This window comes from Panthera onca, chromosome B1 (assembly GCF_046562875.1).
Source record: "Panthera onca isolate mPanOnc1 chromosome B1, mPanOnc1 haplotype 2, whole genome shotgun sequence".
Classification (NCBI taxonomy): Eukaryota; Metazoa; Chordata; class Mammalia; order Carnivora; family Felidae; genus Panthera; species Panthera onca.
Window position 1 is genome coordinate 82537918 of NC_138342.1, and position 144179 is coordinate 82682096.

General features: G+C 38.6%; 3 protein-coding genes across 3 annotated transcripts in view; 1 reads left to right on the plus strand and 2 right to left on the minus strand.

The window, feature by feature from the left end:
* Positions 1-33653: 33653 nt before the first annotated feature.
* On the plus strand, positions 33654-90963 carry METAP1 (methionyl aminopeptidase 1). Its single transcript, XM_060654580.3, has 11 exons — positions 33654-33962; positions 62888-62939; positions 68893-69005; positions 69972-70032; positions 71192-71283; positions 72423-72506; positions 75206-75344; positions 76854-76985; positions 80097-80240; positions 84763-84828; positions 89136-90963. Exons 1-11 carry the CDS (start codon positions 33849-33851, stop codon positions 89297-89299), a joined length of 1161 nt encoding a protein of 386 aa, XP_060510563.1. The 5' UTR covers positions 33654-33848; the 3' UTR covers positions 89300-90963.
* Positions 90964-99465: 8502 nt separating this feature from the next.
* LOC132692286 (alcohol dehydrogenase class-3) lies at positions 99466-114922 on the minus strand. Its single transcript, XM_060654579.1, has 9 exons — positions 114804-114922; positions 110291-110392; positions 108552-108693; positions 107951-108038; positions 104038-104257; positions 103626-103886; positions 102827-102962; positions 100089-100227; positions 99466-99776 (listed from the first exon to the last, which is right to left on the minus strand). The coding sequence occupies exons 1-9, from the start codon at positions 114813-114815 to the stop codon at positions 99752-99754; spliced, it is 1125 nt and encodes a 374-aa protein (XP_060510562.1). The 5' UTR covers positions 114816-114922; the 3' UTR covers positions 99466-99751.
* A 21262-nt stretch (positions 114923-136184) lies between these two features.
* LOC132692284 (all-trans-retinol dehydrogenase [NAD(+)] ADH4) overlaps positions 136185-144179 on the minus strand; it is a 17329-nt gene continuing 9334 nt past the window's right edge. Inside the window, exons 6-9 of the mRNA XM_078445866.2 lie at positions 142797-143057; positions 138989-139124; positions 138373-138511; positions 136185-136320 (exon numbers count right to left, since the gene is read on the minus strand). Of these exons, the coding sequence (XP_078301992.1) occupies positions 136296-136320; positions 138373-138511; positions 138989-139124; positions 142797-143057 (561 nt within the window). The 3' untranslated portion in view covers positions 136185-136295. The remainder of the gene's footprint in view (positions 136321-138372; positions 138512-138988; positions 139125-142796; positions 143058-144179) is intronic.

Below are 144179 nucleotides of genomic sequence, written 5' to 3' on the forward strand. Positions count from 1 at the left end.
AAGGAGAAAGTACTGATAGTCTGATCCAGTCGATGCTTCATGAGTGTTACCTGAAGAAATAACATCCCATACTTACAACTTTTGAGGATCCCATTAGTGAAGATAAGGTTCAGAACACCCTGTGTAACCTTAATGACATACTTCAAAATGTTTTGTTTTGTTGAAACAATGTTTCAGAGATGGTAGGGATGAAATGGGAGTATCCTTAAACTAAAGAGAATCTGTTTTTTAGGGACCTAGCATAAGCAAAAAGAGGGAAATTACTTGAGAATCTCTTTTAGTTGGAAGAACTTAGAGAAGCCTAGAATGAAACTAAGTCTCAGGAACAGGGAATTTGAATGACTTCAAAACTTCCTCTGTGTCTGATTTGTGCTCTGCATGTCTGCCTTCTCTTCTCACTGCGAAGTGTCTCCAAATTGTAGGAAACATGGCTGCCGAAAACTCCACACCTCACTGTCATACTATAGGACTTGCCACCAGAATGGTACTGACTCCCATGGTCCTATGCTAAAGTAATCCCAGGGAAGGAAGAGTTAGTTCTAAGTCAGATACCTACATCTAGACCAATCAATGAAGTCCAGCAAGGGTGGGATGTTATATCTGGCCTGACTTAAGTTATATACTCCTTTTGGACGGTCAACTCTGCCTGGGGAAGGAATAGCATTTGTAACAACGTAGTAACTTCTGTGTGAGTCAGAGAGTTGGAGGAGAGGGAAGAGTAGGTTACAGAAAAGTGAAAGGAGTGATGTGCTGCTGAGAAAGGAGTATTTAGTATAATAGAAAAACCCAAACAAAAGCTTAATTAAGATCATACACAGATGCATAATTAACCAGCTTAATCAACCTAGATATTATAAGATGAATAAACTCTAACAACAGAATAAAAACTGAGCATATTTTGAAAGAACAATGATATGAAAATATACAGAGGGATGCATATCAATGTATTAACAATAGTTATTTCTGGGAAATGTGTGTCTGTGTGGGAGGGGTCATGCAGAGACTTCCATGTTTTACACATCTATAGTGTTTGAAATTTTTATGATTATGTGTATACTGTAGTATACCAAAGGTTGTGAAGAAATAGCAAAGACAGAAGACCCAAGATTCCTTAAAAGTCTTTTAAGCAACAAGAATAGAAAAATATTATATACTGGGAACTAACAGAGGTGTCATGTGTAATGAAAAACACACCAATACAACGTTAATAGTCATCAATTCTGTAGATTTGAAATAAAGAGAGAGACTAGCTCTTCTGCTCTCCAGGAGAAGACTATCTAAGAAGTAAGTGAGATGATTCATTTTCAGAAATACCAAATAAAAGCTGTACTGTCTAATTAACAATAGGTTTACAACATTTTGGAAATATGTATTAACCCCCCCCCCCCCCCCACACACACACACAGACACCAATGGAGTCCCAAACTCATAGACAGTTCACTTCCACTTCCTGGTTCTTCTTCCCCTCTCCCTATCAAGGGCTTATTTTCATCACGGGCTTATTTTCAGGGGCTTTGCAATGAGCATGTGCCAAAGAATAAAGGGAGGAACTACTGAAAGTCTCTGCGTCACTTCAGGGAACGTACACTTGTTTCAATCAGACTACTTTTTGCCTTACATGGGCATAGGTGACTTCTGGGTAAGGCTGTAACCTCTGTAGTACTCAGCCAATGAGGAATCAGAGAAGGGACTTGCATGCTAGGAGATAAATTGTCTGCTGTAACTGTCCAGAGTTTGCCTGTCCATCAGACACCCACTCCTGCAAGAACGTGGATTAAAGCTTCGCTTCCTTGTGCTCCGAGTCTCTGTGTCCCTCCTTTGTTTGGGTCAATGGGCTTATTTCTAACACATCTGCAAAATAAATAACATCCAAGCTGATGAAATTGGTATGATACTTACATGAGGTCACAAAGTGCGTCAAAGTCTAGATAGATAAGAAAGAAAAATAAGTGATTAGAGGATTCTGAGGCAAAAGAAAGTTAGGGGTGGTTTAAAGATTTCTAAGCCTAGGTTGTTGAGATAAACCTATAACCAATCCCCCCAAATGGGGTAGGGGGTAAATTTAGTTGGTCCAAGAAACTAAAAGCAAGGTATGATACAAAGTAATGAATACACTTCACCACTGAGAATGGAACAAAGAAGTGTGATATGTTGCCTGTTTAGGTAGAAATTGACATTTATTTTAACAAATTTAAAAATTGCCAGAGTCTACTCTAAGCAGAGACAAAATTTCACTTTAGAATAGATTTTTTTTTTGAGAAGAATCACCCCAGTGGCTGTTTTTAGTTATGTAAATGTAAGAACACAGGCACCCCTTATCCTTTATTTTGTGGCTTGACAAAAGCTGCCCTTCCCAATGCTTCTTCATATGCAAATTTTCCTAGAAAAATAGGAGCCTCCTGAGTGGAAAGGAACCAAGATCTTGACCTCATTTCTTCTAATATTCCAATTTATTACAATCTATTTAATGGATTGAGATGGTCCCAAATGATGGCATCTGGCAATAAAGAACACCAAAGTTACCAGGAATAAGCCATGAAGAAAGGGGGCATCTGGGGACAGAGACATATCCCTATGTAGCATAGCAGGTGGCTCACAAGGAGGATTTTCTCTTTTCTGTCTCTCATCTTACTTGTCTTGGAGAGTGTGTTCTTAAATATGTTACAATGCTATGGCTTTGGGGGCCCAAACCTAGAGTGACTCGTGCCCCATTTAGACCAGCAAGGTATTAATTACTGTATTAGTAGACAGAACCATAAACCCAAACTAGAGCTGTTAGTGAACTTGCATGTTTCTCCAATTCTTTCTTCTGTAGAATTGGAACAGGTCTCCTTGGACTGAGTAAGTTCCTAGGCTTTTTAATAATTCAGGGGGGTAAGGCCAAAACAGAGCATACTCCTCCAATAATGAGTAGAAAATAACAAAATTCAGTAAAGATGTCCTAGGTATAAATTTAGAGAAGCACATTTGGATTGTGTTTTATTCATTATTTTTAAGTTTATTTGTTTATTTTGAGAGACAGAGAATGCACACATGCGTGCATGAGCAAGGGAGGGGCAGAGAGAGAGAGGGAGAGAGAGAATCCCAAGCAGGTTCTGTACTGTCAGTGCAGAGTCCCATGTGGGCTTGATTCCACGACCATGAGATCGTGGCCTGAGCCAAAATCAAATTTGGACACTTAACTGACTGAGCTACCCTGGTGCACCGGATTGCGATATTCAGCCTATACCAGACTAACAAAGTTGGTGACACTTGTCATTATTAAGTAGGATATAAAACTTAGAGTTAGCCCTATAAAATTAATACTAAAAATTGCTTACAGATGAACGCTAATGAAAGTAAGTGGAATCCAAAACACTACCAATCTCTCTTCTACATAACCACACATTTCTTTTCCTGGATTCTTTTTGTCCTGGTTAATGATAAAAATCATCCTCCAGTCACTCTTTTTCTACAAATCTTGTCATCAGCCCTCCAAAGACTATCCTTCTCTCATCCTCCACATCTAGAAAATCATCAGGAATAAACAATTCTTTTAATATTTTCAAATATTCCCTCTTCTCTTCATTCTCACTACCTTAGTGTAGTGGGCATCTTTAGATCTATAAATCAGCTTTCTCCTTCCTCTGGTAACAATGATTTTTTTCTTTTGATGACCTACTCCCACTCTAATCACTCCCACTCCAATCATGTTGTCCTACTGGGGTCTGTCTCAGAGATCTTACTCCAGGCACAAATGGAGGCACAGGACCTAGGGTAGGAAGTTAAAAGGGGAGGCATAACTTGAAAGGACATGCTCAGAAACTTAACCTTCTGCAAGTCAAAGTTATTATAGTGGTCTTGGTAGATGACTCCCCAGCACTGGTTCCCTCCCCCACTGATGATTAGCCTAAATCAGTAAGTCCCCATACTACTGACATTTGGGATCAGATAATTCTTGTTTGTAGGGGGCTGTTCAGTGCCTTGTAGGATGTTTGGCAGTATCCCTGATTTCTACCCAGTAGATGTCAGTAGCACCCTCCCCCCCAAGTTGTGCCAAAAAAACTCAAGATATTGCAAATGCCAGCAGGAAGACAAAATCACTCTGGGATTGAGAACTACTGGTGTAAGCTATTTATGGTAATTTTACTACTTTTTTCTTAGAACTGGGTAGGTATCCCAAACCTGGCCAATGTGTTATTAAGGAATTTTCCACTAGAGGGCTTCTAGGAAGACTTCCTCACTCCTAGGAAAGTGAACCTGAAAAGAGACAATCTTTTTCTTGCTAAAAGTTGTATCTGCATGTAAGTACATAAACTGTTGTAGCCATCTCATAACCATAGAAGAACAAGCTCTAAGATGAAGCCAATATGGAGGGAGAAATGTAGAAATGTATAGAAATGCAAGGAATTTGCATCCTCAAGTATCAAGCTGATGATTTCCTTCAATGTTTCTACACACAATCTTATTTCTGGAATACCACTTATTCTTTACTATGTATACACTAATTTACTCATTTGGTGCATATGTATACATATATATGATAAATAGCAGTATATATTGTACTCCTATTTCGGTGTGTGTATATTTTTTAGTATATTCAAAATTTGTTCATACATATAATATTTTCACACAATATTTGTAAGTGATGCTTCCATATAAGTATATAAATACTTCCCTCTTTTCATTGACTGTAAATGATTCCATTTTTTAGATAAAGGGTAATGTATTTAACTAGTATTCTAGAAGCTTTTATGCATTTTTTAAAACATTTTTTTAATGCAAAGAATGGTTCAGTAAATTTCCATATATGTAAGTCATTTCACATGTGAGTAGTGTATGGAATAGAATTCAAAGAAGGGATTGTTAGGTAAAAATATATGTGTATATGTGATTCTGATAATATTATAAAATGTCCAGGAAAGATAACAAATTATTAATACTCATTAGCAACAGTGACAGTGCCTACTGACTCATACCCTCATGAATAACATTAAGTTATCAAAATTTTTGTGCTTTAGTAACTTCATAAAATATGGTATTATAATGTTGTTTTAGTTTGTATGCCTCTTCTAATGAGTGAAATTGAGTGTTTCTTCATATATTTAAGAATTATTTGTGTATTTCCTAGTTTTACAAAATGTCCCTTCATATCTTTGTCCATTTTTCTATTGGGTTGTTAGGTCATTTTATTACTGACTTTAAGGAATCCTTTATGTATTGAGGAAGTTTTCTCTTTGTGATATGAATTGCAAATATTTTTTTCCAGTTTATAGTTTGTCACTTTACTTAACTGTTGATGAGTTTTCCTATTCGAGAATTTTAAAAGATTTTTTATGTGATTCATTTTATCAGTCTTATGCTTTATGGCTTCTGGGTTTATCTCATATTTAGAATGCTCTGTCTTATTCTAAGAGTATGGTTTTGTTTGTATGTTGTTGTTTTTGTAAGTAGGCTCTGTACTCAACATGGGACTAGAACTCATGACCATAAGATCAAGAGTCACATGCCCCACTGACTGAGACAGCCAGGGGCCCCTCTAAGAGTATGTGTTTTAAAAATATCCCTCTTTTATGTAGTTATATATTTTTATATCTTAAGTTTAAGTCTTTGAATTATTTATTTTTTTTAGTGGAATGTATTATGTAAGAATCCAACTCTATTTTTCTGAATTATCATCCAGCTGTACCATATGTTCTTTTCTTTCTTTTAGTTTGTGCCATTATTTATTATTGTAGGTTTTTTTTCCCATAGTTACATCTGTATTTTATTCATTTAATTTTTTCATTTTTTTAAAAAATTTAAGTCCAAGTTACATTATTTAACATATAATGTAATAATGATTTCAGAAACAGAATTTAGTGATTCATCACTTACATATAATACCCAGTGCTCATCCCAGCAAGTGTCTTTCTTAATAACCATTGCCCATTTAGCCCGTCCCCCCGACTCAACACCCCCACCAGCAACCCTCAGTTCATTCTCTGTATCTAAGAGTCTCTTATGGTTTGTCTCCCTCTCTGTTTTTATTTTATTTTTGCTTCCCTTCCCCTACGTTCATCTGTTTGTTTCTTAAATTCCACGTATGAGTGAAATCATATATTTGTCTTTCTCTGATTGACTTATCTCACTTAGCACAATACCCTCTAGTTCTATCAATGTTGTTGCAAATGGAAGATTTCATTCTTTTTGATTACTGAGTAATATTCCATTGTATACATATGCCACTTCTTCTTTATCCGTTCATCAGTTAATGGACACTTGGGGTCTTTCCATACTTTGGTTATTGTTGATAGTGCGGCTATAATATGAGCAATTCTAGCCAAGTCTGTTTTTTTGTCCAAAAAATATTATTGATGAATTATCCTTGATTGCTCACTCTCCCTTGACCTGGGAACTGTTAAACTGTCCTATGATATTAAGGATGGATACATTCTCTTTGTTATAACAACCACTATCCCTTACTGTGGTATGTAATACACACAAACTGAGCTCCCAGCTTCTGGAGCCAGAATGTTGTATTCTTTGCTTACTAGCTGTGTGCCCCTGAGCTTCTTGCTATCTCTGTGGCTCAGTTACCTTACCTGTAAAATGAAACTATTATGAGGATTAGATGAGTTTATGATTGCAACACATTTAAAATGATACCTGCTGCATAGGCGAGGCTGTGTTAAGTGTTGGGTTATTACGAATATTACCCTCCTGTGGCTTGGGAGAGGGAAGAAGTGGGCTGAGGCCGTGGGTAGCTTCAAGACTTTGCAGATCTTGGGCTTCTGATTTAGAAATGAACTCAGTCAGTCTTGCTCAGAGATTTGCTCTTAATCTCTAATATTTATACCTCTCCTTTAATTTTTCTTCAGTTTAGTCCAAATGCTTCTGTATTTGGAAGATGTTTCTCAAAGTTTGGAAAAAACACATTAATTTTGGGGAGCACCTGGGTGGCTCAGTTGGTTAAATTTCCAACTCTTGGTTTCTGCTCAGGTCGTGGTCTCACGGTTTTGTGAGTTCGAGTCCTACATTGGGCTCTGCACTGACAGTGCGGAGCTTGCTTGGGACTCTCTGTCTCCTCTCTCCTCCTCCCCCATTCGTACTATCTTTGTCTCTTTCAAAATAAATAAACTTAAAAATTTTTTTAAATTTTTTTAAAAAGTGGAAGGAAAAGGGGGGTAGGAGCTGATTAAAATGGGTAAAGGGGGTAAAAAATACAAACTTTCAGTTATAAAATAAATAAGTCATGAGGATATAATGAACGGCATGGGGACTACAGTTAATATACTGTATTGCATATTTGGAAGTTGCTAAGAGAGTATATCTTAAAAGTTCTTATCACAAGAAAAAATGTGTAACTATGTATGGTAATGGATGTTAACTAGACTTATTGCAGTGATATTTTTTCAATATATACAATTATGGAATCATTATGTTGTATACTTGAAACTAATATGTCATATGTCAATTATACCTAAATAAAATTTAAAAAGTAAAAATAGTCCCAAGTCAAATATTAGACAAATACACCATTTGTGTTTTTTTTTTAAGTTTTTATTTATTTTTGAGACAGAGAGACAGAGCATGAGCAGGGGAGGGGCAGAGAGAGAGGGAGACACAGAATCTGAAGCAGGCTCTAGGCTCTGAGCTGTCAGCACAGAGCCTGACGCAGGGCTTGAACTCACAGACTGTGAGATCATGACCTGAGCTAAAGTCAGATGCTTAACCAACTGAGCCACCCAGGCGCCCCCACCATTTGTGTTTTAAAATGAATCATGGCAAGGGCACCAGGGTGGCTCAGTCAGTTAAATGTCTGACTCTTGGTTTTGGCTCAGGTCATGATCTCATGGTTCATGAGTTTGAGCCCAGTGTCAGGCTCCTTGCTGACAGTGAGGATCCTGCCTGGGATTCACTCTTTCTCCCTCTGTCTCTGCCCCTCTCTTGCTCTCTCCCTCTCTCTCTGCCCTTCTCTTGCTCTCTCTCTCAAAAATGAATAAACTTAAAAAAATGAATCATGGCAAAGTGATTTATTCCAGCAATGCAACCTAATGTATTTGTTAAAAGCCTATTGTATGCATGTATGTATTATATATAAAATTAGTGGCATTAAACAGTTAAAGGAAAAAGTTCACAAAGTCATCTACGTAAATACTAAAAATATGTTTAATAAGAATTACGTGCCCACTTCAGGTTCAAACTAGAAATTGTAATCTACTTCTTCATTATTGTAATAATTACTTACCTGAAGCAAACAGCCAGTGTCATTCTTCACAATGAAATCCTACAGGCACTCATCTGAAGCCACTCCGGGGCATTTTCAATCTTTTTGAAATCTTTACCAAGATTATAGTTGTTAAGGCTTTCTCTATGTTTTGACTTAAGCAAAGTTTCTGAATATAGCCCAGAAACTTAAATACCTACAAGACTGGGCAGATTGCATAAATGCATGACACAGCCGGGATAGAATAAAGTATTTTTTGCTGCAAAGCGTGCTATTTTCTTTTTTCAAGAAACAGATAACACATGGGTATAAGAAAGGTTTCCTGTCCTCTGAACTTTACTACAAGAAACCCAGCAATGCAAGTATGGTGATAAATGTAGACTGACAACAGCATTAATGCGGGGGAGCTCTACAGAGTGGTAATAGCTACTATGTGCGAGCACCTACATTTTCCGGCGGGACACTGAAGCGGAAGCAGAGAAACACACGCACACGGAGAGATTGAGGTGGGACTCTACTAGTCTGACTCTTAACTTACATGTAATTGTGAACCATATCTGTGGTACAAATCAGAGGTGGGCCTGAAGGATGTGACACGGGTGTTGTAAGTGTCTGTTTACACTGGCTGTTTATGAAATGAGAGAAATCCTTCCATAGGATAAAAATTCCCCAAGAGATTGTGTTGAAATCTTTTATTAAGACCAAGTTCATATGGTGTCTGGATCTCTGGTGTGTCTTTTGGTAATATTTGGCTTTGGTTTTCCTTCGTCCCTTGGTAATTTGGGATCTCTTACCACTGCTTTTTGCCTTGCCCACCGGTACTATCTCCTGCCTCCAGGATATCCTTCAAGCCTCAGAATTTTTCTTTCTTTCTTTCTTTCTTTCTTTCTTTCTTTCTTTCTTTCTTTCTTATGTTTATTTATTTTTGAGAGAGACATAGAGCACGCACTAGTGGGGAAGGGGCAGAGAGAGAGGGAGAGGAGGATCCAAAGCAGGCTCTGTGCTGACAGCAGTGAGCCTGATGTGGGGCCTGAACTCATGAGCCGTGAGATCATGACATGAGCCAAAGTCAGATGCTTAACCCACTGAGCCACCCAGGTGCCTTTAGCCTCAGAATTTTCTAATTCATCATCACATCTCCTGGATATTTTTTCTCTTCGGCACACATAACATTTTCTATCCTGAGAAAGTTTAGTCTTCAGCTTATGTGAAACAAATTAATGTGAGATAATTTTGAAAGTTCAAAAATTTTTTAACATTTTTTTTTTACTTAACATGAAGAGTATTCATACATAAGTTAAAGGAATAATAGTAGAAATTACTTATGCTTTACCATGTGTCAGGCAATGTTCTAAGGACTTAACATGTGAAATCTCATCTAATCCTTCCCACAACCCTATGAGATTGGTGCTATTATTATCCTCATTTTCAGATGAGGAAACTGAGGCATGGAATGTGAAGTGCAGTGTACAGGTTCGCACCACTAACAAGGGCAGCATCACAATGTCTGGCTCTAGTACTTGGCTCTCCCGCAGCCACTGCGCCATCCTGCTGCAAGACCACAGGCCAAAGTACCGAAGGGAAACACTCCTTCTTTCACACATGCCAACCATTCATTTCTTCCCTCATTTATCATACTATTTGGAATGCATACTATGAAAAAAAAATGCTCTTCCAGGAATGGTACAAACATTAAAACACAAAAACCACTTAGCTAGCAAGTGCTACAGAAACTGAAGAAATATGTAAACTCAGTAGGAAGTAAAACAGGTTAATCAATTACGTTAGTGATTTACTATAATCAGATTTGCAATGAACTTTAATCTAGTTCATGGCAAATTGCTCTTGAATCCCTAACAAATGCTTTTGACATTTCTTCAAAACTAACTCAAAACTTCATTTTATTTTGTCTATTTAATTCTGTTTAATTTGGATAAAAATTTTGCTTTAAGCAAACCTAATTTAGTCACTCTCTATGAGATATCATAATAGATTCAGTCTATTTGTTCTTCTGTTCTATGAATTACTGACAGCTTTCTAAATTATTCTAAGATTCTGGAGTGCAATGATTTATTACTTGTGCAATAATTTCTGCAAAGCTGCTGAAACCTGGCAAGTCTATAACTAATTACATATATTAGACTAAGCATTTGGCTCTGACATAAAGTGGGTTTTGTTTTCTCATCTCTACAGTATTTTCTGTCACTATGTTATCACTTCCCTATCTACAGGAATGCCTTGTTTCTGTTTTAGTGGTGCAGAGAGCATATGTATTTGTGCGCATTACTTGAAGATCTCCTTTTAATCTGAAAGATAAAACTGGGAAAGAACAATATACCAAATAGTATTGAAGTATAGCATGGAGTCTCAATTTGAAATTAGGATAAGCTGCAGGCATGAGCAGGGATGTCTGCCAAACTGGTAGGGTAGGGTCCCTAGGAACTGTTTGTATGAAGACAAAGTTGCCTCATGGGAGAAATCACCTTGAAGAAAGACCAAGTAAGAAACAATGAACATGAGTTTGTAACAGAGCCTTATTAGGAAGAGAATAGGGCTCTGTGGGCTGCCTGGTGGCTATTATTTAGCTCATTCTCATTTTCAAGCAAGATGTCTGGGACCTAGCAAGGGACAGGGCTCTATGTAAAAACTGAACGTGCCATAAAACACTGAAACTGATGGTTTGGATTCCCTTTATCAGAATTGATAGGGGAGAAGCATCTTCCTTTAGTGCCTTTGTGGCAGTGTTTGGTGAGAGACACTGGCAGGCAGAATCGTGGCTAAGACCAGTAAGAATTGCCATGCCTAGGTGGAGTAGAACACAAGCTGGGATGACTCATGGAACAGCAGCAGCGTCTGCAGGGAAGTTGGTGCCTGCAGTGCCCATCAAGTGATCCGGAAGACTCCCTGAACATCAGTGGAACCCAGCAGAAATGGCCATGCACAGAGCCTGGTAGGGAAACAGTGCTAGGGGAAGAGTTCCAGGTTCTTGTGAGCAAATGTGATACCTGGTGGGTGGTTGCTGAATCAGGGTGAGTTTGTGAGCATATGGGAGACACCCACTGAAGATGCCTAAAACACCTCAAGGAAGTGAGATTTCAAAAAAGGACTGAAGTCCTGCATTATGCAGGTGATGACATAAGCCGATGACTAGTGGGTCATTCCTCTTAAAATGACCTTATTTGCATCTACAAGCTGGTGGAAGCTGGACAAATGGATATATAAAATAATCTAGAGATCGGAAGTCATCATCAGGCTATTGAGGATATTTGAAGGGAACTATGTCATAATAATTTTGAGACAAATAGAATGTGTAATCTCATTTTATAGTCACAGGCTACCTTGTTATATAAGGTCTTATTTAAGACTAAATAACCCAAACTTTGGGAAAAGAACCAATTTGGACTCTGGTCATTGCCTCATAAAGGTCATAGAACTAAACCATGTTTAACATGGATCAGGCTGAGGTTTCATCCCCCAAGGGAAAGGATATGTTTATATTCTGAAAGCAATATTTCCTCTATTTACTCTACCTTTGACAGTAACACTGAACAAGCTAAGCCTCAGGATATGTCTGCCCCTTCTAAGAGGTTCTTGTCTATAATACTCTTCTAGAGTTTTACTTCTACATAGAATTCTCTTCTTGTATAAAATCACCCTGTCATCTTAGCTACAACTGATATGAACAAAGGCAGTTATCTGATCCAGGGAAAGCCAATAGCGCATTTAGTTAATAACATATGAGTTGATATTTCATAGAAACTCAATTGGGAATAATTGTAGTTAGGCTGATGAATATCACCTTTCCTTTAGAAAGTGGTAGCAAACACAAAAACTGAAAAACAAAGATTGAGAAAAGGTAATTAATAGAAGTCTATAAGCAGAAGCCACAAATAAAAAGCTGAAGTAAGCAGATGCCATTATGTTGAAAGGAGATGGTCAGTTTATTGGTGGCATGTGAAGCAGGACAAACAGACACAGAGTAACGGAGTCTCTGTTATGGTTGAGCATCGAATGAAGGTCATTGGAAGATTACTGAGCCACAGGAACTGCTGAACATCATGATGGACCTTGCAGTTCCCAAGCCATATTCTGTCTCCTTGACCTGGTAACTCAAGTATGTCTCTATTCCTGTAACCTAGCAGGCCCTAGCTACCTCCTACACTACTGCAATGAATTTTGTCAGTTAAAAAAAATCAACAGTGATTTGAATAAGTGGGGAAGTATACTTGCTTACATGATATACCTCATAAAGTTAGTAATAGAAGGACAATCTAAAAATCAGAACTTAAGCAAAATAAATTGGTAAATATTCTCACTCCAAGGATCTATAATTGCTATGTATATTCAGCATAAAATTTGAAGCCCAACCTTCCAGGTATCTAAGGCAAATGTGTATATATATATATATATATATATATATATATATATATATATAGAAAAAATTAAAATATTTTGAGACATTTAACTTTTATCTCTTTATTTTTCCCTTTCCCTTCCTCTAAGTAGGTGGGCAGGTTAGTGCTTTCTTCAGCAAGATGAAGTGTGTACTAGGGATGGATATTGAACTTGTCTGGAAAACTTTCTGGCTTTTATTTCAAAAGGCTAAGCCTCAGTAGAAGAGAGAAATTGCAGGTGGAGACAAAATTACCAGGAGAAAGCTGAAGTTAGAACTTGCCTCAGTTTAGAAAAAAAAAGATTCTACATGCCAATGGGGGCCAGAGGACTTGGATGAAGGAACCTAGATCATGCTCTTGGGTAGTATTGTTAGGGAGGCAGCAAGATGGACCTCAGAAAGTGATGGCTGCAGGGTACGTGAGAGCCCAAGCTTGGAATTCTTGGTAAAAATATCCATCCTGCAGACCTGGTGCAGAAGCAGCTGACAGCTGCTGGACTTGAAGGGATAATGCAGACAGAGCAAAGTCAGGGCTGTGAAGAGATGACCAACAACCACTGGGCCTTTCTTCCATCTGAGTGCTGTCTCGGCACTGCGTAAGATTCCAGAACCATGAACAACCCTGGGTAGGTTGGGGTCAGCTCCAAGAATGGGCAATGTTAAATTTCCACACACCTGATGGAAAGATGATGGTAGGACTCAGCATCAGGAAGTACCTTGATACAGAACATTTTTGTACATCTGTATCTGTGAACAGAGATTCACAAGGCGCTATACTCACGTTATCAGAAAAAATGTACCAAGATCACTTCTAAGTTTCAGATTAATCATAGTGGCTATGATGATGGCTCTTTAAATCACAAAATAAAATGACAAGCTAGGGAAGCTTAAGTGATAGGGCTTTAAAGTAAGGCAGACAAATAACTTCTGCAGTCAGACTCTCTTCCCCCACTGGAGTGAATCTGGAAGGTCATTCGGGATATTAGCAGTTTATGCCATTGTGTTCTCATGCCGCCATGGATCCCTGTTGCAGTCCTATACCATTCTGGTGACTCAGCTACTCTTTGTAGCTGCTATTCCTGCTATTCCATTCTGTCCATTGTCTTTCTTAGCTTTTGCCATTCATAGTTTCTGACGACTGTTGGGTTTTATTGTCTCACGGCTTCTGATGATTGCTTTTTCTCTGGGTGTTTGTTTGGTTTTGTTCTTTTCATTTTTTGAATTCTACCCCTATAATAAACTGCTGACTTACTCTCTGTATTATACCCTCAGCCTTTGCAAAAGAGTCCATTCATTCAGTTACAGCCACTTCTGTTGAATGGAGTGCTCACACCTGTATCCTCTCTGCTACAGCCAGCACCGTGAGTTCCTGAAACTTTCATAGCCCACTGTACAAGGACAGTTTTATGGACAGACTCTGTGAAAATAATAATAATATAATGATAATAATATCTAACACTTATGGAATGCTAACTGTGAACTAGACATTGTTCCAAGTACTTTATAGTTAGTCTATTCAAACCTCTGAATAAAATTCCCATTTTACAGATAAAAAAGCAAGCTAATGTGGTTAGAGGTGAGCAATGTTTCTGAGGCCACACAGCCAGTAAGCAGCAGAGCCAGGATTCTATCCAGGCAGTCTGGCTTTTACCCGCTACATTTCCAATTCGACTGAATTTTTTAAAGAAACCTACACTGGATCTGCCATGCGCAGCAGAGGGGCTAGCTGACTACTAACGATCCAAATTCTGTGTTCCTGGTGGAGAGTTGTAATGGGAAGTGGCTGCCCAGCCAAGGGCTATGTTTTTCTAGTCCCTTTGAATCTAAGTAAGGACATATGACTGGTTCTAGCCAACGTGAACACCAGTGATGTGCTTCACATTCAGCTCAAGGAAAGCAGTATCTGATGTGCCTTCCTCATGCTCTATTCCCCTTCCGTGGAAACCCTGGAATCCACCTATTTCGGATGGTAGTGCCATAAGATGGGAGGTGCCTGGTTCTCACTTGGAGAATTGCCTGGGAAAGCTGCCCAGTCAGGAACATCTACTTGACTTTGCATGTGGGAGAAATAAACTTCAGTGGGCTTAGATTTGGGGTTGTTATGGCAGTTAGCCTATTCTGACACATACACCACGTAAGCACCAGTTTCTTGAATAAAATTGGCAAATTTGTTGATAAATGTGTGGTTGAGATGTTGTAACCACATAAATGTTTCAGACACCGACACTGTTAAGTGACCTAACAGTTTTGACAAAGGCTCTGGGAAGAAAAGGAAAACTCTTTAGTGATCTTTACCAAAGATTAATACCTTCCAGCAGTAATGGACTCTTCTCGTCTGCATGTGTGGCTATATATGCAAATATTTATATGTGCTGAGACATCTTTCCCCAGACTTCCTAGAATTATTATGTGCATAATCAAGATGATCATTGGAAATAGTGTGAACTGCTTCCACATTTCCTGAATCTAGAGTCTGATAGATCTGACTGAGATCATATTTCTCAATATTATGGGCTGAGCTGCAGCCGCCTCCCCCCACCAAATTCATGTATTGAGGTCCTAATCCCCAATACCTCAGAATATGATTGTATGCGGAGATAGGGTCTTTAAAGAGGTAATTATGGTAAAATGAGATTATGTGGATGGGCCCTAATCCAACAAGACTGGTGTCCTTATAAGAGATTAGGACACAGACAGCACAGACCAAGGGATGACTATGTGAAGACACAACAAGAAGGTGGCCACCTGCAAGCCAAGGGGAGTGGCCTCAGAAGAAACCAAACCTGACAACAACTGAATCTTGGACTTCTAACTTCCAGAACTGTGAAAAAATAAACTCTTGTTGTTTAAGCCGCCTAGTCCATGTTATCTTGTTAGGGCAGCCCTAGCAAACTCATACACTCCAAAGGGCCCTTTGCCTTTTGGAATTAACATTCTGCTTCTTCGAACCTCCTAAATCATCACAGGTATAGTCTTGCACAGTGTGGGTAGGATTTTTATGTTTGAGTCAATCTCTAGGTATTGTGAACACAAACTTTTTTTTTTTTATTTTTACTAATTCCATGGCTAAGAGCTCTCTGCTAGCATCCTATGAAATCCCTGTTTATTAGAAGCTGTTCTTTTATTTCCCGAGCTGAGATAGATAATCCAGCTCCTCAGTTAAGTCAGGAATATCCCCGTTAAGCTGTTGATTGCAGTTCAATATTCGAATATCACAACAGAGAGATTCAATAGTCTCACAAATTCATCAAACGTTTGCTTTTTTTCCCTAAGTGGAAAAGAAGATAGAGTCTGATTATAGTAAATATTTTTCTTCCATATTCAAAACTGTGAGAAGCATGCCTGGTTCTGTTGGCGACCTCTATTTTTGTTTATTTTAAGGGAGCGTTAGAAGAGCAGTTTCACTAATATCAGACTTTTCAGTGAGCCCTCTAAAAGTGTTTTATGGTCATGTCCGATTCAGCTTTTATAAATTATAAAACTAAGTATTATAGATAATACTTTCAATATGATGAAATGACATACAGAATTGGAAGCCTATGCTGTTCATCTTTTTTTTCTCTCTCTTTTTTTTAATGTTTATTTATTTTTGAGAAAGAGAGAGACAGAGCACAAGTAGGGGAGGGGCAGGGAGAGAGGGAGACACAGAATGAGAAGTAGGCTCCAGAATCCAAGCTGTCAGCACAGAGCTCGGTGCAGGACTAGAATTCACAGACGGTGAGATCAGGACCTGAGCCGAAGTCAGATGCTTAACTGATTGAGCCACCCAGGCGCCCCTATGCTGTTCATCTATGTAAAAAATATCAGAATACATGGAGAAAACAGTAATAAATATGAAATTATTTAGGAATCCTTATATTCTCATTGTTAAGACTATTATTGGGGCGCCTGGGTGGCTTGGTCGGTTGGGCGTCCAACTTCGGCTCAGGTCATGATCTCACGGTCCGTGAGTTTGAGCCCCGCATCGGGCTCTGTGCTGACAGCTCAGAGCCTGGAGCCTGTTTCAGATTCTGTGTCTCCCTCTCTCTCTGCCCCTCCCCTGTTCATGCTCTGTCTCTCTCTGTCTCAAAAATAAATAAACATTAAAAAAAAAATTTAAATAATGCTAGAGGTTAACTCTCCAAGACAATCCTTAATGTGTATACACTTTACAGAACATCAAAACATGCAAGGCTAGAACTGCAAGGAGAAATAGATGAATCCAAAATTATAGTTGGAGATTAACTCCCCTAGAAAAAAAAAGACTATTATTATTTTTTTAAGTTTATTTTTTTAATAATCTCTACACCCAACGTGGGGCTTGAACTCATAACCCCAAGATCAAGAGTCGCATGCTCTTCCAACTGAGCCAGCCAAGTGTCCCCATAAAGACTGTTATTGAAAAAACTTGCCTAAATGCACCAAGTGTTTGAGAAGAAATATGGTTTAATCATAAGACAAGGAAAGAGAACCGAATTGCATTATTCAGTTACATTCTTCATTTTGATAGTTATGAGATTGGACTAAAGCAAAGTAGATAGCTTATGCAATCCCAGGTTGCACATTGACATTTTTTGAATTATCAAGACACTTGATTAAGTAGCATCACACTGTCGCACTGGCCATTCTCACACAGCAGCTGTACTCACAGCTGGATGAAGTGGCATTCTCACAAAGGCATTCTGACCTTGGTAGCATGTCTGACCTCTCCTTTGAGACTTCTCTGTGAGCTTCTGTAGATCTCACCTCTTGCACTGCTTTCATTCATGCCCAGAATGGGGCTGAAATGGAGTCCTGCCATAAATCAAGGTCCATGAATGGATACTATAAAATTCCTGATTTATATGCTACGTGCTGTGTGTTCCTTTGAGAGACATAAAGCTATGCAAATAGAGTAACTAGAAAGCACAATAGAGAAGGACCATTTGCTTCCTAAGAAAGGAAGCAATAGTAATCAGTAAGCTTGTTTCACGTTGAGTGAGTGTACCACCAAGCAGTGCCAAAGGGCAGCTGTAGAGGGCCTTGGAAGAAACTTGGCTAAGCTATCAGAAAAGAAGCTGACAAATTTATAAAACAAACAGATGCTGGTCCTTCATTTCCAAACTGGTTTGGTGAAATATAGTTAGTTGTCTTTCCTACCATTTACCTGGAAGGTGGGACAAACCATTCTGTGTAATTTGAGCCCAAATGAAAGATGTAAAAGAATTGTACTTCCCCTTGCTTCTTTCCTGGAGTCTCTCTTTGCTACAAGGATTGCCACAAACATAAGCAGAGTATAAAAGGCTATTGCCTTGTATATAAATGTTACATGGGTAATCGAATCTCCATCATTTGGATCCTGCTAGCCTGTAGATGACATGTTACTTCCACCCACAGTTCAAATGAGAAAGTTCAGAATCTGCAACATGGCTTTGGTGTTAATGTATATGTCACATTTTCCACAATTTAGGGATTTTTGTCTGTCGCTAATCACTCAAAGATTTCACTTCTTTTAAATTTATCACAGGCACTCAAGACAGAAAACCAGAATGGTGCTGATTGTACATATCTCCAAACCCACTTTAAAAAAAATCATTTAGTTCAACTTGTATGTGTAATCAATCTTAGAACAGTCTTGTAATACATTGAAGAATATGTCAGCAGAAATAAATTTAAGCAACTCTTCAGTATCTCTTGCTGCCTCAAAGGGTTAGCAGATGATGCCACTTGACATTTTAATTTGTTAAACAGTATTGAGGGAAACCAGACTGTAACGTGGAACACATATTTCAAATTAAACTTTGTGGTGCTTGGTTGATATTTATCTGAGGCATTGCATTGTAGAGTTATATTAGCACAGAATTTGAGTCAATTAATTCTGGCTGACTTATATATGTGAAACCTGTGTTTTCTATGAAACGTAGAGAAGATGATCCTAGGAGTTTGCTAGGCTTGTGAGTTCAGCATGTTTTCTCAGATATTATTTTTTAGAAATGCATGTTGAAAAATCCCCGCCTTTATAACTGAACTGAAATCTAGAACTTGCAATGAATTAAAAAGAAATAGGAAAGTTTGGACAAATGGTGTGTCTGTCATATTATTATAAGTAGCATATTATAAATAGCATATTATTATAAATAGCATGTTATAAATAGCATATTGTGTAAATTAAAGAAATGTTTCTTCTTTTTAAAATAGCTTTTCCCCTCCAAGGGAACAGATTCATTAAGGATACTGGAAAATACAGAAATGTATAGAGAAAAAAAAAAACCTATTTGCCATTGTTCAATGGTGTAAAGATAGGTATTTTCAATATTTCAGTATGTTTCCTCTACACTTTTTTCTGCTTCTGTTTTGAGTTTCTGTATGTATACAATTATTTTTTTTATCCTGCCCTTTTCTCTAATAGTACCATTTCTCTAATTTAATACATAAATTTACAAAAAAATTTAAAAAGCCATACAATTTTCTGTTAAATATAGGGTCTGTAAATTCTTTATCTAGTCCCAAATCATTAGATATTTAGGTTGATGTAAACTTTAACTTTCATAAAATATACTACTGTGAATATCTTTGTGCATAGAACATATTTTTACTTTTTAATTTTAGATTATTTATGTAGGCTTTCTTCTCAGAAGGGAAATCATATTTAAAGACCTTTAAAAAAAAAGGACACCACCATCATGTACCATCACAAAGTTCTGGGGAAGGTGCACCTTGATATCTCAGTTGGTTAACTGTCTCTCTCTCTTTTTTTTCTAATGTTTGTTTTTATTTTTGAGAGAGAGAGAAAGAAAGACAGAACATGAGCAGGGGAGGGGCAGAGAGAGAGGGAGACACACAATTCAAAGCCGGCTCCAGGCTCTGAGCTATCACCACAGAGCCCGACACGGGGCTGGAACCCATGAACGACGAGATCATGACCTAAGCCAAAGTTGGACGCTTAACCGACTGAGCCACCCAGGCTCCCCAGGTGTCTGACTCTTGGTTTCATCTCAGATCATGATCTCACGGTTTGTGGGTATGAGCCCCACGTCAGGCTCTGCACCGAGCATGGAGCCTGCTTGGGATTCTCTCTCTCTCTCTCTCTCTCTCTCTCTCTCTCTCTCTCTCTCTCTCTGTTTTTCTGCCCCCCCCCCCTTGTTCATATTCTCTCTCTCTCTCTCTCAAAATAAATAAACAAATAAACATTAAAAAAAAAAAAAAAAGAAAGTTCTGGGGATGCCTGGGTGGCTTAGTCAGTTAAGTGTCTGAGTTGGGCTCTGGTCCTGATCTCATGGTTCATGAGTTCAAGCCCCACATCGGACTCTGTGGCAGAACCCGCTTCAGATCCTCTGTCCCCCCTCTTTCTCTGCCCCTCTCCTGCTCTCATGCTTCCATTATTTCTCTCTCTGTCTCTTAAAAATAAATATTAAAAACAAAAGAAATTTCTGAGAATGCTGTTCAATGGCATACTGGCAGCAATGAAAAGCATTATATACATGACTTCCTGTTAAACATGGGACTATGACCAAATACATTTATTTTCTCTTCTACTCAAAGCTTCAACAAAGAAACAGTAAAAAATAAAATACATATTCTAACTCAGAATATTAAACAAAATGGGAATGAAAATATGAAATCTGGACCACAGGAAGTAGTGACTCCAGGAGCTGATGAGAATAAAGTGAAAGACTCTTTTCTGGGGATTGAGGCAGTCAAATATATACAACTTCTTGGCAGGAGATAAGAGAATTATTTTCTTGTGTAACTTAAGATCAGCAGAAAAGACCACCAAATAACATTTTGGTCTCCTAACACAAGGGTTGGCTTGTTGTCTAAAATATTCAGACAGAAACTTGGAGAAGAAAAAGGGCAGAAAATGTAAAAAAGAACCTAAGAGTCACACTAGACATGGAAGATAAATTGAATTTATGTGTAATTGAAGTTTACTTTTAACGTATGTGTAATGAGAGATACTAAGAATTTTCAAAATCTAACAAGAGATATCAAGCCACAGAACCAGTAAGCAATAGACTACAGGCAGGATAAATACAAAGAAAATCATGTCTAGGCACATCACAGCAAAGCTATTGAATATCAAAGGCAAAGAAGGAAATTTTAAAAGTATTCTGAGGGAGGGAAATTACTTTCAAAGGAACAAAAACAAGGCTATCCGCTGGTTTTTAAAAAGAAACCCTAAAAACCAAGAGCAATTAGAATGATAACTTTAAAGTCTTTTCAGAAGTACCTCCATGTATCAGTCTTTACATCTTTCTTCTCTTTTCCTTTTTTGTTTCAAATTAACTTAAAAAAACTGAGATATAATTCATATATCATAAAATTCATAATTTCAATTATACAGTTGAGTGGGTTTTGGTATATTTACGAGGTTGAACAGCCATCACTAGTATCCATTTATATTTATTTATTTTGAGAGAGAGAGGAGAGAGTCCCATGTGGAGCTCGATCCCATGAATCGTGAGATCACAACCCCAGGGGAAATCAAGAGTCAAGCGTTCAATTGACTGAACCACCTAGGTGCCCCTGCCATTCCTTTTTTATGACTGAGTAATATTCTGTCACATGGTTATAACACATTTTTAAAAAATTCATTCATCAGTTAATGGATATTTGTGTGGCTTCCATTTTTTGGGAAACAAATATATGGATTTATTTTGGACTCTCAATTCTATTCAATTAATTGATATGTCTGCCTATAAGCCAGTAACACACAGTTCTGTGTTTTCCATGAAAGCAGTTATGTGCCCCTGACATTTATTTATCTGATTCTTGTCAGAACCTTCAAGAATACAAAGTCTATGTTGTCTGTTGTATCCCGATAATGTAGAATAGTGCTTAGGGTATGGTAGGTCACAATATAACATGCTAATTCTATTGTATTTCTTGAGTAAAAATTATTATTGGAGATAGAATTTACCACATCCATTATCTAATGAACACATGGATAACGTAGATAAGCACAGGGATATGGCTTTTTTAATGCTTATTTATTTATTTATTTATTTATTTATTTAGAGAAAGAGAGTGTGCAGGGGAGGGGCAGAGAGAGGGAGAGAGAGAAATCCAAGCAGGCTCCGCACTGTCAGTGCAGAGACTGACATGGAGCTCGATCTCACAGACCGTGAGATCATGACCTGAGCTGAAACTAAGAGTCAGACACTTAACCAACTGAGCCACCCAGGCGCCACAAGCACAGAGATATGTTTTATCTGAAATGTGCATTTGTGTGATCCCATTGTGCTTGTTTTGGTTACTCTGTGCACATATACACATAAAAAACACACAAGTATGTACATTGCTAATATTAATAGTAAAAAACACTTTCTAGCAGAATTAAAATATGTACATGCAAAAATTAAAGCATTTGAATTAGGGCCAAACTATCACCTGAAAGTAAGTCAATTTTCACAATACTCACTTTGTTTTTAATTATAGGCAGAGTTTATTGTACTATGCATTAGAAAATTTAAGTAGCATACCTAAAATATTTTATAAGACTTTGCATGTGATGAGGCTGCCTTTCTTGAAACAATCCCAGAGAAAAGCCGTAATTATGATGCAGACGTTATTTTTCTTTAACCATTCCAGAGAAAATTGTCTACCTGATGTCCCATCACCTCGCAATACTTCAGAGTGCATTTCCTACAATGAGGACATTCTCCTACATAACCACACACTACCATAAAGATCAGAAAGTTACCATTGGTACATTACTACCATCCAATCAGCAAACCCATTCAAATTTCACCAGATGTGCAAATAATGTCCTTTAGAGCAAAAGGATCCATTTCAGAACCGTGAGCTGTTTTTAACTATCATGTATCTTTAGTCTCCTTTTGTTTAAAACAGTTCTTTAGTCTTTCCTTTATTTTTATAACTTTAAATTTTGATCATATCAAGGCAGTTGTCTATGTAATATTCCTCAGTTTTGGTTTGATGTTTCTTCATGATCAGATGCAGGTTACGCATCTTTAGAAGAGACATACATTCTCATTGCATCCTCTCAGATGGAACACTATTTTGATTTGTTCCTTTGCTGGTGATATTTGATATGATTACTTGATTAAGAAGGTACCTGCTGGGCTTGTCAACTCTGAAGTTACTTTTCCTCCTTTATTATTATTGAAATATTAATTTGGTGAAATATTTGAAACCATGTAAATATTCTATTAACAAACTCAATTTATTCATTTATCATTTTTTAGAAGTATGATTCATTATCTCTTACTTATTTAATGGGCTATAATCTTTAATTCTTATTATTTTGGTTCCTCTTTAGCAGGCTGATATTTAGAAGCCAGGATCTGGCACCAGTATGATCCTTGCTATTGGGATGATGCAGGTCTCAGCCTCACTCAGTGGATAGAGCTGGGGAATGTGTATATTTACATGCACAAATATACTTACATTTAAATGTATATTTATGTCTGTATCCATCAATATATATTGAAAACCATAGCTCACAACATTTCCTTCAATTTCATTCAACACCACGGCATTTCTTTTAGTTTTCCACCTTTCCATATTTGAAACTGCCTTCTATGACAGAGAGAAAACTGGCTTCAATTATCTTTAACATATTTATTTGTTGGATCCTGCGTACACAACCAATCTTCATTGTTTTATTATTATTATTATTATTATTATTATTATTATTATAAATGTTTTATTTATTTTTGACAGAGAGACAGAGAGACACAGAGAGAGACAGAACATGAGCAGGGGAGGGGCAGAGAGAGAGGGACACACAGAATCCAAAGCAGGCTACAGGCTCTGAGCTATCAGCACAGAGCCCCATGCAGGGCTCAAAACCACAAACTATGAGATCATGACCCGAGCTGAAGTCGGACGCTTAACCGACTGAGCAACCCAGGCGCCCTGACCAATCCCATTGTTGCTGCTGCCCTCCTGTGTACACATTTTCTTATCACACATGGGCTCCAACACCCCACATCAGTCTTCCCCTTCACTTGTATGACTTCCTCACCCAACTCAGGCTCAGACACCGCACACTTCCCCCCTTTCCCTATGGATCTCCTCCAGCATTCAGGCTCTGACTACCCATGTCGGGCTGCCTCTCTGGAGTGATGCCTACCTCATCTCCATTAGACTCTGACTTGTCATGCTAAGCTGCTGTCCTGTACAGGCAACTTCCTCAACATACTCTAGGGTTGACTCTCCTTGCCAGCCTGTCCCTCTGTGGGTATGTCCTTCTCGCCCAGCTCTGGTCATGACACCCCAGGTGGGACCATCACTGTGCAGAGATGTTGTTGTCATCTTGCTGGGGCTCTGACACCCCGTTCCTGGCCATCCCATTTAGGGGGAGACCCACTTTATATCTACTGTTAGAGCTTGAGTAGGATGAAAAGAGAATCCCAATTAAATGCAACCAATTTGAGTACATTGATTTTGTATCCTGCGGCTTTGATGAGTTAATTTATCAGTTCTAGCATTTTTTGGGGTGGAGACTTTTGAGTTTTCCATGTGGAGTATCATTTCGTCTGCAAAGAGGGAAAGTTTGATTTCTTCCTTGCTGATTTGGATGCCTTGTTTTCTTTTTGTTGACTGATTGCTGAGGCTAGGACTTCTAACACTATGTTGAGTAATAGTGGTGAGAGTGGACATCCCTGTTGTGTTTCTGACTTTGGGGGGAAAGCTCTCAGTTTTTCTTCATTGAAGATAATATTAGCTGTGGGTCTTTCATATACGGGCTTCGTGATCTTGAGGTATGTTCCTTTTATCCCTACTTTCTTGAGGGCTTTTATCAAGAAAGGAAAACGAGGGAATTCCTTTTTTATTTTCCCCTTTCTAGCCATGCCCCATTTCCCAGGACGAGGGGCTCTCTGCACAGAACCTGATCCCAATGTGTGATGGGGCACACCAAGACACTTGGCGCACAGGTGGGGGCTTGCCAGTGGGGAAGGCAGGGAACCAACTATCTGAGGCCAACAGAAGAGCTGTGGTGCTGCGATGGGTGGGATTCCGACTTAGAGGTTGAACAGTCCATAATCTCACAGATGGTAGCTTCGTCCGATTGGCTTCTGAGGCAAACACATACACCAAATGTCTGAACTTGCGGTTCCTCTCATACTGAGCAGGATTGCCATAAAACCAGGGAATTCTTAAGGCTACAATACAATCTTTATATTTTCCTTTTAGCAAAATCATTTTTTTCTTTTCATCCAAAATCTAACCCAGATTCAAGTTGTCATGTCTCTTTAGTCTCTTTTGATCTGGAAGAGTTCCTCAAATCTTTCTCTGTCTTTGGGATATTGACATTTTGCAGATTACAGGTCATATATATTGTAGATTGTTTTCCATTTGGGGTTGACTGTTTCTTCATGGTTAGAATCAATTATGCATTTCTGAACACCACAGAAGACAAATTGTGTTCTCAGTGTTTCATATCAGGAGGTGCACAAAGTCAATTTGTCTCATTACTGGTGATTTTAACTTAGAAAACACTGTTCTCACTGTGCAGTTATTATTTTGCTTTTTATATTTATTTAATTTTTAATTTTTTAACATATGTACTTATTTATTTTGAGAGAGAGGAAGACAAAGAATCCAAGTAGGCTCAATGCTCAGTGTGGAGCCTGACGAAGGGCTGAATCCCATGACCATGAGATCATGACCTGCACGGAAATCAAGAGTTGGACACTCAACTGACTGAGCCACCCAGACGCCCCTATTTTGCCTTTTTAAATGATAAATATTTTGTAGGGAGTTACACTGAGACTATGTAAATACCCTGTTACTTAAGAAACTTTCACCCAGTGAAAGCATACATTTTTTTAGCATTTTTTGATGACTATTACCTGAATAAATTATTGCTATAATGATTGCCAAATGGTGATTTTCTAACTCCATCATTCTTTCCAAATTAGTTTTTTCCTAGTTTTATTTTTTTAATTGAAGTATAGTTGACACACAATGTTACATTAGTTTCACATGTAAAACTTAGTGATTTGACAGCTCTATACATCCTGTTATGCTTATCACAAGTGTAGCTACCCATGTAGCTATCATTGAATACCAAATAGGTATAGTCAATACTTTTGACTATATTCCTTATGCTATACCTTTCATCCCCATGACTTATTCATTCTATAACTGGAAGCCTGTACTTCCCATTCCCCTTTACCTATTTTACCCATTCCCCTACCAATCTCCTGTCTGGCAACCATCGGTTTGTTCTCTGTATTCCTGCTGTTTGTTTGTTTATTCATTTATTTTGTTTTCTAGATTCCACATATAACTAACAGTATTTGTCTTTCTCTGGCTTATTTCACTTACCGTAATATCTTCTAGGTCCATCTATGTTATAAATGGCAAGATTTCATTCTTTAAAAAAAATTTTTTTTAACGTTTATTTTATTATTGAGAGACAGAGAGAGACAGAGCATGAGCATGGGTGGGCAGAGAGAGGAGGAGACACAGAATGCAAAGGCAGGCTCCAGGCTTTGAGCTGTCAGCACAGAACATGAACCAGGGCTCAAACTCACAAACCGTGAGATCAAGACCTGAGTCGAAGTCGGACGCCTGACTGACTGAGCCAGCCAGGTGCCCCAAGATTTCATTCTTTTTTTTTAAAAAAAATTTTTTTTTCAACGTTTTTTATTTATTTTTGGGACAGAGAGAGACAGAGCATGAACGGGGGAGGGACAGAGAGAGAGGGAGACACAGAATCGGAAACAGGTTCCAGGCTCTGAGCCATCAGCCCAGAGCCTGACGCGGGGCTCGAACTCACGGACCGCGAGATCGTGACCTGGCTGAAGTCGGACGCTTAACCGACTGCGCCACCCAGGCGCCCCAAGATTTCATTCTTTTTTATGGCTGAGCAATATTCCAGTGTATATACATACCATCTTCTTTATCCATTCATCTATTAATGGACACTTGGGTTGTTTCCATATTTTGGCTATTGTTAAGTAGTGCTGCAATAAACATAGGAGTGCATATATTTTTGAACTAGTGTTTTTGTTTTCTTTGGGTAAATACACAGTAGTGGAATTACTGGTGTGTGTAGTACTTCTCTTTTTAATTTTTTGAGGAACCGCCATACAGTTTTCTCCATACAGTGGCTGCACCAATTTGCATCCCCACCAATAGTGTATGAGGTTTTCTTTTTCTCCACATCCTTGCCAACACTTGTTATTTCTTGTCTTTTTCATTTTAGCCATTCTGACAGGTATGAGGTGATATCTCATTGTGGTTTTGATTTGCATTCCCTGATTAGTGATGTTGAGCATCTTTTATTGTGCCTGTTGGCCATCTGTACTTCTCTTTGCAAAAATGTCTATTCAGATTCTCTGCCCATTAAAATTATTTTAATGTTTATTTTTGAGAGAGAGAGAGAGAAGAAGAAGAAGAAGAAGAAGAAGAAGAAGAAGAAGAAGAAGAGAGAATGAGTGGGTGAAGGACGGAGACAGAGGGAGACAGTGAATCCAAAGCAGGCTCCAGGCTCTGAGCTGTTAGCACAGAGCCCAACATCAGGCTTGAACCCATGAACTGCGAGATCATGACCTGAGCTGAAGTCGGATGCTCAACTGACTGAGCCACCTGGATGCCCCTACCCATTTTTTAGTTAGGTTTGTGTGTGTGTGTGTGTGTGTGTGTGTGTGTGTGTGTGTGTGTGAATGTGTGTGTGTGTGTGTGTGTTGAATGTGTGTGTTGAGTTGTATACGTTCTTCATATATTTTGGGTATTAACCCCTTATCAGGTACATGCAAATATCTTCTTTCATTCAGTAAATTGTCTATTTTGTTGATAGTTTCTTTTGGTGTGCAAAAGCTTTTTATTTTGGTGTAGTCCCAATCTTTTATTTTTGCTTTTGTTTCCCTTGCGTGAAGAGATATATCCATAAATATGTTCATGAGGCTGATGTCCAAGAGATTACTATGTTTTCTTTTAGTTTTATAGTTTCAGGTCTCACATTTTGGTCTTTAATCCATATCGTGTTTTGTGTCTGGTGTAAGAAAGTGGTCCAGTTTCATTATTTTGCATATAGCTATACAGTTTTTCCAACACCATTTGTTGAAGAGACTGTCTTTGCCCCATTGTATATTCTTGCCTCCTTTGCTATAATTAACCATATAGGTGTAGGTTTATTTCTGGACTTTCTATCCTGTTCCATTGATCTGTGTGTCTATTTTTGTGCCAGTATCATACTGTTTTGATTACTATAGCTTTGTAGTGTATCTTGAAGTCTGGGATTGTGATACCATCAGTTTCTCAAGATTGCTTTGACAATTTGATGTCTTTTGTTGTTCTATGCAAATTTCGGGATTTGTTCTAGTTCTGTGAATAATACTACTGGTATTTTGATAGTGATTGCATTGAGTGTGTAGATTGCTTTAGGTAGAATGGGCATTTTAGTGATGTTAATTCTTCCAGTCCATGAGCATGGAATAGATTTCCATTTGTTTGTGTCATGTTCAATTTCTTTCACCAGTGTCTTAGAGTTTTCAGACTATAGGTCAGTCACCTCATTGGTTAATTTTATTCCTAGTTATTTTATTCTTTTTGGTACAACTGTAATGGGACTGTTTTCTTAATTTCTCTTTCTGCTACTTTGTTATTAGTGTATAGAAATGCAGCATACTTATGTATATTAATTTTGTATCCTGAAACTTTATTGAATTCATTTATCAATTCTAATAGTTTTTTGGTAGAGCCTTTAGGGTTTCCCATATACAATATCATGTTATCTGCAAATTGTAAAGTTTTACTTCTTCCTTACCAATTTAGGTGCCTTTTATTTCTTTTTCTAGTCTGATTGCTATAGCAAGGATTTCTAGTACTAAGCTGAATAAAAGTGGTGAGCATGGACATTCTTGTCTTGTTCTTGATCTTAGAATAAAAGCTCTCAGCTTTCTTGCGATTTCTTAGTTGATATTCTATTGTAAATAAGAGCTTACTTTTATCCCTCATTTGTTTGTTTATGTCTTTTTAGCAATATAGGCTCATGGAATATTATCTTTTTTCAGTGGGTTATAATCTGATACTATCACTATTTATTCTGGTTCACATTGTATTCAATTTGGTCAGTGGGAGCTGCTTCAACTTGGCTACCATGTCCTTTCTATAGTCACCATAATTTTTGTGTTCTACCTTATGTTCTGGTACAATTTGACTTTCCAGACTTGTACTTTCCCTGCTCTGGTTTTGGAATGAGCAAGCTCCCCAAGGACATCTGATCCCTTTTATTGGAGAAAAGTATTTAGAAACAAAGATCTGAAAATTAGGTGTGCTCATTGCCTATAGTTCCATTTAGTGGTCAGAACTATACACACACACACGCACACACACACATGTATATGCATGTCCATATTATCTATTATGCAAAACCTTGAGTTCACATTAATATATTTTTAAAAATGTTTAATTATTAAAATTTTTTTGATTTTTATTTATTTTTGAGAGAGAGACAGTGTGATCTTTATTTTTGAGACAGAGAGAGAGAGAGTGTGAGTGGGGGAGGAACAGAGATAGATGGAGACATAGAATTCAAAGCAGGCTCCAGGCTCTGAGCTGTCAGCACAGAACTCCATACAGGGCTGGAACTCATGAAGTGTGAGATCGTGACCTCACCTGAGCAGAAGTCAGACACTTAACTGACTGAACCACACAGATGCCCCTTAATGTTTATTTATTTTGAGAAAGAGAGAGACACAGAGAGAGGGCATGTATGTGAGAGAGGGGGAGGGGCAGAGAGGGAAAGAGAATTCCAAGCAGGCTCCATGCTGACCTCCCCCTGACCCCCACCCCAATGTGGGGCTTGATCTCACAACCAGAAGATCACAACCTGAGTGGATATCAAGAGACAGACGCTTAACTGACTGAGTCACCCAGGAGCCCATCACATCAATATTTCCAATTCCAATATAATACCTCATGATTCATCCTAGCCTTCATCCTTTTCATATTTGTAACTCCCTCAGACAGTGATAAACTTGTCTCTCATTATCCTTAATTTAGTTATGTATTTGCTCATTTCATTTTTATGTACCAAGCCCCTTATCTCCTTGGCTGTGTCCTTAGCTTTGACCTTGGTGGTCCACAGATCTCCTTAGTCCTGTTTCCTTACCACCAACTCTGCAGGGAGGGTCTGGCCACCTTTTGACCCTGGCTCCAGCTCTACAAGCCCCATATTAGCAAAGGATTTTAAACAGGGGAAAGGCATGATCAGATTTATCTCTGAGAACAATCAGCTTGATGGCAGGGTAGATTCAATGGATTAAAGGCAGTTAAGAAGCTACTGTAACAGTCTAAGCAAAGGCTTAAAATGGCCTAAACTAAAGCTGCAGCCATAAGAAGAGAGAACATATTAAAATAAAAAAATTATTTATTTATTTATAAATGTTTTTATTATTATTTTTTTGAGAGAGAGACAGAGCGTGACAGGGGAGGAACAGAGACAGAGGGGGAAACAGAATCTGAAGCAGGCTCCAGGTTCCAAGCTGTCAGCTCAGAGCCTGATGTGGGGCTCGAACTCACAAATCTCAAGCTCATGACCTGAGCTGAAGTTGGACGCTTAACTGACGGGGCCACCCAGACACCCCTAAAAAAATATTTAGAGGATAAAGTCTATGAAACTGAGTGATTCATTTGATGTGGGGGTTTGAGAGAGAAGGGGCCTAATTTTTAACTTGGGAGAAAAGAGTAGATAGAGGATGTCACAAAGGAAGACAGGGAATTCAGGAGAAAAAGAAGATTTGAAGGGCAAAAGTGGGTAAATAGAAGATAATTGTTTCTTTTTGGCTATGTTGATTTGAAATGTCCATGGACACTGGAAATATTGTAGCTAGTTGGGCAGATAGTTTGAACATATGCTTAAACATGATATCAAAAATGCTTCTCTCTATGCAGAAGTCCTGGGAAATAAGTGCTTTCCAAGGCCAAAGGACTCTTGTTTTTTGTTTTTTTTTTAAGTTTATTTATTGAGAGAGAGAGAGAGAGAGAGAGAGAGAGAGGCAGAGGGAGAAAGAGAGGAGAGAGAGAATCCCAAGCAGGCTTTGCCTGAGATCATGACCTGAGCTGAAATCAAGAATTGGGCACTTAGGGGCGCCTGGGTGGCGCAGTCGGTTAGGCGTCCGACTTCAGCCAGGTCACGATCTCGCGGTCCGTGAGTTCGAGCCCCGCGTCAGGCTCTGGGCTGATGGCTCGGAGCCTGGAGCCTGTTTCCGATTCTGTGTCTCCCTCTCTCTCTGCCCCTCCCCGTTCATGCTCTGTCTCTCTCTGTCCCAAAAATAAATAAAAAACGTTGAAAAAAAAAAAAATTTAAAAAAAAAAAGAATTGGGCACTTAACTGACTGAGCCACTCAGGTGCCCCCAAAGGACTCATGATAAATGCCAAATTCTCAGCTGCGATTCTGAAGCGCATTCTTCCTCCTGGATGTGGGTTGGCTGAACTTTGCACATAGGAATTAAAACAGAAATGGTTAAAATCTCAAAAGGAAGAGAAGAATAAAACATGGACTCTGACAGACATAATTTTGTAAAACCTCTCATATATTGTCACTTTTTTATGTTTAAATAAAAGGAATATGGATGATTATCTTGAGAATAAGATAAGGTGATCTTAGGAAGTTTCTCTCACTCAACAGCCTGTTTGAGGCTGGTGTGGTGGTGGTGTGAGAAGGACCAAGGAAGGAGGACTTGATGGCAAAGCTAACTAAGTATTGCTAATGGAGCTCCAAAGCACTTCACAAAATCTATTTAACTATCGTAAAACTCTATGGGTAGGTACTCTAGCTTGTATTTTTCAGTTATGGGAAATGAGGTTAAATAAGTTGCTCATGGGAACATGACTAAGGGAGGAGAGTTGGGAGGCAGAGGTTTCAACCCAGGTCTGCCTATCTTAATCAACATCTGTGCTCTTAATTGCCCCACGGCATTGCTTTCCTAAAGGTGCAAGGACACAGCGGACTCCAGAGCAGACAGCTAGCAAATGCAGAAGAGTTTCCGGTCTCCCCATGCCTGAGAAGAACCCTGAGGGTCTTTTGGACTAGAGTTTTCAATAATTCCTCTTCCTCTATTTGATTAGCTTCATCTGGACACAACCCGTTAGGGAACAAACTGGAATTCCTCCAGATTAGATGGAGAAAGATTGCAAGGGATCTAAACTTACTACAGATGGAAGGGGATGCTGTAAGACTGACAAACCATAAGACCTGACAGTCTCAAACACATAAAAGAGCTGGCATGTTGAAAAGGAATAGAACTTAGTGTTTTTCCTAAATCTGAGATTAATCCATGGCATAGTATTATGTGAAAATGTAGAATAAAAAATTCTATCAATAATTGCAAATATGTAAATGCTGAAGATGCATGTGGATAAAGATTGAGGGAACAAGGACAAATGAAACATTGAGGTGTTCAGGTGATAGTATTATGGCCAATTTGTGTCTCGTTTTTTTTTAGTTTTTAATTTTAAGTATTGTTCTGCAAAAGGAAAATTTAACAAATAAAAGCAAACACATACAGGAAGACATGCAAGTAGTGATAATCAGAGAAAAAACGTCCAGCCTCATTATAAAAAAAAAAAAAAAAGATACCATTTTCCATTTATCAAAATGACAGTCATTAAAAATAAGATAATAATCAGCACTAGCAAAGTCTCAGGAAATAATATGTCAGTATAGTTCTGACTAGAGTGTAAATTTGTATACACTTTTAAGGGAAAATTTGACAAACTGTATCATAAAACATAAAGTGACAATCCTTTGATGAGGCAATTCCACTTTTAACAACATATCCTAGGTAAATAAGAATGTATGCAAAGTTCTAGCTAAAAGGGTATTCAGTGAAGCCTTGTTCATAATATATAACATTTAAAAATAACTCAAATGTCTATTGTTAGTGAGCTTTGTTCAGTGAATTACCCATACAATAGGATATTACGCAGACATTAAATTATGTGGTAAATTTTATCATAATTAAATTACTAAATCATAATTAAATCAATAATAAATTATACTATATTTAAGGACAATAAAGGAAGTTTGTAATGTAATAACTGAAGAAAGCAAGTAACTAAAGATGGTCTTTGTTTTTGTTAAAAATTATTTTATATATACATATATGTATGTCATACGCATCTATACACACATAAATCGTTGATTTTTGCTCACGTGTAACATTTAAAATGTATTATTTGATATTATTACACTATTTATTTGTATTGCTTATACAGCAACACTTAATAAAAATAAAAGTAACATGAGTTTTTTCGTCTATTAAGTATGTAAGTTTAAAAAAATATGGATTAGATAACACGAAGTTCACAGCGCTTAGCTGATGATCAATAAATATTAGTTCCTCTCCCTTTCCAGTGACAGGAGGTATTTAAGCACAAGTTAGAAAATGGCAGACCTGGGATGTAGTTGAAGAAATTTAGGCAACAAGTTTACATCAGATGACCTCTAAAGCTCCTTTCAACTCCGGTGCTTCAACATTAGAACAATTCTTCCCTACTCACCTTTCAAACAATCAACTGGGATAATACAAAAAATCATTGTTTTATTGAATATCTAGTAGTTGTGTCACTATTACTAACATTGTACACTGCGAATGGGAGGGGGGGTAGTGTGAAAAAAAATCAGGCAGTGGAAAAAAAAAATCCACGAAAAAAAATCGTGGAAAATCATTTCCACGAGGGAGGCCTGATGCAAATCTCAGCCCATCTTCTGACAGCTCTCTGGCTCCTCTTTTTGTGAATGACTGAGTGGCGGTCCTTAGGCCTCAGAGCAGACACTATCGGTGAGAAACAGTACTTTAAAAGAGAGAATTACTTTCCTTTTCCAAGGAGCTGCCGGGTGAACCAACGCAGAGGAGCGCGGCGCTCTTTCCAACTGCCTGTGAGTGTGGGGGACATTCAGTAAGGCACGGCCGGGGCGCTGTCTCCCTAGGTACAGACAGCGCAAGACGTGAGGGCCTCTCCCTTTGCGCCCTTCGCCGCCGGGCGCCAGGAGGTCGCACTACCCGGGGACAGACGTGGGACCCCGCGGAGCAGGAGGTCTCCGACAGACTCCCTCACAGCCCCCACGTGCACGACTGGCGCCGGGAGGCGGGGGCCACGGGCGGGGGCGGGGCGAAGGCCACGGGGCGGGGCGCCAGTTGCGCGCGCGGGGCGGGGGCGGGGCGCGCAGCGTGGTCTGGGCCGGCCCGGCGCTCCTTCTGCTTCCGCGCCCAGGCCCCGCAGGCCGAGCTCCTCCCCCGGCTCGGCCTCTGTCCCCTCCCCTGCCCTCTCTCCTCCTCCTCCTCCTCTTCCTCAGTGAGGCGCTCCTCCAGCAGCCAGGCAGCATGGCGGCTGTGGAGACGCGGGTGTGCGAGACGGACGGCTGCAGCAGCGAGGCCAAGCTCCAGTGTCCCACCTGCATCAAGCTGGGCATCCAAGGCTCGTACTTCTGCTCCCAGGTAGACGCCTGCTCTCCCACGGCGCCGCCGCCGCTGGCGGACTTCCTTCCCTCTGTGCCTGCCCTCGCGGCCGGTCGGGACGCGCTCCTCCTCTTCCACCCCCCGGGCGCGCCTGCCGCGCTTCCTCCTACCCCCAGCCGCAGCGCCGCCGCCCCCTCCCGCCTCCGGAGAGCCTGGGCCCCTTCGACGCGGGCGCGGTCTGCAGAGGCCATGTGGGCTGGGGGCGGAAGCGGACTTGTCCCGGGTAGCTCGGAGGTCCTAAGGCGCCGCGTTTAGGGGCGGGTTCCCGCCGCGCATCTCCTGCCGGTGCTGGGGCTACCAGGTGTGCGGGCTACCCGAGACAGGTGGGGACGCCCCGGGGAGGGGGCACGCCCCTCTGGCTTGTCTCCACAGCTCCCGGCAGGACTCTGATCGTGGTCACAGGGGGCTGCGGAGCTGGGAGTCACTCTGGTCCCGGCGGGATTGGAGGTCGGAAGACACCCACTCGGTTTTGAGGACTGGGTTGCTTGGGGGTGGTGGGGGTCGCAGAGAGAAGGAATGTTAGCTCCAGCCCCACCTGTGTCCTTGTGTTTTACTACCGCGCTTTGACACTTAAGCAACTTTGGACGTGGGGATAGAGAGGGGTCTGTAATTCATTCTTTTGCTTTGGCACCCAAAATTATTAATTTAGAAAACGGTAAGTTAGCGTTATGAGTCACCGTTCTCATTTACTGAATTTCCCACTAAGGAAAAAAGTCAGTTCCATTAAGGGTTATGCTTTAAGGCCGTGGTGTATTTTAGTAAGTTTTGTGCAGTGGAGCAAACCCAGCACTGAATGGGGTCTTGACAGAAACGTGTGCCGGTGTTTATGTTTACTGAAGAGTACTAGTGTTCCGGTTGCATTGGAACAGAGTATTGGCAGGGTAGCAGTGGTAAGGCTCGTAGTTACAGTCCAGATTTGTTGAAGAGAGACACGTGAAAGTTCAGGTTTAAATTAGTAGCGTCCTGTGGGGAGAAGAGCATGAACAAAGAGTCTGAAGGCCTGGGCAGGGCCCTGTCCTTGCCAATTACAGTGCAGTCTTGAACTAGTCAAGTTACCTAACCTTTCTGAGCTCCCACTGTGCGGAGGGAAAGGTGATACTTTCACTTAACATATTTCACAAGGTTGTTCTGGAGCTCAAATTATCCAGTAAATGGAAATGTTGGTAAAACGTGAAGCACTTTTTTTGGTTTTAGAGGCTGTCAGTGCAGTGCAACACTGCCATATAAAAATTATCAATGAATGGAATAGAAACAAATATATAAGAACAGTAAATACAAGAATATGAATATCTTCAATATAAGCTATGTAAACCTAAAGATGTATGTAAAATAAACAAATCCTTCAGGTCACAACACTTGTGCATAAGCCATTATGAGAGATCCTAGCTATATTGTATAGGTCATGTTTTTAGATAGGATATGATCCTTGACCTTGTTAATATCATTTGGAAAAAGTTGCACATGAGAAGAGTTGCTCTTTCTAAAAATAGCATTAGGACTACTCAGCATGCTAAACCTGGTATGAGTCCTTTTGTTTCTTAGAAATAATTTTCAGATTCTCATTTGTTGAAGCCTATGTGGGACCTGGATTTAAAACAAAACGAAACAAAAACCCAATAATTTGCTTTTGGAAATTATGTACCATCTTTGTGTGGAATAATGTGGTTTTCATTGCGTTTAAGATTAGGTGGCATTTTGTAATGCCAAATGAGTTAATGTGTACACACACTTACCTGTTGAGATTTTAGAAAGGTACTGTGAAACTGTATTCATCCAGCATAGGTGATGTTCCCTTAGGCACGGTATTATTCAATAGAAAGAACATTGGCTCATTAAGGTTTGTGGAAAAATGCCAACACAGTTATGAAAACATGAAACTAGGGCTTCTCCTTGCCACTTCTCTGATCATCTTCACTAGGAGTGGTCTGTCTTCTGTCTGCTTCTCTGGTCGCCAGCCTGGCTGTCTGGCCAGCTTGTGTGGAAACAAGCTGAGAGCAAGACTACAAGAGGCCATAACAGAAGTAAGCCTTTCTTTTCCAGTTACTTCCTCACATCCCCTTCTTTATTTCCTTTATAATACTTTATACAATCTGTGATTTTCTCATTTATTTTCTTATTTATCTGTTTTTTAATTGGAAGGTGAGTTTCATGAATAAGCTGTCTCGTTCACTGCCCTGTTATTTCTCAACATGATGCTCTGTATGCAGTAGGTGGGCAGTGAGTGTTTGAATCAATCATAAGTGTATCACAGGGCTGCATAGAGAGGCTGCATTTGAATCATGACTTAATCATTTACTAGCCATGTGACTTTGGGCAAATAATATAGCTTCTTTATTTTCTGTTACATCCTTTTAAAATGGGGCCATTAATAGTACAGGGTTCAGTCTTCAGTAAATACTAAGAGTATGTAAAACATTTTGCACATTGGTAAATTTAATCGATGTTAGGTTTTTTTTTAATATGAAATTTATTGTCCAGTTGGTTTCCATACAACACTCAGTGCTCATCCCAAAAGGTGCCCTCCTCAATGCCCATCACCCACTTTCCCCTTCCTCCCACCCCCTATCAACCCTCAGTTTATTCTCAGGTTTTTTTTTTTAATGTATATTTCTGAGAGACAAACAGAGCATGAGTGGGGGAGGGGCAGAGAGAGAGGGAGACACAGAATCCAAAGCAGGCTCCAGGCCCTGAGCTGTCAGCACAGAGCCCGACGTGGGGCTCGAACTTACAGAGTGTGAGATCATGACCTGAGCCGAAGTCGGTTGCTCAACCAACTGAGCCATCCAGGCGCCCCTATTTTCAGTTTTTAAGAGTCTCTTGTGGTTTGGCTCCCTCCCTAACTTTTTTTTTTTTTTTTTCCGATGTTAGGTCTTAGTGTTATACTGTGTTTTATGCTTAAGGTAGAAATATTTTTATCTGAGATGCTTAAATTTTTTTTAAGTTTATTTATTTTTAGTAATCTCTACACCTAATGTGGGGCTCAAACTTACAACCCTGATATCAAGAGTCACGTGCTCCTCTGACTGAGCCTGCCAGGCACTCCTAAGATGCTTAATTTTTTTTGTCTTAAAATTTTTTTTTAATGTTTATTATTTATTTTTAGATAGAGACAGAGATATATAGAGAGAGACAGAGCAAGAGCAGAGCAGGGGCAGAGAGAGAGGGGAACACAGAATCTGAAGCAGGCTCCAGAATCCAAGCTGTCAGCACAGAGCCCGATGAACTGTGAGATCATGACCTGAGCTGAAGTTGGATGGTTAAGTGACTGAGCCACCCAGGCACCCCTAAAATGCTTAATTTTAAGAAAAGTTTTGGTCCTTTAAATGAGTAAAATCTGTTTTACTTGAAAATCAAGCTTTTCAGGAGTTGATGTTTGATGGTATTTCCTTATAGCTGCATGTCCATTTTTATTTAATAGTAGTTTATTTTTTATTTTAATTTTTTTTTATGTTTCTTTATTTTGAGGGGGAGAGAGAGAGCACAAGTGGGGAAGGAACAGAGAGAGAGGGAGAGGGAGGGAATCCCAAGCAGGCTCCACAGTGTCACCACAGAGCCCGATGCTGGGGTTAAACCCACAACCCTGTGAAATCATGATATGAGCCGAAATCCAGAGTTGGATGCCTAACCAACTGAGCCACTGAGGTGCCCCAGTAGTTTAGTAGTTTCAATAGTAGTATAGGAGTTTACTTTTACTTCCTAGGAGTCTGTAAGAATATTTTGAAGATGGAGGCTGTGCTTTACTTATTTTCATTTTCTCTACCTTGTACACTGTAGGCACTTAGTTTATTAACTGAAAGAAGAGAGGTTGATGGGCCTGAGAAGAAAAGCAAAGAGCATTCTTGCCCTTAGTGAATATCAGCCCAGGGCAGATGCTACCTTGTGTGTAGTTAAAGGATCAGCTGAGAAGACATGAGTGATTTCCAATCATTTATAAGATACAATAACTAAAAGATAGTATAGTGTGAGTGGAAAGAGACTGGGTATATAGTCTGACCTAGGGTTAAATCTTTGCTGCTATGTTCTTGGCTAAGTTCTCTCTTAAATTTGTAGTAGAGGGCTAATGGTGTATCCTCTTCATGGAGCTGAGGGGAAGGTGAATAAGAGCGTGCAAAGTGCTTAGCACAGTGTTCAGTGAGTGGTTTTATTATGCATATATGCCTCACATCTAATACCCTTACACTTAGTTATGAGGAAGGTTTAAAAATGTTTAGGAAGAAGTATCATTTGTTTATGAAAAATATTTTTTTAATTATGAAAACAATTTTTAAAAAAACGTTTATTTGAGAGAGAAAGAAAGTGTGTGCATAAGAGGGGGAGGAGAGAGAAAGAGAGAGAGAGAGAAAATCTCAAGCAGGCTCTGCAATGCCAGCGTAAAGCCTGACACAGGGCTTGATCTCATGAGCCATGAGATCATGACTTGAGCCGAAATGAAGACTGAGACACCCAGGTGCTGTAAAACAATTTTTATTCTCCATAATAGCTATCAAAAAGTAAAATTATAAAATAATGTTATTTACAGTAGCACCCAAAGAAATCAAATAACTAGGGAAAATCTAATAAAAGCAATGAAAGATCTCTACACTAAAAAAAGTATGTACCAGTGCTGAGAGAAATTAAAGAAAAGCTAGAAATGGAGGTATATATAGGTATACCTAATTGTATTGTGCTTGCTTTATTGTGCTTTACAGATACTGTGTTTTTTGTTTAAATTGAACGTTTGTGGCAACCCTGTGTCAAGCAAGTTTCTTGGCCCCATTTAGCTTACTTAGTGTCTCTGTCACATTTTAGTAATTCTCAGAATATTTAGAACCTTATCATCATTATTATTTTATTTTAAATTTTTTAGTTTGAGTATAGTTGACACACAATGTGACATTAGTTTCAGGTGTATAACAGTGATTCAACATCTCTGTACCTTTAGGCTGTGCTTACCACGAATATAGCTACCATCTGTCACTATACGGCACTATTACAGTATCACTGACTACGTTTCCTGTGCTGTGTCTTTTATTCCCATGCCTTATTCATTCCATGACTGGGAGCCTGTATCTCCCACTCCCCTTCATCCATTTTGCCTACCCCCCACAGATGTGCTCCTGTCTATGAACATTTTGAACAAAGTCTTGCAGTAGATTCTTTCAAAGAAGCAGTGGCAAAGTAAGGTGATGAACTGGGTCTCCAGGAAAAAGTTGAGTAGCTGAGCCTCTTGTGGGTTGGAGTTGGAAAGGAAGGAAGGAATTGCCCTTCCAACATACAGCATCTTTGAAATGCAACCCTGTCCTCTGAAATTCTTTCTCCTTTTGTATCAAAGTTTCTGATAATGCAGTGTATTTCTGGAACTCATCTTCATCATTGATGGAGATATTACCATATTGTATTTTATAGGGATTATCTTTACATTCCTCACATTATGTCATACCACGCCTAGATAACTTTTGTAAGTTAGGTGATTGGGTATAACTATCAGAGCTTCTTACGAAGCTCATCGATCTTATAAAGATCATTGTTGGTTTGCAGACTTTGTGGTGGTCAGTGGGGATCTTTTTTTTTTTTTTTAAAGCTTATTTATTTATTTATTTTGAGAGGGACAGAGAGACAGAGAAGCCCAGGCATGCTCTGCGCTGATAGGACCCACCAGTGTCGGGCTCGAACTCATGAACCATAAGATCATGACTTGAGTCAAAGTCAAGATGCTTAATCGACTGAACCACCCAGATGCCCCAGTGGAGATCTTTTTATTGACATGCTTATATTATAAACAAACGTGTTGGCATTTTGGCATGAGTTGTACTTATATTCCAGTAGAACTTATAAAAAGCAAGCCTCTGGGGCACCTGGGTGGCTCAGTCGGTTAAGTGTCTGACTTTGGCTCCTGTCATGATCTCGAAGCTCGTGGGTTCGAGCCCCATGTCGGCCTCTGTGCTGACAGCTCAGAGCCTGGAGCCTGCTTTGGAGTCTGTGTCTCCCTCTCTCTCTGTCCCTCAACTCACACTCTGTCTCTCTCTCAAAAAATAAATAAACTTTTTTTTTTTTTTTTTTTTTTTTTTTTTTAGCAGCATTTGGTAGATAATCAAAAGTGGAACAAGTCTTTAATGAATTTTTTAGAGATTGAAGGGCTGTTGGTAGTAGGTGTGATCTTATATTGTTCATACAGTTTGTGGATAGATGTTTTAGTCGCTTTTTTTCTTTTTTTTTTTTTGGTGAGACTTTTTGACATACAAAAAATTATTTGGCATACAAAATTTTTAGTTTGGTCTTAGTAATATTGGCAGGGGTGGCGTGACAGACACATAAGCACATAGCTAAGCGCATGCTTAGCTCTAGATGTTAGGAGGGAAAAGCAATGGCATGGTAACTCCTGTATTAATTACTGAGGAATTGTCCTTGGTATTAATAGCAACCCCATTTAGTAGATATAATATAGGCAGGCATACTCTGTAAAGCAACTATTGTGAATCTCTGCATATCAAAGATTTAATGTAATGGAGTATAAATATAATTACTACCCTTTCTGCTTGATCATGAACCTCTCCTGACCTCACAGTTTCAACATGAAGCATTTGCTTATTCATGCTTGGGCAGGTAGTACTCCTAGCTCAACAATTACACCTTTTTCTTTTGATTTCTTTGATTAGTATCAGTCTTGTGTGTGGCTTTGAATAAAGAGCAATTCAACACACTCTGTAAGCTGTGTCTTCTTGTCTCAACGTGTTTGGCAGCTATAGTTAAACCTGGGAGAGGGACCCTGTAATTCTTCCCCCGAGTTATATATTGCAAGTAAGTTCTCTTGTAGCACTCGCTATTCGCAATAGCTAAGTTGTGGAAACAACCAGAGTGTCCATGGGTGGGTGAATGGATAAATAAAATGTGGCATATACACATAGTGGAATACTATACAGCCTTAAAAAATGAGAGTCTGCAGTGTGCCATGACATTATATTAACTGATACAAGCCAGTTAACAGACACTACATGATTCCACTTACATGAGGTATCTAAAATAGTCAAATTCATAGAATCAAAGAATATAATGGTAGCTGCCAGGGGCTGGGAGGAGGGAGAAGTGGAAGGTGCTAATCAGGCAGTAAGTTTCAGTCACACACACACACACACACACACACACCCCTCTAGAATAAGCTCTAGAGGTCTGCTATTCAACATTTTACCTACAACAAGGAAAATTATATTGACACTTAAAAAAAAATTCTCTCCTGTTTTTGTCTCCAGTAACTTACCTGTTTTACCATAAAATTCAGTAGGGACTTCTTCCTGATACACTAGAGCTGTGCCATGTCTATTGGAAAGCATTCTTAAAAACACTGTTAGCTGGGGTCTGCTAGTGTCCCATTTATCTGGGTCATAGCTCAGGCCTCTAGTGGTTAGGGTAAAAAAGATAAATTGTGACTGTAGCAATTTCCTTAATAAAGTAAGAGGAGACAGAGACTTCTCCATATTGTAAACCTGTCTTTAATGATTTTCCCTTGATGAAAGGTACAAAAGGGCAACCTTTTATATCACGTTCTGAAGGCTACTTTGTCTTATCCATCAAGCTATGACGTTAAATCACTCAGTAAAATAGGTAAATGTAAGTGCCATTAGACCTGCCTTGGCTTCCCCCTCCCTCCCTCAAATGGGACGTGACTTTTTGGGTGAAGGGATTTATTTTATTCCTGGTTATTTTGCTAATTGGTACTACTGATAGGTTTGATTATTTGAATACTGATAACTTTTGCATTGTTCACTACTAAGCAAATGCAGAGAAAAATATAAATGCAGTTATTGTGTGAATAATTTAGTATTGTTTTTGAATTGAGGTTTTAGGTACCTTAAAGTCAGGATCTATATATAAGTATTATCTTTTTTTTTCTTTGCTAAATTGTTTTCGTTAGATTTTGAGTAGAATTAAAAACTAGTGGTAAATCATCCATAGAATCTAAAAAGAAAAAAAAAAGACATGGTAAATGCCTAAGCACTTAAGTTATTAAAAAGAACATTACTAGTAAAACAAGTAAAACCAGAAGGCTCCGACGCTTTCCTCACACAAGAGGTACTACATATCCTGAATTTTGTGTTTATCATTCATTTGCTTTCCCATATGTTTGATTCCTTAGATAATACATTGTTTACTTTTGATGTTTTTGAAAATTTTGTAAATGAAATCACTGCTAGTATTCTTTGCAACTTGCTTTCTTCGTTTAACATTAAGTTCTTAAGATTCATTCGTGTTGTGTGTAGCTCTAGCTCATTCATTTTCATTCTCTATGGTATTCCAATGAATTCATATATCATAGTTTATTCATTTCTTTGCTAATGGAAATTTGGGTTGTTCTAAGTTTTTGTTATTGTAAACAGTGCTGCTTTAAATAGTCTTGTACCTAGCTCTTGGTGCCTGTGTGCAAGAGTTTCTCCTGGGTATATACCCAGGAGAAAAATTCTTGAGTCATAGGATACGTATGTGTTTAGCTTTATTTTGATGGTGCCAAATTGTTTTTCAATGCGCTTGTACTTCTCCTCCCATCATCCAAAACTTTATATTGTTCTATATCCTAGCTAGGACTTGAAATTAACAGACAGTTTGATTTTTGTCAATCTGGTCTTTTGTGTTACTTCTGAATAACAACATTCATTGGGTTATTTGTATGTTTGTAAACCTGAAAAAATTTAACTGTCTCCAGGGACTTAATAGTTCCTTGTACAAACAGGAAGTACTTTAAAAAAGACAAGTGATTGAATCATTGTGTTGTGCACATGAAACTAATATTATATGCAAGTATACTTCTCTTAAGAAAAATAACAAGGAGGGGCGCCCGGGTGGCTCAGTTCATTAAGCATCCATCTCTTTGTTTTGGCTCAGGTCATGATCTCATGGTTCATGGGTTCAAGCCCCACATTGAGCTCTGTGCTGACAGCACGGAGCCTGCTTGGGATTCTGTCTCCCTCTTTCTCTAGTTTTTTATTTCGAACAGTTTCAAACCATAGAAAAACTTAAAGATGAATATTATAACTAATTGCAGTATACTCATCACCTAAATTAATGTTGTGCCTTGCTTGCTTTGTGTCTGCTTGTGTGTATATTGCATTTTTGTATGTATTTGTTGAAACATTTGAGAATAAGTCACAGACAACATGACACCACAGCCATTAACTATTCAGCATGCGTTCTCTAACGACAAGGATGTTTTTCTTTCTTAACTACAGTGCCATGATTACATTTAAGAAAATTGACAAGGATTCCCTAATGTCGTCTAATAGTCAAGCCTGTTCATATTTGTCAGTTATTCGCTAAGCACGTCTTTAATAGTTGTATGTTTTGCTTTTTGTTATTTTTGGAATCAAAATCCTATCAAAGCTCACAGATAGCATTTGATTGTCCTCTCAGCCTCTTTGAATTTGGAAGAGTTCTCTCATCTTTATTTCATGATGCTGACTTTTACAGAGACTACTCAGTTGTCTTATAGAGTATCACACATTCTTGATTTTTTTATTATTTCCTTATAGTGTCTTTAAGTTGTTCTTTTATCCCCTGTATTTTCCTTAAGCCAGATATTAGGTCCAGAGGCCTAATTGGAATATGTCAAGATTCCCTTGAGAAGACTCCTGGGTGATGCTGTGTGCCTTGTATTGTATCACATCAGGAGGCACAGAACACCCGGTTGTCCCACCACTAAACTTGATCTCTTTGTTAAAGTGCTACCAGATCACCACTGTAAACACATTTTTCACTTAGCAATGACTGTGTAATCTGTGGGGTGATCCTCTGGCACTATGAGAATATGCTTTTTTTCAACATGCTTTCTCCTAGTGGTTTTAGTATCCATTAATGATGCTTGTCTGATAATTATTCCAATAGGGGTTGCAAATGGTGATTCCCCTCCCCACTGCATTCTGGCATTTAATAGCTGATTTTTTTTTCTTGTAAGGAAGAGTTTATCTTTATCAACTGGCTAATAAATTATGTTCCACCTAAAAACGTACTATAATATTCCTACTAAAAAGACATGTAACGGTAATGCATCGGTCACTTTAAACGGTCACAAATGTTTGTTGGAGTTTTCACATTTTTCAGTATAGGGACCTTTGAATTTTTTTCCCCTTTGTTAAACATTAAAATAGGTTACAGTCCTTACTCTTTTTGATGTTCAAATTGTCTCAGATTCAGTCAGTGGTACCACTTTCAAAGTGACTTCTGTAGCTTTTTGACCTTCCTTCATTAGTCTCTGATTGCTTCCTGGCTTTCTGCTACAAGACAAATCAGATTTACCTTGTAATTTCCCTATCCCAGACATAGAATCAGTCCTGTCTCTAAGGAGCTCTTGTTTTTGGTAGGAATGTCTTTAGAAATCCAGATCTGGGTGCTTTAAGTATGTTTCATGCTCCTGGAGTGTCCTTGTCTCTAGGAAAAGGAGTAGTAAGATCTTCGGGAAATTTTGCTGAAGACCATATGAGGGACATAAATAAAACCTCTACAGGGCAGTCTTTCTAAAGGAGTACACTAAATAGGTGAAAAAATGCTATAGGTAAGGACAGGTCCTAGAAGACCTCCTGAAGGAGGTGAGTTAAGAACTGGATTTTGATAAATTACAGAAATAACTGAAAGTGGAAAAGTGAATCAGAAGGTGTGCATTAGGGTGTAGGAGAGGACATTCTTTCCAGGGGAAGGATGAACTTATGGAAGTAGAGATGCAAGCTGAGAAGGTGTTGTGTCATAGCAAATAGAGTAGCTTTACTGTAGTGAAGAGTAGGGGTAGTTAGTAGGGACAGAGACCTTGCTGTTCCCTTAAGCATATTTTTTGAAAATGTAAATATCTCCTTTTGGTTTTCATTGCAAAAAGCAGTACATGATCTTTGCATAAATTTAATAGAAGCATGTAAAGTAAAAAGTCCAGGGGCGCCTGGGTGGCGCAGTCGGTTAAGCGTCCGACTTCAGCCAGGTCACGATCTCGTGGTCCGTGAGTTCGAGCCCCGCGTCAGGCTCTGGGCTGATGGCTCGGAGCCTGGAGCCTGTGCCTGTTTCCGATTCTGTGTCTCCCTCTCTCTCTGCCCCTCCCCCGTTCATGCTCTGTCTCTCTCTGTCCCAAAAATAAATTAAAAACGTTGAAACAAAAAAAAAAAGAAAAATTTAAAAAGTCCATCATGATGATGCCTAGAAGAATGTTAACACTCTGGTTAATTATCTTTCCAGACTTTTATATTTGTATTGCATAGAAGTTAAGAGCATAGATAGTACCTCAAGAGGGCCTGCATTTAAAACCTGGCTTTATGTTTTTTGGACATGTTAATTAATCTGTGTTTTCTCATCTGTAATACAGTTTTCTCATCTGTAAAATGGGATGATAATATTACCTACCTCTTAGAGTTGTAGGATTAACAGCATTGATACATGGTAAGTGTCTAAATCTGTGCTTGGCATATAGTACATGCTCAAATGTTAGCTGTTTTTATTTTTTCAAAACAAAAATGAGGTCATTGCTCTTACATAGAGCTATTCAGTTTTAGAACTTAACCTTTTTTTTTTTTTTCCCCTTAAATTTATTCTGAAAGAGAGCGTGCGTGAGTCAGGGGGAGGGATGGAGAGAGAGGGAGAGAGAATCCCAAACAGGGATTCTGACATGGGGCTTGATGCTATGAACCATGAGATCATGACCTGAGCTGAAATCAAGAGTCGGTCTTAACTGACTGAGCCACCCAGGTGCCCCTTAACTTTTTTTAAAGTTATGTCTTTTTTTTCTTATTGTAAAAAAACCCACAAACGACCACTGTCACCATTTTTAAGTGTACAGTTTTGGTAGTGTTAAGTATATCTACTACATTGTTGTTGAGCAGATCTCCAGAAATGTTTCATTTTGCAGAACTGAAACCCATTAAATAACAACTCTCCTTTACTCCCTTCTTCTAGCCTAGCTACCCACCATTGTGCTTTCTTTATACATGAATTTGAATATTTTAGATACTTCATACAAGTGGAATCACATAGTATTTGTCCTTTTGTGACTGGCTTATTTCACTTAACATGGTGTCCTTAAGGTTCATCCATGGTGTAGCAAGTGACAGGATTTAGTTCCTTTTTATGGCTGCAGAGTGTTCCATTGTGTGTATGTACCACATTTTGTTTGTCTGTTCATCCTTTGGTAGACATATGGGTTGCTCCCATCTCTTGGCTATTGAGAACAGTGCTGCTGATGAATGTGCTGTCCAAATGTCTCTTTGACCCTGCTTTCAATTCTTTTGGATATATATTCCAAAGAGGCATTGCTGGATCTTTAACTAGTTATATGTTCATTTTTTGAGGAACCATCATACTGTTTTCTATAGCAGCTACATTATCCCAGTATGGTTTACATAGTAGTTTACAGTTCCACCAACAGTACACAAACATCCCAGCTTCTCCAAATCCCTGCCAGTATTTTCAGGTTTTTTTGATAGTAGCTTATCCTAGTGGGTGTGAGATGATATGTCATTGGGTTTTGATTTATATTTCTCTGATGACTAGTGATATTGAGCATCTTTTCAGATGCTTATTGGCCTTTTTATTTATTTTTTTCAAATCATTGTTGGAGAAATGTCTGTTGAAGTCCTTTGCCCATTTTTTAAATCAGGTTATGTGATTTTTTTCTAGTTGGGTTGTAGGAGTCTTTGTATATTCTGGATATTCACCCCTTATCAGATACATGATTTGCATTACCATTCCATAGGTTGCCTCTTCACCTTTGATTGTGTCCTTTGATGAGCAAAAGTCTTAATGTTTGATGTAGTCCCACTTTATTTTTGCTTGTGTTGCCTTTTCTTTTTGGTGTCACATGCAAGAAATCATTGTATCTAATGTCATGAAGATTTTCCCCTGAGTTTTATGGTTTTGGGCCTTATGTTTACTTCTTTAACCAATTTTGAGTTAATTTTTATATATGGTGTAAGATAAGGGTCCAACTTCATCTTTTGCATGTGGATCTCTAGTTTTCCTAACACCATTTATTGAAGGGACTGTCCTTTCCATATTGAGTGGTGTTGGTACTCTAATAAGGTCATTTAACTATATATCTGGAGGTTTATTTCTGGACTCCATTCTATTCCAGTTGTCTCTATATTTGTCTTAATGGCAGTATCATACTGTTTTGATTATTGTAGCTTTGTAGTATGCTGTATGTATGTAGCATGTAGTATGACACTTTGTAGAAGTGTCAGTCTTCTGAGTTGGTTCTTTTTAAAACTAATTGTTTTGGTTGTTTGGGGTCCCTTTAGATTCCATATGAATGTTAGGACGACTCTTCATTTCTGCAAAATAAATTTTTGAGATTTTAATAGTGATTTTGTTGAATCTGTAGATTGCTTTGGGTAGTACTGACATCTTAACAGTATTAAGTCTTTCAATCCATAAACAGGACTGCTTTCCATTTGTATGTGCCTTTAATTTCAGCACTGTTTTGTAATTTTCTGTGTATAAGTCCCTTGCCTTGTTAGATTTATTTCTAGGTATTTTATTCTTTTTGATGTTATAAATGGAGTTGTTAATTTCCTTTTCAGATTATTCACTGTTAGTGTATAGAAACATTGTTGCATGTTGATTTTGTATCCTTCAACTTTACTGATTTTGCATATTAGTTCTAATAGTTTTTCACTTTAGAATCTTTAAGAAGTTTTCTACATAGAAGATTATGTCATCTGTGAACTAAGATAATTTTGCTTTTCCTTTCTAGTTGGAAGCCCTTTATTTCTCTTTCTTGCTTAATTGCTCTGGCTAAGAATTCCAATACTGTGTTGAATAGCAGTGGTGAGAGTGGACATCCTTGAGTTATTTCTGGTCTTAGAGGAAAAGCTTTCACTCTTTTTCCATTGACTGTGATGTTAGCTGTTGGCTTTTATTATGTTGAGGTTAGTTTCTTCTGTTCCTAACTTAAGTGTTTTTATCATTGAAAGCGTGTTGACTCTTGTCAAATGTTTTTCCTGCATCAATTGATAATGACTTTGATTTTTGTCCTTCATTCTGTTAATGTAGTGTTGAATTTTATATACTGATCAGTTGACTTTGTGTGTGTTGAACCATCCTTGCATTCCAGGAACCCATGTCATCATGGTGTATAATTTTTTAAATGTGTTGTTGGATTTGGTTTGCTAATGTTTTGTTGAGGATTTTTGCATCAATATATTTATTTTTATTTTTATTTTTTTAAATGTTTTTTATTTATTTTTGAGAGAGACAGAGACAGAATGTGAGTAGGTTGGGGGCAGAGAGAGAGGGAGACACAGATTCGGAAGCAGGCTCCAGGCTCTGAGCTGTCAGCGCAGAGCCCGATGTGGGGCTTGAACTCAGGAGTCGTGAGATCGTGACCTGAGCCGAAGTCGGATGCTCAACTGATTGAGCCACCCAGGCGCCCCTGCATCAATATTAATCAGGGATATTGGTTTGTAGATTTGTTGTGGTGTCTTTTGTCTGGCTTTAGTATCAGGATATCACTGGCTTTGTAGAATGAACGCACTGAGAATTTACCCTCTTTATTGTTAGTTGAGTTTTCTCTCTTTTTTTCTAAGTAGCTAAGGGTTTGTCAATTTTGTTGATCTTTTAAAAAATATTCCACTCTTAGTTGTGTTCATTCTTACCCCCCACCATTGTTTTTTATCTTTTATTAATCTGTTGTAATCTTTATCATTTCCTTTCTTCTGCTAGCTTTAGATTAGGTATGTTCTTTTTTAAAGTTCCCTGAGGTGTAAAGTTAGTGTTATTAATTTGAGATCTTTTTTCCTTTTTAATGTATGAATTTATAGCTATAAACTTCACTTATCCTGCATCCCATAAATTTTGGTATGTTGTGTTTTGTTCTCATTTGTCTCAAGGTATTTGGTAATTTTCTTTGTGTCATTCTCTTTGACCCATTGATTGTTTAAGAGCACATTGTTTAGGGGTGCCTGGATGGTTCAGTTGGTTGAGTGTCCAACTTTGGCTCGGGTCATGATCCTGCGGTTTGAGGGTTCTGCCCACATTGGGCTAGCTGCTCTCAGCGTGGAGTCTGCTTTGGATGCTCTGTCTCCCTCTCTTTCTGCCCCTCCCCCACTCATGCTCTGTCTCTCAAAATTAAAAACATTAAAAAAGGAGAGTACATTGTTTAATTTCCACACATTTGTGGATTTTTCCAGTTTTCCTTCTAATTTACTTTTTTTTTTTTAACACTAAAACATTGTAGAATTCTTTGTATGCTTGTAAGTAAGGTTATTTCCATTACTTTTAATAATGATGTAGGATTTATTTGCATGGTTGAATCAGAATTTAAACCATATTATATTGATGGATATCTAAACTCTCTTTAGCTTTTCACAATTATAAACAATACTGCAGTGAGCCTTAAATTGCATGTTTGCTTGTTTGTCAGGTTATTTTCCTTGGCTAAATTTTTGGAAGTGGATATTATGATGAGCACTGAGTAATGTATAGAATTGTTGCATCAGTATGTTGTTCACCTGAAACTAATATAACTGTATATCAATTATACTTAAATATATAAATTTTTTGGAGGGAAGTGGAATTACTGGCTCAAATGGTATTTTTCTGTGTGGGAATATATATATGTGTTGTATATTTATATACATGTTATATTTGATACATGGAGCCTTCTTGGTATCAGTTGATCATTCAAGACTCATTAACACTGAATGGTGTGTCTGTTTACTCAGACCCTTATCAACATGAATTGATTTTAGTTTTGAGAGGGCAGAAAAGAACAAGATAATACAGGTTCTTAAGGAGGCAGGAGTAGGTAGGTGTTCACATTAGGAAAACCATTTAATGTTAATTCTAGCAACTACTTGTAGGATGGTTTGTGGTTTGGAATCAGAAAAGATTGGAGAGAGGAGAGGGTTCTGGTAGGGATACCATTTGGGAAGCTGTTTTGGTAATTTGACATGTCAGTAGAGCCTAAAATAGGGTGGGGATATTGGGATTAACTAGATAAGAAGAATAAAATAGGAAAAGACTTGTTCTAGCAGTGAAATGAAAACACAGGTCTCTTAATTCTGTTGGTACTTTATTGCTCTCCAGAGATTCACAATCCTGGAAATAAATAAGAATCCCCTATGTAGCCTATCCTCAGAAAAGAAAAGCTTTCCAGGTGTTTCTTTTATGTAGCCAGGATTAAGAACCATACTCTCTCATAGCAGCTCCTAAAACTGGTAGACTTTTGCTTGTGCTAAAGAAAAAATACGTTCTCTTGGGGTGAAAACTAAAGGTTTACACAACTAGTTATAAGAGGTAATCAATACACAGTGCTTTGGTGCTGTTAAATAGGTGGAGACTAAAGCAGTGAGGCAAAGTGCTCTCAAACAAGCACCAAATAAGCACAGGTGACCTGTTAGGCTTGGCGGTGGGGTGGGGTGTGGTGGACATTTATATAGGGAAGGTAGCATTTGAAATAGACCTGAAGGGATAGGTAAGGCTTCTGAGAACTCAGATGTAAAGGTGAGTGTCAGGAGCACATAGACCAGGTTGTGCAAAGGAAAGGGACGTGTGTTTGGGGAACTTTAAGTCTAGTTTTAATTAGGTCATTGGTACATTTCTCAGAGATGAGCAGGGAAAGATTGCCAACTTAAGCATTCAGAGGTTGGTTTTTTAGGAAATGGGCAGTCACTCGGGGCTTTGGGTGGTCCTTGGCTGATAATGAATGGGAGAAGAGAAAGAGGGAGATTGTGGTTTAGGGAAGGAACACTGTTCAGTCATCAAGAGTTACTAGGAGATGTGAGAATGTTCTTGACGTCCTCAGTGATTTTTGAAGGTCATGACCAGGTTGCTTCATGGCCTCAGCAAGTAAGGGGAAGGTGGGTGCACTTATACAGGTGAGAGGTGTTTCTTAGGAATATTTTCTTGAATCTTCAGATATCTTGAAATAAAAGCCTTTAGCTAATTAAGCTGTTTCATGAGATAGTTCCCCGGTTTATTTAATGAGAATAATCCTATTAGTCCTCTTATTAAAAAATTGGGATTTGATGTAAGTTTCATGAACTAAATATAAAGCACTCTGAAATCCTTTGAGGAAAGTAGAAGGCTATTTGGTGGAGAGCTACTTTTCAGTGAATGTGTGAAATTTCAAAATGTTAGTTGATGATGGCTACATTGAAAATACAGTTGGGAGAAAAATCGATGTGGGACAGAGTTGATCTCCAGTGCATCATAAGCTTCTTTAGAATACCAAGTAGTCTGAAAAATGTAAAACGTGTTGTGTTTTTCCAGGAGTATGTTCTTGTTGTAAGTGTTCTTTGCTGAAGCAGAGTCAAGCATGATTATTTTTAAATCTTGGTAATTACTGCATAGCTTGTGACTTTTTAAAACAGATATGAAAAAATAATTTTCCATGAATGCTTAAGGGGTATTTTAAATGTTGATCTTTATATATTATTTTGGGTTGTTTTACTTTGCCCACCATGAAGTGAGGATGGAGAAGGATTTTGAAATAAGATCCCTTTAAAAAATTTATGCTGCTTTTAGTTTATTCAAAGTTTACCTCAGAATCAAATCAGTGGTACAGATCACAGTGGAATAGATTATTAAGTGAATTGTAGAGGCAGTTAGAAATGTCAGTTCCCACTGAGGGACAGATGGTATTTAAAATCAGTTATTATTATCTTCTGTACTCTTGAAGAAAGGTAAGGTTTGAATGGAGCAGAGGAGGGCATCTGATTATTTAAGCTTAATTGCTTTGAAAGATACATTTAGAGTTGGGCACAGGTGGGAGTGGCACCAGCTCCCTGCTCCTGTCTCAGAGAGCTCTTTTTTTTTTTTTTAATGTTTATTTTGAGAGAGAGAGAGCAAGAGAGAGTGAGTGCGCATGTGCGAGTGGTGGGAGGGGCAGAGAGAGGATCCCAAGCAGGCTTTGCGAGGTCAGTGCCAGGTCCGACGAGGGTCTCGAGCTCATGAACCTCGAGATCATGACCTGAGTGGAAATTAAGAGTCAGTTGCTTAACCAACTGAGCCATTCAGGTGCCCCATCTTATTTCCCCTTTACTGAGCTGTCACTTCTTCAGAGCCCTGCCCTGTGAGCTTTGTAGCTGCATAGAAAGAGTGGACCTCGGAACCTGAAAACCCAACAGCTGTTTGAGCTGGTTCAAGTTATTTAACCCTTTCCTGTTTTAGTTTCCCCATCTGTAAAATGGGAATCTTAATATCCGATTCCTAGGATAAGTGTGAGGTCTGAGTGAGATAATGCATGTAAGGTGCCTGTCACACACACAAAAAAGGCTCTCAACAAATGGTAGTTCCAATCGACAAATGTTGACTGGAGGCTTGACAGGCCTTTATCTCTAATGGACAGTGATCCTCCTAACTCAGCTTGACAGAAACCTTCCTCTAGATTTTTGCCACCTGGTCCTTTCTATTCATTAAGATGGCAGGAATTTGTATTTTTGAGACAAGACTCTGAAGCAGGGAAGTTATGACAGCTTCCCTATTACCTGTTGACCAGTAATAATAAGGGTTGCTATTAATATTGAAATGGTAGTTAGACAGGAAAGGGAAGACAGGGGAGCAGGAAAACCCTGGATTAAGAAATACCAACAATGCATACTGCGAGACTTAAAATGCCCACAACTTTGCAAAACAAATACTGTGAAGTTGTATTGTGCAGTATAAAAAGGAATAATCTACCATAGTCAGCTAGTTTATTTCAGGGAGTTAGAAATCATGAAATAATAGGAAAAGCTATTAATATAGTAATACATCAAATCATTACATCAAATACAAAAAATTGCTTCTATGGATGCCGAAAATGAATTTCATAGGTTTCAGCATGAGTCTCTAATATTTTTAGAGTAGAAATAGAAAAATTATTTCCTGAATGTGAGAAAAAGTGTAAGAGTCCTCCAATTCTTTTCTTCTTTTTCAAAATTGTTTGAGCAATTCTAGTTTATTTGCATTTTTATATAAATTTTAGAATTGTACTTTTTTATGTCTAAAAGAAAAATCCTGACTGGAATTGCTTAAAACTTATAAATGAATTTGGGGAGAATTGACATCTTTCAGATGTTGAGTTTTCCACTCTGTGCATACAAGATACCTCTCTACTTATTTAGGTCATATTTGATCTCTTATTATTAACTAGTTTTCAGCCTATAGCTCCTGTTCACGTTTTGTTACTTTTATATTATTTAATTTTGGGAGGAGTGGTTTTTAATGGTATTGCTCTTGTGTCATTTTCCAGTTATATACTGCCAGTATATAGAAATACAGTGGGTTTTTGTGTGTTGACTCTGTATTTGTAACCCTGATATTTTACTTCTGGGAGTTTTTTCCTTTGTATTTCTAATTTTTTTTATTTATTTGTATTTTTTTTTTTTTTATTTGAGAGAGAAAGAGCCTGAGCCGGGGGAGAGGGGCAGAAGGAGAGAAGAGAGGAGCAGGGGGGGGGGGGGGGAAGAAAGAGAGAGAGAGAGAGAGAAAATCTTAAGCAGCCTTCATGCTTAGTGTTGAGCCAAAATCAAGAGCTGGACGCTCAACCAACTGAGCCACCCAGGTGCTGCTATATTTTTATATAGATAATTATGTCATCTTTGAAAGAGGATCCTTCCTTCCTTCCTCTCTCCCTCCCTCTCTCTCCTTCTCTCTCCCTCTTTCTCCCTCTCCCTCTATCTCTCTCTCTCCTCTCTCTCCCTCTCTCTCCCTCCTCTCTCTCCCTCTCTCTCCCTCTCTCTCCCTCTCTCTCTCCCTCTTCCTGCCTTCCCTGTCTGTATGCCTTTTATATTTATTTTTCGTGCCTTGTTGAATTAAAAAAAATTTTTTTTTAATGTTTATTTTTGAAGGATAGAGAGACAGAGTGTGAGTGGGGAGGGGCAGAGAGAGAGAGGGAGACACAGGATCGGAAGGAGGCTCCAGGCTCTGAGCTGTCAGCACAGAGCCTGACGCGGGGCTCGAGCCCACAGACCTTGAGATCATGACCTGAGCTGAAGTCAGACGCTCAGCCCACTGAGCCACCCAGGTGCCCCTATGTCAAATAGTTTTTAAAAAAAGTTTTCAACATTTATTTTGAGAGAAAGACAAAGTGAATGAATGGGGGTAGAGAGAGAATCTCAAGCAGACTCTGCACTGTCAGCACAGAGCCTGATGTGGGGCTCGAACCCATGAACCATGAGGTCATGACCTGAGCTGAAATCAAGAGTCAGATGCTTAACTGACTGAACCACCCAAGCACCCCAATATACGTCAAATAATTTTAGATTGTATCCTGGAGATTTTGAATATTATGAGATCTTGAGTCTTGTTTAGACCCTATGGAGAATGTTGATATTTTTGTTTTAGCAGGCTATTAATCTGGTTAGATTCAGGCTATGAGTTCTTACCTGCCTTCTGACCCAGTGCTTGGTCTGAGACTTGGATGATGGATTTTCGATTAGTTCTTTTCTCACAAGCATCAGTTTATTGTATTATGGACAACTTTCCGTAAGTTCCCTTTCTGGAACAACTTGCAGGTACTTTCTGGTTCTTTGGGAATTCTCTTTTTTGGTCTGGTCTTCTGGCCAGTAAGCTGCGGTTTAGTTACCTGCTTTGCTGCACACTTCATGACTGTGCCTGTATCTGTGGCCAAATGGCGAGAGGGCAGAGGCAAAAAAAAAAAAAAAAAAAGGCCGTAGGGTTTAATCCCACCCTCTCTGCACTGATCAGGGAAGGAAAATGCCCCTTCGTCAGAACTTTGGCTCCTACAAACTCATGTAGTAGATGGCCACCTCAGGATCACTTTGGGGTCTGGGGTGTGAGAGGATAGAAGAGAGAGAAGGTGGATACCCATGCTCTTTGAGCATTAGGAGTTCCCTGTCCTGATTTTTTTTTTTAATCTTTATTTATTTTTGAGAGAGAGAGGCAGCGTATGATCAGGGGAGGAGCAGAGAGAGAGGGAGACACAGAATCTGAAGCAGGCTTCAGGCTCTGAGCCATCAGCACAGAGCCTGACGCGGGGCTCAAACTCACGAACTCTGATTCTTGAACCAAAATTAGAGGATTTCTGTCCTGGAGCACTCTGTCTTCGTGGCCTGGCTTTCTAAGGGTTGCATAGCTTAGTATTCTGCCAGAGATTGGTCCCAGGTTGTACTCAGACGCCTTGAGCCAGTAGGCTGGGTTCTCTGATGGTCTGCGTGTTAGGAGTAAGTTTGAACTTTGGGTTGCATCCCCTTCCCCACTGTGCAGCTTCTGTGGGCAGTAATGATGCTAGTCAGATACAAAGCTCACAGTAAGCAATAGCTGCCTAATTGCCGTCAGTTTTCACAAGCCAGGAATTTGGGCCAGGGTTGACAACATGTTAAAGATAGATATGTAGGTGCATCATCTTTTCAAAGTTAAAATTTAAATTGCTTGAAAAAGTAAAATGGATGACAATTAGAATTGAACACTTATTGGCCACACATTTAACCTAATTGTTTTCCCAACGTAACAGTTGAGGAAAGTGGAACTGAAGAGATACTAAGATTTTTTTTTTCTCCAGTATCCCAGCTTAATAAGTGACCAAGCTAGGATACAAGTCTGTCTGATTTCAAAGTCCATGATTTTAGCCACTGCCCTAACCTTAGTTTTGAAAAGGAATGTTTTAGAAAGCCTTGTGGGTTTTGAGTTGTCCCTACTTAGAAACCCTTTATGAATTATGAATTATCCTTAGTAATAAGTAGGCAGTATTTTTTTTAGTATTAAAAAATTAGGTGTATATACTAAATTTTTGGCAACATTTTAAATGCTTCTTTTACCTCTCCTCTCTGATAGTTCTTCCCCTACCCTTTCTTGTTCAGATTGGTACGTACCCCTCCCTCCTGCCCCCATTAAAATTGGTATGTAAACTTCTGTGTTCTCTAAATGAATCAGTTGGGATAGAGATTTTTTTTAACTTACGGAAATGTGTGTCAGCTTCTGTGAGGGTAAAAAAAGATGTTGAGTGATGCAGACGCGTTTTTGTTCACTTAACCCATTTAGAAAGGTTTTATAAATAGGTTGTATGAGAGTGCCAACTATATAAAGGCAGATTTTTTTTGTTTTTTTAAGTAAGCTCTTTGCACAATGAGGGGCTTGAACTCAGGTCACACGCTCTGCCAACTGAGTCAGCCAGGTGCCCCCTAAAGGCAGATCTTACTTTGCAGTTTTGATACGCATGAGTTTAGTTACCATAGTTTAGTTAAACGAAACCAAGTCTCCTAACATCACAGAGTAATTACATAAAGTACACACTTGAGGGCTAATTCTTCAGTCCTAGGAGCACTATGTAAATCACAGGTGTGCATCTTGATTGGTGACCAGTCACTCCCTTCTTTCAAAACCTGTCAGTGATTGGTCGCTGTGCATCCGTCATTCACTTCTCATCCAGACAGACAGCAAAGCCTGTAGTTGTGGTGCTTTCTTGTCTTTCAGTGAGAACTTCTGTGATATTTTACAAATGTAATTGAAAGAAGGAATCTGTCAACAAAGATGAAAGTACAGCAAAGAAATGGTAAATGATAATGCTGGAAGTAAAATCTAAATAGAACATAAATGGGGTTGTAGAAAAAGTAGCTGACCATGGGAATGTTGGCATAGCTCACCATTCTAGAAACTCGAGACGAGTAGTCAGAGCACCTCTGTGAGGCCAGCTTGTTGACACAAATGAGGAAACTGGTTGTGCTGAAAAGAATGACAGTGTCTCAGGGGAAACGATAACCAACAAAAACTTTAAAGGAAGTCTCAGAGGTTTTGAAAGTGCAAAGGATAAAATTTGGAAGCTGCTCCACATCTAGAAAGGAGAGGGATAATTTGCCAAGCACAAAAAGATGCTCACTCCGTTTCATAAGTTATCAGTGGGAAGAAGGCTAAACGTTGTTCAAACTAGTCTTGATGAGTTTTTATTTTTTAATTTTTTAAAATTTTATTTATTTATTTAAGCAATCTCTGCACACTCAGCGTAGGGCTCGAACTCATGACCTGAGATCAACTGAGATAGCCAGGCGCCCCTTGCTAAGTTTTTAAATAAAGAAACAAAACACTCTAATTCTCAGTAGTACAGTGTACATAAGTGTTACTTTTATTCCTTCACCCCCCAGTTCTCTATATATTTATAACTGACAGAGTTTTTTTTAATGTTTTATCAAAAAATTTTAAAGGTCATGGAACAATTGTAATTTCTTACAATTTCTTACAAGATTCTTTGTATGGTTATAGCTTGTCCTGGTCATTTTTATGGCTCTTTACTACTATGCAAAGCAAGGACTGCCTATATTAAAAACCAGTTCTTAAGACCATTCTTTAAGCTATTATTTAGAAAAAGGGGTTTTGATTTTGGGTTTGATGGAGATCAGGGATGCCAGGAATTCAGTCTTTTTCAGGTTATTCCTTGGTTTAAAACTCTTTAATGGCTTTCTGTTATTAGAGTAGACCAGAATCCTTAACCTAATCTGATCCCTGACTATATCTTTAGCTTTTGTCTTCTTCCTCTTTTAATGGCACCATGTACTTTTTCTTTTTAGCCCTTATGACTTAAACTGTGTAATTGTGTAATTAGCCGTGTAATATTTGTCTAGAACAGGCCTATATTGTTCACTGCTGAATGCCTAGCACCTTGCAAGTGCTTTGGTCATAATGTGCATTCTGTATTTATATGAATAAATGAGTAGAATTGTGTGCATGAGTTTATATGTGCATGGATTTGTTTTTTTCTGTGGAGGGGAATGATTGCTTTCCCAAGATTCTCAAAAGATTCAGTGATCTAAAAAAAGTTAAGTATCACACTAAAGGAATTGATACAGTGGGTATTCAACCTAGATGGTATCATTAGACATAGAAGATGTTTACTTTTTAATTTTAAACTGCATTTGAATATCTAGACATATATATATATGGCAGTGAGCAAGCATTTTAAATTATTACATTGTAGAAAATAAAATTCATTTGAAAAATGGTTATCTATATAATAGCATTTAAAAAATCTCTCTCATAGTTTTATGTAACATATATTACAGTGTGATAGAAGTCCTATTGAGTGGGAGATCACTTGGTTTCATCTCTCTCTCTCTCTCTCTGTCTCTCTCTTTTTTTAGGAGAGAGCGTGAGCAGAGGAAGGGCAGAGGGATAGAGGGAATTTTAAGCAGGCTCCATTACCAGCACAGAGCCTGATGCGGGGTTCGATCTCATGACTGCAAGATCATGACTTGAACCAAAATTAAGAGTTGGACAGTTAACTGAGAGAGCCACCCATATGCCCCTTGAATTCATCTTCTGTAAAATTGTAAATTTCTCCTAGTTTTAAAAGTCTGTGTTTTCTTTCTAAAGTTACCTATTGATTTTTTCATATTGATTTTGATTTTATTGATAAAATATTGATATTGATTTTATTCATACTTTAAGCTTTAGAGATTTTTTTAGCACTATATATGTTTTAAAATATTTTGTATAGAAGCTTAACTCACAATAAAGTAATTTAGATGTTTCTTGATTGGGTTTATGTTTACTGTCTCAACATCATGGAGGCAAAATGTCCATAATTAATTAAAATAACTTTTTGTAACTTTTTAGTTGGTTATTCAAATTATTTCACATACCTAGACAAATGTTTCTAACTTACAAATCCCCTCCCTGCTTTCCTCTATATCCCATTCTATCTATCTATCTATAGTCTCTACACTCAACATGGGGCTCAAACTCATGGCCCTGAGGTCAAGAGTCACATGTTCTTCTTCTGACTGAGCCAGTCCAGTGCCCCCTATTATCCATTTTTTTTTTTCTTTCTAAGGAAGCTCTACCCCCAACTTGGGGCTGGAACTCACAACTCTGAGATGAAGAGTCACAGCTCCACCGACTGAGCCAGCCAGGCCTCCCTCTTTCCCGTTCTTTTAACAGTATCCTTTGGTCGTTTACTGATTCATTCCCAGACTCTTCTACAATTTCATAGAATTCCTCTCAGTACTGTTAAATACATTTGGCATGTAATCGGTTTTATCTGGGAACTCTCTGACCTCCAGCCATAACTTGTTCCCTGGGCTTGCTTCGGAGCAGTCCTCCTTATATCCCTCTTCAAGCATCGCCCTTTACTTCTCTTTTGTCTGTATCACATCATCCTCTTTCTTGGTTAGTTCTCATGTTTTATGCACTGTCTCCTCCAATAGCTTCCTGAGAAAGATGGCACAGGAGGTGGATTTTTGAGATTCTGAAAATGTCTTGTTATATACCCTGACACTTGATTTTCAGTTTGGCTGGGTTTGGAATTCTAGTTTGGAAATTGTTTTCTCAGAATTTTTATATTCTCCATTTTCGTTCAGCTTCCAGTGTTGAAAAGTCTGTTGCCATGGGATTCATAATCTTTTGCATATTTATGCCCCCCTCTCCCCCCTTCTCTGGAAGCTTATTGGATCTTATCTCAGTGTTGAGAAATTTCATATTGTATCCTTGGGCAAGTTGCGTTTTATTCTTCGGGGGTCTTTTCAGTCTGGAAACTCCTGTCTTTCAGTTATGGAAAACTTTTATTTCTTTGATTTCTCCTCGCCCTTTTCTTTCTGAAATTTTATTATTCAGATGTTAGACTTGTTTTTTTTTTAAGATTTTTAAAAATTTTTTTATTTGTAAGTAATTTTCTACACCATTATGGGGCTCGGACTTACAACCCCGAGGTAGAGTCGCATGCTCTACTGACTGAATCAGCCAGGTGCCCCAGACTTGTTGGTTGCAAGTCCTTTGTTTCACAAATACCATCTTGTTATTTTCAACTTTTTGTCATTTCAGTCTGCTTTTGGGAGAGGTTAACTTTGAGATCATCATTTCTACTGTCACATTTTTAAGCTTTTGAGAACTTGTAATGTCTTCCATAATTACTTGTAAGATGGAATCCTAGGCTTGTAGAGCTGAAGAGTATCTACAGGGTCACCTTTGATAACCCTGCTCTGTTCAGAAGTCTCTTCTGTATTGTTCTTGACATTTTCTTCTCATTTTTTGATGGTTTTCTGCCTTCTTATGTCCTAATTTCAGTGATGGCAGGAAGAGGGATAGCCAGGCTGAGGGCACAAACTGTGCTTGTGCTTACGTAACAATTGGAGTACCTTAGGATTTTGGAGAAGGGGGCGTATGTGATGGGACAAGAATCTGTCCTTAATTTTTTTCAGGGAAGTCTATTTATAGCAGTGCTGCAATAGTGGTTCTATTTGTTCCTAGGAGATGTGTAAGCCACTTTAGCAATATATTGTTCTCATTGAGCAGACATTCAGTTGATTTATTCTAAGCTGGCATAATGAAAATGAATTGAAAATTGTACCAAGCATATTTAGCATGCAGATGGTTTGTCTGGTTTAAGGAAACATTGGAGTCAAGGTCTTGAACTGAAGAAAAACATTGGTGCACCTAGCATGCAGCCATGGTGGGATTTTGCTTCTAGGCCTGGCCGACTTTTAGACTGGTATTCTAGGACCCACCCTGAATGCCTCACTCCTTTCTTTCCTCGTCCCTGAACTTTTCCTTGCTGAATGTCTTACTGCCATAAACATCTTTGTTACCAGCTAGGGTGGGAGGAGGGAAAAACAAGTGAAACTCCAATCTGTCTCCTCCCTCTTGTCAGTCTTATCCATGATGATGAATAATTTGGAAAGGGGTGGAAAAGAAGAGGTTGAAATTGCTGACTGAAATTAAGTTTCTTAAAATAAGTCATGTGCCTTTGCTCATCCCATTTAAAAATTACCATGCAAAGGGGCGCCTGGGTGGCTCAGTTGGTTAGTGTCCGACTTTGGCTCAGGTCATGATCTCATGGTTCGTGAGTTCGAGCCCGGTGTCGAACTGTGCTGGCAGCTCAGAGCCTGGAGCCTGCTTTGAGTTCTGTGTCTCCCTGTCTCTCTTCCCCTCCCTGGCTCATTCCTTCTCTCTCTCTCTCTCTCTCTCTCTCTCTCTCTCTCTCTCTCAAATAAATAAGTATAAAAACATTTTAAAACATAAATAAAAATCACCATGCATAATTGGGAGTTGACCCCATGAATAAGTACATGTAAGCAAAAAAAGCTTCAAGAAGACTGTAATTGATCCTTCACCCTCAATTAGTAGTGGATTGGATTCATTCTTTTGCTGTGCCCTGGTGTCTTGTTATTTACTGTCTTAGTTTCCTGTGGCTGCTGTTAACAAATTGCCACATAGTGGCATAAAACAACAGCAGAGTATTCTTTCATAGTTCTGGAGGTGGAAGTCCAAAATCAGTTTCACTGAGTCTAAATCAAGGTGATGGTGGGGCCATGCTCCCTGCAGAGGCTCTACGACATTTCTCCAATCTCTACCCTTCTGGCCATATTACCTTTTTTCCTGTGTGGGTGAACCTCTCTTTGCCTCTCTTTTATAAGGATACTCATGATGATGGTATTTAGGGCCTACTTGTGTAATCCAGGATAGTCTCCCTATCATAAGCACAGGGCCTGATGTGAGGCTTGAACTCACGAACCCTGAGATCATGACCTGAGCTGAAGTTAGATGCTTAACTGACTGAGCCACCCAGGTGCCTCTGACCTGGGTTTTCTGAATGCAAACAGTTACAGGCTGTGTAGGGTACAAGGAGAGGAAAGGAGAAGTAGTGAACATCCTGGCCCTGGAGGGAGAAACTAACCCCTCAGAGCCCATGGACAACCTTTAGGGAGAGTAGCTTTAGCGACACTGGTGTCATGTAGTTTAATTACTACATAGTCCTAGGGAGGCTTTCTACTTTTGTCGTAGCTTTTCCTTATCCATTACTTACTCTTTTATGTTTGCAAAGTCAAAACATTTGTAGGAGTTTCTGAATTCTCTTAGTATTTGTACTGATTTGTTTGAGTGATTTTAAACTCTTTGAGGGAAATACTATAAAAATCAAAGCATAAATAAGATCTATGGTTGAATTCATTTTTCTGATTTATTACTTGAGTTCATTATTTGAATTCAATTTATTACTTGAGTTCATTTTCCCAATATAGTATTTCCTATTGGTGTCTGAAATATGTCCTATGAACTTTTTTCCTAAGTGAAAAGTCCAGTCTTGGGGCGCCTGGGTGGCGCAGTCGGTTAAGCGTCCGACTTCAGCCAGGTCACGATCTCGCGGTCCGTGAGTTCGAGCCCCGCGTCAGGCTCCGGGCTGATGGCTCGGAGCCTGGAGCCTGTTTCCGATTCTGTGTCTCCCTCTCTCTCTGCCCCTCCCCCGTTCATGCTCTGTCTCTCTCTGTCCCAAAAATAAATAAAAAACGTTGAAAAAAAAAAAAATTTAAAAAAAAAAAAAAAAGAAAAGTCCAGTCTTTCACATCATTCATCCATTCTGATCAATCAGCAAGTACGCACTGAATCTCCACTGTGTACCAGCCACTACGGTTGCCTCTGGGCATGTGATGGTAAACTTGACAATGTCCCTTCCCTTACTGAACTTACAGTGTAGGATTGTCAGTGTGTAGAAAACAATGAGGCTACAACTAACTAGGAATCAAACTATAAATAATGGAAAAATCTGCAAAATTTTCCTTGTGTGCCCCCCCCCCCCCATCCCTCCAGTGTATGACATGGGTCATGGTTCTTTTCAAATGCTTAAAAATAATTTGGTGACATAAAATTGAAATATAACTATGACTATTTTTTTTTTAATGTTTATTTATTTTTGAGAGAGAGAGAGAGAGAGACAGGGTATGAGTGGGAGAGGGCCAGAGAGAGAGGGAGACACAGAATCCGAAGCAGGCTCCAGGCTGAGCTGTCAGCACAGAGCCTAACGCGGGGCTCGAACTAACAAACCGTGAGATCATGACCTGAGCCGAAGTCGGACTCTCATCCAACTGAGCCACCCAGGCGCCCTGAAAATACTGAATATAGTAAATACTAAATACTGAATATAGTAAACTCAACTGATTTAGATTTTTGCAGAGTTTCCAGTAACTGTATCTTACATACAGTATTCCTTAAAATGTTTCTGATTAAGGAAGGTCTGACACTAATTTTCATGTTTGCTCTTTTAGGAATGTTTTAAAGGAAGTTGGGCAACTCACAAGTTACTGCATAAGAAAGCAAGTAAGTAAAGTTACACATCTCTGTGTTAATCGTTTTAGAAGAGGCTTTTTGCAGAAGACTAGAAGTCTTCCAGTTCTGAAAGTGTATATGTGAATGTTCTGAACGTGTAATCCCTATATGTTCTAGAATTAGCACATATTTTAAAATTTTTTATTCTTTGTGGTGCATAAACATGCAAATAAAATGTGGCTGAGTACTGTCTTTGTTAATCCTGTATGTAACATGAAAACATGAGATGGTTGCTAGGATAGATGGCTTTTTCTTGAGCAGTACCTGAGAATGTCCTAATTTTTTGGCACCCTCTTTCCATTGTAGAAGTGTTGTAGGCAGGTGCACATGAGCTGTCTGGGTTCTAAATTTAGCCAGACCTCTTGTTTTTGTTTAGTTTCAATTTGATTGCTATTTCAAAATTTTATTACTTTGTTTTTTGATGTTTTATTACTTGCGGCTAGATACTCAATTTTCCTTTTTAAAGTTACTTTGTGAGACACAACAAAGTGAAACGATTAGCTGCTTCTTAGCTATTGCTGTCAGCCGCGTGGATCTATTGCCAACTCACATGCCCTTTCTTGCTTTGGCTTACTTACTCATCCTGTAAATTCATTTCATTAGTGGGCTGGCTTAAGGGCTTAAGACAATTTGTAACAGTTACCTGAAAATTGACAAGGGCTTTCTGGTCTTAAAGCATTGCCATCCTAATGGATGAAGGCTTGGCAGACAGTCTTCATCCATCTTAAGTTTCGTCTTAATGCTCTTGTTATTTTTTATTCATCTAACTGTATATTTTTTAGGAATTTGCTGGTTTAATAAAGTAGATAGATTATTTCATATATGTATGTATATACATATGTATATATTTATATCTTAAAACCTCATTGAGGTCGGTTCAACCACCATTTGAAGGAAAGGGAAATTAAAATTTAAAAAGACTTATTTTCTGTGGTTCTATAAGTGAAGTCTACATTTAATGGAAATGTTAGGTTATTGTGGGAGGAATTGTGGTTAGAAATGAGGAAATACGATTATGAATACATAAGAGTTTAAGAAAACATAAATGACAGGGTTTGTTACTTCAGATCAAAGTACAGTATAGAGGTTGGTTTAAAAATGCCATTTACTTTTATTTAATATGTAACTTAAGTCACACATTAAGTATTGTATGTCTGATGTGTTAGATATTGTTAGAGCTCTTTTGAGCCAGTTATTAACATTTTATATCCAGGAAGTTAAAGCATAGGGAAGGGAAAGGTTGAGGTGAAACAGTATGTTAGTAAAAAAGCTGAGAATGGGTCTCTACCCCATGCATATGTTAACTTGTTGAAGTGTGTGTGTTTCGTTAATATTGGATTCCTACAGGAAATAAGGGCTATTATGACCTACACTCCAAGAGAATTAAATAGCTCATGTTCCCTAAGTAAAAAGAACATAATTATTACTGCCTCGGACTCAGACTGTTTGCGTTTTACTTATAGCTCTGGTGTTTACACATGGTGCCTTCTTTTAAATGGTGCCCTCCTGGATTTTTTGGAGATGGATTTTCTCAGGGGTGAGCACTATTCTTGATCCCTTTGGGCTATGTTATGCTGTTGGATGGAGACAGCTCTCGGCTGGCCAGCCCTGTGTCTTTTACACACTATTAAATTGACCCTGACTATACCATTGAGGATGACTATTCTGGAGGAGGGAATGGTGTAGGGGAAGGTTAACATCCAGGGCGAAGAGGAATAGCTGGAAAAGGGATCGGGGGAAAAGAATGTTGGACTGGCAAGGAGCCAAGCATATTACAGATCACACCGTGTTCAAAGAAATAATAATGAGCTAACATAGGAAGCAGTAACTTTTCTTTTCTTCAAAAAAATTTTTTTTTCATGTTTATTTTATTTTTGAGGGTGGGGGAGAATGACTGGGGAAGGGGCCGAGAGGGAGACACAGCATCTGAGGCAGGCTCCAAGCTCTGAGCTGTCAGCACAGAGCTCGATGCGAGGCTCAAACTCATAAACTGTGAGATCATGACCTGAGTCCAAGTCAGATGCTTAACCGACTGAGCCACCAGGTGCCCTTCTTTTCTTTTCTTAACTGTAATGTGTACTGATCTCTAATTAAGGAGGCCTGATTTATATTTATGTTGGTGCAGATATTGGTCTGACATTTACTGTTAATATTTTTGCCTAGTTTTGGCATCAGAGTAATCCCAGACTCATAAAATGGGAGATGTTCCCTCCTCTTTTCTAGAAGAGATTGTGTAGAACTGGTATTATTTCTTCTGTAAATATTTGGTAGAATTTACCAGTGAAGCCATCTGGACCTGGAGTTGTTTTGATTGCAGAAGCTAATAAGACCTTAGGAAAATTTCAAGTGTCAGTTAAAGAAATGAGTCAATGGAGTATTTATTTTTTATGTGTCCTAGTGAAGACGATCACTTAGATTGCAAAGCCCTTAAAGGGGTGCCTGGGTGGCTCATTCGGTGAAGTGTCTGACTTCAGCTCAGAATTTATGGGTTCCAGCCCCACGACAGTCTCTGTGCTGACAGCTCAGAGCCTGGAGTCTGCTTCAGATTCTGTCTCCTTCTCTGTCTGCCCCTCCCTCACTTGCTCTCTGTCTCTCAAAAATAAGTAAACATTAAAAAAAAAAGGCATGTAATGCCGACATGCTGGCTTGGGTACACAGTGTCCAATGTGTATCTCCTGTCAGAATGTATGCAGTAGCATTGGCTTTTAGTCTGACCTATAAAAGTTGTAGCACTTTACATCTTAATAATAATATAGTATGTTTTAGATTATCATTGTTTTTACTTTATTAGTGATACATTCAGTGTGTTTGTCACCTTTGCCTAGAGTAAAAGGTAGGAATGTTTTACAGGTATCTCTTGAATAGCCAGAAATATGATATGAAAACTCTATTTAAAAAACAAAAAACTTTACACTATTTATTCTCTTCCTCTACTCCTCGAAACTAGCAAGCTTGATTTTTGGATTGCAGAGAGAAGGTGTTATGTGATAATTCAGAGAACTACTTCCACCAAGCTTCTTTCTTTCTCTCTCTCTCTCTTTCTTTCTTTATTATGAGAGAAAGAGAGAGAGAGGGAGAGAGAGAGAGAGAGAGAGAAGCAGGGCTCACCCAGGGCTCGTGTTTTTTTTTTTTTTTTAACCTGAAGCAGTGAAGCAGGGCTGGAGCTCACCTGAAGCAGGGTTTGTGCTCACCCAGTGTGGGACTTTAACTCACCAACTGTGAGATTATAACCTGAGCCACCCACGTGTCCTCAAATTGAGGGCCTAAAATGTAAACTAACTTACTTTCAAAGTGTAAATTTCCCTAGGTAAATTCTACATAGAGAAAAGAAATTGCCATATTTCAATCTTTACTTGTTTAGATAGCTTTGAGTTATATTTGTTGGAGGTCTGCTTTTAATTTTCTTTTGACAACAGATTGTGGAAGGGTCTGAATGCAGATCAGCAGGAAGCTTTGAAAGATCTTATGTCCTTCCTTCTCCCTCCTCCTTCCCCAGGAGTGTGTCAGACCAGAAAGCCTGCATCTTGATTGCTGTTCTGTCTGGGTTTGGGTGAAAATGATTCTGGAAGTTCATATTTCAGATGAAGCACTTGATGCAATTCATAGCTGAAGCAGGCATCAATTGGCCTGTATTTTGAACTGTTTTCTGTAATATTTGACCCTAGGGGCAATGAGTGGAGTCCATTTTTATCTTGGGTTGGGAAACAGTTTTCCTGTTGACATTCACATTCACAGTGGCTTTCTTGAACTCCAGAGGGGAGAAAGATCTAAAATTCAGTAGCATGATAGAGCTTTTCTTTTCCTTTGCTATTCTGTTTTTTTTTTTTTTTTTTTTTTAAGAGAATGAGAGAGTGTGAGCAGGGGAGAGGGGCAGAGGGAGGAAGGGGGAGAGAGAGAGAGAGAGAGAGAAAGAGAATGTCAAGCAAGCTCCACACTTAGCATACAGTCAACATAGGGCTTTGATCCCACAGTCCTGGGATTATTACCTGAGCCAAAATCAAGAATCTGACTCTCAACCAACTGAGCCACCCAGGCATCGTCCTTTGCTATTCTTATTTTCTAGTCTTATTCTTTTATTTTATTTTATTTGTAATATTATTGTTGAATTTTCTTCCAAAGTAATGTGAACAGACTGGCTATGTATATATTTTTAAGGTTATTCATTTTTTTATTTCTGGGAGAGCAAGGGAAAGAGAGAGAGTGAGAGAGTGCACAAGTGGGGGAGGGGCAGAAAGAGAGGGGAACACAGAATCCAAAGTGGGCTTCAGGCTCTGAGCTGTCAGCACAGAGCCTGATGTGGGACTCTAACCCGTGAACCGCGAGATCATGACCTGAACCAACGTCAGACGCTTAACCAACTGAGCCACCCAGGTGCCCCAAGACTGGCTATATTTTTGCATTCTAGTCTGTTGTGCCTCAATAGTCTTGCAATCCCAAGTTGACGAAGGGCTCTCTGCAGAGGCTACTGGACTGAGAACCAGCATTCCCACGTCTCTGCTCCTGTGAGCCACATCACCTCAGTTTCCTCATCTGTAAATTGATGAGTAAATTAGTCTCAGTTGTCTTTTTGTTGTTAGCTGTAGTCACCATGCTATACTTTACACCCCTAGCACGCACTTATCTTATAGCTGGAAGTCTGTACCTTTGGACCCCCTTACCCATTTCACTGTTCCTTTCTAGCTTAACATTGTGTGAGTCTCATATTTTAGATAGCGTGTGTGTGTGGGGGGGGCAGTTTTATTTTTCTTGTACACTGCAGAAATTATTTGAAGTCTGATTTTTAAAGTCAATGATAACAGTAATCAAGAGAAGATCAGTGTGAGTTGGGAAGTGTATAGGTTGATACTTGGTGTAGGAGGGATTTGAATTCCTGCTGTGTAAAGTCTTAGGTTAGTTTTTCTTTTAATTTTTTTTAATGTTTATTTATTTTTGAGAGAGAGAGAGACAGAGCAGAAGCAGGGGAGGGGCAGAGAGAGAGGGAGACACAGAATCTGAAGCAGGCTCCAGGCTCTGAGTTTTCCGCATGGAGCCTGATGTGGGGCTTGAACTCATGAACTGTGAGATCATGACCTGAGCCAAAGTTGGATGCTTAATCAACTGAGCCATCCAGATGCCCTTAAAGTCTTAGGTTAGTTTTATTTTACTTGATGGATAAGAGATGCAGGCAGGGTGCGGACATAAGACACCATTGAGGGTCTGTTCCATGTGAAAAGAATTCTTAGGTGCATTTCAGTAAATATAACATTATGTATTAATGACTAAGCTAGTAGGAATGAGTGAGTGTGTGTGTGTGATTCTTAATTTTTCTAATGAGTTTTCAGTAATTTTCTATTGATATTTCCCCCCTCTTATCTTTGACTTTCTCACTACATCCTATTACCCCCCTCCTGAAAAAAGGCAAATGATGACTATAAAATTTTCAAAGCATTTTGAAATATTGATCTGAAAGCTGTTTATCAGCTAAGTGGGAATTTTTTTATTTTAAATTTGCTGTGGAATTTTTTAGACTCTGTTGTTTTAGTAAGAGCACAGAATCCATTTATAATATCTGCTCTCAGTTGGGAAGTTTTGCCTAGGTTTAGATTTTACATTTCAATAAATGGTCTTCCTATAAATTGACATTGTAGAGAGAATACATTTAGCATTTTTTTTGAAAAGGGAGTTCTGGGAGCTATTCCTATTCAATTTCGTGTAAAAACTTAGAATATGTTTAGCTTGGGCCTTTTCTCCCAAGACGTTTGGATCTTTGAAGAGTCATAGGGTTATGAACATAGCAGGGAAGCAGAAGCTTTGGTGATTTAGATTAGGGTGGAAGTTTGCTAGATTTTTATACCTGGTCTCTGTGGCTTGGTTTCCAAACAAGTGATGGTTAAAGTATGCTGGTGCTCAGTAGCTTGACCACTGAAGCATTTCTTTCTCTTTTTCTCATCCATCCACCTCCCAGAAGATGAAAAGGCCAAGCGAGAAGTGTCTTCCTGGACTCTAGAAGGTGATATTAACACTGATCCATGGGCAGGCTATCGATATACTGGTAAACTCAGACCACATTATCCACTGGTGAGTAAATAAGGTAATAAAAATTTTGCATTCTTTTAAACCAATTTTAAGAATTTTCAGTTTCCTAGAAATGGTACATGTGTTTTACATTCTAATTATGAATCACGTAATCAGGATGAAATTTGCATTCTAGCTCGTTAGCTTTTATGATATATTATTTGGATTTTAGGATAATTGACAGTCCTGGACAAAGGAGAAAAGAAAACATCTTAGGTGAACGGATTAAAAATTCTTTAATCTTAAAAAAAGAATGAGGTAGAGTAGATATTTTCTGGCCAGCACAGTGGTAGTATATTTCTATTTTCCAATTTTTTTTTTTTTTTTTTTTGCTTTTTTTGTTTTAAAGTGGAATATATTTCCACCTTAATTTACGTATGGCTTTTCTGCCACTCCTACCCCTTCCTGTGTTCTTTCTATGTTCTTGGCAGGTGGACCTCAAGAATCTTAATAACATAGGAATTAAGTTGAAATCTGTCTGCCATCCTCAAATATTTAAATTCTCTTTATTGATGTTTTTCTTTTTATAAAAGGAATGTACCTTTAATTTTTAAAATTTGGACAAATAACAAAAACATAAGAAAGTCTCTTTAATCCTGCCTTCAGGGATAATGACCAGGAGCATAGTGATATATGTTTACTTCAATACATTTTATTATTGTTTTTGGTTTGTCATTTTGCTTGGGCACCATGTTGTCTGTGTGTCATCTCAAATCCTTGCTGGATATTTCTTAAATATCTTAAGAAAGGGAGTGGCGTTAACATTAGGAATGTAAAGCTTAGTCTTCATGAAATAGATATGATATTTAAGATGTCATTTAAAACTTGTTTTCCATTTATATGCTATGAGTGAACTTTTATATCTTTAGTGTTTTCCCCCTACTTTTATTTTCTTTGTTATTGAATTTTAATAATGAAAGTTACTTTCAGATTTGAATTGGTTTTAACTAATCTCTCTGATGTTTTTAGATGCCAACAAGGCCAGTGCCAAGTTATATTCAAAGACCAGATTATGCTGATCACCCGTTAGGTAAATTCTGCTGTGCCGATTCTACATTTTTCAATTTGTGGGCTTGGTAATTACTGCAAAGGAAAGGAGTGCTTTTTTGTAGAAATTTTTTATTGCTGGCTTTTCAGTAAATGTAAACATGTCTTTCCAAGACACACTAGAACATTTATGAGAGTTAAAGATTCTTTCCTCCTCTTAGAAATATGCCCAATTCTGAAAACATTGTTGATATAGCTGTTAAAGGCTACATTCAACATAATGTATTTTGTGTTGTTACATCAAATTTTAGATTAAAAATTTGTTTTGATTTTATTTAGTTTTTGTTTTTTTATTTTTTTAAAAATCTTTTTAATGTTTATTTTTGAGAGAGAGAGACAGAGACAGAGACAGAGTGTGAGCAGGGGAGGGGGAGAGAGAGAGGGAGACACAAAATCTGAAGCAGGCTCTAGGCTCTGAACTGTCAGGACAGAGCCCAACATGGGTCTTGAACCCATGAGCCATGAGATTATGACCTGAGCCGAAGTCAGACGCTCAATTGACTGAGCCACCCGGGTGCCCCAAAAACTTGTTTTGATTTTAATGTGTCCTCTACTTTATGTAGTGTCTATTTAGATAAAAAATAGATTGTGGGGGCCTCGAATGAATGCCTAACTAAAGACTCTGGGCTGTAGCAGTAATAGAAATAGTGGTGATGACGATGATGATGATTCTATAACTGATATGTATTTTTTCATGACTGTGTGTCAGGCATTTTGCTAAGCTGTTTACATGTGTTCCTTCCTCCTGTTACTACCCTGACCACCCCTGAGGTGGGTTCCGTGGTCTTCTCTGGTTTATAGATACCGATAGTGAGATGCCCGGGGAAGATAGGTAATATGTAGCACAAGTTGCTTCCTGCCAGTTAGAGGAGGAGTTTTTTTATAATGACTTGTAGGTGCTCTTTTTTTTTTTTTTTTTTTAAGTTTATTTATTTATTTATTTTGGGTGGTGAGGGGCAAATTTCCTTTTCATGTTGAGAATATCTCTTTAAAATATCTGACTTGGACCCTCCTAAGTTATGGGGTACTCTTGTGTGAAACAATGAGACTTGACTATTATTATGTCATTGGGAAGATCATTATGCTAATAAATACTACATTTTTACCTTCATTTTGGCTTTCTTATTGATTTTCTTTTCCAGGAATGTCTGAATCTGAACAGGCTCTTAAAGGTACTTCTCAAATTAAATTACTCTCATCTGAAGACATAGAAGGGATGCGACTTGTATGTAGGGTAAGAGTTATTTTTTCCCCATGAGATAAGATAGATGGAAATGGGCTTGAAGTTTCTAGACATGAAGTCAGTGATTTGCTGATTTACAAAGGTAGCAAATGTCACATTGTAAGACTATGGCTAGTCATACTTTTCATTAAACTCTTGTTAGCATATAATTTTATGCAACAGTTCTTTTCTACTTAGCCTTTTTGAAAAGTACTATGGCAAGTTGGCAGTCCATTTTTTGATCCTTGTATTTTTTTTTTTAATTGAACCAAGTTTTCATATTTTGTCATTTTATTTTCACGAGTCGTCGTAACATAGGGCAAAGTTGAGGTTTTATACAAAGTTAAATAAAAGCCTCTATTGTGAAACTCAGTGGCCCACCCTTATCTGTGGTTTTGCTTTCCACGGTTTCAGTTACCTGTAGTCAGCCACGGTCTGTACCCAGGTGATCTTCTTTCTGACATATTGTCAGAAGGTCAGTAGTAGCCTAATGCCACATTACAAAGCCTACAGCATTCATTTCACTTCATCTCCTCATGTAGGCATTTTATCTCACATCACAAGGGTGAGTACAGTACAGTAAGATATTTTCAGAGAGAGAGAGATCACATTCACAGAACTTTTATGAGAGTATATGTTGTTATAATTGTTCTGTTTTATTATTACTGTTGTCAATTTCTTACTCTCCTTAATTTATAAATTAAATTTTATCATCGGTTTATATGTATAGGAAAAACAGTATGTGTCGGTTTTGGAACTGTCTGTGGTTTCAGGCATCCAGGAGGTCTTGGAGCATATCCCCTGCAGATAACAGGAGACTGCTGTACCTAGGAAGTATAGAAATGTGAGAAGACTTAACTTCCATCGATTGATTATTGTTTAGATTCCTTAGGATATGCATTTTCACATGGAACTCAGTCATGCTTACTTATTAAGCTGGTTAGCCTGATTTTATTTACATATTTTTACACACATATTTATTGATGGACATTAGAAATACAAATAGCTTTAAAATGAAAATTCAAGATTATAGTATTCAGGGTGAAATTCATTTTGCAGATTTCTCACAAAATCTGAGATAGTACAAAGGGTACAGATTTCTGTTTCTATTTCATTTCTTCTTGAATGTATTAAATGTTTCTCTTTTACAGCTTGCTAGGGAAGTATTGGACATTGCTGCTGGCATGATTAAACCTGGTGTAACTACTGAAGAAATAGATCATGCTGTACACTTAGTAAGAACTTGACTTTTATGCTTTGAAAATGTTTTTCACCTTATTAGATGCTTTAGGCTTCTAAAAAATTAGAAATTCTGAAAGTTCTAATGGCTAATTTGAAAGCAAAATTTTACTTTCTTTCAGTATAGAAAATATTGAACAGGGGTACCTGGGTGGCTCAGTTGGTTGAGCGTCTGACTTTGGCTCAGGTCATGATCTCGCAGTTTGTGAGTTGGAGCCCCATGTCGGGCTCTGTGCTGACAGCCTGGAGCCTGGAGCCTGCTTCGGATTCTATGTCTCCTCCTCTCTCCCCCTCCCCCACTTGTGCTCTGTCTGTATCAAAAATAAATGTACAAAAAAAAATTAAAAATCTTTTAAAAGAAAATATTGAATAGTCATTATTACCATTTTTAACCATCTGTGGCATTGAGGTCTGAGGTGAGCTTGAAATATTTTGTTTCTAAAACCTCACATTTTTAACTTTTATAAAATTATTAATTTTGTTAGTGCTTTAAATAAATCATGCCACTATGTACATTAAATATTCTGAAATAAAAAAAGAATACAACTTCTGAAACTAGATTAGTAGGAACAATGCCCCCTCCTTTTAAAAATTGATTTTTTTAAGTAAACACTACACCCATCATGAGGCTCGAACTCATGAACCTGAGATCAAGAGTCGCATGCTCTTCTGCCTGAGCCAGCCAGGCACCCCAAAATGTTCCCTTTCATCTCTACAATGACAAGGCAGTAAACAGGTAAATGTTTGTACTAAATATGATATAGGGGTAGATTGCCTATCCTTCATGGAGAGACCTTAAAACCCTGGCATACATGAGTGCACGCGTTATATGAATATCTTGTTCATAAGACAAGAGCAAAACTAGTTAATAAATTATATGGTAAACTAATTAAACCTGCTCTGGTAATCAAACGCAAATCATGAAGACCTATTGAATTAGTTAAGTATTTTATTTTTATTTATTTTTTTTTTTTTAAAGTGAGTCCATATTTATTTTTTATTTTTTTTTAACGTTTTTATTTATTTTTGAGACAGAGAGAGACAGAGCATGAATGGGGGAGGGTCAGAGAGAGGGAGACACAGAATCCTTAGCAGGCTCCAGGCCCTGAGCTGTCAGCACAGAGCCCGACGCGGGGCTCGAACTCACGGACCGCGAGATCATGACCTGAGCCGAAGTCAGACGCTCAACCGACTGAGCCACCCAGGCACCCCTTGAATTAGTTAAGTATTTTAAAGACGTTTATTTCCACAGTCTCTGTGGAGATGAAGCTGGTACTCTGTAAAAATTTTTTTAAATGTTTATTTTTTGAGAAGAGAGAGAGCACGGAGTTGGGTGGGTGGGGGGGGGGGGGGGACGGACAGAGGATCCAAAGTGGGCTCTGTGCTGATAGCAGACAGCCTGATGCAGGACTCGAACTCACGGACTAGGAGATCATGACCTGAGCCAAAAACCAAGAGTCGGACGTTTAACCAACCACTGAGTGCCAGCCACTCAGGCACCCCAAGCTGGTACTCTTTTTGCATGGTTGTGCTACTGTAAATTGGACGAAACGGAATTTGATGATGTTTCTTGAGCAGTAAAAAACGTTTATAAAATTTTTTATTCAAAATTTATAAATTCTGATTTTGGGGAATTCTTCCCTATGTTATAAAATATGTAGTATGCAGTAGTAGCATATTGCATGCTTGCTATAGGCCAGGTGCTTTTTCACTAACTCATTTAATGTCTGCAACAACTCCATGAGCTAGATACCACTGTCCTCTCTGTTGTATAGATAGGGAAACTGAGGCAGAGGTTAACTGCCCAATGTTACACAACTTGTAAATGATGGAGTTGACATTTTTAGTCAAAACAATTTGCTATGTGCTCTAAACTATTTATACTGGCTGTGAGAAGCATATCATCAAATAAGGGAAAAGTGACAGCCATATAGTTACTGGTTGTAATATTTTTTGTAATTGAGGAAACTTCATTTAAATTTCTAATAGTAGTGGAATTGCCAGTAAAATTATGGTATATTTCACAAATCATATTATATGCAAGTATTTATTGGTCTGAAGACTGTGTGGTAGTATGGAAACAAATTATATATGTTGTAACTCCCACTGTGTAAAAACATCCAAGTAAAATAAGACTTGTTAAGGAAAACCAGACCATTTTCTTAGAGGTTCCCTTGTTGTTCCATGTATGGACATGTATGTACATGTATGGAATGTAGTGATTAAAATGTATCAGGAAGTACTTTGTCATCTCTTAATTATGCTGGTATTCCATTTTTGGTTATAAGGATATATATAAGCTGGTTATAAGATATAATTACATTAAAAGTACATTTAATATTTGTTTTAGATATTATCTTTTTATTTTAAATAATATATTTTTAATAAAGAGTAGTTAATTCCAAACTAGAATCTTCATATAGTAACATTTGTGTGTACTTGGAAATAGTTATAATATATGAACTTGCTTTACTTTTGCACTTACCAGTAAATTGGTTTGTCTACAGTCTGATGTATATTGTTTAAGATAATATTTATTACTTTTTCTAAAATGATATATTAAATAAGTTCATTAGGAGCATCTGTACAACAGTTTTTTTCACATTAAAAAAATTTTAAAATCTGGTTAATTGCATATAGATTTTTTTCTTTTGCACATTCCAAACCATTTTCTCTGTATTTTAATTTGTTATAGGCATGTATTGCAAGAAATTGTTATCCCTCTCCCCTGAATTATTATAATTTCCCAAAGTCTTGTTGTACTTCAGTGAATGAAGTGATATGCCACGGGATTCCAGACAGACGGCCCTTGCAAGAAGGTGATATTGTTAACGGTAAGAAATGTGTAAGCATGACTTTTGTCACCACGAGCAAAGCAATAACAAGGTTTTGGGAGTCTGATAGTGACTTGTGTTTTCTTTACTTGCTTCCTGTCTTTAACTTATCCCTTTTTTGTATTTAAAATTTTAAAGAAATCTTAAATCTGTGGAAACATTTTTTATGATTTTAAGTACTTCTAGTATGATATGTTTGGCACAGCATGATTGTGATTGACAAATCGTGGAAGATGTCAGTGAAATGTGGAAGTAATGTTGATTCAGGTGGGATTCACTCCTCCCCCCTGCCTTTTCTTTTAGTCCACTAATGGTGTTGAAGAGATCAGGGCAGGCTTTCTTACAGAGAATGAAAAATTTTTAGTAATATATGAAGATCTTAAGAAAAAAGGTAAAATCCTACAGAAATGCCTTCCTTGATGTAAGAAATTCAGAAAGTGGCTACAGGGGCCACTGTGTTAAACTATCTGGGGACGCTGCAAGTGCAGAGGAAGGAGCTGTGATAAAAAGAAATACCGATGAAGAAGACATCCCTAGATGGTATTTTTAATATTGATGACCTTGGTCTTGTTAGTAATCAGAAACCTTCAAACGCTTACCTGTCAGATGAGGAAGCATGAGCCCCAAGTGGTAAGGCTGCAGGGGATGCTTTGCCTATGATGCTGACTGGGAGTGATAGTGGAGACAGCCAACACTTCTTGTTCGGTTGTTATTTTTTAGTTAGGGTATCTGTTTACAAAGTGCCATGGCTTTTGCCCAACCCTGTTTTTCATACATACCCTGTTATTTTTAATTATTATTTTTCATACAAACCTGTTATTTTGTTTTTACACATTTATTACATAATGTGTGAGGTTTTTCAGGCATGTACGTGTTGTGCTAGCCAACACACCTGTATCGTGATACTGTAGGTTGGTCAAAATTCATGGTTTAAAAAAACTCATTTAACATACATTTAGTGTATTACAGTTGTATGTTAGTAGTCTGTACGTATTCAATATGTTGACAAAGGGAAGGGTGAATATTCACAAATAAGTGAAAGCAAATGAGTTTTTGAAAAAAATAAGTGTAGAACAGTGTAAGTTTTTTTATTTAGTGATTCACTAGGAAGAGAAAAAAACGCGTTAGACAGTAAGTGAAAGCAGTATTTTCTGTTTAATGTCAAAACGTAGCATAGTCCTCCATTTAATGTTATTAATTGCTTATTGATCTTGTGTGAATGTATCCTCAATACATTTCTTCTGACATAAATGATCTAATTAGTACTGTAAGTATAAAAGACCACCATCTGGCTTGTGCTGCGTGACCACATCCTTTTCCGCCACAGTGAGTTTAGTTGCATTACAGACAAGGAATGTCTTTCAGGCGATAACTGTATATCCATTAGTGTCTAGTTTGAGAATGCAGAAATTGTCTTTCTCATTAAGCTGCTTGATGCTGTCATGTTGGAGAAATGTCTTCTATTTTGAAACAAAAATATGGTCTATATATTTGTACATTGTTTTACAGTGGACATCACTCTTTATCGCAATGGCTACCATGGGGACTTGAATGAGACGTTTTTTGTCGGAGATGTGGACGAGGGAGCACGGAAACTGGTTCAGACCACGTATGAGTGCCTGATGCAAGCCATTGACGCAGGTGAGTGGCAGTGCTGGGCACCCTCTAGAGCTGTTACGTGTTGATGGGCTTCAGATGGCTCGTCCCTCCACAGTTCTTTCCTTGCCCTTTCCAGCTTTGCCTCTACCCTGCCTGAGTTAGCGTGGGTTTTAGCAGTGATGGGTATACGGGTGATTTGGGGATCCCTTGATGAGGTGGACCAGATGATTGCTTATCATCCTTTATCTCTTCTGTGATTTATCTTTCTTTTCTTTGACCGATAAATGAGGAGGAATGTATATTATATGTATAACATGATAAGTGTATAGAAATGTGTAGTTCTTAAGTGCAGTTTTTTTCCTACGTGTTAATTCTTTCGTATTATGTTCTCATTATAAAAAAAAAATTAATGCTAGATTATGAGAGAAAAATGAACGATCTTCCTTTATACTTACCTCTTTCCTTTTTATATCTTTTTTTCCCAGAGGTATCTGCTTTTAACATATAGGTTTTTTTTCTCCCCTGTACATTAACAGATGGACATACACATACCACATATATTTATGTGTATGTGTTTAGTTAGGTTAATTGGAGTTATAATATTTGTAGTATTCTGTAATTTGTATGTTTTCCCAGTAGGGTCTTTGTGATTTTTCCCAATTAACATATGTACTTGCATGCATAGATCTACCCCCTTCTTTTAATGGCTATATATTATATTTCATACTATAAAAATTTCTACAAGTATTCCCCTACTAGAATTTGGTGTTTTCTAGATGTCTTGCTATTGTAGTGAATAATATCTTTGAGTACAGGTATATTTCTGTAGGATTTTTCTCAGGCTGTCTTTGTCCACTCAGATAGCTCATACAGATTTTGTTGTTGTTGTTTATAGTATGTCTTAGGAGGAGAAAGAATGGCTTGTTGCGAATGTTAGCAGACTGTTACTAAAAGGACAGTTGGAGTTCAAACAACTTTTTAGGTTGAATCCCATGACATTTTAGCTATATTGTTCAGTATATTATCTGTATTCACCTTCCTTTCCCCCACAATAAACCTGATATATCATCAACAAAGTATTGGACAGGACCACATTCTTTGACAAACACATAGTTATCTCTGATAACATAGATCTGTTATTTTTATTTTTTTGAGTCCATTTTAACATGCATGGAAAATGATGACATTTTTACTAATAAAGTTAGAGGAATGAAAAATGAAAATGTGATACTTTCAAGTATCTGTGTTGATTATGTAAAAGCTAATATTCTTTAGTGTTTAGTTTCTCATTTTTGGAAGTTGTAGTTTAAAACAATTTTTAGGGTTTCTGCCAGGTAGTATCTTTGATGTTTATATCCTTTTTGCTCTTCTGTGAGTTGATGGAAATAACCAGAGAGCTGAAATGTTGTTTTACAAAGACACAGGAATAGAACTTATCAAGAAACTACCAGATACCAAAGTCTTTGTCACAGTAGCCCGGATAGAACTCTGGAAAGTGCTATTAATACCTTTGTATGTATCATTCTTGCCCCTTATTTTCTACTGGCTTGGCTGCTCAACATGGTATAGAGCAGTAGAGCTTGACTGTTGTTAAAATTATCCTTTTAGAATTGGGCTTCTCAATCTACACATTAAATTGTTTTGAGTCTGGTAATTCTTTATTGTAGGGCCTGTCCTGTGCATTGTAGGATGCTTAGCCACATTCTTGGTCTTTACCCACTAGATTCCAGTTTGCACCGGCCCTCCTAGTGGTGAAAACTAAAAGCATCTCCAGGTACTTATGAAGTGGATCCTTGGGATGAGAATTGCCTCTAGTTTGAGAATTAGGGAGAAATCTCCTGTCTTTTATTCTCATTATTTTTGAACAGGGATTTTTTTGTTGTTGTTGTATATTGCACAAAATGGGTTAAAGTTTTGCTTTGCTCCCCCGTGACTGGGGCTGATAAGAAGGCTTGGATGGGAATGCAAGCAAATCATTATGCAAGTCAGCCTTGTTCCTCAACATTATTAACTTCCCACCCCTGAAAACAGTCAAGCTGGAACATAGAGTTAAGAACAAGTACATATTAATTGAAATAATTCCTGGAGCTGTTTGCCCAGAGATTTGATTGGCTGGAGGTGATACGTTGTACTGGAACCACAGGTTGAAAATCAGGGAGGCAGAGTTAGGAGACTGTAGGGAGTTGGAGCACCAGAACCATGACTAGGTTCTCTGGGAGTCTGGGCAGCGCCCAGCTTGGGGGTCTCAGTGCTGGGACAGCCATAACAACAACAAGAATCACTTTGTTTGTTTTGGTTTATAGTGGCAAAAGTCATAAAAATTAAGCAGAGCAGGAAGTATATAGTGAGAAGTATCTTTCTATACCCTATCCTCAGGACTGTCTTCAGAGGCAACTGTGAGTAATTTGAGGATCACTTTTATGGGGAAAGAAGCCCAGGGGAAGTAATCCTTTGAGAACTTGATCACTCTGAAACTAAGGATAAGTCCAAGTTACTTTCTGGACATTGCTTTTTGTCCTGGTGCTCTTTCCTACTTTACTTCTTCTGCTCGCTTTAATAGGATAGCACACTTGACCTTAGAGAAGGAGAGAAAGAGATGCCTGTTTTCCATTCTTTTGTCTATTTAAAAATTTTTTTTAATGTTTATTTTTGGGAGAGAGAGAGACAGAGTATGAGCCGGGGAGGGTCAGAGAGGGAGATACAGAATCCCAGGCTCTAGGCTCTGAGCTGTCAGCACAGAGCTCGATGTGGGGCTCGAACCCACCAGTGGTGAGCCGAAGTTGGGATGCCCAGCGGGCTGAGCCACCTGGGCGCCCCTTTCTTTTGTCTATTTAGAAAGCGAAAGGTATGTCTCTCAACCCCTTAGTACTGCACATGTGTCCCTTTCTGCACCGAAGGAGGAAGTACAGGTGCTACTAGTTTGAATCTCAACTTTGCTATTTATTGGCAGCGTAGTATCTGTTTCCCTTGGTTTCCTCATCTGAAAGTTTTGTGAGGAACATGTTTATGTATAGGCATATGAGTACATGTTTATGTGTAGGCATGTAATGTAGGCATATAAAGCATTTGGAAAGGTTCCAGGCACATAGATAGTAATTGGCAGTAAGTGTCACTTACTATTACTTTGTCATGAGTCCTCTTTTTTCCTTCCAGTGAAACCTGGTGTTCGATACAGAGAATTGGGAAACATTATTCAGAAGCATGCCCAAGCAAATGGGTTTTCAGTTGTTCGAAGCTATTGTGGGCATGGAATCCACAAGCTTTTTCATACAGCCCCTAATGTACCCCATTATGCCAGTAAGTACTACCCAAAGATTTGCTGTTTGCTAACCATTTATTTAACAAATATTTATTCAAACATTTAACAGGACCTACTATTTTGTATTTATTTTTCTGTTAACTGTTATAAATGGACCCTCAAAATGTATACGTGCTCATACACAATACACATTTGTTATCTTGCTCACCTAACAGTCCAAAATGTGTTTGGTCACTATTGGGGTGGTGGTGATATGGCAATTATTCTGTGACCCAGGTTCTGTCATCGCCAACCTATACCTTTCAAGATCACTTTGGGAGTTATTCTTCTAATCTGTAGATACTGGGAGGAGGGGGAAAAGCATGGAGCGGGGTATCTTTGGGAGGTTTTAATGAACCAGCCTGAAATTGGCATAGATCACTTACATTTACTTTTCATTGGTGGGAATTCAGTCACATGGCTACACTAAACTGAAAAGGAGATTGGGAAGTGTAATCTAGCTGAGGACTCTCAGAGAAGTAACCTAATTTTGGTCACCAGCCTCTGCCATGGGTCCAGCTATCACTATTCTTTTTTTTTTTTTTTTTTAATGTGTATTCATTTTTTAGAAGGAGAGAGTGTGCACCCATGAGCGGGTGGGGAGCAGACAGAGAGGGAGACAGAGAATCTGAAGCAGGCTCTGCGCTGACACAGCGAGTTCGATGTGGGGCTTGAACTCATGAACCATGAGATCATGACCTGAGCTGAAGTCAGACTGAGTCACCAGGCATTCTCTGCTGTCACTTTTTTGATTCCTTAAATGAAATTGGTTTGGCTTGGTTTGATTTTGTAGTATATACCAGATACTGTACTATTTGTTGGTATAAATAAAGGAGATAAATGAAGTACCTTTTTCTTCAAGTTGAGTGCTATCTGATAGAATAAGAAAGGAAGTGTGGGACAATTAATGTCTTCCAGAAACCTTTTCTCTTGGAGAGATAAGGCATGCAGGAATAAGTCTGTTTATTTAGTGCTAGAAATGAAAGCTGTCCACAGTAAGCGACCTAAGAAGGAATTTAACAAATATATGTGAGTTATTGCTGTGTAGGCACTTTCACATAATTTCTTGTGCTTAAGTTTTCTCATCTTGAACAATAGTAGGGAGTGGCACCTACCCTAGAATTGTTACTAGGATTAAGTGAGATAGTACATGGAAAGCAATTAGTGTTAACTTTTAGGATGATGATGATGATGATGATGATGATAATGATGGATATACATTATTTCATTTGATCATCACAACTGAATAATTTCTTAGCCCTATTTTAAAGAGCAGATTCTGCTAAATAAATAAATAAACAAAATAAATAAATAAATGCAGATTCTGTGCTTAGAAAAGTACTTCATTTACTCAGGTTCACATAGACTAGTAAATAAATACCAAGACTAGGAGTGGTACCTGGGTTTCGTCCTTCTAGAGGCAATCTTGATTCCCATACTTTGTGCTGCCTGGTAAGGACCAAAGCAGTTTGGTGTAGTTCCTGTGGGAGAAAAAAAGAATGGTTGAAATTTTGGCTTGGTGGAGATGAGGAAGAAATTCTAGGTGGAGAGGAAGCATGAATAGATGTTTCAAGTTGAGAGTGAACAGAGACATGGTGAGCTAGGGCTGAGTACTATATATTAATAATACAGCAGGAGGCAGTGCCAGACCAAGGATATTTGACTTTATTTGCTGGGATTATCGGAAACATTTTCGTGCAGAAGAATGACAAGGTGAAGTTGCTATTTTGGGAAGACAAATTTGGCAGTGTTGTCTAGAGTGTATTGCAGGTGTGAGCTAGTCTAGCCAGCCTGATGCACACTTGTTGCCGTAGTCGAGGTGTGAGGTGGTAAGATTCTAGATGTCAGTAGTTGTGAAGAAAAGGGAAAGGAGTGAGAAACCTCTCAATGGGAGAAGCTGGAGAAGTAGTTTGGAGCACAGCATTTGGTACATATCAGCAAACATTTATTAGCAGACCACGAAGTTTTCTTTATATAAGCTGTGAATTGTGCTTGAAATAAAAATTAGCAACAGAAAATAAGTAGCCAACTTAATTCCTTCCTGGTAAGCCCTGTAATCTGATGTGCATTCCATTAACAGAATGGAAGTGGCTACTCTGATTACAGGAATACACGAGTGTGTGTATGTTTGTGTAAAAAGAGTGTGTGCGGGGGCGGGGGGTGAAAAAAATTCCCTTTACTTACTGAATTGACAAATGACAGACTCAGGTTTGGATATGGATTATATAAAGAGATGGAAGAAGATAGAATTTATGGGAGAAGGGGACATGGGTCAGTGATGATCGTGTCCGTAAAATACATAAAACCATTTAATTAGAAATAAAAAAACAGTTCTGAAAAAAGCAAGGGCCAGGTATACTTGATTTCATATGTTTGATACATTTATGGAAAGTCCAGTTTCAGTCAGGTTTATATATATATTAAAATATGTTGTGATCACTTTAGGGAAGTGTAAAAGGAAACTGCTGAGTCTTTGTGCAGCTGAGACCTTTTGAAATGTGTAAATGATCCCTGCTTTGGCTTGTAACTCCATATTCCTAACCAGCTGAAGGTGGAACTAGGAAACTGTTGTGTAACTTCCTCCATGCCTTCTGTGTTAGAGAAGTCCTTGTTAGAATTGATTTCCTTTTATTTAAGTCATTAGGGCTGAGAGGTAATGATGATAATACCCTACGTTTGGAATGTATGTTAAATAATCTGTGAGGTAGATGGTAGAGCGGGTACAGCTTTTTACAGAAGTACTTAGCGTACTGTCTGCAGTCGTGTAGTCAATCAGATAATGTATGTTTGCTGAGTGAGGTACATGGAGAAACTGAAACCATGAGTTAAGTTGAGTAGGAGTGGTAACTTCTAGAATAATGAGTCAGTGACAGAAGAAGGGAGTGGAACTTTGAGTCTCTGTTTCATCACTGCCCAATAGTAATATCTTGTGAGGTGCCTATGTAATTTAAAAATTTCTAGTGGTCAGTAAAAAAAAATAAATAGGTGGAATTAACTTGAATGATATATTTTATGTAATGCATTGCATTCACAAAATTAGCATTTCAGCATTTAACCATTGTAAAAATGATTGAGATATATATTTCATCTTTGAAATCGGCATGTATTTTACACTGAACAGTTGACATCATTCTGACTAGCCACTTGGCAAGTGCTCTCGGAGGCTACATGCTTCCAGTGCTGCAGCAGTGGGACAGCTTGGTTCCAGATTCCTTTATCCTTTTTCTTTCTGTGACATCACACTGCTACCCTTTCGACAGTAAAAAAAAAATACATATCCCCAGGGGAATATGACCAATTCTTTATATGTAGTAAGTTGCAGGTCACTAGGAAAGAAAGTTCTTAGAAATAATAAGTCATTGTTTTTTGCCTCTCAGATTTTAGGATGATTTAGAAAGTCCAGATTTGGAATCTGCAGTGCGTGTATTTTGGCAACACGTAAGAGAGTGAAAAGCAGCATGATGGCTTTTCACAAGGAAGGATGTGTAGGAATATAAATGTGCAGGTGAGATTAGATCACATCTAGATGGCGTTTAGTGGATTCAGCCTCTGGACACGTGTCATTCATTACCAAAGCCACCATCTCCAAGACCAGCCTTACCAAGAAACCCTGAAAGCCAGTGCTGTTGCCATCTGGTGGTTAAGCAGAGCAAATGCAGTCATTTGTTTACTGACGCTCACATCAGTTTTTTGTTTTTTTTTTTTAATTGGAACTTTAAACTGATTCTCCATTTTTGTCTGAGATTATCTAAAAATGTCCATCCCTGTTTTTACCTTTTGGCCTTTTTTGGTGGATGACCAGTTTGAATACTTGAACTCATCGTTGTGTCTTTCATGATGGTCCTGAAAAATACTCTCATATTAGTGAACAAAAAGCTAAAAAAGTATTTGGGGGAGAAAATGGAATTTCTGTTTTCAGATAAAAAGGGATAGTTTTATCATCATTAAAAAAAAGTAGGTTCATACATAGAGGCTTTGTTCCTTTTTGAAGATAAGAAAAAGAAGGCAACATAAAAGCCTCACGAGAATCGTGCCATTGTTTCTGTGGGCTGTGTGCCTGCTCCCCCCTCACCCCACATCCACACACCCGCCCAAAAGGTGCGAGGCTTCCGGCGTAATCTGGAACATCTGTTGTTTTCCTTTAAATATCTGGGTGAGTAATGGAACTTTGCTTGGTTGCATGATTTCAACTCTACTCCTGGTATAACATAAATGGTGGTACTTTTCGTAGAAGTGAGAACTACATCTGAAATCACTTTGCAGACATCTCTGTGTTTTCCTAGAGAAAATAGAAGCAGACTAAAATATGCCTAGGACAGTATCTGCCCCACAGCAGGTGGATATCTGCAAAATACCTGTTTGTTGAATGATCCCCTTTAAGAAGGGGGAATTGGGAAAGGAGAGAGGAATTTAAGAATCACTGATAGGAATGTAAGTTGTGTACTCTGACAAGGGAGCTGTTCAACAGTATGCTGCTGGTTTTTAGCTGGGTTTTGAGAATTTTTTTTTCTTTAATTTCAGAAAATAAAGCAGTTGGAGTGATGAAGGCTGGCCATGTATTTACAATTGAGCCAATGATTTGTGAAGGTGAGAAAAAAGGATACTATAATGTTCTTGAATTGAATTTTAATTTACTTTTGGTCACTCATGATCGGATCAGTGGTCTGCTCTGTTTATTTTCTTTTTGGTTCATTTCCACTCCCAGTCGCATCTCAAGCTCAATTCAGTATCATGTAGAGAACTGAAAACTGTAAGGGCTGGCAAGAAAGCAGTGCTTTCTGTCTGGTAATTCTGCTGTCAGATGCTGAAGTACTTGAATCCCGGTCCCTTTCCATAAAAGATTCTGTCAAAGGGTGTGTTGTAATAACAGGAGCCTCCATTAAGCCTGTGTAGCTTTTTGATGGGTGTCCAGGGGGAGGGAAAAAGAAGTAGAGCCACTCACTTCGAGGCAGACACGGGTGTATGATTTGCTTCTCCACAACTTACGAGGTAGGTGCTATCCCCATCATACAGAAGAGCAAACTGATCCTTGAAGCAGGTAAGTAACTCGTCTGAAGTCATCTAGCTAGTTACGTGGCAGCTGACTTAGACCAAACTCATGAGCTGTTCTGCCTGCTCAGGGTCTGCGCTCAGGTCATCAGGTGGCATTATTTAGCTCTTGTGGACAAAGCACAGCACAGACATACTTTACGCTGGCAGTTTTATGTCCTCACTGTCACTGTTCCCCGTGGCAGGCTCATAGCATTGATAAAGACCCAGTGTCATGATTAGAGCTTGTCGCTCAGATGGTCGGATATTCTCTTCACCTTTCTTCTCAGCCAGTCCTCTGTTGGGATTAGGGGACGCAGTGAGGCTATAGTAGTGGGGCTGGTGTGTCCTGGGCCCTACATTAAAGGATACCTCCTCTCTGGATCCTTCCGGTCTTTTTTATAACCTGATCTTGGCAGTGACATCCCATTACTTCTGTCAGATTGCCTTCCTTAAAAGTGAGTCACTAAATTCAGCCTACAGGCTGCCTTCTTATAACCTGATCCTTTTTGCCTTTTCTGTAAAGTGGAATTACAGTCTTTAACCTGCCAGCTCCCCAGGGCAGCTGTTAAGAATTGAGACGACTTACATTAGCACAAAATACCTTGTGTCCTTTTAAGGGCTGTAAACATGCAAGGTACTGTTTTTGTCGTTGTCATGGAATAAGAATTAAGTTCTGATCATGTGGAACCAGTCTGAGGGTGGGAGGTATATTAGCAGAAAAAAGCAAGACACTGAGAAGAAAGTGTAGTTTTGGTTACATACCTGTTTTCATTAACTGGCACCTGGTTGGTGAGACACAGTGTGGTATTTCCAAGAATAAGCAAATAACTTTTCATAGAGCCTGTTCAGATAATCATCATATTATAGCATACATACTTCAGTGTAACTCAGGCTAAATCCTAGCTCTGGAGTGGAAAGTTTCAAATCCAAAGAAGAATTTGAATTTTCTCAGAATAGGATCCAGATATGTTTGACTTGACATTGGTAAAGAACCTTTTGTAAGCAGTTCGCGGTAAAGTTAGATAAGTATTATGTCTTTAATCCAGTTGTGAAAAGGTTATTCATTACATAAGAAAATACCCAGTTATAGTCATCTTTACATGTTTGACAAAGCATGAATTAACTTTCTTTAAGCTACCTCATATTTTCTTTTTAGGCTGGGATTTAGTATTGTAAAAGTAGGTTACTTCACTGCAGTTTATATATGTGTTCTAGGATTTGTGTGAGTCAGTGAGACCTAATCTTTGGTAAAGATTACTCAAAATGAAGGCCGTATTGATTTTTTTTGACATCTAATTTGGAGACAAGAAAGTCTCTATAAACACACTTCTATAGTAGTATCCAGAATTGCATAACTTTCTCATTTTACCTCTGCCTCCCCTCCTTCTCTCTTTCTCTAGAGTGGTTTCTTTCACTGTCCTGGGGCTTTTTTCACTGTCCCTTTGTTTCCTTTCTCTTTTAGCCCCTCCCTATCTATTTTGCCTCATTCTAATTTTTTAAAATTCTCTCACCAATCCTATTTCTTTCTCTTAGCCCTTTTTTTCTGGTTACTAGAGGAGTGTGGTCAAAAATTTCAGAGTAGAATCTCTTGTCACCATCTGTGTGCCTGCCATTTAAAAATCATATTAGAAATTAAATGCTATAGGGGCGCCCGGGTGGCTCACTCGATTAAGCGTCTGACTCTTGATTTTGGCTCAGGTCATGGTTCGTGACATCGAGTCCCATGTTAGGCTCTGTCCTGACAGAGAAGAGCCTGCTTGGGATTCTCTTCCTCTCTGTCTCTGCCCCTTCTCTGCTTGCATTCTTTCTCTCTCTCTGTCTCTCTCTTAAAAATAAATAAACATTTAAAAAAATGCTGTAATAAAAGTGTAAAAAGATGATTTCCTTTACAATACATATTGGCTGTAGTTTATGCCAAAGTTGTACCAGGAAAGAGCTAAATTTATTAATTCAATGTTTAACTCATAGTTCTATAATGAGCTGTATCAATATGTTTTCTAAAATGAAACCCAGTGCCTTTATTTTGGAAATACCATCTTGATTTGGTATTCGGGAGGCATAAAAAATGTGAAGTTGTAACACACCCAAGGAAATTTAAAATATCATCATTACTTCATTGGACTAAAAACCAAAATGAAGTTGGAGGAAAAACTAAAACAGTTGAAGTATAAATAGGAATATTATTATTGTTATTATTACTGAGGTATAATTGATGTACAATATTGTATTAGTTCTAGGTATAGATTAAATATACTGATTTGACAGTACTATGTATTACCCGGTGCTTATCGTGATAACTGTAGTCACCACCTCTCAATTTTATTGACTATATTCTCTATGCTCTACTTTTCATTTCTGTGATTTCTTTATTTTATAACTGGAAGTTTGTACCTCTTAATTCCCTAATTTCACGCCCCCCCCACCCCACCCCATATACCTCCCTTCTGGCAACCACTTGCTTGTTCTCTCTATTTAAGAGTCTTTCGCAGGGGTACCTGGGTGGCTCAGTCAATTAAGCATCTGACTTTGGCTCAAGTCATGATCTCACAGTTCGTGAGTTCCAGCCCCGCAAGAGGCTCTGTGCTAACAGCTCAGAGCAGCCTGGAGCCTGTTTCAGATGTGTCTTCCTCTCCCTCTGCCCCTCCCCTGCTCGCTGTCTGTCTCTGTCTCAAAAATAAATAAATGTTAAAAAAAAAAAATTTAAGAGTCTGATTGTTCATTGGTTTTGTTTTTTAAGTTCTACATGTAAGTGAAATCATAACAGTATTTGTCTTTTTCTGTCTAACTTATTTCACTTAGCATAATACCCTCTAGGTCCATCCATGTTGTCGCAAATGGCATGATCTCACCCTTTTTCATGGCTGTGTAATACTTTGTTGTGTGTGCATGCCGTACCTTCTTCATCCATTCATCTATCACTGGACGCTTGAGAGTTGCTTCCACATCTTGGCTACTCTGCATAATGCTGCAGTAAACATAGGGGTAATATATCTTTTTGAAGGAGTGTTTTTGTTTTCTTTGGGTAACTTCCTAGTAATGGAAATACTGGATTGTGTGGTAATTCTATTTTTAATTTTTCTCACTGGCCGCACCGGTTTACACTAGCAGTCCACAAGGGTTCCCTTTTTCTCTACTTCCTCACCAACCAACACATGTTATTGCCTGTTGTGAGGTGATAATCTCATTGTAGTTTTGATTTGTAGCTCCCTGATTATTAGTGATGTTGAGTATCTTTTCATGTGTCTGTTAGGTGCCTTATGTCTGCTTTGGAAAAATGTTCAGGTCCTCTCCTCATTTTTCATTGGATTCTTTGTTTTTGGTGTTGAGGTATATATACATTCTTTATGTATTTGGATATTAACCCCTTATCAGATCTATCATTTGCAGATATCTTTTTGCATTCGGTAGGTTGCCTTCTGTTTTGTTGATGGTGTCTTTTGCTGTGCAAATGCTTTTTATTTTTGATGTAGTCCCGATAGTTTATTTTTGCTTTTGTTTTCCTTGCCTCGGGAGACAGATTTATAAATATGTTGGTGAGGCTGATGTCCAAGAGATTACTCTGCCTGTTTTCTTTAAGGAGTTCCATGGAATTCCAAGTCTTTAATTTTGAGTTTATTTTTGTGTGTTGTGTATTTTGCTTACTATGTAAGCAAGTGGTGCAGTTTCATTCTTTTTTTTTCCAGTTTCATTCTTTTGAATGTAGCTGCCTACCATTTGTAAATTGGAGTCTTAATAGTGAATTTTCTAATTGGCTTCTGTAATATCCAAGGATATAGGACTATATGCAAATACACTTATCTAGAGAGTTTGTTTAGAAAACTGAGCGATAGAATTAAGAAATTGTTTTTGTTTGTTTGTTTAAGGTGGATGGCAGGATGAAACCTGGCCAGACGGTTGGACCGCCGTGACGAGAGACGGAAAGCGGTCTGCTCAGTTTGAGCACACCCTGCTGGTCACGGACACTGGCTGTGAAATCCTGACCCGGCGACTTGATAGCACGCGGCCTCACTTCATGTCCCAATTTTAATTTCTCCCGAGATGGCACATCTCAGTAATACCTTCTGGCTGTACTATGCATTTTATTGAGAGTACAGAATGGAAGAGGAGATTTTTATTACGTGTTTTGTTTTGACTATAGATAAGGAAGACTACAGCATTGGATGTGTGTCCTCAAGAACTTGACTTGGGTCTGAAAAAGCTGAGAAGAATAAAAGAAACATTCTCAACTCTTTTCAGTATTTCCCTCTCCCTTCAGAAATCTCTGCACCCCTGTTTTCTCACTTGGCCTTTGAGCACTTTTTACGTAAACCTGCTTCTAGTTGCTTTTATCACTGCCACAACTGGGCCAGCAAGAGCCAGCTGCTCTTCAGGTGAATGTGGAAGATGAGAATCCTTGAAACTTTAGCAACATATGTTGTTCTAGATTTTTTTTATTATATATGTATGGAAATATATATGTATACATTTTAAATTCCATGTATGTAATTCCTGAACACTATATGACCTGGGTTTGTGTTAATTCTGCCCTGACAGTGCTATATGCTGTCATAAATGGACCCATTGTTTGCAGTGATTTATTTCCCAGTTGGGAATTTGGCCTCCCTCCTTCCCCATGCTACTTATTTACCCTTGTAATTGTGTGTAAGGAAGCACTCGGTCAGTGAGACTTCCTCTCCAGTGTGGACTCTGTCAGTGAATGGTTGTGGCAAAATTCACTTTGGAAAAGGGTTGTTACGTTTTAAAAACATCTAGTTTCTGGCAAAAATAGCCATGCTTCATATGATAGCTGGCTGTTTCAGAGCATGAGCGTTTTGTGATACATTGCTCTTTCAGACCTCTTTCTGGTCGAAATGGGAGGGAAAAAGCTCCCTTTCTTCCCCTCTATTTTATTTCAAGGGCAAACCTTGGAGATATTCAGAGAAGGGTGAATGGTTGCACTGTGGAGGTTGATGGGAAGAGACAGTTCTGAAATCTTTTTGGCAGTGAGCAGAGTAAGTCAGGTGGGCTGTTAGCTTCTGACATTTAGTAAACCTGGTAGTGATGAGAAAGGAACTTCTTTGAAGATTGTACTGTTCCCTTGCAGTAGAGATGCAGCTATCCGTGGTGTGTTGAAAACACACTTTACCTTGACATGGTTGGGAACCTCATTAGAAATGACCCCAGCTGCCCAATATCTTTGTTCCTTTCAGTAGTTCAGTCCAAATGGAAGTGTATCCAGGGAACACGTATCAGATCAAAGTCGTTGTCATTGGAGTGTACTTGATTACTGGGTATCTGGTAACTTTCTTGTAAGATAATTTGATACCACTGACATGTTATATGAGAACATCTTTCCCAGAGTGCCTCAGACCTTTATTGCTTTAAAAGAATTATGATAATGTTTTCATTACTTTTATTATTTTAATGATTTAGTGAAGTGACTGAATCTGGTATAGACTTTTGGGGGTATGTGTGTGAAATTTTTTATCAAACTGTAATATTTGTGAATGGAATGCCTTGCAATATGAATGTTAATATAATGTGTAAAGGGAGATTAAAAGTTTGAACGATTATCCCCCCCCCCTCCCCCCCCCCCCCCCCCCCCGTGTAGTTATTAACTTTGCTGCATTTGTTTGGGGTTTCAGAGGGAAGTGGCGGGAGTAGGGTGGCTGATTTCACAATCTAAAATAAACTCATGACCATTTGAGTGAAGAGTTTTTTGAGTTTAACGACTACATAATTCCAGTACTGTGTTTAGTTCACCAGAGCCTATCAGCAGTATTTGAGATGCAACCATAGTTTTGAGAGCTTTCAAGACAGAATGCTGAATATTTAGGGAATCATTTTAGGTACTGATGGTGGAATTAACAGTGTGGGCTTCTTTGATATCTATCATTAGAATATAAGCTCGAGGAAAAAATATCTTGATAGGATAATTTTTTTGTAAAAAGGTTAACATTGGTGATGATGCTTTTTTCGGTTTGGTAGATTTCAAAACAGTATGGGCTCTAGTCTAATTGTATATATCTAATTTAAAATGTTTATTAGATGAGAAAGCTTCACATTTCATTATTCTGCCAACTTTTCAGAGTGTATTAACTTTTTATTTTTTGTGTCAACTTAATTTTTTTAATGTTTGTTTATTTTTGAGAGAGAGCATGAGCTGGGAAGAGCAGAGAGAGGGAGACACAGAATCCAAAGCAGGCTCCAGGCTCTGAGCTGTCAGCACAGAACCCGATGCGGGGCTCGAACTCCTGAGCTGTGAGATCATGACCTGAGCCGAAGTCGGATGCCAAACCGATTGAGCCACCCAGGCACCCCTTGTGTCAGCTTTTAAAGTAATACATACAGTTTTTCCTGCCAGTCCTTCAGCCCCCTTGGAATTATAATTTAGAAGCAGGGAAACATTTGCCTTTAAATTTTATGTCTTTTGCTGATGTAGTCGATTAAGGTACATTAGGACCCATTCACTGACACTGCCACGGGTCGAAATTTAATAGGAGGTTGAGGAATTTGTCCTCTTACCTTGATTCTTTTGTCCTATAACTACTATTTTTTTCTTTGTGTTTGGTTAATATTGCAGGCATGGTGCTTTACTTTTTGCTAAGGCCCCCAGAATGCACCCTCATGGTATCTGTAAGCTGTTTTTTTCAAAAAAAAAAAAAAAAAAAAAAAAAAAAGTTTTTTACTTCCAACTTTGCATTTTGAAAATTTTCAGATTTACAAAAAAGTTGAAAGTATAGTACAAGGAAATGATCATATACCCTTTATCTGTATTCAGCGATCATTACTTTGCCACATCTCTCTCTTAAGCACCTTCCTTTTGAAACAAATGGCATCATACTTCACATTATTATTGCAGCTTGTCTGTTAAGATGTAAGGACATTTCTTACTGATCATAGTACCACACCCAAGGAATTTAACATTGATACAGAATTATCTAATGTATAGTATATACTCAAATGTGAGTCTCAATTTTTTTCCAAATGTTCTTTAAAGCTTCTCTCTTTTCTAAATCCAGGATCTAGACCCATGCATTTGGTTGTCCTGTATCTGTAGTCTTATTTACTCTAGAACAATCCTACTTTTTTAGTGCTTTATGAAATTGACACTTAATAAAGCAGGCCAGTTAGCTTATAAATTTCTGTATTTCTCTGGGAGTTTCTCATGAGAAATTTCAAGATAAATATTTTGGCAGAAGACTCTACTGATGGTATGTGGTATGTCTCATTCGTTGTGTCACATCACATCAGGAGACACAATGTTACTGTCACATTATTGCCAATATAAGTTTGATCACTTGCTTTGTCAGATCTTTCCATTTTAAGAATAGTTTTCTTTTCTTTTAAAAATTTTTTTTTAACGTTTTATTTTTGAGACAGAGAGAGAGCGAGCATGAATGGGGGAGGGTCAGAGAGAGGGAGACACAGAATCTGAAACAGGCTCCAGGCTCTGAGCTGTCAGCACAGAGCCTGACGCGGGGCTCGAACTCACGGACCGCGAGATCGTGACCTGAGCCGAAGTCGGACGCTTAACCGACCGAGCCACCCAGGCGCCCCTAGAATAGTTTTCTTTTCTGAAGCAAATAATCTGGGAGGAGATACTTGAAGACCATTTGGATATTCTTTTCACTCAATGGTATTAACGTGCACTGATAATCCTTGCCAGAATCCATTATTTTATTACATTGGTGGCTGCAAATTGAGACTGAAATCTAGCATTCCATTTACATTTTATTAGCTGGCACCCTTTTACAAAGAAGCATTTTCCCCCCTCCTTTTTTTTTACTCACGGTCGTTGAGTGTTGTCAATGTGGGCTCATCAATTCTTAAAAATTCTATTTAATTACTGTAATTGTCCCAAATTTGGCCAGCAGAAGCACCTTTAAGCTTATTCATGTGTCATTGTGACCTGCGCCTATCAGTCTTTGAGCGCTTTCTTTTTGCTGTAGCAAGATGTTGTAAGTTTATTGTACAGCTTTCCTGTCTCACACTGGGACAGGCTGTTCCTCCAAGGAGCCCTCGTTCCTTTTCATGGGGAATGGTATTTGGAAATGAGGATCTGGGTGCTACTGGGTGTCCTTGTTGCCAGGCACTTTCAGGGAACAGAGCCAGGAAATGTACTTTTTATAAATCATGAATTCGTTCTGATACTTTCAAATCTAACACTAATCTTCCTCATCTTTTTCTGTTTCATATTTATATCTGCTTTATCCCATGGTGAGAACTTTGGTTCTGAACAGCATTAATATTTATTTGCTGGATTCTGTAAGACATGTAAAATTTAGAATTACTGTATCAAAATCACTACCAACAGTGAACTTAAGTGCAAAATTTGTGATTCTTGAAACTGTCTCACTAAGGGAGTATAGATTATTGGTTTGTTACTTGAAGTAATTTTATTCCTACTGTATCCTAAATTTCGTAAACTGTGAGCTCCTTTTTGACAATACAGTGCATCTTGGGGGCAAAAGGTACAGTAAGAGGAATGGGAAGGATAGTGATCTGGGAGTTAGAAGTATTGGAAAGGTTTGAGATAGTGTGGTAAGATTCTGTCTACATTTGGTGTTTGACCTCTACCAAACTCTGGAGCTATAAGAGGAGCACATGATACCACTTTGTAATGTAGGTGTGTGGCCCATTTTCCAGTAGAGAAAAACATCTGGGCATTATTGTCTTAGCAACAGATTGTTTCACAATGTAGGCTACATTATGCTAATACCCTAAAAGTTATTAATGTGTTGTTTCATTTTAAAAATGAACACCCAAGGAAAGGTTAGCTTAGCACAGGCTCCCCCACGTTTGAACCCTGAGGAGCAAGCAGCCTCTGGTGGCAGCCTCTCCTTTACCTCTTCTTCCTTTTGGTGCTAAGTATGAAAAAGAAAAATAGCGCTTTGTATTTGGTTATTTTGAGAAAAAGAAAGCAGGAAATAAGGTGGCCTTGGCTGCCTCTCATCATTTTGGGGACTGTGGAGGAGCAAAAACACAGCTGTCGGTCTATAGCGATTCTGTGGTTATATTGCAAAATGTGTCAATGCTGGGGTCTTAGCAAACTGTGCCAGTAAGTCCAGTGGAGCAGTGAAGAAGGCTTCCTGGAAAGGTATCAGTGATATGTTTGTTACGGCTCAAAGTCTTCTGGTAATTATTTTTTACTGATGTCTAGAACGTTTTTACCATTGTAAAACTTTTAGTAGAGGCATCGCTTACATCTCCTGGGTGCTTAGCCCTTTTCATGTTACCTTGGCCTCCTCACCTCACCCTCAAGAACAAACGTGCTAATACTTTTCCAAAACTTGTAGGTACATTTGTATTTTCGTGTCATGAGAAGAGCACAGGACCAACAGGACCCCAGGGCTCTGATTTCTCCAGTTTTTTATTTGGTTGCAAGACTAGGACAAATCCCTATACTTATCTATGGAGAGACCTATTTGTGGAATGATACCATTAGCAACTATTTTATTCTATATATAATGTGGCTATAAAGCAAATTTATTTCAGTAGTTGGGTCAGGGGTCAACAGAAAATTCAGGCCGGAATTTTTACTTTATTAGTCAATCTGATTCTGAGGAAACAAAATAGCCAAGGATAAGAACTTTTAGTCTGAAGATCTATGTTAGAGAAAGAGCAATAGATACTTACTTTAAAGCACATTTTCACTGTTTATGTTGCTTAATATATCCTGGTTTAATATATCCAGCTTCAGTCCATTTTTAAACTGGAGGTAGTTGACTAGCACTCCTTTCTTGAAAGGGGCTTGTGCAAATTTATCTCATCACAAGGAATTCTGATATGATGTCCACTTTGATAAAAATCAGTCCACCTTTTAAAAACCATCCCACCTACTTAGTGCCCATAAAGTTCCACCAAAAGAAATTTGTATAATGGAGGACTTTGTATGGCCCTGTTCACTTTGTAGTTGTTTCTTTAAAGACATGATTCCCTTAGTTCTATGCATTTATTATCTAAATATCTCTTTAAATATAATAAAATGTTCTCCAAATGTGTTTGTGGTATACTTTTTTCTAAAGGGTATTTGCTGACAATCCATCTGGCATGTGTATTGAAACAAAATTGGCTCAATCTACAGTTGTTTTTTTTTTTCCTGGGTCACACAGTGTCTCTAGGCCCAAAGAATTGTCAGTTACTTTAGGACTTTGATCACCAGCCTAATTGGCAGATTGGTAGCCAGGCAGAAAATGTTCTGAAGCATTCTGTGCATGGGAAACATGTTCCCTCTTTTCCAAATCAAAACACGTTTTGAGAATTTACTGACTATAAGTTTGCATTCAAATGGGATAAATGGAAAGAAATAGCATTATGTATATTTTTTGGAGTGTTTTTTGTTTGATGTAAGTTGTACACACATGAATGGTTCACTGTGACAGTTTGGGATGTAATGCAGTTTTTCCATCTCCGTCCCCCCAAACCTCATCATTCCCTAGGTTCCTACTTTATATGTTAGTTCTCTGCATGTAATAAAGAACTTGTTCCCAGACATGTCTGCAAATGGACTGTCTTACTCCAGTGAACAGTCAGGTTAAACAGAATAGCACAATATGCAAGCAAGATTTGAAAAGTGCTAACTAGGTACAGGAAAAATTTTCAGTAAAAAGTTGCTTAAAATTAGTTCCTAATACTGTAAAATTTTAGGTACTTAAGTTAAAAATACATTTTACTAACTTTCATCAAGTATATAGTGGGTTAGCCATTGTGTGTTAAAATTATGTATCTGTCCAAGAAAGCAGTTTAAAGATACTTAAATTCCCAACAATACTTTTCAGGTGGTAGACCTCCTAACTTTGGATAACCAGGATAGGCTTGCTGATGTGCATATAGTGAGTAGCTTTTAGCCCTGTTTTATCTATACTTTCTTCCAAAAACTGTATATGCTATTTCTTCCAAAAACAAAAACATTATACACAACATCCTAGGTGCCATCCAAGAGGATATATTAAAAGGATCTTGAAAAGGCTTTATAGTCCCATGATCCAAGAATCTTTATAGTAAGGATCATATAAACTTAACTCCCTCATTGGCCAGCTACAAAAGTTGGAGTTACATTGTTTTGATATTTTATTATTTTTTAAAAATAAAGCAATCATTTTTAAGGTTTTGTTGTTAATTTGAGAGAGACAGAGACAGAGTGAGTCAGGGAGGGGCAGAGGGAGACTCCGAAGCAGGCTTCACGCTGCTAGCACAGAGCCTGATGCGAGGCTTGAACTCATGAAGCTATGAGGTATGACCTGAGCCAAAACCAAGAGTCAGATGCTTAACTGACGGAGCCATCCAGGTGCCCCCATTATTTTATGTTAAAACGGCTTTACTTTTTCATGTAGGTGGGCATAAAAATGCCATCTCATTCGTGTATATACCTCATATATGAGAAGAAAACTAATGATGGAAAAAACTTTTTAGAGAATTATTAGCTCTCCTACATTATCACACTACTTGTCCATTTTCTTAGTGTGATTGCTCAAGGTGACAGATTTTGTTCCTGGAAGGCTAAGGCTAAAAAACAGTTAAAAGCCTATTTCCAGAGCTTTGGTAGAAGCTAGTTTTAATTTTTTCTTCCAGTTTTCTCAGAACAATAATTTGGGGCCATTTGGACCCCTAGTGCATCTCCAGCCCCCAAGGTAAAATGGGAGAGAAGCTAGGTTGCAATACCTGGTTCTACAAATGGCACTAGGTATCCAAAAAGGAGAGGTCATGACCATAATTGCTACCTTTCTATTTTTAAGTCAACTAAATAGTGCTCTCAGAAACACAAGCACTTACAGGAGCAATTAAGCCGTATCAATCAAAAGTATTTTTATTTTTAACGTTTAGTTATTTTTGAGAGAGTGTGTGAGTTGGGGGGGGGGGGGGGAGAGGGAGGGAGGGAGAGAGGGAGAGAGAGAGAATGAATTTGAAGCAGGCTCCAGGCTCTGAGATGTCAGCAGAGAGCCCCAATGCGGGGCTCGAACTCATGAACCATGAAATCATGACCTGAGCTGAAGTCAGAAGCTTAACTAGCCACCCAGGCGCCCCAAAAGTATTTTTAAAATAACAAAAAAACACATGGCTTCAATCCAACCAAAAGAACTATGTGCGTGGCATATCCGATGTGTTGACAGAACAGCAGTCTGCAATACACTATCATGTGGAAAAACCAAAAGAGCGCAAAATAATGTTAATAGTATTCCTTTGTGTAGTTTTAAAGGATATGTATATGTGCTATTCCGTGAATTGAAACTTCTGGGAAGATACATAAACTTTCTAGGAGTCAACCATTTTTTTTTTTTTTGTGGGAGGGGAATGTTGTGTTGCTCTTATATAATTTTCTGTAATTGAATTTTCTAACTCTTGGATATGTTGCTTTTATTTTTTTTCAACGTCAATGGATTACCTGGATGGAAGAGAAAGCATTTTTTGTTTGCTGCTTTATATTGCTCAGAATAAAAGAAAATCCTAAACGTTACTTAACAGCACCACAAAAAGACTGATAGATTTGATTATATTAAAATAAAAATATAAAATATATTAAAACATAAAACTGATGGAAGGACTGGCATCTACAAGAACACCTAAAAATTACTCAGAAAAAGATAATCCAACAGAAAAATGAACAAAGGATGTAAATAGATACTTTGCAAAAAAGGAAATACAGACGTATGATAGTACTTTAGTAACTGAGGGAAATGCAAACTGAAGTAATGAAGTATCATTTCACACTCATTGAATTTGTAAAGATTTCCAACCATTCTGAGGAACGATGTTGGCAGTTTCTAGTACAGATGTGCTTATCCTAGGATATACAGTTGGCTCTTGAACAATGCAGGGACTAGGTATGCTGACCCTCCATGCATTTGAAATTCACGTATTACTTCTGACTCCCCCAAAACGTTACTAATGGCTTACTGTTGACCGGAAGCCTTACTGGTAACAGTTGATTAACACATACATATTTTAAGTGGTATTCTTACAACAAAATAAGCTAGAGGAAAAAAAGTGAAGATAATCATAAAATACATTTACAGAACCATACTGTAAAAAAGCCATATATAAGTGAAATCTGTGCAGTTCAAACCTATGTTGTTCAAGGGCCAACTACACATCCTAAGTAATGAGGATTACTAACACAGTGAGCATGAGAAGGATGTACAAGAATGTTTCACCAGTGCCGTCAGCAATATAGAAACAGCTTTGGAAATAGCGTTAGGCCATCATTTGGGCAGCAGGTAAATTATGGTAGTTCATATAAGTGAATACTAATGCACAGTATTAAAATTAGTGAATGAGAGCATCACATGGATTAATCACAATGAGTAAAAAATGAAAGCTGCAGAATAGGACAGTTATCAGGTTTTCAATGCCGAAGACTAGAGACAGTTAATGGATACATATAGTAAGTGTGACAACATGTATGAGTGAAAAACACCAAATTCTGGGTGGTGAGGAAAGGATGTAAACAGGTATTTCACAAAAAACTTCTGGAGACGAAAGGCAATGTGGTGGTCTAGAGATGGTAAAATGTTAAGATTTGAAAAAGCAGCTGGGAACTTTGCAATTCAGTATGTATTTTTCCTATGCTTGAGAGAATTCAGAGCCACCACCTACACACATACACCTACTTAAGCACAGAGGGTAGCTTCATCAATGATGTTTAGTGCCCACTGTGGGCCAGATGCCATACTAGGAATTGTGGGGGGTGGGTCTCTTAAGTTTGAACAAGACATGGTTATCTGTTCTCAAGAATGTAATCTCACAGAGACAGCCCTGGGTTCTCATGAACTTTGCCACTGATGGTGAGGGAAATGTTATTTTTTATTTTTTAAATGTTTATTTTTGAGAGAGAGTGAGGGAGGGGCATAGAGAAAGGGAGACACAGAATCCGAAACAGGCTCCAGGCTCTGAGCTGTCAGCACAGAGCCTGGCTTGAACTCACCAACGGTGAGATCATGAGCTCAGCTGAAGTCGGACGCTTAACTGACTGAGCCACCCAGGTGCCCCGAGAAATGTTCTTTAGTAAACGGGCCAGAGACCGTTAAAAGTTAAACACAAGTTACCGTGGATGTAAGAAGGCAAGGCTAAGATACTCACCACTGCCCTGTTGCCTCTGGCTTTCCTTTATTTATTTTTTTATTTTTTTCTCTGGCTTTCTTTTAAAGAACGAAGATAACAAGTACGGGAACCATGAGAATGAATCCAGCATAAAACAGATCACAACTTCACACATATGTGGAAATTACTTTTATTATGTTAGACTGTTTCTTAATAAGCTAGCAATTATTCATGTGAAGGAGAGTTCAGAAAGCTAATTTAGGACTGTATCAGCTTTGTCCTTGATTAGAGATGTATGAATTATACACAAAATATCACTCCCTAGAATAGGTTACTCTAGAAGTAGTAGTAGAGAAGGTCTAAGAGACTGATCATGGAAGAGCTTCTCCCTGCTTGTCTGGTTGTTCCAGTTGGACCACAAGATTTAGGTGAAAGAATGGACATATGTTCTCTGTTGAATTTAAAGTTTTACAACAGTTCGAATGCTGTAAGAGAAGGAAGCAATAAACAGTTTTCAGTGATATCTTTTTTTTTAATGTTTATTTTTGAGAGAGAGAGAGAGAGAGGGAGAGGAGGGGCACAGAGGATCCAAAGTGGACTCTGTGGTAACAGCAGATGTGGGGCTCAAACTCCCAAACCATGAGATCATGATCTGAGCCAAAGTCAAGACGCTTTGACTGAGCCACCCAGGTGCCCCTAAATGATATCTTTTAAGACCACTAAAAGTATTTTTTTACCCTTCTCCATAAACCCCAAGTCATTACATTTTATAATATATAGCTAACAAGGAAGCTTACCTCTTTCCTGCATGCATCAGTTCAAAGGCTTCATTAATTTGGTCAAAAGGCAGATTGTGAGTCACAAATTCATCAACTTTTATCTTTTTGGACATATATTCGGATACTAACTTTGGGACACTTTCCACACTCTTCCATCCTAAAAGAAATCACACATGTATTCTTCCAACAAATCTTTGCAGTATGCTTATTACTTAGTGGGTGACAGACATTTAAGAGAATAAATTTTTGGAGCTAGAATGTATTATGTTAAATGAAATAAGTCAATCAGAGAAAGACAAATATATGATTTCACTCATATGTGGAATTTAAGAAACAAAACAGATGAACATTCGGGAAGAAGGAGGGAAAAAGAGAGGGAAACAAACCACAAGAGACTCTTAACCACCAGAACAAACTGAAGGTGGAGGGATCTGGTGGGAGATGGACTAGATGGTTAATGGATACTAAGGAGGGACTTGTGATGAATGCTGGGTGTTGCTAAGTGATGAATTGCTAAATTCTATTCCTGAAACCAATACTGCACTGTATGTTAACTAAAATTTAAATTAAAAAGAAAAAAAACCCTGATTTTCTCATCAATTAAAGAGGACTGAAAAACTTCAAAATTAGCATACAGAGAAAGAAGAATTTAATGTACATCTTTAGTTAAAAAAAGTAGTAAATGCCTTTTGAGTATTTTCCTTTTTCTGTGTTAAGATTTACTAAAATCTCATTAAGGTTTTAGCCAAGTGAGACTTCTAAGATACCAGGATAGAACTCTGAAGTCTTAGAATAAACTTATTTGGCTCCACAACAGCAAAGATTCTATAATTACGACATTTAAGGAAGAACAAACCTGATGTAATACAGGACTTTTATTTCTTTGGTCTTAAAGCTTTTTTTTTTTTTTTTGTTAAGTTTACTTATTCATTTGAGAGACAGAGAGAGAGAAAGAGTGAGCTTGAGTGGGGAAGGGGCAGAGACAGAGGGAGAGAGGGAATTCCAAGCAGGCTCCTCACTGTCAGCACAGAGCCCGATGCAAGGGCTTGAACTCACGAGTCGTGAGATCACGACCTGAGCAGAAACCAAGAGCCGGATGCTTAACCAACTGAGCCACCCAGGCACCTCTTATTTCTTTGGTTTTAAATTCAACAATGAAATTAGGGATAGCATCTCACACCAGAAACCGTGAAACTGAAAACAAAAGTGGGAAATTCTTAGCTATATAAGATTTTAAACAAAATTGGTGCTTCGATCTTTCACTTGTATTGAAAGAAGCAATAAATCAACAGACACCTTCCCACCTTTTACACCAGGGACACTTTGTAGCTCATTTCAAACCTCTTTTGAGCCTTTTCCAAATCTGCCTCCTTATATCCTCTACTAATTATTTTTCTCTTACAAATCGTAGGGCTTTTCCTTTCTCCTTTTTTTTAAAAAAAGTATTATTTATTTAATTTAAGTATGCTCCATGACCAATGTGGGGCTTGAACTCACAAGCCCGAGACCAAGAGTCACATACGCTACCAAATGAACTAGCCAGGTGCCCCCTTCTTTAAATCCCCGGTAACAAGACAAGTACAGCCACCTCTATTTGTTAGTCCAAAACTTCTATTTACATCTGTGGGTCATATGTTAACAACACCCATCACACCTCAATACTCCAGCTTCTTTCCCAACTAGCATGTGCTGGGGTGATGAGGCTTCGGTGAGAGGTTATGATCAACCCCCTGGCTCAGTCTCCCAGGCTTAAAATGTCCTTTCAAATACAGCTAAGGACCTGAGAGGATGTGTGGCTTTAAAAGTCTGTTCTGATATACTCAAGTGAGGCATACAGCTCGTTGGAAAGGCGAGGTTAGTCTGCATGACATTTTTTATGGTGAATTCTATAGTATAAAGGCAGAAACTTCGGCCAAACCCCCTCATACCCTCTTGATCTTTTCCTCTGGCCTTCAAAAAACCTGGCATGATAGGGGATCTTAAGAAACACCTTAAGTTCAGATTATGGAAAATTCACGCTAAGTGTTTTTTTTCCCTAAGAGGATGGTGAGAATATAAATATACTTTTTTAAAAAACCTACAAAAACTTTAGATTTCATTCATGCACACTTGTTGGAATATACAGGCATGATCTGTGCCTCCTAGGTGAGCAACTAGCAAAACAGATGGAAACTGTTTCTCAGCATTCTATCAGTAGTTAGGCAACCCCAAACCACCATGCGCTTTTTAGGACCACAAAAGGGGAAAAATGATCAGTCTGGCAGCTTTTCATTTCTGTTATAAAGTTTTGTCTAATACAGTATTTTCAGTTGAAGACTTTGTATTGGTTACTACTGAAATCAGTACTGTTTAGACAAGAGGTATTATTACATCCAGCGACAACCAGACACTCTGGAAAATGAGCACAAATGCCGATAACCTCTTTAAGTCCATAACATGAGTGTGGCTGACAATGCTGTTTGTATCCCTGGAACCTACTTCTAACTTCTGCCCTAACCCCCAACTATTTCCTCATTAACAGGATACTGATTTTTTGTGTGTAAAAAGTGGGTCTCCTGCTTCAGAGGAAGTTGAGTATCTCCCCAGCCCCAGGGGTGAATACTGACTGAATGTGAAGCCCTCCTATTAAAATAGCTATGCAACAACTTAATGATGAAGGTAGCCCATGAAAATTCTTAAAACAAAAAATCAGCCTGGGATTAAAATTCTGCCGATGGAAATGACAAAAGAGAAAATGTGCTCACCCATTAACTTACCTCCAAAGGCAGTGCCTTTCCACGTGCGGCCTGTTACCAGCTGAAACGGGCGAGTGGCGATCTCTTCACCCGAAGCAGCTACTCCAACCACCACGCTGACTCCCCAGCCTTTGTGGCAGGCCTCTAGCGCTGCTCTCTGCAGGAAAGAGAGGACCAAATCACAGGAGTCAGTGCATTGTGCCGGCCATCTCTGCTTCCCCAGTAAGTAACTTTTGGGGGAAGGGTGGTGGCACAGAGCTTTTTTTTTTTTTTTTTTTTAAAAAAATGACAACAAAAAGATCAAACTGAATACTTAGTCAATGTAATTTTATTCAAGTTTTAATAAGGTAATTAAAAAATGTATTAATCTGGCTAAATACTAACACAAAATGAAAGAATTTAAAGCTTTTATTTCCTGTCTAGTTTTAAAAGTAAATCCTAGTTAAAAATTCTAAAGACTTTAATAAAGGAAGCAAGGTGGAGAATAGTACTATTTTGCAGAGGATTGACTTTATGTCAAGTAGGTGCATTTTGCACCTGAGGAAACTGAGGTGTAGAGAAGCTGTTGCTCAAGGTTAGTAAAGCAGATATACAGTTGACCCTTGAAAAACACACAAGGGTTGGGAAGCTGACCCCCTACCCAGTCGAAAAGTCACGTTAACTTTTGACTCCCCCAAATTTAACTAATAGCCTTCTGCTGACTGGGAGACTTACCAGCAATATAAACAGTCGATTACCAGCTATTCTGTATATGTATTTCGTACTCTAGTCTTACAATAAAGTAAGCTAGAGAAAAAAAAGGAATGCAGCTAAAACTTACCATGACTTTCACGTTACCAATGCACTCAAAGGAGTAGTCCACTCCCCCGTCAGTCATTTCAACGAGCACTTCCTGGATGGGTTTACTGAAGTCTTGGGGGTTAATACATTCAGAGGCTCCAAACTCCTTGGCCCGTGCGAATTTATCTTTATTGATGTCCACACCAATGATCCGGGATGCACCAGCCACCTTACAGCCCATGATAACCGCCAATCCAACTCCTCCTAGGCCAAAGACGGCACAAGTAGAGCCAGGCTCCACCTAATAGTAAACATAGTTTGTAAGGCACTCATTGCACGAGAGTCAAGGAAATCACTAGGTTTCTAACACACTGGGCCAATTTCACTATTCCAGCAAAGCTCCAATGTATCAAACTAGAAGGCGGAAGCTAAAACCCGGGCCAATCTCTTACCTTGGCAGTGTTCACAGCAGCACCATAACCAGTTGAAATTCCACAACCCAGAAGGCAGACTTTATCCAAAGGTGCTAAAGGATCAATTTTAGCAACAGAGATATCAGCCACAACTGTATACTCCGAAAATGTGCTGGTTCCCATGTAATGTAAAATTGTCTTTCCTTTGCAAGTAAATCTGCTAGTACCATCTGGCATTAATCCTTTCCCTTGAGTAACTCTAAAGAAAATAAAAAAGGAGAAAGGCAGGGTAAAATCGGGTTTTTCAAAACCCATAGGAAAAAAAAAAACCAGTTTTAAATATGACAGGTAGACAGGAAAGTGTGCTAAGCCCCAAAGTCAGATTTCTACTGTATTTATTAATAATTTAGCACCTTTCAGCAATGCCTTATTAGAAAACCTTACAAAAGACTTATAATCCTACATATCTTTTCCAACATTCAATATCCTTCTGGATCTTGTTGTCAGGGTATTGAGATAAAATTTAACAGATACAACTTATGGATCAGATGAAATAATTTGAAAATTCCATCACCGGCGTGCCTGGGTGGCTCAGTCAGTTAAGTGTCGGACTCTTGATTTTGGCTTAGGTCATGATCTCACAATATGTGAGTTGAAGCCCCGTGTGAGGCTCTCTGCACCTTCTCTGTGTGCTCTCTCAAAACAAACATTAAAAAAAAAAAAAAAATCCATGAAAAAACTATGAGCAAATATAACTTCTTAGAGCATACAGCCCAAACCAAAATCTACACAGAGATTATGAGCAATTATGCAGATTAGGTGATGAAAACAGCCAAACTGGCTGATTTAGATCTTTCAGGAGGCTTTGTTAAAAGGCTAACAATCCTCAAGGATTGAGGTTATCTCTTCTTTCTCTATAACTTTGTCTGTTGCCTGTGTAGTTGGTAACACTAATAAAAGATAAAGGAAAAGAAAAAAGCTCACAAAAGCAACTGGTATGATCAATAGTATCAAAAATTATTTTTGATATTCTAAATAAGTAATGTAATGTCTTGCTTAGGAATGCAGGTCCTAAAGTCAGACACACTTGGGTCAAATCCTCTGTGATCGTGGGCCAGTTAATTAACCTCTGTGGCTTAGTTTCCTCACTAAAAAATGGAGAAACAATCATATCTCAAAGATTGCTATAAAATCAAATGAGGTGTTATGGAAGGCATTAACATTGTGCCTGGCACAGAGTGCTTATTAAATATTTATTATTTTTCAAAATAATGCACTATAATTTGATGTTCGTTCTTAGGCTAATCCTTTGGAATAAACAGGAATAAACAAATACACACATGAAAATAGATTGCCTCTAGACTCAAGAGTAAATACATTTCCTTTGAGAAAAAAATATGACCAGAAACAAAAAACAAATCTGTGACAAAGCTCTACCACAGATAACTGTTGTATCTTTAAGAGCAACTTAAGTTTGTTCACCCTTCCTTAATGCAAGAAATCACTTCTACCTCAGAGGAGTTTCTTGAACAAAAGGTGATGTGGGATACATTTCATGCTCTGAAAGGACTTGTCCCTCTGAAAGGCTACAGGCAGCCACAAAAAGGCCAATACCATTATTATACTTGATATGTCTCAAGTTATTAGACTGCGTTTGAAATTACCTTTCAAAATGAGATTTTGGTTCTAGCTTTGCCAAAATTAACTGGACTTCTGTTATATAGTGAATGACATCTTGTTTCCCAAAAATAGAATTTTGTCAATGGCACTAGAAAACAAATTCAAGAACACACGATCTTTTACGTATGACCCAATCTTCTAAGTCATGGACCCAGCTCTAATGTGTGTGTGGGGGTGTGTTCCCTTATATGTAACATTAAGCAATTCTTGGGACACCAGCAAGGTGTCTGGCAATTCAACTCAATTCTGACACTAGCCACCTGGAGACAGCATCAGATCCCACAGGTTAAGGACTCAGTCCTAGAAGACTGCCCCCTACCTTTCACTTCAGATGCCAGCTGCAAGGCAGAAACTGTTACCAGTGCTTCTGACCCCAATGGCTACAGATTGGAGTTTCCAAAGATTTTCTTCCTCAGGTTCTTTTAATGTCCTAGAATGGCTCGCAGAACTCATGGAAACACTTATGTTATTATTTTTAAAAGTTTATTTATTCATTTTGAGAGCAAGTGAGAGCATGGGAGGTGGAAAAAGAGAGAGAGAGAATCCCAAGCAGGCTCCATGCTGTTAGTGCAGAGCCTGATGCAGGGTTTGAACTCACAAAACGTGAGATCATGACCTGAGCCGAAATCAGGAGCTGGAGGTTTAACCAGACTGAGCCACACAGATGCCAGTTTTTATTTACTTATTTAATTTTAGAGACAAAGAGCGAGCACAAGCGAGGGACAGAGGGAGGGTGAGAGAATCTTAAGCAGGCTCCACACCCAGCACAGAGCCCCAGTGCAGGGCTTGATCCCATGACCCCAGGATCATGACCTGAGCTGAAATCAAGAGTTGGACGCTCAACTGAGTCACCCAGGTGCTCTTTAAGTTATTGAAGGATACGATAAAGGATATGAATCAACAGCTAGATGAAGAGATGCATAAGATAAAGTATGGGGAAAGGCTGAGGAGTTTCCATGCCCTCTCCAGGTATGTCACTCTCCTCAATCTACACGTGTTCACCAGCCCCAAAGCTCTCTGAACCCAGTCCTTTTGGGATTTTATGAAAGCTTCATTATAGCCATGACTGACTAAGTCACTGGCCATCGACTGATTCAACTTCCACGCCTCCTTTTCCTTACCAAAGGTCAGGCCACCCCTAGGTTACCTAAGGGCTTTCCAAAAGTCCCCTTCGTTAACATAACAAAGGCACTTTTATAGCCCACATCACAGGAAATTCTACTAAATTTTAATAGCTATGAGCCAGAAACCATGGCAGAAGACCCCAATACATATGAGAAATATGTATCTGGTTATCTGAATGAAATCACAATACTGCATCCAGCAATTCCAATCCTAGGAAAATACCCAAGAGAAAGTAGTCACATATTCACTAAGAGCTATGAATAGGAATGTTCACAGCAGCGTGAATCACAACAGCCCCAAACATTTGAGCAACTTAAATGTCCATCAGCAGGGGAATGGATAGAGATAAATGGATGTATATTTGGAATGATAAAAAAGAGGTGATTCACAGAGCAACTTAAACACATTTCACAGACATTATGAGGAAACCAAACAAAAGAGCACACAGTATGTGATTCTATTTATATGAAGTCCTGTAGTGAAAGAAATCAGAATAGTGGTTCCCTTTGAGAGAGGCAGGTACTGAAGCGCAAGGGATATGAATGACTTTGTAGGGTGCTGGAATGGTTCTCTACGTTGATCTGGGTGGTTATAACCATTAGGTGTGTATATACATAACAATTCATTGAGCTGTACACTTAAGGTTTATAGTACTTTATTACATATGTTTTACCTCAGTAAAAAGGGGAATACAACATCTTAAACTGCCTCAAAGAATAGTTAAGTGCTGTTACCTTATTACAATAAAGTAACTAGCTTTTCTGTGTCAAGGGGTTAGGTTATCTCTTGTAGTCTTCCTAGTAACCTTATGGGTTTCACTACTTTGATTTCATGGATAATAAAATGGCTCACAAAAAAGCTTCTATTTAATTTCTTAAGCATGTCCCTCCTTAATATACGTTCTGGCAAGTTTAGACGAATGTTATGGAAGAAGAATGGGTTCAGAAAATTCTGTTTTATCTAATAGCTGATGATATTGGGCACACCACTTAATTTGAATCTTCATTTTTTCATCTATGAAAACGGGGATAACCAATGATAGTGAGGCTGCCATAAAACTGGAATGAAATAATTCATGGAGAATGCTCTGTATAGACTGCCACACAATTACTTATTATTTTAAGGACCAAATAACAAAGATACTAACCTTATCTTCTGGCAAAGGTTTGTCTTAGGGTTTAGACAAAATTTGCATTCTCCACACTGTGGGATGTAGAGTGGGATGACAGTATCGCCTGGGAAACAAATGCAAAGACGTTATTCTGAATAGGTGACATCTGTTTCTAAATGGATACATCAGCCTCTGCAAATCCCCACTCCTCATGTGGCTTTGCAAGGTTAACTTCAACTCAGAACTTTACCTACATAACATCATTCAGACACTGCCTGACTATGCAAAAAACACAAGTTTCAAAATTTTTATTGAGATAAAGCTCTTAAACTGTACTTGGAGAACAAGGTCATGGGCTTTAAAATACTGACTCACTGATGAAATCTTTAAAAATTCTTGTTTAATTGGTCCAAACTGGCTTTGGAAATATACTTAGTTTCAGATGACAGTAGCTTGCAAAATCAGAAAGAAAAAAAACCTCTCAAATATTTGTGCTTCCTAGATAAGGAATAAAATTCTTCCTGAAAAATGACTCAGGTGATAACTTGTTTGTGAAAGAAACAATGTATAAAAATAATTTCCTTGTAGAAATAAATTGAAATTATAAAATTAAGAGTGGTTCAGACATCCTCCTTACCTGCCTTCAGGGTAGTAACTCCTTCGCCAACACTTTCCACGATCCCAGCCCCTTCATGTCCCAAGATCACTGGAAAACTCCCCTCAGGATCAGCCCCACTCAGGGTATAGGCATCGGTGTGGCAAACTGCAGTGGCGATAATCTAGCAGATCAAGAGCATTTAAGGGTGTTTGCTTGCAATCCAGAGAGATACAGGTCAAAGGAAAGGCATTTTCAATACCACATTTCAGTGATTCTAAGATACATTTGTTTCATATTTTAATCTTTAAAATCAGCAAGTGTTTACAATCTGTGGTATCTTAACAATTGGAAATGGCAGCATTTTTTTAGTGATACATAAAAGTAATGGTGTGTTTATATGCAAAGACACATGGTATATCTATCCCTTTTCAGTGCATGCTAGCAAAAGAAGGTGAACAAGGTGATTTTATGGGCACTGTGCCTACAGGTGTGGAGAGAACATGACCTGTGTACAAAGCGGGAGGAGCCCATTTCACTGCTGGGATCCTTGTGACTGTTGGCAAATGTGACTCCTAAGAAGGTATGGACTACTGCAGAAATATGCCTGCCTGCTTATTAGGGCCAAAATTCAGAGCTTTTAGTGAAACCAACTCCCTTTTTAGCAGCCACACACAATTACTACTTAAACAGCCTTTTATTCTTATCTGGCTTTTAAGTAGGTTATCTTTCTAAACCATTTAACGCACAGAAAGGAAGTCTTGGAGTGTTTATATTTATGCTTCTTTGTCTCTCACCCATGTACCTGCTCTCAAGGTAACATTCTTTGCCATTTGTTTTGTTTCCCAGGGAAGACAGTGCGCCCCATAAGCTCATCTTAGTATATCCCAGGACATATTTTCTTTTTCAGTGGCAAAATCACAATCAGGTTCATTTCTGAACTTAAAGAAAAACATATAAACTGTCATAAGTCTGGGTTGCAAAAGATCTTAAGAAATTATTTGGCCCTGGGCTCTGCAACCTGCTATTTGATCCCTGGGAGCATGAGCATTTGTTTGGAGGTAGGATGGGGAAAGGATACTCTAATTCACAGCAAAAAAGAGCTTATTTTTTTCTAGGATGTTAGTTTCATTCAACGGTTACTACTTTAAAGTATTAATTTTACATCAAAACAAGTGTAGAATGCTATAAATATCCAGTTGGCTGCCTTGTGCAATACTGTTCTCTCCAAGGGTAACTTCATTTCTCTGACACAGCAGAGGCCGAGAAGCACTAGACTAATGAATCCCCTGAACCCTGCTCTTGCCTGCAAGGGTCAGTACATTTTAAAGCTCTCCAAGCAAGCGGACTTCACTTGCTTGTTGTTCCAATCAAATCAGGAACCTCTTCCCAAATCTTATTTGAAACCTCTGCTAACAAAACTGAAGACCATTTCTTCTTTTGTTTCTAATGTGTCATCATACATTTTAAATTATGGGCTTGGCAGAAAGGGGGAGCATCCTATAAAGTCATCTTAAACACAGGCTACAGAAGAAAGAGTGCAGTTATCCAGTGATCCATGGGGAAGACTGCTTAGCTCACCATCAAAAGCTAAAAAGAGGGACAGGAGTGCTGCAAAAGTGAAGCAGGTAAAGTAAGAGGAGGATGTTGTGATTCCCAGGTTGGAGGACTTTCAATACTTTGTCTTTAACGCTGTCCTTGGGGATTTATCCACAGAGGATTCATTTATCCAGAGACCTCATTGTAAGTCTCCTTTTCCAGTGCTCTCAATATATCATTACCTTAATTCGCACTTCATGAGCCTTTGGGGGTGCCACCTCTACCTCCTCTATAGAGAGAGGTTTTCCTGCCTCCCAGGCAACTGCAGCCTTGCACTTGATAACCTGAGATCAGGGAAAAAAGAGAGCAAGTTGTTTATCCTCCTGCACTAATAATCAACTACTTATTTAGATCCTGACTACTAATCTTAGAAAACATATCGCAGAATCACAAAAACCATAACCTCTAAGTGATATGGAGAATTATTTTTCATGTTTTTAAGATTATTAGTTTAAAATTAATTTTTTTTTTTTTTTTTTTTTTTTGAGAGAGACATGGAGAGCAAGTGTGCGTGAACAGGGGAGGGGCAGAGAGAGAGGGAGAGCGAGAATCTCAAGCAGGCTCCACACTCTCAGTGCAGAGCCCAATGTGGGGCTTGAACCTACCAAACATTAGATCATGACCTGAGCCAATGTCAAGAGTTGGATGCTTAACCAACTGAGCCACCCAGGCACCCCTTGCATGTTTTTAGATTTCATATAAGTAATGTTCACTAAAAAAATTTAATTCAGATGACTACATGGTCAGTTGTAAAAGCCTCTTTTGGTTAAGTTTTATTAGTCAAATATTTAACGATCTTCTAGGAGTACGTTAAAAATACAGGTTCTGGGGGCACCTGGGTGGCTCAGTCGGGTGAGTGTACAACTTTAGCTCAGGTCATGGTCTTGTGGTTTGTGGGTTCGAGCCTCGCGTCGGGCTCTGTGCTGACAGCTCAGAGCCTGGAGCCTGCTTCGGATTCTGTGTCTCCCTCTCTCACTTCCCCTCCCCCACTTGTGCTCTGTCCCTAAATAAAAATAAATATTTAAAAAAGTTAAGATCAATACAGGTTCTGGAGCATCTAGGTGGCTCAGTCGGATAAGTGTCAGACACTTGATTTTGGCTCAGGTCATGAGCTCATGGTTCCTGAGTTTCAGCCCCACGTCAGGCAGACAGCACGGAGCCTGCTTGGGATACTTGCTCTCCCTCTCTCTCTCTCTCTCTCAAAATAAATACTTTAAAAAAAAAAATACAGGTTCTAAGACAATCTGATTCAGTAGGTCTGCCATAGGATCCAAGGGTTCTGAATGCTTAACACGTACCCTATGGTATTCCTTTACTAAAGCTAGTTTAAGTTAACACTGGTTTAGTGCAAAACTGCAAGGTGGGAAGGAGCATAAGGAGGATCAGAATGGGAGAATTTTAAAACACTGTATTTAGGGGCACCTGGGTGGTTCAGTCGGTTAAGCATCTGACTCCCTTATGTCTGCTCAGGTCATGATTCCATGGTTCATGGGATTGAGTCCCATGTTGGGCTCTGTGATGACAGTGTGGAGCCTGCTTGGTATTCTCGCTCTCCCTCCCTCTCTCTCTGTCCCCTTCCCTACTCACATTTTTTCTCTCAAAATAAATAAACTTAAAAAATTACTGTTATCTACCCCTTTTAACTGTGCTATATAATACAATTGCCCCTTGCCATGTGTGCCTTTCAAGCTGAACTGATATAAACTGTAAGTGTAAAAGATACACAGATTATGAAGACATAGTAAAAAAAAAAAAAAAAAAAAAAGTAAAAGTATTTCAATACTTAAAAAGTATTAATTACATGTCAAGGCAGTAATTTGAATACGGTAATTCCTCTTTATCTGTAAAGGATACATTCTCAGACTCCCGTGGATGTCTGAAACTATATATATGTTTTTCCTATGCAAACATATCTATGATAAAGTTTAATTTATAAATTAGAAACAGTAAATTAACAAAATTATATTGTAGTAAGTTATGTGAATAGTCTCTCTCTCAAAATCTTATTGCATTATATGTATGTACTCCTTCTTCTGCTGATGTTGAGATGATAAAATGCCTACCTGGTGAGATGAAGTGAAGTGAGGGACGTAGGCATTGTGATGTAGTGTTAGGCTACTAATGACCTTCTGACAATAGGTCAGAAGGAAGATTACCTGCTTCTGAACTGCAAATGACTGCAGGTAACAGAACCCGTGGAAAGTGAAACTGCGGATAAGGGAGGGATTACTGTATAATGGATTAAATTTTAATCAATTTTATTTTTTATTATTCATTTTTTAACCCAATTTTAATGTGGCTACTAGAAAAAAAATTCCAAGCTAATTAGCTAGAAATGCTAACTTCAAGCATAGCATTGACTTAGAAATTCTAGTCAGTACTAGAATTTAGTACTAGGCCTCCTTTACTAGAGCATCAGGTGTAATGAGGAAAGGTAAAAAAAAAAATTTTTATTGAAGCATAGTTAATATACAATATTGTATTAGTTTCAGGTGGACAACATATCAATCTGATGTTTATATACATTAAGAAATGATTACCATGATAGGTCTAGTTATCATCTGTCCACCATACGGTTATTACTATATTATTGACTTTATTCTCTATGTTGTACTTTATACCCCCATGACATCTTTATTTTAGATCTGTGAGTTTGACCTCTTAATCTCTGTCACCTATTTTGCATTCCCCCCACCCCCAAAAGTTTTGAGCAGTTCACAAAATGCTTATGAAACGTGTTGACAGAATAAAGGATGCAAACTGCTGGGTTTATAGGAGACAGACCTGAAAGTCAACACTTACAAAAAGGGTAAGTTAAAGGGAGAGGCACAAAGTGGAGAAAGAGTGTTAACTTTCATTGGTGGGTTTGAAAAAACTTTACTTTTAACTAGGATACCCAAGGATGAGAAAAAGTTAGTTACAAATCATAGTAATTAAACACCTACAAATATAAAAAGCTATTGTGAGGAGTAAATGAAAATGAATAAAAACTCACTAATATAGTGCTTGGCATAGTGTAGCTTTGCAGAAACAAATAGTATTCATTAGAACTAGAACAAAGAGTGGAGGAAAAGCAGAGTTGAACTATATAGAGAGCTGAGTGGCTTGTGTAAATTGGTGAGGCTGGAAATTGTTATTTTTAAAATTAAAGGGTAGATACTAAATCTTATGGTAAAAATATGCAGACATTGCATTAGAATGTTTTCACCTCAACTGACCATAAATCTCAAAACAAAATCACAAAGGTCAAATTCAAAATAGTCACATATTCTAGAGAATTTAGGCAACAAGAATAAATATAATTCATCCATATTTTTTTTTTTAGTAAGGGGGAAGAGGGATACAGAGAATCTTATGCAGGCTCCATGTTCAGTGAGGAAGCCCAATGGGGACTTGATCCCTTGACCCTGGGATCATGACCTGAGCTGAAATCAAGTCAGATGTTCAACCGACTCAGCTACCCAGGTGCCCTAATTCATCCATAATCTAAGTTCTTTTTAAATTAGAAAAAAATTTTGTTTTAAATTTTATTTATTTTGGGAAAGAGCGCATGAGAAGAGGGGCAAAGAGAGGGGAGAGACAGGATCCCAAGCAGGCTCCATCCTGGCAGTGTGGAGCTACAGGTAGGGCTCAATCCCACCAACGGTGAGATGAGGACCTGAGCCCAAACCAAGAGTCAGATGCTTAACTGACTGAGCCACCCAGGTGCCCCAATAATCTAGGTTTTTATACTCCCTTCCCCTATTTTAAGGAATGCTTGAGAGATTTTTTTCCTTTTAATGACAATTCTAAAACAAAGCTCCACCCTAAATCTACTTTGCCCTACTTCAAATATGATCACAGGATAATTTTTCACCTTCTCCAAATAAAGGCACTTCGTTATAAAGAAAAACAACTTGCCAGTTTGTTGAGTATGAAAGATCGTTTAGCGTTTACCATTTCTTTTCAACCTCAACATTTAATGTTATAAATCTTTCTAAAGTTTGCAAAACATTAAAACACTAAGCAACTTTAGCCTGATTATTCACGTTACTCGTGCATTTCTGCCTTTCTTTACTGTCTAAAGTATATTTCAGGAACCTGGAACAGTTCTTTGCAAAGGGACAGGCCTGGCTCACTATCTTAATGTGACCACTAAGGTCGACCAACCTCTTAAATCTCAATTTTTGGTGTGCAAAATGGGGACAATACTCGCAGAAGCGTCACGGTAGGATTAAAAGAGGAAAGTTCTGGTGCCTTAAGTGCTCAAAAATGTTACTACTGAAAGGGACCCAGGAGCCTTCGCCAAATACATTCTTTAGTGGCACCATAATTATTCAATTAACAATTATAGTCATGAAACACAACAACCTAAGGGTTAGGAGCACGGGCTCTGGCTGTGGTTCTGCTACCAGCAAGATGACTCCATGCAAGTTACTTATTTTTGCAAACGCAAAGCGTGAACGCTCTTAAACCTTTTCTACCGCCCCCTCCCCCCTCGGGCTGCCCCAAAAGCCTCGAAACCTTTCAAGTAAGGAGCCCAAAGACTCTTTCCCTTCCTTCCCGCAGAGCAGCTTGCCCGAGGCACCGTTTCAGATCCGGCAGCTGATATCAGCCTACGGGCCGAGGCCCCGCGCAGTCAAGCGACCGGGTTCCATCCCAATTTTTCCTTTCTCCTCTTCCCTGGGCCCGGTCGCGCTGCCCAGCCAACCCTACCTGGTTCGCCATGTCCTCGGACTCCGGTCAGTGAGGGGTAGACATCCGGGGTGGGGCGCACGGGGCTGGGGATGTGGGCGGGACGTGCGCCCAGCGCAGGGGGGCGCGGCGTGGGCGGGGCGTGCTCTCAGCGTGGTCCCGCCGCCGCCTGCTCCGGGGGGCGGAGCGTGAATACAGCGCTCGCTAGGCCAGTCTGGCACGAAGGGAAGTGCCTGAAGTGTGACGCCGCTGGCGTTGTAGCTCGCGCCCACGTGGTGTCGCCTCCAAAGCTGGAGGGGTTTGCGCCAGGCTGGAGGGCGGCGGCTTTGTGGCAGAAACCTGCCGGCTGGATGCAAAACATCTGTGTCAGGAAGGGGTTTTCCCCGTGTAACGTTAGCCCAGGCAGCGTAGATAAGGCTTATGAAGCACACATGTGGAAGGTGAGGGACCAGGAATTTAACTGGAAGCACGTGAGAAAGAGGACTGCACCATTCTGTGCGCCTTCTACACTGTGTGCGCTGTGACTTGAGGGCACGAGTAAGATCGAGCCCTTCAAAGGACTCTCCAATGATGGGAAAACTGAGTTGGGAGAAGAATGATAAAGGGGAGACGATGGAGGTACCCATTCGGGAAACTTCTAAAGGCACTATTCCAGCTGCTTTTGAAGGGTGAGTAGGATTTTTAGAGGTTGGTAGAACACAGGAAGAAACCTGCAAGGAGTACTAGTGAACGAAAAGCCTCCAGAAAGTGAACGTGTTTGATATGGTGTGGTTTAGGAGTGGCCAGAGTGGAGAGAGAGGGAAGAGGGGAATATTTGTCAGTTTACTGTTAAACTCTGATTATTGTGGATGCTGAATTATTTTAAGATAGGTCTACCAGACCACTCTTTCTCTGCTTCTCAGTCTTTTTCCTGGCTCTTTCTGCTCAGTCCTAAGGGCTGGTGATCTAAAAAAATTATGTCCAGGGGCGCCAGGGTGGCTCAGTGGGCTAAGGGTCTGACTTCCACTCCGGTCATGATTTCATGGTTGGTGAGTCCTAGCCCCGCTTTGGGCTCTGTGTATGCAGCTCAAAGCCTTGAATCTGCTTCGGAGTCTATGCCAACCACCCCACCGCCGCCTCTGCCCCTCCCCTGCTCATGCTCTGCCTGTCTCTCTCTCTTAAAAGTAAACATTAAAAAAAATTCTGCCTATTATCTTTACCTTCACTCCACCCTCTCATCTACATTCTGAATTTTAACTTCTTTTTATTTAAGAACAGCTTCTAGGTTATGAACAAGGATGGCTGTGGTGAACTCCAGGCTTGGGCATACAACTGCTTACTAGATATGTCTTCATTTGTCATCTTTTCTCCTTAAAGGAACTCTTCTATCTTTCTGTGTCCCCACCATCCACCTACTTGCCCCAGCCAGAAACCTGGAAATCACTTCTCCCTGTCCCTGCATTCCTTAGCACCTGCATTCAATCTGGCACCAAACTCAAAATACCTCTCACATTTTGTGTCCCCGGCCCCCCACAACTGTTGCTGCTGCCTTAGTTCAGGGTCTCATTATGTCTTACAGGATTTCTGAAAAAAGCCTCCTATCTGATGTTTTTGTTTTTAGGCCCCTGAATGTAATGCATTTCCAACTAATGCCCCCTTAGTGATCTTTCTGAAACATACATGAATTCATGCCATTTCCTTTCACCTTTTATAGTTTTTGAGTGCTGTGGATTATAAGGAAATAAATGTCATTCGACTATTTAAAAATCTTCAAGGGCTGAGACAGGGATAAAATCCAGATGCTAGCTGGGCCAGTCAGGTTCATACATAACATGGTTCCTGCTTATCTCTACATCCTTATTTTTTGCTATTCCACTACACAGATCTCAAAACAACCTTATGGAACACTTGACTTTTCTTAAGAGGACTGTTCTCTTTTTTGATTCCAGGCATTTGTTGTGATAGAATATCTGCTTGGAATGTAGCAAGCGTGTTTTTTTGTTTGTTTTTTTTTTTTTTTTTTTTTTTTTAGTGAAAGAAAGCTTTTAACAGAGAGTTAATGTTCTTTTCCCAAATGTTGATATGTTGTCTATCTTTTGGGAGGAAACATTTGCATTTTTGTAGTGCCTTGCTAGTTTGCTAGTTTCTATTCTGGCATGTAAGGAGGTTGAAAGTTGTCACTCCATCCTACCAAGTAAAAAGCTGAACAAATGAGAAATCAAAAACTCTTTCTTAGATCTGTCAGAGAATTGAGATCACAGAGCAAGCTAATAACCCCAGAATTGGAGAGTCAAATGGGTGCAGAGAATCACAACTTATTGGAGAAGAAACTTACCTTTGGGGGAACCAGTATTGGCTTTGGAAAATGTGAAGTGTAATTGATGAATTGCTGGTGGCTTAGTGTGGATTAAGTCTGGGAGTTACGCTAGAGAGATCTACTCATAGGGGGGTCCTCACACATTTTTGACTTCAGGGAGTGTGCAGGACTTGGCCTATAAATAGGCTTTAGCTACTAGAGTTGAAACAGGGTCTTGGGCAAGCTGCTCAGTTGGGAAGGAAGGCAAGGAAATTTTTTTTTGGCTCCTTTCTTGAACCTAATGGAAATGAAAACACAAAAAAATCTGTGGCATATAGAGAAAGCAGTGCTAATAGGCATAGCAGTGCTAATTTATAGCTTTGAATGTATATATTGGAAAAGAAAGATTTAAAATTAATCATCTAACATTCAACATTAGGAAAGTAGGAAAAGAAGAACATATAAAATCCAAAGTAAGCAGGAGAAAAATAATAAAATTTAGAGTAGAAATTGATGAAATTGAAAACGGGAATCAGTTGAGAAACTCAACTAAACCAAAAGCTGATTCTTTGAATAGATGAAACTGGTAAGCCTCTCACCAGGCTAATTAGGAATAAAAGAGGAGCACAAATTACTAACATGAGAAGTGAAAAAGGGACATCACTACAGATCCCATGGACATCCAAAGGGCAATAAAGTAATACTATGAACAACTATATGTCCACAAAATTGATAACGTGGGTAAAATGGACAATTCTTTGAAAGACACAATCTGCTTAAAACTCAAAAAGAAAATGAAGCCATTTGAATAGGCTTATATCTATTAAAGACATTGAATCAGTAATTAATAACCTTCTAAAACAGAAAGCACCAGGCTCAGATGGGTTCACTGGTGAATTCTACCAACTGTTTAAGGAAGAAAATATGCCAGTTATCTACAACCTCTTCAAGAAGATAGAGGTAGAAGAAGATGGATATTTATTCATTACTTCTTTGAGGCCAGCATTACCCTGATACCAAATTTAGACAAAGCCATTACAAGAAAAAACTGCAGACCAATATCATAAACCTAGGTGCAAAAATCCTCAACAAAAGGATATCAAATTGAATCCAACAACTTATACAAAGAGTTATATGGCATGACCATGTGGGATTTGGTTGAGATATACAAGGCTGGCTCAACATTTGAAAATCCGTTAACATGATCTGTCACCAACAGGCTAAAGAAGAAAAACCATGATCATAACAATAGATGTAGAAAAAGCATCTGAAAAAATCTAACACCTATTCATGGTAAAAACTCTTAGGAAACTTGGAATAGAAGATAACGTCCTCAGCTTGATAAATAACATCTACAACAAATATACAAGTAACAATATACTCATGAAGAGAAACTAGAAGCTTTCTTGCTAAGATCAGGCACATGGCAAGTATGTCTTCTCTCACCATTCCCTTTCAATATCTACTGGAAGTCCTAGCTGATGCAGTAAGACAAGAAAATAAAATAAAAGGTATAGTTATTGACAAGGAAGAAAGAAAAGTGTCTTTCTTTACAATTGACATGATTGCCTATGTAGAAAATCTCAAAGAATCCACATAAAGCTCCTAGAACTGGTAAGTGATTATAGCAGGTTTGTAGGATACAAGGTAATATGCAAAAGTCAATTACTTTCCTATATACCAGCAATGAACAAGTGGAATTTGAAATTAAAAACAATACCATTTATATTAGCTTGTGAAAAAATGAAATACTGAGGTGTAAACCTAACAAAATATGTACGATATTTATATGGGGAAAACTATAAAATTGATGAAAGAAATCAAACAAGAATTGAATAAGTGAGAGATTGGATAGAAAGACTCAATATTGTCAATATGTCTGTTTTTTCCTACTTGATCTATAGATTCAGCACAATCCCAGTCAAAATTCCAGCAAGTTATTTTGTAGATATCAACTAACTGACTCTAAAGTTTATATGGAGAGGCTAAAGACCCAGAATAAGTCAACACGGTATTGAAGAAGAAGAGCAAAGTTGGAGGACTCATACTACCCACCTTCAACACTTACTATAAAGCTATCATTGAGACAGTGTGCTATCAGCAAAAATCGATAAATAGATCAATAAAACAGAATAGAGGGTCCAGAAATAGACCCACATAAATATAGTGAATGGTTTTTGATGACATAGCAAAAAAATATAATATACAATACACAATACAGGAAATAGTATTTTCAAAAATGATTCCAGAACAACTGGACATATACATGCAAAAAAATGATTCTAGATACAGACCTTCATCCCTCACAGAAATTAACTCAAAACTAATCATAGATGTGAATGTAAATGTAAAACTATAAAAGTCCTACAAGGTAACATAGAAAATTTGGATGACCGTGTATGGCAATGATATTTAAATATAATACCAAAGGTATGATCCATAAAAGGAATAGCTGATAAGCTGGACTTCATGAAAATAAACTTATATTCTGTGAAAGATATTGTCAAGAGAATAGGACAGGCCACAGACTGGAAGAAAATATTTGTAAAGGATGGTTTTCCAAAATATACAAAGAACTCTTAAAACTCAATAAGAAAACTAACAACCCAGTTGAAAAATGGGCAAAAGATTTGAACAATTTCCTCGTCACAGATGTATGTATGGCAATTAAGTATGAAAAAGTATTCAACATCTCATTAGGGAATTGCAAATCAAGACAAGAAGGTACTACTGCATACCTGTTCAAATGGCCAAAATACAAAACAATACCAAATGCAACAAGAACTCTCATTCATTGTTGGTGGCAATGCAAAATGATATGGTCACTTTGGAAGACAGTTTGACAGTTTCTTACAAAAGTGAACATATTCTTACCGTACTATCCAGCAATCATGTTCCTTGGTATTTACCCAAATGAGTTGAAACCTTATGTTTGCACAAATCTTATAGCAATTTTATTCATAATTGCCAAAACTTTCACATGGCTATGTATAGGAGCTTTATTCATAATTTCCAAAACTTAGATTCAACCAAATATCCTTTAGTAAGTGAATGGTTGAATAAACTGTGGTTCATCTAGACAGTGTAATATTGTCGAGGGCTGAAAAGACATAGAGGAATCTTAAATGCATATTACTAAATGAAAGAAGTCAATCTGAAAAGGCTGCATACTGTATGATTCAAACAATATAACATTCTGAAACAGACAAAACTATGGGTACAGTAAAAAAAAATCAGTAGTTGCTAGGGGTTGGGGGAGGGAGGGTGAATAGGTAGAATAGAGAAGATTTTTAATAGATAAGAAGTAATTAAGAAATTACTGTGTATGATACTATAATGGTAGATACATGTCATTGTACATTTGTCAAAACCCATAGAATATACAAACCCAAAATGAACCCTAACATAGAGTATGGACTTTCGGTGATGATGATGTGTCAGTGTTATCAGTTGTACCAAATGTACCAGTGTGGTGGGACATGTTGATAGTGGGGCAGGTTGTGTGTGTGTGTGTGGGGGGGGCAGTAGGTACATTGGAACTCCATTCAGGTTTGCTGTGAACCCTAAAACTTCTAAAAATAAAGTATGTTAAAGAGTTACAAGTAGATGTGTAAGCCGTAACTATTTTCTATGGAAAGGAAAAATTGATATAAAGTGGAGTCAGAGGCCCTCAGTTTCATTAGGGAATTTGCTCATGTAGACTAGATTGGAAATAACCTGACCAGGTAGAGGGGAGTTTATTTGTTTATTTTGAGGGGGGAGGAGCAGAGAGAGGGAGCAAGGATCCCAAGCAGGCCAACATGGGGCTTGAACCCATGAACTGTGAGATCATGATCTGAACTAAAATCCAGAGTTGACTGCTTAATGGACTGAACCACCCACATGCCCTGAGCCTTGGAGTTCTTGGTCAAAACTGAGATAATATAAAAAATGCCCTTTTAATTTTCTATTATACTTAACATGAAATTATACCTTGTATTTCTCCAGCCTGTCAGGTTTTCCAGAGCCTCCAGAGTTTCTGTCTGGAACGTTTAAAAAAGTTATTTATTTTTGAAAGAGAGAGAGAGAGAGAGAGAGAGAGAGAGAGAGAGAGAATTCACGAGGGGGAGGGGGTAGAGAGAGGAAGACACAGAATCTAAAGCAGGCTCCAGGCTCTGAGCTGTGAGCACAGAGCCCAGTGTGGGGCTAGAACTCGTGAACCATGAGATCATGACCCAAGCCAAAGTCTGGTGCCCAACCAACTGAGCCACCCAGGCGCCCCTGTCTGGGACATTTTTAATAATAATAATTTAAAAAAGTCAGGCTAGAGGCTGGCTAGAGCAATCTGTTTGGTGGCAGAATGAAGTAGAGCAGAGTTTAGTGAAGTTAGACACACAGTGGGTTTTCCCATGGAGCAAATGTGGACCCTGCGAAGGGATACAGTTGTAGATAATCTTAAAAGAAACCTCACCAAAGAGATCCACCTGGAGAGGGTGGGTGACCCTGGTGGAAGTCAAGGGCTGAAGGCAGAGTTTTAGTTGGCTGGTTGTGGGAAAAATCCAACCTATAAGGGAATTGCAGGTAGGAGGTCCCCACTGGGCTAGAGAGTTCTTTGCAAAACCCACAGAAAATCCCCACTCAAGAAGGAATCCAGTATCTAGAAGGTGCTGCATCCAAAGAGTAACAGTATCAGATTGCAATAGTACTTATTGGCCGTGTAGCATATAGCTTATTTCTCCAAATTTTTCCTCCCTTCAAGTCTGGGCAATGGAAGGGGCTTGAAGCAGTAGCTGGCAAGTGGTGGGAGAAATGGAGCATGAATGTGCAAAGAAGCAAACCTCTCATTCTTTCCCCACTGCAGTTTTAACTTTCTGGGGCGGCAATGGCAGCCAAGCCAGTGGTGGTGTCCTGTGCCTAGGGGTGGTATTGTGGTTCAGTCTGTAACATCTGGAGCCTGAGGAAAAGGAAAATGGTGATCTGCATAGGCTTGGACCTAAATGTCAAGCTATATATCTCTGAAAGTGTTTTCAGGTCCTCTTGATAATACTGTGACCTAACCACTATCTTTTTTATGTTTTATTTTTTTATTAAAAAAATTTTTTTAATGTTTTTATTTATTTTTGAGACAGAGAGAGACAGAGCATGAGCAGGGGAGGGGCAGAGAGAGGAGGGGACACAGAATCTGAAGCAGGCTCCAGGCTCTGAGCTGTCAGCACAGAACCCGATGTGGGGTGTGAACTCACAGACTGTGAGATCATGACCTGAGCTGAAGCCGGGCGCTCAACCAACTGAGCCACCCAGGCGCCCCCTAACCAATATCTTTTAAATAAAATTTTTTTATCATCTTAAATTAGTCAGAATTGATTTCTGTGATTTGCCTATGAAATCAGTCAAAAACAGTACCAGGAATTTTGCACAAAAACAGACCATCAGTGGGTTAATCTGGGATTAATTACCTGACCTAGTTGAGGCTTAAAGCAGTGAAAATTCAGTTGACTCTAATGAGCAGAGTGTCTCTAGGTATGCAGGGATGAACAGTTAATTAAAAAAATCAATTCTGATTTTCTGGAATGAAGTAAGTATTGGAGGCAAAGCCTTGGGGACTACACAGATTTTGCCATAGAAGTGTATCAAAGTGCACAAGTCATTGAAAGCTGGAGGAGGTAGATGGTTGTTTCTAAAAGTGCTGACAGTTTAATGAAAGAGAATGGTAAATTCTGTTGCTCAATAATGTCAGGGCTTTAGTTTAGCTGCTCTGCTGTTCTCTTATTTTCCCCATCATGGTTGTAAGATGGCTGCTACATTCCAGCCTCTCATGTCCTTATATGACAATATCCAAAGGTAGGAAGGGAAATGTCTTCACTTTACCCTCCTTTTCTTTTTTTTTTATTTTTAAATCAAAAGAGAAATCACTCTCCAAAGCCCTCTAGCAGACTTCCCCTTATATCTCACTAGAACAGAGTCATATGTCTTCCCCAAATCTGTCACTAGCAAAGGAGAAGGGGATTAGACCATTCATAGTTTAATTCCTGGGGCTAAGGGAGACTCCCACCTTCCCTGAGCTCATTATTGCCTGTTTCTTGAATGAAATTGGGGTTATTTTTGTATGGAAGTGAGGAATGGCTAATGATTTGGAAACCAGTGTTGGCAACACCATCTTTGGGCAGCTCTCACCTATTTATGGAATGACCTAAAATGTGCCAGCTTTGAGTAGAACCTAGAGCAAGAGAACTCCAGCTGGTCTAGACCACTATGAAAGCAAGCTTGATGCTTTTCTTTTATGTACTGTATGTTTTTTAAGTTTCTGTGTCAGGATGTTGAATGGAACCTATGCAAGCTCCAGTAGTAGAATTATGGTGGAGAACCAAGTATTTTAGAGCAAAGTCATGCTCTCTTCAGTCCTGCTTGTGATGGAAGATGCCTAACTATGAGATGCTAGGTGATCATGCTGAGTTTCTCACCATGACCTGGTTATTATTGGATGTATAGAATTATAAGGTTGGATACACCCAGGAGGATAGCATTATCAAGCAGATGTGTGTCTGTAGGACTGGATCCAAGCAGATCCTGAGAAATTGACTCACACTCCTTTTGCACTTCTACCCCTATATAATCAGTTTATAGAGGAGGAAGAGAATTTCAGCATGGTTTACAATACTCTGCACAATATTCTGGCAGTTGGTAGAGGTAGATTTGGGAAATCTTGCAGGAGTATATTATATCTCTTTAAGTCCTCTTTGTCAAGAATGAAATGGCCTGAGGTATGGATCTACATTGATTGATAGGTGGTAATTAATGATTTGGTCACATGGTCAGGGTCTTTGAAGGAATGAGATTGTTAGATTGGTAATAAGGAAGCCTGAAGAAGAGGTATGTGGCTGGACCTTTTATATTGGGCACTGTGTGTGACAAAATTTATGCTCCATGTGAATCTCACCAAAAGATCTGATTTTGGAAGAGATTATCAATTACCAGGTGAACAAGGTGACACAGCCTGGTGATACCGTTCAGCAAGTCCCCCAAGTGCTTGCTCAGTGGGCTTATAAGTGTAATGCCCATAGAGGGCATAGGCCCAACAGCATAAACATTCCTTACCAAGTGGGTTCTGGCTCTGCCCTGCTGAATGTTCAGATTGATAGCAATGCCCAACAACCCTGGGTCCCCAATAGGGTATAATAATACCTAAGGGGGATTAGACAGCTATTCTGTGACAGGTTGATTACGTTGGGTTCCTTTCATCAAGCAGGGAGCAGGAATTTGTTCTCAATGGGATCAACCCTTATTCTGGACTTAGCATTGTTTTCCCTGTCTACTATTTTTCTACTTGTGCCATCATCCATGGATTTATTAATATAAATGAAACATAGATTCAGATTCTCAGGTTAAAAAAAAGTAAATATAAGAAAGGCGTAGTTACTCCATTATTCCATTATTATGGAATAGTTCATGATTCCACATTGTGCATGGGGGAGAAAAGGAATGTGCTAAGGATTCTCTTTTAATTTGGCAGAAAAATTAAAAGACTGCTTAGAGATATAGAGATATCACTTACAAATTATCACCAGGTCAAAATCTTGGCTATAAGATGCTCAGAATTGCAGATTCCTCTTTGAGGTTATTTTCACAGGTCAAGGCAACATTTTAAAAGTTAAAAAATAAATTTTAATGTTTTTTTTATTTTTGAGAGAAAGAGAGCATGAGCGGGGAAGGGCAGAGAGAGAGGGAGACACAGAATCTGAAACAGGCTCCAGGCTCTGAGCTGTCAGCACAGAGCCCAATGGGGGCTTGACCTCATGAACTGAGATCATGACCTGAGCCGAAGTTGGACACTCAACCAACTGAGCCACCCAGGAGCCCCTAAATTCTTTGGAGTCTTACAAGACATTTTAGGTCAAATAACATTAACTGAGAATGGATTTCTTGTTAACAAAAAAACCAGAAGACATTCTAGTAATAGTTGTGAATATTCACACATATCTCCATATTGCTGAGGAGAACCCACAGATATTCTTGGCAACTTTTAAAATTTATTATTATTTTTTCAGAGAAAATAGACTTGAGAATCTTAATTCCAGTGTCGTTAATGTAATACAGTGTTGTATTAGTTTCAAGTGTACGGTATAGTGGTTCAACACTTCCGTATATTACTCAGTGTTCAACATAAGTGTACTCTTCATCCCCTTCACCTATTTCACCCATTCCCCGCCCCCCCCCTCGCCCCCCACCCAACTCCCCTCTGGTAACCACCTGTTTCTTCTCTGTAGTTAAGAGTCAGTTTTTTGGTTAGTCTCTTTTGGAAACCTTTTTAATTTAATGCCTTATCAAATCAGATTTTTAAAAGTAGCTTATAACATATAATTTTATTATATTTTTTTCATATCTGCAATCAGATGCCTGTTCAGCAAGAACATTCAGCTGTTCAGACCCCTGTTCAGCAGGAACAAAAAAAAAACATTTTTGTTTTTAAGGTCAGGTTCTCAAATTTTATTAGCTACATTATAAGTAGGTCTATAAAACAGAAGTTTATTGGCAGAAAGGATAAAAAATGTTATTAGCAGTAAAATAGAGGGTATAGTTTTTCTTCTATATTATGAAATGCCTATTTACTTATAATTTCCTTTTAAAAAGACCTTGAAATTTCAGAGAAGATGAATGGTCTATCTTTGGGTTCAAGTGATAGAATAATAGCATTCTGGTTTAGTAGAATTCCAGAGAGGAAATATTTAGGAATTTTATACAGCTCAATATTTGTCAATGATGGAGAAAACTAATAAAGAACATATGAATACAGCTTGCATTTACTGGTATATTATTCATACTGCATATGGAATATTGACTTTAAGTATAGAGTTATTTAATTAGAAAGAAAGAGGACATGGTGGTAGAGGAGAAAGGGATTATCCCAGCTGTCTTCAGTTGGCAGGCAGAGGGACTAAACTTTTTGATTCTCCAGAGAGCAAACTAGGGAGGCAGATCTTAGCTTTAACCATAAGAAAAAAATTGGCTTATGAGGGTGTTCAACCTAGGGTTCACTGACCACCTGTAAGACAATTTTAAAAAGTGATTTAATTATTTAATTTGGAATTGGAAAATATCCATCCTACTGGACCTAACTTTTAATATGAAAAGTTTTACAATTTCAGAATTTGAAAAACAGGACAATGGACACCTCTGTTTCTCACCTAGGTGTACCAATTAACATTTTTTGTCACATTTACTTTCTCTTTCTTTTTCACACACGTACTTTTTGATGAACCATTAAAACAAATTTTTTAAATGTTTATTTTTGAGACAGAAAGAGAGTGTGAGTGGGGGAAGGGGCAGAGAGAGTGGGAGACACAGAATCCAAAACAGGCTCCAGGCTTCGAGCTGTCAGCACAGAGCCCAACACGGGGCTGAAGCTGGGAAGGGAGAGATTGTGACCTGAGTGGAAGTCAGATGCTTAGCTGACTGAGCCACCCAGGAGCCCTTTTGATGAACTATTTGAAAAAAAAAAATGCAAGTCTCATGAACTTTACCTCTTAATTCTTCAGCAAGTATCTCCTAATAGGGATTACTCCTTTACCTGTTACAACATCCTTAAAGTAATGTTCAACTTGAACTTCAAGATTTTTTCTGACTTGCTTATGAAGATTCTCATAATCTTCATTCTCATAATCTTGTGTTACTTTTCCCTGTAACACAGGATTTATTCAATGAGGTTAGTAAATTCTGCCCTGCCTACCTCATATGGCACATTGCTGGAGGGCCTGCTATCTGCAAGGCACACAAAGAATATGAAAAATGTCCCTGTCCTCAAGAATTTATGGTCCAGTGAAAATTCTGGAGAATCATATGGAATAATGCACATGAAAGTACTTTTTAAAATGTAAACTATGATATAAGTGAAAGTTGTTATTCTCTCCCTGAATCCTTTTTCTCCAAGAAAATAGGATCTGGTAGATGGGAAAAATGTTTAAAAAACACCAGAGGGCGCTATAGTAGCATTTAGGAAACGATAGTCTAAGATGCTTGAAGAGACCGTGAATATATCTTAAAACTGTTTTTTTTATTGTCAGAAGAACAGACTGTGATTGTATTGCCTTTTAAATTCAAGTACTGTTCACTCTATTAACAGGCATTCTTAAAGATTTGTAATAATTTCAGGCCCCCCAAAAACATTAAAACAATACACCTGAATATCTTACTACGTTAGAGAATCCAAACCTTTAAAATAATTTTTCCCCCTTTGGGATGGTCAAATTCCATTCCAGTTTTGTTTCAGTAACTTGCCACCCTAGAAATACTGTGTGGTGCCCCTATTATTTTAAAAAGTAACATTTAAAATTGAAGAATGAATGTGAGAGCCCTCAGGAGAGACAATTGTCAGTAGTTGGGAGGTTTGTTTTTTTTATGTCTTTCTAGTGTGCAGTTTTTAAATGGAAGTTTTCTGCACATTGCCAAATGCATTACTTGTACATGATTTTGGTTGTTCCTGGAGTATCATATAGATTCAGCATTCATTTCTCATTTTTAAAGTTTATTTAGTTTGAGATAGTGCATGTGCGCACAAGCAGGCGAGGGTCAGAGAGAGAGGGAATCCGTGCTGCCTGTCTGCACAGAGCCTGGTGCAAAGCTCCATCTCAGGAACTGTGAGATCACAGCCTGAGCCACCCAGGTACCCCATCATTCATCATTTCTCATTTTAAGAGAGAGACATTTGGGTAACTTAGGCATTAGGTGTACATTTTGAAGAATTATACTGTAACTACATTTATTAAGAGTTTCAGCTTGATGCATGGATGAGAAGAAAGGCCTTTGCTGCACACGTGGGCATGTAAGCAGGGGGTGTGCAGAGAGAGAGAGAGAGAGAGAGAGAGAGAGAGAGATGGGGACTGATGATCCCAAATAGGCTCTGCACTGAAAGCAGAGAGCCCAAATGTGTGGCTCAAATTCAGGAACAGGTGAGATCTTGACCTGATCCAAAATCATAGGCTTAACTGACTGAGCTACCCAGGTAGTCCTCAAGGTTAAGCTTTAAACCTCATACATATCACTCTGGGCTTTCACTGATTCTGTAATATATAATGTAAGTAATTTTAACAGCCTTGTGAAGAAAAATTGAGTTTTTTTTGCTTTTTATTTTGTTTTGTTTTCCAAATCACAGAACCACACTTGGAAAATTAGAAGACTGATAGAGGCAGGGGCCACTGACTGCAGGAGTGATTGCAGAGATAGAGGGAAGGAGGGAGGGAGAGAAATTACTGTGTCACAACTTGGCCTAAAAATTAATTCTCATAGTGACTGTCTGAGTTATTGGGATTAACTTTGTGTTTCCCTATTGTAAGAGGAGTGTAGAAAATGTTTTGGAAAAATATCATTCAGAAGGGCTAATATAAACTGGATACTTGTGAGGATAAACTTGGATGTCAAGCACCGTGTATTTATTGAGCATCTCTAACAGAGGGATACATTCAAACATTGTTCTGTCTTCAAGAAGTTTACAAATATATACTTGAAAAATTAACAATGGAAGCAACACGTGTTAAGATTTCTATAAAGACAGTAAGAACTGAAGGAGATCAGGGAAGGAAAACAGCTCTGTGGCTGCCAAGCGCTGAAAAAGAGGTGGGTCTCAAGCTAGGCTGCGGAATGATTGAGGGCAGGAGGCAAGGGGATGAGGAGACAGAACACAGCTGACACAGGGAAAAAGGGAGTCACCTGTGGGGTGTGCCCTACTCCCCACAATGCCAACAGAGGAAGCATTTACAGACAGATTAACTGGCTTCCATTTCTAAGAAAAGAGAATCTTAAGTAAGCAGGAATGTAAGTTTCTACTTTGAGATAATATCACCCTCCTCAGCCAGAGCTTCAGAAAAGTTTATCTTTTCTCAGACTTCAGCATGGTAAACATTTAAAAATAAAACTAGTGAGTTTCAGGAATTATGCTGAACCAATACCTAGTCTTTGTTACTCTCACAAAATTATTATCTGTCTTATCCTTAAAGTGTCCATTGTAGCATCTATGACTATAATTGTTTGAAAACGCTCATTTTGCTTTTCATAGAAATCTTCTTTTTTCCCTTCTTTTGCCTCAAAAGCCTATATAAATCTTATTGTCTGTTATATCTTGTAACTTTTTACTTACTACATTACTTTATTATAGGTACTTTGCTGTTTGCCACTTTCATTGATTATTAAAAATACTTAGTGCAGAGGAAACCTGGCAAGATGGCGGCATAGGAGGACTCTGGGCTCACCTCATCCTGCTGATCACTTAGATTCCACCCACATCTACCTAAATGACCCAGAAAACTGCCAGAAGACTAGCAGAACGGACTCTCCGGAGCCAAGTGTCGACAAGAAGCCCACGGAAGAGGGTAGGAAGGGCAGAGAGGCGGTGCGCGCTACACTGACTGGCGGGAGGGAGTCGAGGCGGTGGAGGGGCAGCCCGCCCGGCAAGGCAGAGCCCCCGAGTCTGACTTGCAAAAGTGGAGGGGCCAGACTGCGTGAGTTCTGACAGCCAGTGGGACTTAACATCTGGAATGTTAAAAGTCAACAGCTCTGCTCTAGGAGAGCGGCGAGGGCGAGACGAAACCAGGAGGGAGAGTTGTTGAGCCCCGGAAGACAGAGCTCAGCTCTGTGGGGGAACAAAGGCGCTGGCAAGTGCCATTTCCCTATCCCATCCCCCAGCCGAAATTCCAAAGGGAACCAGTTCCCGTCACCGAACTTGCTTGCACCACGCAAACGCCTAATGCTGTGCTTCTGTGGATCCATCCCTCCGACAGGCCTTCTTCCCTTCTGGTGCTGCCAGGACCCCTCCCACAGGGGACCACTGATGGCAAAGCTAGCTAAGCCTGCCCTTCCAGCCCCTGTGCACTTTGAGGATCCACCCTGGCTAATACGCCTTTGGCCACATCCCATCGAAGCAGTACCACAAGCCTGGCAGTGTGCAAGTAGCCCAGACAGGGGCCACACCACTCCAGGGTGAGTCCTGCCCTTGGGAGAGGGGAAGATAAGGTACACATCAGTCTGACTGTGGCCTCAGCAGTGGGCTGGAGGCAGACATAGGGTCTGACTGCAGCCCCGCCCACCAACACAAGTTACTCCAGACAGCACAAGGGAAGTGCCCTGCAGTTTGGAGCTACTGCAGGGACTACCCAAAATGACGAAATGGAAGAATTCTCTACAAAAGAAACTCCAAGAAGTAGCAACGGCTAACGAATTGATCAAAAACGATTTAAACAATATAACGGAACAAGAATTTGGAATAATAGTCATAAAATTAATTGCTGGGCTTGAAAAAAGCATAGAGGACAGCAGAGAATCTATTGCTACAGAGATCAAGGTACTAAGAAATAGTCATGAAGAGCTACAAAATGCTATAAATGAGGTGCAACATAAAACGGAGGTGGCCATAGCACAGATCGAAGAAGCAGAGGAGAGAATAGGTGAATTAGAAGATAAAATTATGGAAAAAGAGGAAGCTGAGAAAAAGATAAAAAATCCAGGAGTATGAGGGGAGAAATAGAGAACTAAGTGATGCACTCAAACAGAACAATATCTGTATCATAGGAATTCCAGAAGAAGAAGAAGAGAGAGAAAGGGGCTGAAGGTGTACTTGAAGAAATCATAACGAAGAACTTCCCTGATCTGGGGAAGGAAAAAGGCATTGAAATCCAAGAGGCACAGAGAACTCCCTTCAGACATAACTTGAATTGATCTTCTGCATGACATATCATAGTGAAACTGGCAAAATACAAGGATAAAGAGAAAATTCTGAAAGCAGCTAGGGATAAACAGGCTCTAACTTACAAAGGTAGATATATAAGAATAGTAGGTCTGCTACCTATCTACTGAAACTTGGCAGGCCAGAAAGGAATGGCAGGAAATCTTCAATGTGATGAACAGAAAAAATATGCAGGCGAGAATCCTTTATCCAGCAAGTCTGTCATTCAGAATAGAAGGAGAGATAAAGGTCTTCCCAAACAAACAAAAACTGAAGGAATTCGTCACCACTAAACCAACCCTACAAGGATCCTAAGGAGGACTCTGTGAGTGAAATGTTGCAAGGACCACAAAGTACCAGAGACATCACTACAAGCATGAAACCTACAGACATCACACTGACTCTAAACCCATATCTTTCTATAATAACACTGAATGTAAATGGACTAAATGCTCCAACCAAAACACACAAAGTATCAGAATGGATCAAAAAACAAGACCCATCTATTTGCTGTCTACAAGAGACTCATTTTAGACCTGAGGACACCTTCAGATTGAAAGTGAGGGGATGGAGAACTCTCTATCATGCTACTGCAAGTCGAACGAAAGCTGAGTAGCTATATTTATATCAGACAAACTAGACTTTAAATTAAAGGCTGTAACAAGAGATGAAGAAGGGCATTATATAATAATTACAGGGTCTATCCATCAGGAACAGCTAACAATTATAAGTGTCTATGCGCCGAATACGGGAGCCCCCAAATATACAAAACATTCACAAACATAAGCAACCTTATTGATAAGAATGTGGTAATTGCAGGGGACTTTAATACTCCACTTACAACAATGGATAGATCACCTAGACACAGGATCAATAAAGAAACAAGGGCCCCGAATGATACGCTGGATCAGATGGACTTGACAGATATATTTAGAACTCTGCATCCCAAAGCAACAGAATATACTTTCTTCTCGAGTGCACATGGAACATTCTCCAAGATAGATCATATACTGGGTCACAAAACAGCCCTTCATAAGTATAAAAGAATTGAGATCATACCATGCACGCTTTCAGATGACAATGCTATGAAACTTGAAATCAACCATAGGAGAAAGTCTGGAAAACCTCCAAAAGCATGGAGGTTAAAGAACACCCTACTAAGAATGAATGGGTCAACCAGGCAATTAGAGAAGAAATTAAAAAATATATGGAAACAAACGAAAATGAAAATACAACATCCAAATGCTTTGGGATGCAGCGAAGGCAGTCCTGAGAGGAAAATACATTGCAATCGAGGCCTATCTCAAGAAACAAGAAAAATCCCAAATACAAAATCTAACAGCACATCTAAAGGAACTAGAAGCAGAACAGCAAAGACACCCCAAACCCAGCAGAAGAAGAGAAATAATAAAGATCAGAGCAGAAATAAACAATATAGAATCTAAAAAAACTGTAGAGCAGATCAACAAAACCAAGAGTTGGTTTTTTGAAAAAATAAACAAAATTGATAAACCTCTAGCCAGGCTTCTCAAAAAGAAAAGGGAGATGACCCAAATAGAAAAAATTATGAAAGAAAATGAAATTATTACAACCAATCCCTCAGAAATACAAGCAATTATCAGGGAATACTATGAAAGATTATCTGCCAACAAACTGGACAACCTGGAAGAAATGGACAAATTCCTAAGTACCCACCCACTTCTAAAACTCAAATAGGAAGAAATAGAAAACTTGAACAGACCCATAACCAGCAAAGAAATTGAATCAGTTATCAAATATCTCCCAACAAATAAGAGTCCAGGATCAGCTGGCTTCCCTGGGGAATTCTACCAGACATTTAAAGCAGAGATAATATCTATCTTTCTCAAGCTGTTCCAAAAAATTGGAAGGAAAACTTCCAGACTCATTCTATGAAGCCAGCATTACTTTGATTCCTAAACCAGACAGAGACCCAGTAAAAAAAGAGAACTACAGGCCAAGATCCCTGATGAATATGGATGTAGAAATTCTCAACAAGATACTAGCAAATCGAATTCAACAGCATATAAAAAGAACTATTCACCATGATCAAGTGGGATTCATTCCCGGGCTGCAGGGCTGGTTCAACATTCGCAAATCAATCAGTGTAATACATCACATTAATAAAAGAAAAGATAAGAACCATATGATCCTGTCAATTGATGCAGAAAAAGCATTTGACAAAATTCAGCATCCTTTCTTAATAAAAACCCTCGAGAAAGTCGGGATAGAAGGAACATACTTAAACATCTTAAAAGCTGTTTATGAAAAGCCCAAAGCTAATATCATCCTCACTGGGGAAAAACTGAGAGCTTTCCCCCTGAGATCAGGAACACGATAGGGATGTTCACTCTCACCGCTATTGTTTAACGTAGTGTTGGAAGTTCTAGCATCAGCAATAAGACAACAAAAGGAAACCAAAGGCATCAAAATTGGCAAAGATGAAGTCAAGCTTTCGCTTTTTGCAGATGACATGATATTATATATGGAAAACCCGGTAGACTCCACCATCTGTTAGAACTGATACATGAATTCAGCAAAGTCACAGGATAAAAAATCAATGTACAGAAATCAGTTGCATTCTTATACACTAATAATGAAGCAACAGAAAGACAAAGAAATTGATCCCATTCACAATTGCACCAAGAAGCATAAAATACCTAGGAATAAACCTAACCAAAGATGTACAAGATCTGTATGCTGAAAACTATAGAAAATTTATGAAGGAAATTGAAGAAGATACAAAGAAATGGACAAACATTCCATGCTCATGGATTGGAAGAATAAATATTGTCAAAATGTCAATACTACCCAAAGCTATCTACACATTCAATGCAATCCCTGTCAAAATTGCACCAGCATTCTTCTCGAGGCTAGAACAAGCAATCCTAAAATTCATATGGAACCACAAAAGGCCCCGAATAGCCAAAGTAATTTTGAAGAAGAAGACCAAAGCGGGAGGCATCACAATCCCAGACTTTAGCCTCTACTACAAAGCTGTCATCAGCAAGACAGCATGGTATTGGCACAAAAACAGACACATAGACCAATGGAATAGAATACAGAACCCAGAATTGGACCCACAAAAGTATGGCCAACTAATCTTTGACAAAGCAGGAAAGAATATCCAATGAAAAAAAGACAGTCTCTTTAACAAATGGTGCTGGGAGAGCTGGACAGCAACATGCAGAAGAATGAAACTAGACCACTTTCTCACACCATTCACAAAAATAAACTCAAAATGGATAAAGGACCTGAATGTGAGACAGGAGACCATCAAAACCCTAGGGAAGAAAGCAGGAAAAGACCTCTCTGACCTCAGCCGTAGCAATTTCTTACTTGACACTTCTCCAAAGGCAAGGGAATTAAAAGCAAAAATGAGGGGCGCCTGGGTGGCTCAGTCGGTTAAGCGTCCGACTTCGGCTCAGGTCATGATCTCACGGTCCGTGGGTTCGAGCCCCGCGTCGGGCTCTCTGCTGACAGCTCAGAGCCTGGAGCCTGTTTCGGATTCTGTGTCTCCTTCTCTCTGTGACCCTCCCCCGTTCATGCTCTGTCTCTGTCTCAAAAATAAATAAACGTTAAAAAAAAAAATTAAAAAAAAAATAAAAGCAAAAATGAACTATTGGGACCTCATGAAGATAAAAAGCTTCTGCACTGCGAAGGAAACAATCAACAAAACTAAAAGGCAATGAACGGAATTGGAAAAGATATTTGCAAATGACATATTGGACAAAGGCTAGTATCCAAAATCGATAAAGAACCCACCAAACTCCACACCTGAAAAACAAATAACCCAGTGAAGAAACGGGCAGAAAACATGAATAGACAGTTCTCTAAAGAAGACATAGATGGCCAGCAGGCACATGAAAAGATGCTCAACGTCGCTCCTCATCAGGGAAATACAAATCAAAACCACACTCAGATATCACCTCACACCAGTCAGAGTGGCCAAAATGAACAAATCAGGAGACTATAGATGCTGGTGAGGATGTGGAGTAATGGGAACCCTCTTGCACTGTTGGTGGGAATGCAAACTGGGGTGCAGCCACTCTGGAAAACAGTGTGGAGATTCCTCAAAAAATTAAAAATGGATCTACCCTATGACCCAGCAATAGCACTGCTAGGAATTTACCCAAGGGATACAGGAGTGCTGATGCATAGGGGCACTTGTACCCCAATGTTTATAGCAGCACTTTCAACAATAGCCAAATTATGGAAAGAGCCTAAATGTCCATCAACTGATGAATGGATCAAGAAATTGTGGTTTATATACACAATGGAATACTACGTGGCAATGAGAAAAAATGAAATATGGCCTTTTGTAGCAACATGGATGGAACTGGAGAGTGTGATGCTAAGTGAAATAAGCCATACAGAGAAAGACAGATACCGTATGTTTTCACTCTTATGTGGATCCTGAGAAACTTAACAGAAGACTATGGGGGAGGGGAAGGACAAAAAAAAAAGTTAGGGAGGGAGCCAAACCATAAGAGACTCTTAAAAACTGAGAACAAACTGACGGTTGATGGGGGGTGGGAGGGAGGGGAAAGTGGGTGATGGACGTTGAGGATGGCACCTGTTGGGATGAGCACTGGGTGTTGTATGGAAACCAATTTGACAATAAATTTCATATTAAAAAAAAATACTTAGTGCAAATTACAGATCATTAAAGGATGAGCACTGGGTGTTGTATGGAAACCAATTTGACAATAAATTCCATATTAAAAAAAATACTTACTGCAAATTACAGATCATTAAACTCTAAAGCTCTAGACATTATATGTTTAATGATTATCAAAGATGAAAAGGGCATTTAATATAGATGGAAATTTGAGAGTGTACATGTGTTTTTGCTTTTTAAAAATCTTCATTTTTAATATATATATATTCATTTATATAGCTTCTGATATCCCACTATTGTGATTATAGTTCATAGTGATAAAGTAGGACTAAGAGAAAAGAAATTAACAGATGTTAGAAAGGAAATTATTTAGTAGTTTATTAAAGAAGATTAGCTTGTAGCTTATTGAAACCCAGAAATTATGTGACAGCGATTTATATATATAACATATTTCAATGATGTATATATCTTATGTATATGTATATAATAATTTTTTCTAGTCAAAATTTTTTGATTATGGAAAATTTTAAACATATACAAAAGTACAGAGAACAGTATAATGAAACTTTGTATATTTATCACCCAACCTTAAAAATTATAATCATGTAGCCAATCTGGCTTTACTTCTTACCCTTCATTCCCCATTCCCACCTCTCCAGAATGAGTTTTAAGCAATTTTCATCATATAATTCTATTCATAAATGCATCAGGTATCATAGTTGCTAAATAGGAAATATTAATGCATTTTATGGATACAAATGCCATAAATGTTTATAACTATTTGATGTTGAGATGTTAATTGTAAATAGTTGTTTAAATTCATGGCAATTCTTGGCTCATCGTTACAGGATATAAATTAACCAGACAGGTTCAGATTCAGTCAGATTGGATTCCAGTTTGTTCCTCGTGTCTTCAGAAGGTCAGGACTATTCGAATGCTGTTAATAATAATAAAACAATAGTCAGCATAGTTTTTATGGTAAATGTAACTAAAACCCACAAATAATTTCTGTATTTTCATTTCAGCATTTGGTTTTAATCTTTCTTTATAGACATCTACTTTGCTAAGCCTAATTGCTTTTATCTTGTCATCCTCTTTCATTCGTGGAATGAATAATACTTTGCAAATGTTGCTAGTAAGCTGGGAAAAGTTCGGAACCCTCACCTGACCCTGGGTGAGGTCCATGCTGCCGCATGATAAGGTTGTAGTGAGGTTTCTGTGTTGGAATAGTCACTGCTTGTTGTGTTGGAGTGATGCTTTCTGAAAACCTAAATATTCTAAATCCTGGGTAATTCCTTCAACATGTAGAAGCAAAGAAGGAGATAATCCTTGGGGACAGAGAATTCCTTATGTTGGACCTTACTGTTGGAACTGTGGAAGCCCTGGCATTAGCAGTTTGCCATGCATAAATGTTTTCTTCACCCAGGGACTAGAGCTACATCTGTCTACCCGTGGAAGGAGAACCTCTGTGTCCTTTTACCAGGAGTCAAGGTCATTGCACCTTAAAAGACCAACTGGGCGTTGCGTTCCCTCTGCTTTCTTACTGCTATGTAGTTGGTATGGTAGGAGGGCCTATCCTCAGTTGTGCTTCCTACACCCACGTGGTAAGTGCCATCCTCTGCTTTCTCCATTGTCACCTTTCCATCTGTGTGGGCAGGAATGTGGTCTTCTCAGTGAGCTAGAGGCCAAGTAGGAAGCCTCATTCAGGTATCTACCCCTCAGCCTTTCATTCTACCTCTGATTACTAGGCCTACTTTAAGAGTACGGGGGACTTGCCCAGCTATTAATAAAGTAATTGACCATTTTCCATTTGGCTGCCACTTAGCAACTCCCTATGGGTATATTCCGTGACTGAAAACTCTAGGGGAAAAGGGGCAGTGGTGGAGGAGCTATGAGTTTTAGGTTCTAAGGCTCCAGACTCCAACCAAACTCCTTACTTAAGGACCACTCCTTATAGGGATACTGAGATTGTGTGAGATATTGCAGAGTTTATACACTAAGTTACTTTGTGTAGCCTAAGTAATTTTTTGTTTTTATTGAACTTCTTTTTGATATATTGCAACTAATATGTTTGCAGATTAGACAGTTCATGTCAGTAGAAATAATTTCTCAGGTTTCTTTCCCAGGAAGTAGCTTGGGTCCTCACACCATGAACCTGTTTTCTTCTGCAACGTTTATTTTCTCCTTCAAACTCATGTCACTTAACTTTAGGTCCTCCCTCCCCCCCCCCTCCCATTTTGTGATGTCTTCTCAGATACTTTTTTGTCCTGCATCTCCTCTATGAAAGAGTGGTCCTGGTGTTTTTGCCTATTGTTTCTATTGACCAAGATTGTGCCTGATCATTTGAACCAAAATTGTTGATCCTAGTCTCTCCTGCTCCCTAGCTGCTACAGATCCCCCAGTTGGGACATTTCTATAACTTAGTTCTCAGGGTCTATGCCAATGTCAATGCCAAGATAGCTAAAATTGTGGGTCAGAATGTATCTGATGGGAGACCAGTGACAAAGCATGAGGATAAGAGTTAGGGCATGCTTTAAGTTTCTTTAAGTGAGCCACTCACTGCTCACATATCCATGGTTTTCACTTGGTTCTGATAATGAAGGGCCTAGAGTGGGCATCTTTTGTTAATTGCAGAACGTAATGATGCCGGACCCAGGGCTATATTGCACCAGAATGACCAGACATCATACTATGGAAACCTTTCTTACTAGGGAGCAGCCCCAACTGAGTTAACAATGGTTTTTGAAAGGGAAAATCTGTGTCAGTTTGTATCACCACTCTATGTAAAAATAATGTATGGCAGTGTACATTATGGGAATAGAGTAGGAAGCTTTTCTTTTCCCAGATGGCCACTATTTAATCTTTTAAGCACATCTAGTATGTGTGATGTTGTGGAAAGTGTCAGAAAAGACAAACTGATTGGTTCTTAACATCAAGTAAAGAGTCATCGTAAAGGTTTTTTGAACCACTTATCCCTCTGTTAACTTACCTTTTGCCTTGGTTCATTAGGTCAAATGCCTCATTGATTTTGTCAAAAGGCAGGGTATGGGTCACCAATATATCCAGATCAAATATCTTATTCTTGTAGTCAGTAACCAGCTTTGGAATAGAATCAATGCTTTTCCAACCTGTAATTTGGCCAAAATGCCACGTAAAGACATGGTTTTTGACAAGAAGTGGTTTAATCAGTTTGTGAGTGAATGAAATTACTAAGCCAGATTTGGGTTGCTTCAAATAGATTATCCCTCCCATGTTTGATCTTCTATACTTTTATTGGTTTAAAAGTTTTTCTTAACAAGGAATGTTAAGATTAGTTTCTATTTCTAGATAAGGAATTATCTCAGTTTGGTCGAAGTTTACCTTTTGTCCCTCATGTGTTGGTTCATTTTAATGCAAAATGAACTTTACAAATTGTAGTTATCCATTTATACAAATTTTGTTTATTCTCAAATAATTGCTAGAATAGCTTTTATGCAGTCTCTAGATATGTTATTAGGCACTAGATATTTAAACAATATATTTTTTACTTTCCATTCAATAATTTCATTATAAGAATTTGAGTACTACTATGGAGATAATTAAAAGAGGGGAAAAAAAAAACTGACCACCAAAGCATGTTCCATTTATGGTACGGCCCATTATGAGCTCCACTGGAGATATAGTCAATCCTCTAATTTCAGAGTCTACCCCGATGAAAGTACATGATCCCCAACCTGCTATTGTACAGTCCAGGGCTGCTCTCTGGAAGGTCAAAAAAAAGATTGGTTAAGCAGAAAACATAGAACATGAACCCTAGTGTAGGTATGCACAATGCTTTAGGGAAAACGTATGCAACTCTGCATATAAGATAAGATTATTCAAGCTAAAATGGTCATAGTATTGTTGATTGATACTTGAGGTGCCACTGTTCTGTTTCAGATAGAACATTCATTAAAATTTTGAGCATTACCCAAAAATATATTGAAAAGAAACAATATATTATTTTGTTTAATACCATAGTTATGGTGAACCTGGAATGTGTATCATTGCCTGTCAAGAAAAGTAACATGTGAAGTTAGGAAAGAACTCTAGAAGGTATTATAAACTCTTACCAAGTTTTCAGTGATCTGTTGTGGATATGTAGTAAAACATTTGCAGTTCTATATGCATAAAAACAATCTTTGAAGTCATGAAGAGAGGAATGAATAAGTATTTATTAGAGCCCAGGAAATGAGGTACACACCATAAACTTAGTAGATCCCAAAGTAAGATAATTAAAAAATGCTACTTAAAACAGAGGACAAAACAGTTTCAACAGAATCTGACACTGGCTGCTGGTCATAAAACATTTCATCTCCTTCCCTACATTAGTTAGCTCTCACAGTTAGGTAGAGTTATGTAACTAATTCTGGGTCATTGGCTATGAGCAGAAGTGATGTGTGTTATTTCATAGACGAAACAGAACCTGCCAGCTGTTCCTTCTCCTGCTGTAACAACCAAGATGATCTCGTGGTGAGATTGTGAAGCTACAAATTTGAACTTGACTGAGCCTTGATTGCTGGCTGAATAACTACATGGAAGACAGTGGCCCAGGGGAGTTGCTTTGATATTCTCATGAGAGAGAGTTATGTTAACCTACTGCAAGTTTGGGGTTAAAAATGCCAAGGATTGAAAACATAAAGAAGTTTGAGAAAGGTATAAATTTCTGGGTGGCCATTCCATAAGAAGCCATATGGTAACTAGATGAACATTTATAATCTTTTGAGACTAATCTTAAGAAAAGTGTAAACTTTATTTTATACCCCTTGCCATAGTCAGTGCTCAACTTAATTCTGACCTGTTGGGGCAATTTTTACTTTCACAAAAGTCCCAATAGGAAGAACAGCTTTTTTCATCACTGATCACTGTGTGAAAGAAGCAGTTTAAAGTACAGTAAATTCTCCCCCTCTCCATGTCTTACGAGTGATGGAAAATGCAATGATCTAGAACTTTTAGAATGTGTTTTGAAATTTTTATTTGACTACATATTTATTCTTTTGAGAATTCATAACATTTCTAAATAGCAACTCTTCTGTGTGGACTTTTTATTGGGAGGAAATACTTTCGTTTATGCTGTATGGAGAGATCTATGGAGAGGGGAAAATCCATAGGCACTATTTGTTACCTGAAGGTAGCTATTTACATTGACTCTTATTTACTATCTTATTAAAAAAATTTTTTTTTCCCTGTTTGCCTTTTCTATGTTTCTGGAGCTTTGCTCCAAGCAAAGAATTAATTTCCCTAATGATGACTTAAGTAAAAATGAGCATTATATGCACAACAGTTTTATTTAGAAGTCTCTGATAAGTTTTGATGAGAATTACTTTTAATTTTCAAAACTTTATAATATTGTTAATTATTGTAACTTTCTGATTATTCTGTTGGGTTCTTAAGGCTGCTTTAGAGCACTAGTGGTCTTTGAATTCAAGTTCACACCCATTGCTGGAATCTCCTCTACAACCAAGAAATTTAGCTTTCCTTAGTAATGGAAACTTGGTGGACTGGTAGGTAGCTGATGTTTTGTGATTAAATAAATCCATCATTTATTTGGATTCTCTGGTATAATTCTATTCCATAATTTAAAATGATAATAGAACCTGCCAAGTTTTAGTTCAGATGGTTCTCAACTTGAGTAATGTGTAAAAAATATTGGTATCTGGGCCTTAGACTCTTGAGACTATCCTGGAGTATGGTCCATTCATTGATATTAAACAATGACAATAACAACTCCCCACGCATTTCTAAAGTGTAGCCGGTGTTGAGAATCTCTATACTAGAAAGATAAAATCAATAGGCTGAATTTCAATGTTTGTAAAAAGTTTGAGCTATGGAAAGTGGAAGAATATTGTGGCACAATGCAAGTTGCAGATGCCAGGGACAACGTCTGAAGCATTGAACACAGGGGACTACGTGCAGGATAAGGAGCCTTAATGCATGAATTTTCAGTAATAGCTGATATTTATTGAGTGCTTATTACCTACCAGACCCTCCTTTAAGCAGTTACATTATCAATGAAAGCATTCTGAGAGGAGAGACCGAGGTAGGGAGCCTGATGCTCTCAGCACCTCTTCCCCATCTCCATTCTCTTCTGGGAAATGCATCAGTAGGGTAAGAACCAAGGGGAAGAACTGTTCAAAGCCTGCCACTGGGAGGCTGAAGTACAGAATTGTATTGTTAAATTTTTTTTTTTTTTGTAAAAATCATTTTAAGAGAAAGAGGGAGAGAGAGAGAGCACATGTGTGTGTGTGAGTGGGAGACGGGCAGAGAGAGGGAGAGAGAGAGAATCCCAAGCAGGCTCCACACTGCTTTATTTTGAGTTTGGCCCTGCTGAGTCCAATGTGGGGTTGAAACTCACAAACCATGAGATCATGACCTGGGCCAAAATCAAGAGTTGGGTGCTTAACTGACTGAGCCACCCAGGTGTCCCCAGAATTCTATTTTTTTTTATCATCTCCCTAGAGGAGGGTTTGGGAGCCATGTTGAATGAAGTCATAATTAAAAGGGCATAGTGTCATAGCTACTCCACAGATCTCACTCATGAAGAAGACTCCATGGCAGATAGTTGACAAATTTTTTTGTCATCTCATAAAAAAAAAAACAAAACTCTTCTTAGTGTATTTGCACAAATGGGTATGAAGTGAACATTCGCTGGAAGATGAGCCTGGGCATTCTGGCAGGCTAACTTCTCCATGTGTTGTCTGTGTGGTTGATTTACCCCACTTTCTCAAGTAGAATAGACAGGGCTGGCTTTGTGGGCCTGCAGCCAGTGCGGTCGCTCAGGGCCCTGTGCCTAGAAGGGCCTGCAAATTATGTAGCTCGTCTTGAGAGAAGAAATCTGAATGATACAGAATTATTTAGGAAAAAAAGATCTACTTTTTAATTTTGCAGTGTGTGTGTGCGTGTAATATATTGAAAATTTCACGTATATGATTTGGATCTAATTTTGCAGCTCATTTACTGAGATCTGATGGACAGAACTGGATTGCTTGTAAATTGCTAACCTCTCCCTTCTCTGATTTTAGCTGGGAGTGGATACTTCCAGCTGTTAGGGGTGACACGTGTCCTTCTGTCCCCTTCCCTTCTCCAAATCTGCCTTTTCTGTTGTTTCTTTGTCATTTCTCATAGGCAGAATTATTTTAAAATTTTCATTTCTAAGTTTTCTCTTAACTTTTTGCTGAATTTCATGTGGAAGAGTATACAAAAATATTTATTAATACTTGTAATTAAATATTAATACATGCAATCTAATAGCTAATATTTTCTATATAAATATATAATATATACATATATGTATATAAAATATACAAAGTAACTATATCGATATGCACATTGCCAATGTTTATTAATGTTAATAAATAATAATTTATTATATACTATCATTAAAAATATACATACCATGGCTTCAGGTCCACCTGCACAATCAAGGGCAAAATCCACCCCTCCTTTGGTCATTTCAATGATGACCTCCTGGATGGGTTTATGTAGGTTTCTAGGATTGAGGCAGTCAGTGGCTCCGAGGGCTTTGGCCTTTGTAAACTTCTCACTGTTGATGTCAATAGCTATAATTCTGGAAGCTCCTGCTACTTTACAACCCATTATAGCAGAAAGACCAACACCTCCTAGGCCAAAGATGGCACAAGTAGAACCAGGGGTGACCTGCAGGCAGGACAATTATAAATTAACTTTTTAAAAAATTTATTTTTTAATTTTTTTAGAGAGAGTGCATGAGCTGGGAGAGAGGACAGAGAGAGAGAGAATGAGTCCTAAGCAGGCTCCACACTCAGGATGGAGGCCAGTGAGGGGACTTGATCCTACGACTGTGAGATCATGACCTGAGCTGAAATCAAGAGTCAGACGCTCAGCTGACTGAGCCACCCAGGCACCCCTAAGTTAACTGTTAATGGAAGTGAACTTAACTTTTTTTAGATGGAGAGAGTGAGGTGGGGGCAGGAACATATAAATAAAAGACTGTCTATCGTAAAACTAAATGATACAGCCAATAGGGAAAATCTGCCAATATAAAAATGGATGAATCACTGGCTAAATTTGGAGAATCATTTGAATGCCATTAGAATGATCAGCTAATAGTAAGAAATAAGCCCAAGTGAAAATAATCCTCTTGTTTTCCTGTTCCCTTTTAGTGTTGTCAGCACAAAATTTTAAAACCCACACATTTTAAAGGGTTTATTATTTTCCTTTTTAAATAGATCACAAATAATTTATATTTTTAATGGGCCTTATTTGGTTGTATTAGTGTTATAGTCGGTTTTGAATGAGCACTAATGTTTCTCTAAGTGTGAATTAACTCACATCCCAAATCACCAATTAATTTGAAAGGCATGAAATACAAATTTCTTTTGGTTTTATATATTTCCTTTTTGTTTTTTCTATATTGCATAATTTATAATCTACCTTGATTTGTTGATTTTGTATTTGTGTGCGTGTTTCTTCAAAAGACTGTAAGTTCTTTGAACTCATATTATCTTTCACATTGCTATTAAGAGTGTTCTATGTGTTGGGTCTTTAATAAATGTTCATTGCATCGAATGAAATAGAAACTGAATATACAAGATGATAAGGAAAGTTGCTGTAACTGGATTATGTTATTCTGTAGAGTGGTATAGTGGCAAAAAAATACCACACAGATGCTTAATTAATGCTGTTAGAATTAAAGCATAAACAAAAGGGAAAGAGGAATCTGCCCAAGGGATGTACTGATATATTTTAAATTGGAAACAAAACTATTAAGGAATAGAGAAAATGTATATCTCTTACTTT

Excerpts from the sequence above, each read along its gene's own strand:
- METAP1 (XM_060654580.3), top strand. The coding sequence starts at position 33,849 with ATGGCGGCTGTGGAGACGCGGGTGTGCGAGACGGACGGCTGCAGCAGC. Across the intron at positions 33,963-62,887 it reads GCTCGTACTTCTGCTCCCAG|GAATGTTTTAAAGGAAGTTG; the intron begins GTAGACGCCTGC and ends TTGCTCTTTTAG. Across the intron at positions 70,033-71,191 it reads TTATGCTGATCACCCGTTAG|GAATGTCTGAATCTGAACAG; the intron begins GTAAATTCTGCT and ends TTTCTTTTCCAG.
- LOC132692286 (XM_060654579.1), bottom strand. Across the intron at positions 108,039-108,551 it reads AGTTACTACCCTGAAGGCAG|GCGATACTGTCATCCCACTC; the intron begins GTAAGGAGGATG and ends TTTGTTTCCCAG. Across the intron at positions 100,228-102,826 it reads GAAAGGCACTGCCTTTGGAG|GATGGAAGAGTGTGGAAAGT; the intron begins GTAAGTTAATGG and ends GATTTCTTTTAG.